The sequence below is a fragment of the Eleutherodactylus coqui genome, chromosome 6 (genome assembly GCF_035609145.1).
Source record: "Eleutherodactylus coqui strain aEleCoq1 chromosome 6, aEleCoq1.hap1, whole genome shotgun sequence".
NCBI lineage: Eukaryota > Metazoa > Chordata > Amphibia > Anura > Eleutherodactylidae > Eleutherodactylus > Eleutherodactylus coqui.
Window position 1 is genome coordinate 110,001,052 of NC_089842.1, and position 137,891 is coordinate 110,138,942.

General features: G+C 44.0%; 2 protein-coding genes, 1 non-coding gene and 1 pseudogene across 3 annotated transcripts; 3 read left to right on the plus strand and 1 right to left on the minus strand.

Annotated features, from left to right (window-relative positions):
• Nucleotides 1-15,763: 15,763 nt before the first annotated feature.
• Nucleotides 15,764-17,941, minus strand: LOC136632467 (nucleolar GTP-binding protein 2 pseudogene; annotated as a pseudogene).
• Nucleotides 17,942-18,277: 336 nt separating this feature from the next.
• On the plus strand, nucleotides 18,278-18,350 carry TRNAF-GAA (transfer RNA phenylalanine (anticodon GAA)). The gene has a single exon. It is a non-coding gene; the product is annotated as a tRNA-Phe (tRNA).
• Nucleotides 18,351-58,939: 40,589 nt separating this feature from the next.
• LOC136632468 (zinc finger protein 569-like) lies at nucleotides 58,940-116,006 on the plus strand. The gene is made up of 10 exons (XM_066607390.1): nucleotides 58,940-59,045; nucleotides 85,852-85,979; nucleotides 87,670-87,790; nucleotides 87,950-88,063; nucleotides 89,866-89,979; nucleotides 94,133-94,240; nucleotides 94,488-94,592; nucleotides 98,194-98,310; nucleotides 102,536-102,643; nucleotides 107,876-116,006. Exons 2-10 carry the CDS (start codon nucleotides 85,956-85,958, stop codon nucleotides 108,652-108,654), a joined length of 1,590 nt encoding a protein of 529 aa, XP_066463487.1. The 5' UTR covers nucleotides 58,940-59,045; nucleotides 85,852-85,955; the 3' UTR covers nucleotides 108,655-116,006.
• Nucleotides 116,007-132,031: 16,025 nt separating this feature from the next.
• LOC136571737 (olfactory receptor 5V1-like) lies at nucleotides 132,032-132,955 on the plus strand. The gene has a single exon (XM_066572370.1). The coding sequence runs from the start codon at nucleotides 132,032-132,034 to the stop codon at nucleotides 132,953-132,955; it is 924 nt and encodes a 307-aa protein (XP_066428467.1).
• Nucleotides 132,956-137,891: the final 4,936 nt, after the last annotated feature.

Genomic DNA, 137,891 nt, shown 5'->3' on the forward strand with positions numbered 1-137,891 from the left:
AGCCCCGGGGAGTTTAAAATCTCCTGGTTCCCGGCTCCTGAAGGTAGTAGGGAACCAGGAGATGTCCCCGCGATCGCCGCTATCCAGTGGATAGCGGCGATCGCGAAAAAGTTTTAAAAAAAGTAAAAATAAGGTTAATTTCACCTCCCCTCATGGATCGGATCCATGAGGGGAGGTGAAAATACTCACCCCCGGTCCTCAGTGGTGTCCCGGTCTTCCAGGACCTGAGTCCCCTTCTGCGCATGCGTGCCTGATGATTGACATCGGGCGCGTGCACAGAGAGGCTCAGGACCCTGGAAATTTAAAATCCCTCTGCTCCTGGCTGCCATGTGTAGCCAGGAGCAGAGGGATGTCACTGCAAAGATGATCACTGTTATCCAATAGATAGCAGTGATTATTTAAAGTTAAAAAAAGTGTAAAAAAGTAATTTAAAAAAGTGTAAAAAAGTTTAAAAAGTAAAAAAAAAAGTTTAAAACGCTTACATTTCATCTCCCCTTACGGATCATATCCGTGAGGGAGGATGAAATTACGTACCTAAGGCCCCTGGATTTATCCGCGGACCTTACCACAGCTTCTGCGCACGCGGCCGTCGCCAAAGCGGCAGACGCATGCGCAAAAGCCGTGGATTGCCAGGATAACTTAAAATCTCCCTGCTCTTGGCTACAAAACTTAGCCAAGAGCCTGGAAATTTCACAGGGGGCCGCGGTGAGCGGTTCCTGATCACGTGTTCGCCGTCATCCAATGGATAATGGCAATCACGTAAAAGTTTTTTTTTAAAGTTAGTTTCATCTCCCCTCACCGATGTGATCGGTGAGAGGAGATGAAACTTTTTACTGGAGGCCTCCGTATTTGCACCCCGACGCGATCTTCATCCATGAACTTACCCGGATTGTGCACATGTGACCGCCGGCAAAACACCGGACACATGCGCAGGAGTCGGGGAGCCCAGGAAACTTAAAATCTCCTTGCTCTCGGCGACCAACAGTCGCTGAGAGCTTGGAGCAGTGACGGGTGGCCTCGTTGAGCAGTCCCTGGTCACGTAATAAAAAAGTAGCGATCTAACATAGGTCGCTCTCACATGACCGGATAGAAATTACAGATTCCGCATGCGTCTGATCCGCAGTATTACGCAAATCAATCGCATTGGATTACACAATTCCGCTCACATTAGCGGGTTGGAATTGCGTAATCCACTCGCAGAAAAACGCAGCAGGTTCTATTTTACCGCGGATATCCGCAGCATAGAGCCTATTGTGCTCCATGGTCGTGGATATACCGGTGCCCATACACAACTACGTTGTGTACGGGCTGCGGGTACCCGTGTTATCGCTAAGCGAGGGTGCGGGAAATACAAACAAAAAAAAGGTGTACTGCGAATGTAGGCAGTTATGCGCAGTACATTACGCGTCCATACGCAGGGTCACAGCCGGGCTCACAGCTGGAATCCGCTGCGGGCCTCCGCAAGCGGATTCCACCTACGTCCGTGTGAGCCCGGCGTTATTAAGACCGCTACCTGTGATACGTATTTTACAAGAAACCCTGGGAACGCTTGCCTTCCTGCAGTTCCAGGAGCAGCTTGTTGAGCGTCTTCTGTGTGAGACCGCTGCACCTCCGCAAGCTTATGAAGACTCATGGAACGCTACTTTTTACACCCCATCCCCGCCGCTGAGGTCACGAAATACCCCCCAAAAAGCATGAAAGGAAGGGGGATACCCGGTTTTCTTGCCCAATGTGCCTAACCCAACCAGCCTCCGTAATTACCCCTGTCTTCGGACATAAAACGCAGTTTATATTATTACTTTTATCTAATATTTAGGGAATGCCAAAAAATGGGGATGGCGAGGGGGGGGGATTATTTTTAGGAAGTCAATTTTTTTTCCGTATAAGTGGGCAATGGGGCCTGGAATTTATTCAGTTCTGCCCTGAAATCCAGCGGGCATTCCTTCCATTACAGGCCTTGCCATGTGTCCTGTAAGTAGATTGGGGCCACAATGGGTATGTTTCTGAACATGGGACAAACGGGGGTATCCATTTTGGGGTGAATGTCTTCATTCCTATGTACACTGTACAAAAAAAAACAGTTTTTAAATTGACAAAATTGCCAAAAAAATGAAAATCGTAATTTTTTCCTTCTGCTTTGCTTAGATTCATTACAATACTGTGGGGTCAAAATATGCACTACACCCCTAGATGAATTTGTTAAGGGGTCTAGTTTTCAAAATGGGGTCATTTGTGGGGGTTCTCTATCGTTTTGGCCGCTCAATGGCTCTACAAGTGGGCAATGGGGCCTGGAATTTATTCCGTTGTACACTGAAATCCAACGGGTACTCCTTCCATTTTAGGCCTAGCCATGTTTCCTTTAAGTAGATTCGGGCCACAATGGGTATATTTCTGAACACAGGACAAACGGGGGTATCCATTTTGGGGTGAACATCTTCATTTCTATGTACACTGTACAAAAAAACCTGTTTTTAAATTGACACAATTGCCAAACAAAATGAAAATCATAATTTTTTTCTTCTGCTTGGCTTAGATTCATTCAAAAACTGTGAAGTCAAAAAAGTCATCGTACCCCTAGATAAATTTGTTAAGGGGTCTACTTTTCAAAATGGGATCATTTGTGGGGGTTCCCCATCGTTTTGGTCACTCAATGGCTCTACAAGTGGGCAATGGGGACTAAATCTCCTTCAAGCAAAATTTCTGTTCCGAAAGCCACCGGTTGCTCCTTTAATTTTGGGCCCCATTGTGCCTACAGACGTAATACTAGGGCCACAATGGGTATGTTTCTGAGCACAGGACAAACAGGGGTACCCATTTTGGGGTGCAAGTCTTCATTCATATATGTGCTGTACAAAAAAAACTGCTTTTGAAATGACACAATTACCAAAAAAAATGAAAATCGTAATTTTTTTCCTTCAGCTTGACAGGGGTATCCATTCAGGGGTGCAAATCCTCATTTTCATGTGTACTATAGAAAAAAGTCCTGTCTTTAAAATGACATATTTGCAAAAATATGAAATTTTAGTTTTTCTCCTCTAAATTGCATTGACTCCTAAAAAAAAACTGTGGGGTTAAAATACTCATGACACCCCTCAGTTAATACATTAAGGGGTGTAGTTTTTAAAATGTGGTCATTTGTGCGGGTATCTATCATTTTGACTCCTATGAGCCTTTCCAATCTTGGCTTGGTGTAGGAAAACAAAGTGTTCCTCAAAATGCTGAAAAGTAATGTTACATTTGTACGTCTCCTAAATGGTTAAAAAAAAACGAAAGTTTTTCCAATGTGCACCCAAAATAAAGTAAACGGATGGAAATATATATCTTAGCAAAAATTTGTATATTATGTTTGCACATATTTGAGATATTGCAGTTGGAAATGTGAAAAAATGACGATTTTTTCAAAATTTTCCCAATTTTGGCGCTTTTAATAAATAAACACAAATTCTATCGGTCTTTTTTTTCCGCCTAAATGAAGTACATCTTGTGGCGAAAAAACAATGTCAGAATCGCTTGGATATGCAAAACCTTTCTGGTGTTTTTCCATGTTAAAGTGACACGTGTCAGATTTGCAAAATTTGGCCTGGTCATTAAGGCGCAGACAGGCTTGGTCACTAAGGGGTTAAACTTGTATCGCACGCGCATGTGAGAGTCATGCAATGCATTTAAGGTCCCATTGAAATCAATGGGCGATGTGTTCTGAGAAACGTGAAAAAATAGGACATGCCACAATATTTTTTCCTTGCAGCATCGCTGTAAGGGAATGCATCACTCATGTGTATAGCGCTCATATTCGTGCGAGTTTTCTGAGTCTCACAACGTACAAAACTCTCACGGGATTCTCGTCTGTGCGAAACCAGACTTATTGAGCTATTAATCAACATTTTTTGTTAATTTCAAAATGAATTTTTAAATACCACTACGGCTTAAGCATTATTCTTATATGCCTATGGTACAAACTCAGCAGCAAATATGTATAGCGTAGATTATACTATATTACTGTATATTGCGTTCTGTTAGGCGTCCTGCACATGGGTGGATTTGCATTGCAGGATTCTGCTTCTGGATTCTGCAGCAAATCTAGCCCATGGCATATTATGAGAAAACGCGATTTCCTGGCCACAGGTGTGATCGTTTGCGATTTTCGGCTCGCAGGGAAGAGATCACAGCATGCTGCGATTTTTGTGCGGACTACGCATAGCTGGCTTCCATTGCAGTCAATGGACGCCTTCCGTCCTGCGGGCATTCTGCAATCATCATTGCAGAATGACCGTAGGAGCTGTGTGATCGCCATAATGACGACGCAACGTCCTCTTAACTGCGCATGTGCCAGACGATGCTCCCGATGGCACATTCACTGCTGAGGAGGCCGCATTATCGCCATAGCGACGGTGCACCATCCTCTGTACTGCGCATGTGATGGCCGGCACATTGGGAGCAGAGGAGAAGACACCGGACAGGTTAGCTGGGGTCATCGGCCGGGCACCAAGTCAAACTCCGCTGCAGGAATCATGCATGGGGGGTCTGACTTGCCCATGTGCTGGAGGCCTTAGGAAACCAATTCATTTAATCTCCTAGAGGATAAAATAGAATAATGTAAAAATTTATAAATACACAAACGTTACCAGTTTCTAAATAAATATAAAGTTAGTGAAAATGTAAAAAGTTATAGTCGATATTCTATGGCAGGAAAGCCTTTCGTTGTTTTAATTGTCCCTTAACCCCTTTCCTGCACAGCTATTTTTCAGTGCTGATTTTTTGTGGAAGACACAATTGCCAGCCTTGCCAGGTCCTGTTTTAATGGTGTTCAGGGAAAACTAATATATAATATATATATATATATATATATATATATATATATATATATATATATATATATATATATATATATATATATATATATGCCATAGCAAGTATAAAGCAGAGAGTATTAATCACACTACCCTGTTGCTTATGGGATGCATCGCATACTCCAGCGCCTTTAATGTAGTGATATAATAAGAGAGGCACACTTCCTATTACCTCTTGTGCAGCTTTTGTGCTGTAGTACAGACATAAAGAATAATAGCTGCCTCTTATGTAGCTTTTATTTGCAGCTCCTACACTGAAGGCACAGGGGATAATATCTGCCTTTAATGCAGCCAGTATATTGAAAACAGAGGATATGGCTGTATATTGTGCAAGTTATGGTCACATCTGCTATACTGAAAGCCTAGAAGGTAGTATCTGCTTCTTTTTTTATAGCTTTTATTTGCAGCTTCTATAGTGAAGACATAGAGGACATATAAAATTAAAAAAATCTACAAAATAGACTGTGCCCGTTAAGCAGCTACTTGTTTAAAGCTGCTATACTGAGGACATAAAAGATAGTGTCTGCCTCTACACAGCTTTTGTTTGCAGCTGCTATCCTTAAAGCCTTTCATTATCTCCCAGGGACACACAATACCACACTCAAGGTGTTCAACCCACCTAGCTGGTATTAACATGCTTTTGTCTCTGGCTACTGCACTCCTCTGAAGAAAGCACTGACTTGCTAGTATGTAGGCACCTTTCCCTGACTGCAAAAATCCGAGCAGCAACATAGTGTTATAAGCAGCGGGGGTAGTGTGATAATAATAATCTTTATTTGTATAGCGCCAACTTATTCCGCAGCGCTTTCAGGCATGGATAAATGCAAAACAATACAAAAATTACAATGTGAGGTACATTCGGTTTGAAACAAATGCGTTGGGGGTGGTACAGGAGGTGCAAGGGGGGAAGAGGGGAGAAAGACATGGGGAACACAGGCAATCGGAGATTTCATGTGGAAATCAGTTATTAGAAGTTAAACAGGGTGGGGCGCCCTAGGGAGGTCAGGAGATTTGGTATGCTCTCCTGAAGAGGTGCGTTTTTAAGGCACGTCTGAAATTTTGTGCATTGGGAATTGTCCGGATGCCTTGGGGTAGAGCATTCCAGAGGATGGGTGCTGCTCTGGTGAAGTCCTGGAGGCGAGCATGTGAGGTTCGTATTACAGGGGTGTTTAGTGTGTTAGCGGATCGGAGTGAGCGGGCTGGGTGGTGTACTGACAGGAGAGAGGCAATGTATGCTGGCGCGGCACCATGCATAGCTTTGTGGGTGAGGTAGAGAGGTTTAAATTTTAGTTTTGCAATGGAAGGGCAGCCAATGCAGTGACTGGCATAGTGCAGAGGCGTCTGAGTAACGGCTGGATAGAAAAATGAGCCTAGCTGCCGCATTTAGTATGGATTGGAGTGGAGCAAATCTAGTGCAGGGGAGGCCGATGAGTAGCGAGTTGCAGTAGTCAAGCCGGGAGTGGATGAGGGCGGCCACGAGTGTCTTTGGCGTGTCTGTGGTGAGGAACGGACATATTTTAGCAATATTTCTGAGGTCCATGTGGCATGTTTGGGCCAGAGATTGGATATAGTGGTAATGGAGAGGTCAGAGTCCAGTGTGACCCCAAGGCAGCGGGCATGCTGTCTGGGGGTTATGATGGTGCAGCCAATCAGGAGGCTGGAATCGGCACACGTAACGGGGCGGAGCTACGCAATGACGCGTAGAAGGGGCGGAGCCAGAACGTGGCTGCTGCCGGACAGACCCGAAGGCAGAAGACCCTTCTGCGCAAGCGCGTCTAATCAGGCGATTAGACGCTGAAGTTAGACGGAGCCATGGAGACGGGGACGCCAGCGCAGGGAAGGTAAGTGAATAACTTCTGTATGGCTCATATTTAATGCACGATGTATATTACAAAGTGCATTAATATGGCCATACAGAAGTGCTTAACCCCACTTGCTTTCGCGAGACAACCCCTTTAATTAATTAATACAAGCCCTAAAAACACATGTAGGGCTATCACATTTCATAATCTAACTCTTCTTTTTCTATCCCTCTTCTACATTCTCTCTGAAAATCTGATCCCATCAAGTAGAAGTATCTTCCACACTCCTTTCACTTCATATTTGTCCGTACACAAATACAGTGATTCCTTAAGATACAATGGTCTCATGATACAGTATTTTCGACATACAATGGTCTTTCCTGGTAAAAAGCAGTTTGGTATCTTGTTAGCCAGCGGAACAAAAGGTTATTGCCCTTATTAAAAGAAACAAAATAATCTTGTAGATGATACATTTAAATCGCTAACAAAAAGAAATGATGTTACAGCAAGCTTTCAAGGCTACTTAGGCCTCTACATCAGGTTACAATATTTCTGAAGAAACAAAATAAATACACAAAAAAGCAGAGACATGGTACGATTAATTTGCATTTAAAAAATAACAATAACATTATGAGTAGAGATGAGCGAGCACCAAAATGCTCGGGTGCTCGTTACTCGGAACGAACTTTTCGCGATGCTCGAGGGTTCGTTTCGAATAACGAACCCCATTGAAGTCAATGGGCGACCCGAGCATTTTTGTATTTCGCCGATGCTCACTAAGGTTTTCATGTGTGAAAATCTGGGCAATTCAAGAAAGTGATGGGAACGACACAGCAACGGATAGGGCAGGCGAGGGGCTACGTGTTGGGCTGCATCTCAAGTTCACAGGTCCCACTATTAAGCCACAATAGCGGCAAGAGTGCCCCCCCCCCCCCTCCCAACAACTTTTACTTCTGAAAAGCCCTCATTAGCAATGCATACCTTAGCTAAGCACCACACTACCTCCAACAAAGCACAATCACTGCCTGCATGACACTCCACTGCCACTTCTCCTGGGTTACATGCTGACCAACCGCCCCCCCCTCCCCCCCACAGCGCACACCAAAGTGTCCCTGCGCAGTCTTCAGCTGCCCTCATGCCACACCACCCTCATGTCTATTTAGAAGTGCATCTGCCATGAGGAGGAACCGCAGGCACACACTGCAGAGGGGTTGGCACGGCTAGGCAGCGACCCTCTTTAAAAGTGGTGGGGCGATAGCCCACAATGCTGTACAGAAGCAATGAGAAATATAATCCTGTGCCACCGCCATCAGGAGCTGCACACGTGGGCATAGCAATGGGGAACCTATGTGCCACACACTATTCATTCTGTCAAGGTGTCTCTGCATGCCCCAATCAGACTGGTAATATGTACCTTAACAGTAACCGCGTTGGTGGTAATGTGGTGGTGACTGCGGACCTAGTAGCGCGGTTTTATTTTGTTGGTTTTCGGAATGTGGCCAGGATTAAGTGGGCCGTGGTGGGGGGATGGTGGGGGGGCTCTCTTGTAGTGTCGGTAAAGGTGAAATTCTTGGACTGCCACCAGACGAACCAATGCAAAGGCATTTGCCAAGAATGTTTTCCCTGTTAGAGGAGGAGGGGGATGTTTTTGAGGCACTACGTGTCCTCTCCACGTGTCCGTGGTTATATGCACCTTAACAGTAACCGCGTTGGTGGTAATGTGGTGGTGACTGCGGACCTAGTAGCGCGGTTTTATTTTGTTGGTTTTCGGAATGTGGCCAGGATTAAGTGGGCCGTGGCGGGGGGATGGTGGGGGGGCTCTCTTGTAGTGTCGGTAAAGGTGAAATTCTTGGACTGCCACCAGACGAACCAATGCAAAGGCATTTGGCAAGAATGTTTTCCCTGTTGGAGGAGGAGGGGGATGTTTTTGAGGCACTACGTGTCCTCTCCACGTGTCCGTGGTTATATGCACCTTAACAGTAACCGCGTTGGTGGGAAATGGCCTCGCCGCCATCATGTCTTTGGGAAGCCTCTGTTTCCACACCCCAGAGACAAACCATTAGCAGCGGTATAGGCAGAGCCCAGAATTCGTAACATTTCAGCCGTAGCATTAGGACAGGCCCCACTAACATATCACTAGCAGCATTATAGGAGGAGCGCAGTCTTCGTTCCATGTCAGCAATAGTAGCACTCAAGACAGGCCCCAGTAACAATTCCGAAGCAGCAGTATAGCGGGAGCGCAGTCTTCGTTCCATGTCAGCAATAGTAGCACTCAAGACAGGCCCCAGTAACAATTCCGAAGCAGCAGTATAGCGGGAGCGCAGTCTTCGTTCCATGTCAGCAATAGTAGCACTCAAGACAGGCCCCAGTAACAATTCCGAAGCAGCAGTATAGCGGGAGCGCAGTCTTCGTTCCATGTCAGCAATAGTAGCACTCAAGACAGGCCCCAGTAACAATTCTGAAGCAGCAGTATAGTGGGAGCGCAGTCTTAGTTCCATTTCAGTAGCCTTAGTATAGCCAAGGCCCAAGTTACATTTATGTAGCTAAAGTGTAGGCCAACCCCACACACACTTCTGTACCATGAGTGCAGGCGAAGAACATACAAATTGCTATGATTACACTGTAGGTGAGGGCCCCAAAAAATTGGTGTACCAACCGTACTAATGTACCTCAGTAAAAATTGGCCATGCCCAACCAAGATGTCAGGTGAAACCCATTAATCGCTTTGGTTTAATGTGGCTTAAGTGGTAACTAGGCCTGGAGGCAGCCCAGTTTAACGAAAAATTGGTTCAAGTTAAAGTGTCAACGCTTTTAAGAGCATTGAAACATATAAAAATTGTTTCGAAAAATTAGATGAGTGAGCCTTGTGGCCCTAAGAAAAATTGCCCGTTCAGCGTGATTACGTGAGGTTTCAGGAGGAGGAGCAGGAGGAGGAGGAGGAGGAATATTAGACACAGATTGATGAAGCAGAAATGTCCCCGTTTTGGATGGTGAGAGAGAACGTAGCTTCCATCCGCGGGTGCAGCCTACGTATTGCTTACGTATCGCTGCTGTCCGCTGGTGGAGAAGAGAAGTCTGGGGAAATCCAGGCTTTGTTCATCTTGATGAGTGTTAGCCTGTCGGCACTGTCGGTTGACAGGCGGGTACGCTTATCTGTGATGATTCCCCCAGCCGCACTAAACACCCTCTCCGACAAGACGCTAGCCGCAGGACAAGCAAGCACCTCCAGGGCATACAGCGCTAGTTCAGGCCACATGTCCAGCTTCGGCACCCAGTAGTTGTAGGGGGCAGAGGCGTCACCGAGGATGGTCGTGAGATCGGCTACGTACTCCCTCACCATCCTTTTACAGTGCTCCCGCCGACTCAGCCTTGACTGGGGAGCGGTGACACAGTCTTGCTGGGGAGCCAGAAAGCTGGCCAGGCCCTTAAAGACTGTTGCACTGTCTGGGCTGTACATGCTGCTCGATCTCCGCACCTCCCCTGCTACCTGGCCCTCGGAACTGCGCCTTCTGCCACTAGCGCTGTCGGATGGGAATTTTACCAGCAGCTTGTCCGCCAGGGTCCTGTGGTATAGCAACACTCTCGAACCCCTTTCCTCTTCGGGAATGAGACTGGGAAGGTTCTCCTTATAGCGTGGGTCGAGCAGTGTGTACACCCAGTAATCCATAGTGGCCAGAATGCGTTGAATGCGAGGGTCACGAGAAAGGCATCCTAACATGAAGTCAGCCATGTGTGCCAGGGTACCTGTACGCAACACATGGCTGTCCGCACTAGGAAGATCACTTTCAGGATCCTCCTCCTCCTCCTCCTCCTCAGGACATACACGCTGAAATGATGACAGGCAAGCAGCATGGGTACCGTCAGCAGTGGGCCAAGCTGTCTCTTCCCCCTCCTCCTCATCCTCCTCATCCTCCTCCTCCTCCTCCTCCTGAACGCACTGAGATATAGACAGGAGGGTGCTCTGACTATCCAGCGACATACTGTCTTCCCCCGGCTCTGTTTCCGAGCGCAAAGCGGCTGCCTTTATGGTTTGCAGGGAACTTCTCAAGATGCATAGCAGAGGAATGGTGACGCTAATGATTGCAGCATCGCCGCTCACCACCCGGGTAGACTGATCAAAGTTTCGAAGGACCTGGCAGATGTCTGCCAACCAGGCCCACTCTTCTGAAAATAATTGAGGAGGCTGACTCCCACTGCGCCGCCCATGTTGGAGTTGGTATTCCACTATAGCTCTACGCTGCTCATAGAGCCTAGCCAACATGTGGAGCGTAGAGTTCCACCGTGTGGGCACGTCGCACAGCAGTCGGTGCACTGGCAGATTAAAGCGATGTTGCAGGGTGCGCAGGGTGGCAGCGTCCGTGTGGGACTTGCGGAAATGTGCGCAGAGCCGGCGCACCTTTCCGAGCAGGTCTGACAAGCGTGGGTAGCTTTTCAGAAAGCGCTGAACCACCAAATTAAAGACGTGGGCCAGGCATGGCACGTGCGTGATGCTGCCGAGCTGCAGAGCCGCCACCAGGTTACGGCCGTTGTCACACACGACCATGCCCGGTTGGAGGCTCAGCGGCGCAAGCCAACGGTCGGTCTGCTCTGTCAGACCCTGCAGCAGTTCGTGGGCCGTGTGCCTCCTATCTCCTAAGCTGAGTAGTTTCAGCACGGCCTGCTGACGCTTGCCCACCGCTGTGCTGCCACGCCGCGCGACACCGACTGCTGGCGACGTCCTGCTGCTGCTGACACATCTAGATTGCGAGACAGAGGTTGAGGAGGAGGAGGAGGAGGAGGAGGAGGAGGGTGCTTTAGTGGAGGAAGCATACACCGCCGAACATACCAGCACCGAGCTGGGGCCCGCAATTCTGGGGGTGGGTAGGACGTGAGCGGTCCCAGGCTCTGACTCTGTCCCAGCCTCCACTAAATTCACCCAATGTGCCGTCAGGGAGATGTAGTGGCCCTGCCCGCCTGTGCTTGTCCACGTGTCCGTAGTTAAGTGGACCTTGCCACTAACCGCATTGGTGAGGGCGCGTACAATGTTGCGGGAGACATGGTCGTGCAGGGCTGGGACGGCACATCGGGAAAAGTAGTGGCGACTGGGAACTGAGTAGCGCGGGGCCGCCGCCGCCATCATAGCTTTGAAGGACTCCGTTTCCACAACCCTATACGGCAGCATCTCAAGGCTGATAAATTTGGCTATGTGGACAGTTAACGATTGAGCGTGCGGGTGCGTGGCGGCGTACTTGCGCTTGCGCTCCAACACTTGCGCTAGCGACGGCTGGACTGTGCGGTGCGAGACATTGCTGGATGGGGCCGAGGACAGCGGAGGTGAGGGTGTGGGTGCAGGCCATGAGACGGTTGTGCCTGTGTCCTGAGAGGGAGGTTGGATCTCAGTGGCAGGTTGGGGCACAGGGGGAGAGGCAGCGGTGCAAACCGGAGGCGGTGAACGGCCTTCGTCCCACCTTGTGGGGTGCTTGGCCATCATATGTCTGCGCATGCTGGTGGTGGTGAGGCTGTTGGTGGTGGCTCCCCGGCTGATCTTGGCGCGACAAAGGTTGCACACCACTGTTCGTCGGTCGTCAGGCGTCTCTGTGAAAAACTGCCAGACCTTAGAGCACCTCGGCCTCTGCAGGGTGGCATGGCGCGAGGGTGTGCTTTGGGAAACACTTGGTGGATTATTCGGTCTGGCCCTGCCTCTACCCCTGGCCACCGCACTGCTTCTTGCAACCTGCCCTGCTGATACCCTTGCCTCCCCCTCTGAAGACCTGTCCTGAGTAGGCGTTGCACACCAGGTGGGGTAAGTCACCTCATCGTCCTGCTGCTCTTCCTCCGAATCCTCTGTGCGCTGCTCCCTTGGACTTACTGCCCTTACTACTACCTCACTGCAAGACAACTGTGTCTCATCGTCATCGTCCTCCTCACCCACAGAAACTTCTTGAGACAGAAGGCGGAAGTCCCCAGCCTCTTCCCCCGGACCCCGGGAACTTTCGAATGGTTGGGCATCAGTGACGATAAACTCCTCTGGTGGGAGAGGAACCACTGCTGCCCAATCTGAGCAGGGGCCCGAGAACAGTTCCTGGGAGTGTTCCCGCTCCTGAGCATGTGTCATTGTAGTGGAGTGAGGAGGCTGGGAGGAAGGAGGAGCAGCAGACAGAGGATTCGGATTTGCAGCAGTGGACGGCGCAGAACTGTGGCTGGACGATAGGTTGCTCGAAGCACTTTCTGCCATCCAGGACAGGACCTGCTCACACTGCTCATTTTCTAATAAACGTCTCCCGCGTGGACCCATTAATTGGGCGATGAATGTGGGGACGCCAGAAACGTGCCTCTCTCCTAATCGCGCAGCAGTCGGCTGCGACACACCTGGATCAGGAGCTCGGCCTGTGCCCACACCCTCACTTGGGCCTACGCGTCCTCGGCCACGTCCACGTCCTCTAGGCTTACCCCTACCCCTCAGCATGCTGTATTACCAGTGATTTGATTTCCCAGGCAGGAAATAAATTGGCGCAAGCCTGCAGGCCAAATATAATGTTTTCGCTTTTTTGCAAAGGGAAGGACCCACTGCGTATATTCAATGAACAATAACTTTTAGAACTGTAGTGCGGCCCTGAAAAAGTGACACACAACTTTAGTGTAGCAGAGTTATTAACTCTAGCAGAGCAGGTATTTGCCAGTCAGGAAAGACAATGGCGCAAGCCTGCAGTAAACCGTAGCTGGTTGCGTCTGATTTTTGTACGTTGTCCACGCAGCACACACGTACACGGAGACCTTAGGACTGACACAGGCAGGCCAAATATAATTTCTTTTCCTTTTTTGCAAAGGGAAGGACCCACTGCGTATATTCAATGAACAATAACTTTTAGAACTGTAGTGTGGCCCTGAAAAAGTGACACACAACTTTAGTGTAGCAGAGTTATTAACTCTAGCAGAGCAGGTATTTGCCAGTCAGGAAAGACAATGGCGCAAGCCTGCAGTAAACCGTAGCTGGTTGCGTCTGATTTTTGTACGTTGTCCACGCAGCACACACGTACACGGAGACCTTAGGACTGAAACAGGCAGGCCAAATATAATTTCTTTTCCTTTTTTGCAAAGGGAAGGACCCACTGCGTATATTCAATGAACAATAACTTTTAGAACTGTAGTGTGGCCCTGAAAAAGTGACAAACAACTTTAGTGTAGCAGAGTTATTAACTCTAGCAGAGCAGGTATTTGCCAGTCAGGAAAGACAATGGCGCAAGCCTGCAGTAAACCGTAGCTGGTTGCGTCTGATTTTTGTACGTTGTCCACGCAGCACACACGTACACGGAGACCTTAGGACTGACACAGGCAGGCCAAATATAATTTCTTTTCCTTTTTTGCAAAGGGAAGGACCCACTGCGTATATTCAATGAACAATAACTGTGTTGTGGCCCTGCCTACACAATTCTGTCCCTGTAGTATCAATGGAGGGTGCAATGCTCTGCACAGACGATTTTTAGAAGAAAAAAAATATGCAACACTGCTAACAGCAGCCAGCACAGTACTGCACACGCTTAAATTTGGCCCTAGAAAGGACCGTTGAGGTTCTTGAAGGCTACACTCACTCCTAACACTCTCCCTGCCTATGCACCACTTCTGTCCCTAATGCCGGGTGCAATGCTCTGCACTGCCGATTTTGAGGAAAAAAAAAAAAAAGACACTGCTAGCAGCAGCCTGCACACAGGTAGATGTGGCCCTAAGAAGGACCTTTGGGGTTCTTGAAGCCTACACTAACTACCAATTCTTTCCCTACAGCAGCACCAGCACGATAGTACTTTCCCTCAGCTAACTCACAAGGCATGTGTGGCGAGCCGCGGGAGGGGCCGATTTTTATACTCGGGTGACACCTGATCTCCCCAGCCACTCACTGCAGGGGGGTGGTATAGGGCTTGAACGTCACAGGGGGAAGTTGTAATGCCTTCCCTGTCTTTCAATTGGCCAGAAAAGCGCGCTAACGTCTCAGAGAGGAAACTGAAAGTAACCAGAACACCACGTGGTGCTCGTTAAGAGTAACGAGCATCCCGAACACCCTAATATTCGCACGAATATCAAGCTCGGATGAGTACGTTCGCTCATCTTTAATTATGAGCCAAAAAAGAGTAATTTATCAGTTTTTAGACAGAATTCTGTCCCATGACTGGAGGAAAAGGGGGTATGTTACCTGCAGTTGTTTTCTGCTGTCCTGACAGTTTTGGGTCCTGTTTTCGGCCATTCCAGATGGCCCACTCAATCTTCAAACTATTTAATCTCAACAGTCAACTAATAGTGTTAGACTACGGTCGCACTATATCTGTTCTCTGATTGGCCTAGAGCGGTTCACATGAGCACTAGCCAGCAGTGCACAGTGTGCATTAAGTAGTTACAAAATTGCTATAGCTATCTTGGATGGGTGAAAACAGAGTTCCTTCAGAACATCTCGCCCATTGTTTTCAATGAGGCCAGCAAAAACATTGCACGGTGTACGATGTGCACCAAAGTGTGATGCGATGTTTCCCGTTGAAAACAATGGTAGACACTTGCCGATCACTACTTCCCTAAAGTGTTGGGAGGTGTTTTTGACACAAATATACCTCACATCCGTGGGGTCATCATGTTCCACAGCCAGATATCACACTCACTCATGTGAAATTAGCCTAAAGGAAATTAGACAGATAACTATGGCTATATTTACGCATCATACGAGAAACTTGGACCAATATTGTGCTTGTAAACCTACAATCTTCCCTGCAATTACAATGCATTGTATTGTTGCGCCTGTGAATTTCATGCACGTGGAAAATCTGTGTTGGTTGAGTAGTAATAAATAGGAGAAATCGCATTCACATCGCATACCATGAAAATATTAGATGATATCGACCAAAAATAGGACGCACTGTGATCTTTCTATTTTGCAGCATCGTCCCATGTAAACACACCCATTGAATATAATGGGTTATTTTGACTTGTGATTTATGTGCATCATGTAACGCATAGAAATCATGCGTGAAAATTGTTCATGTAAATACAACCTAATACAGATAAATCAAGTCACAGAACCAATTAACATTGTATGTCGATGGTTCCCTTACTGGCTGGTGACCAGTGCATGCAGTTTTTTTTTTTTTTTTTTTTTTTTTTTGGAAAAAATAATCAGACCTTTAATGACAAATAATCATCAATATTTCTGTTTTGATCTGACATTTTTGTTTTGAGGGTTTACTTTCTTTTTGTCGCGGTTCTTGTTTTTGACATTGTGTGTATCGTAGTACCGCACACCCACTTTCTTTGATTGCTGCTGCCTTTCAATCCTCCTCCTTTCTCTAGATGACAGCTTTTTTGGAGACTCTTCAATTTCATCTTCATCATCACCATCAAGACGCTTCCTTTTCTTTAATGGTTTTGTTCTCACTTCTCTGTGCTGTTCCTCCGCTTCTTCTCTTTGTGGCTTTGGTTTTGCAAAGATGTGTTCACTTAGGTCTTTAGGGATTCTCAAGGCAGAGAATCGCTTGGCTTTTGCTTTATCCAAAAATTTCTTGCACTTTGCTATTCTATCATCCAAATCGTGCAGCAACTCTTTTGAACTATGCTTTGCAGCATTTGTGGGATCTGCACTCGGCTTGTCAGCCTTTTCCACTTCATGCATGTTTGCACTTTGCTCTTCTTCCTCTGCTTCTGACAAAGGGTCTTCTGCCTGGGAATCCAATTCTGAAATGTCTGACATTCCATCTATTTCTACAGGCACCAAGTCTTCCTGGGAAAACTCCGGAGCAACATTAATCTTTCCAAAGTTTTGCCGGACATTTGATAGAATTTCTTTAATCTCCTCCTTTTCCACATTAGCAGCTTCCTGGGCATCGGTGCTTGTATATTCATCGCTAGGTTCTTCCTCATTCACACTGGTTCCAGCAGTCGTTGCTAAGGTTTGCTGAGGCTTTAACAACTTTCCTGATTTATAAGCAAGTTTCTCCAAGAAATCTTCAGCATTTTCCCAGGAATCTATCTTATAGGTCTTGCGGATGTACTCTGGTTTTGCCCTCTCAAGTACAGCAGCAATGTGATCTTCGGGGGCTTTAATCTTTTCTACTTGCACCACTCCTTTCAGAACTATGTCTGTTTCAGAATCTCCAGATGGATAAACTACGCCAGGGCAATCTATGAGGAATATTCGCCGCATAAGTGTGATATACTGCCAAACCTTTGTTTCACCAGCTATTGGAGCAACATTACAGACTTTCTTGGAACGCAATGTATTAATCACAGAGCTCTTGCCCACATTTGGATAGCCGATAAATCCCACACTAATTTGCTTTTTGTCCGTGTGCAGCTTGCCGAACTGCCTAAGAAGTTGGATAAATGCTCCTTTACCAAACGGATTGGTGAGGCTGGAATGAAAGGCCAAAGTTGGGTATTCTTCAGATAAGCGAGCTACCCAGCGTTTCGTTGCCCAAGTAGGAACCAGGTCACACTTATTAAGAACAAACAGAAGATGCTTCCAAGGTTTCTCCTTTTTAAGGTATGCCTCAATGTGCGGAGAACGGGTTCCCACGGGATCTCTGGCATCCAGAACTTGTATTACCACATCAGAAGAATCGATTACCTTGTATAATTCACCCCAGATTCTTTTAGACTGGCCTTTCTTATAGATTTCTTCCCGAGCCTCCTCTCTGACTCCTGTATCTTCTGTTACCAAATCCCTATCTTTGTCTTGGTCGTAGCTGTCTGCTGACGCCTCAGCTTTTTGAAGCAGTTCATGCATATCACCGGCGGTAAGGTTCGGTCTTTTCCTCTGAGACTTTGGGCCAAAAGTTGTTTCAAATGTTTCAGTGTCCAGAATGTGCACCTTTGAATTGTGAGGTTTTTTGCGATCATACAGAAGAGACATGGGAAGTTTGCTCTGCCTCATCACCACTTTATAAGGGTCTTTCATTACAGCCCCCATTTCATCTTGAAACCTTTGCAGGGATGATTGCTTTATGACACGGGTATTTCCAAACCACTTGATATTAGGCTCTACTCTAGCCACAGTGCCAGATGTGACAGATGACTGATACTGCAAGGTCTTAATCACTTGTCCACGGTTGTTCCGCCGCTCTTTCTGGCGGTACATATTGAGACGCTTGATAGTTGCCCGGTCCCTCATATTGTGGCCTCCAGCACCCTTCACACGATCTGGGTTAGAGCTGGCGGTGGACGGGTTGATGGTGCTCCGTCCCTTGAACCGGGGTTTCACCATGTTGGCGGCTTGTTCCTGGCAAACAGCACGGCGAAGAGAGTTTACGAAAGCGGCCTCAGCTGGAAACGGGCCGCAGGAAAGAGCCAGTGCATGCAGTTTAATGCATATTACCCTATTTAGAAACAGATGGGTGAACTATTGTACAGAACTAGCATTTTTACCTTATGTCACCCCATTTCCTCATAGATTTTAAGCTTTTGCAAACAGGACCCTCACTCCTATTGTTCAAATTCTATACAAATCTATTACTGTATGTAATGTCTGATTTTAGCTATTCACAAGTCCTCTGATTTGGACAGTGCTGCAGAACATGTTGATGCTATACAAATAGAGGTTATTATATGGCAAATATCACCTATATGGTGGGGGGGTATTGTAATGTTACAATTTACCATCAGGTGGCCCTTCCACCAGCCGAAATAGCTCAGTTGGGAGAGCGTTAGACTGAAGATCTAAAGGTCCCTGGTTCGATCCCGGGTTTCGGCACAAGGGTCACTATTTTTTAAAGAAAGTTTATAATTTTTCTTTTGCATTGTTTTCCTTTTTTCTAGAGGTTCACTGTAACTAGACCATAAAGGTACTTCACAAGATATTAAAACAGTGGTCTGGGCTGACGAGTCAGGAACATATGCATGTAGTACTGACATCTAGTGGCCAACATGACAACTGCAATATTTCATTATTGATTATAACTTTGTTAAAAAAGTTCCAAAAGTTATTTAAAAAAAAACAGCTTTAACTTGTGAAACTTTGCAATAAAGATATAAAACGTTGCATCCTAAAACATTCCAGGAGTAGGGTATTTCCTGCTATTAATAGGTTTTGCATATTTTTACATTTTTTGGGTGAGAACCAGGGTTTTAAATTTGTAGCATGTTTTATTACTACTGTGTGAAGGAAAAATAAATAAAGCACAAAAAGGTATCTTTATGATTTTTTAAAATTTCAATTGCATAAAAATAAAACTTTCAAAGTAGGTTCTACTTTAAAAGAAAGGTGCTATGACAATACAGATACAGAGCTGGATTGGAATGGTGGTGTTGTCCTTCGTTTTCTTTTTTAATAAACTTTTAGATTTTTTTGTTCTGCATTTTAAAGTTTAGATTTAATGTGTAACACGTTCTGCATTTTAAATGTAAATATATTTTTACATTACTCTTCTATTTTGTAACAAAGTCAACAAACTGCGGCAAAAAGATGTCATAACCCTATAAGGTTAAATATTCACATTCAATGCAGTGGCAGCCCAGCGCCTCAGAGACTAATAGGATAGCAATTTCATAATATCTTCCCATGGTAGAGATGATAAGGATCCACTTGAAAATGCTAAAAATATGCTGTAGTTTTAGCTCCTCAACAACAGATTGCATGCATAGTGTAGCCACTGCTCTCAGAAAACAGGGGTGACACCCAGACACAAAGTAGGTCCTCCTCATCATGTTCTTTCTCACCACCTCAGCAGAACAAAGGAGGGAGGGAAACATGCACTACTCCTTTCTTTCCAAGATGGTGAATAGTGATTAGGTCTTGAATGCTCTTATTAAAGTCATCCCTATCCAGCAGAAATTAGAAAACCTCTTTACAGACTTGAAAATTCACATAAAAAGACATTGAGGCACTGCAGAAAGAAATACAGTAAATAAATCACAGAATGGGTAAACCAGAAGGATTACATGATCAATCTTACGGCTTACTTGAAACCCAAAAAGTAGTTATCCAAGAGCACTCAGATCCAATTCTTAATATTTTGACCTAGTTGGGCCAAACAGTTTTTCAGTAAAATTCTTCAAAGGCTGGCTGACTCTTCTATTATCTTGAGATCGATAGAATTCTGGGTCCTAAATCTTTGGACCCCTCCTGCCCTAGACACATGGTCTGCTGGATTAATTTCTTTAAAGATAAAAAAGCAATACTTAGGAGCGCTAGATAAATAAAGGAATGTGTCCTCAAGGATACCCTGCAGCTTAGAAGGGCATTCTTAGGGATTTTGAATGTGGACCCACTTGCTAACCTCCCAGACCTGGCTTTTAGACCAGACCTGGTATGGCTAGCAGCTGACCCCAGTGAATGAACCCTAAGGTAAGCTGGAAGATGGGAAGGCCCCTGCCTACAAGCAGGGCGATCACCCTGATAAGAACGACACTGCGCTGGAACCTCGGGGCTAACTATTCCTGACAGGACACAGGGACGATGAAGTGATCACAGGACACACAGAACACAGAACAGGACTGACTTACTAAGGAGATGGAAATGGTGCACAGACTGGGCAGAAATAGACAGAGACACTAAAAAGCTAAAAAGCATAAAGCAATGGACCTGCAAAATAAACGGATACAGGAAAGGGTAGAGGATAAAGCAGACAATAGAGATCTGAAACAGGCGACTTAGAAATGCAGAGTATGAAAGACAAACATACACCCAACACACAACAATTCTGAGGCAAGGATAGAGTGTGCTCAGCTACCTTAAATAGGAAGGTGATTGCCACTTAATCAGCAACTGAGCTAAAAGCACCTGAGCAGGGTTAACTAGTGCATTGCTGGAAGAAAATAGAAACAAAGTGTATTCATACAGAACGAGCAGAGCAATGCCCATGTCTGCAGAGAATAGCAAGGGAGTGACAGACATAAGTAGCAGGCCAAACAGGCATTGAAACCACTAAGCTTTATTACAGAAAAAAGAAACTTTATCGCTGGGGTTACTCCTTCAATCTCATCGCCAAAAAGAAAGGTAAGTCTACATTCTTCAAAACACTGGCAGACCTTCAGAATTTTTTAGGGCCCTTTGAACTGCCTATGGATTTCTTCCTGATTGGTCGACACCACATTCCATCCCTGAACCAACTCCAAAAGAACTATGGAACCAAAACCACATAGAGGTCCCTGCCAGAATCAATCTATGCCCCCCTGTATGCATCTTGTGGTCCTATAGTAGCCCTCTATCATGTCTCATTAGTGGACATTATCACATGGGATCTTAAGCCTGAAAGACTTTGATCCCTGAATCTAATCAGTTTTTTCCCTGGAAGGCCCTGTATACTTGTCTAAGGAATATATGCTTTTTTATTTTTCTCTAGAGGTCACAGTTAGGTTTTTTGTGTACTTTTTTCTCATGCTTTGCTAGAATCCAGTAGGGTCTAATAGGCTGCAGTCAAAGGCTAGTAGATAGAATTATATTAGTAATGCCATGTACTATGATAGTATTTAAATGATTGAATGTTCAAGTGCCCTGGAAAGACAAAAAAGTATTGTAAAAAAAAGTTCAATAAAGTTTAATTTAAAAATCCAGTGCAAACAAAACACACATTTTTCCCACAAAACACATCTTAGGCCTTAGTCAGATGGGCGCTTTTAGCCGCGATTTGCGCATGCGCATGCGTCCGGCGATTTTATAAAACCATTGCTTTGCAATGGTATCGGACACATGAGCGCTTTTTATGCGCTCGTCCGATAAATTATAGAACAAAAAATCGCAGATCGCACCTATCTGCGATCTGCGATTCCTGTTCTCTTCTGTATATGCGCTCAATGGGGCCGGCGGCAGCAGCGCCGACCCCATTGAGAACATATAGAAGACAAATCATTCTTCTCTGCCACAGCTGTAACAGCTGTGGCAGAGAAGAACGATGTTTGCCCATTGAATTCAATGGAGCGGCAATACAGCCGCTCCATTGAAAGCAATGGGCTGCCGGCGTGCGCGGGGTGAATTGTCGGGAAGGGGTTAAATATATAAGCCCTTCCCTGCAATTCATCCTAAAATGTGTTAAAATAAAAAAAAATTGTATACTCACCTTTCCGCTGCAGCCGGAGTCCAGCCGCTGCTGCTGTCAGTTCTCCTGAACTGCTTCTCGGCACTATTCAGCCGGCGGGGCTTTAAAATCCCCGCCTGCTGAATGATCTGCCTCTGATTGGTCACAGCCCTGACCAATCAGAGGCCGGTTTCACTCACACACCCATTCATGAATTCATGAATGGGTGAGTGACTGCTGCCTCTCAGCGCTGAGCCAATCAGGGGCAGGTCTGACTCACATCCATTCATGAATTCATGAATGGGTGTGAGTGAGGCATGCCTCTGATTGGCTCAGCGCTGAGCCAATCAGGGGGCAGGTCTGACTCACACCCCCTTCACACCCAGTGCAGGACGGCCGCGCGGAGCTCCGGCTGCCGGGAGAAGGTGAGTATACAATTTTTTTTTTATTTTAACACATTTTAGGATGAATTGCAGGGAAGGGCTTATATATTTAAGCCCTTACCGACAATTCATCCCGGGCTCGCCCGCAGCGCATTGCTTTAAATGGAGGCGGCTCTATTGCCGTCTCCATTGAATGCAATGCGCTGGACAGCTCCGGCCCGTTTCTAATGAAACGCGGCTAGGAGCAGATTTTTGGGCAATTTGCGGGCGACTTGCGCGCACCGGTCACGCGATTTGCGGATGCGCATCCGTCATGCGATCTGCAAATCGCGCGAAAAAACGCCCGTCTGACTAAGGCCTTAAAGGGATTTTCCAGGGAGAATACTATTGATGACCTACCCATAGGATAGGTCATCAATAGTTGATCGGCTGGGGTCCGTCACTTGGAACCCCAACCGATCAGCTGAGCAGGCGTCTACATAGAGGTCGAAGCTGAAGCAACGGAAGTCTCCGCGCCGACCTCTATGTAGTGACTGGTGCTTGTAACTGCAGGCATGGCTCTCATTGAAATCAACACAAAATGAATAGCTTAGTTTATAACCTATTATTTATTGTTTTCCCTTTTGATACATCCAACCCCTCTTCTTTTAACATAGTATGCTAGGCTGAAAAAAAAGACAAATGTCTATCCAGTTCAGTCTGTTTCCTGCACCCCCTCCCTTGTTGATTCAGAGGAAGGCAAAAAAAAAAAAACGGTAGAAGTTTCCTAGTTTCCCGTCTTTCTACACCGAACAGAAACATCTGTATTCTCTAACAAGACCATAAATTAGTTATGAGATGGTTAATTTGACTTTTTACACATACAACACCAGGGGCCGTAATAAACCACAGCAAATCAGCCAAATTTTATACAGTCTCCAAAAAAAAATAAATAATAATAGCAGTGTTTCAGGAAACTCATTTCAAGGACTCTAGTATTCCAAAGTGTACCCTTAAAAACTTACCTACTTGGTTACACTTCTTCAAAAATGTCCTTGACTTGTCACCTTTTATGACCAGTCTACTAGGAATTTGGGTGAGGTCTGCAACACATTTGGGTCTGGTCTCCTCCCCAGACCCTCTTACACCATTAGTGTGGAACCCAGAGTTTCTCCATAACATTACGTAGACTTTCTATTTTGTCAGAACATGTGTTACAGTGTCTTTGGAGGGCCTGAGATCACTGTTAGATATCCTAGGGGCATTTGAAAAGTTGTGTGTCTCCTCAGCTGCTCTCACACGCATCATATCCTTGGTGTGTAGTATGCTACTGTCAGAGGAGGCGGGGAACACCAATCCCTCCTTCGCCCGGGGATGAGAAAAATAACTGGGTTGCGTTTTCTCAGAAGAAATGTGTCAAAAATCATTTTTATTAGCACATAAATTGTCAACCTCTTGCAGGTTTCAAGAACTTAATTATATAATTATTCTAATGATACAACGCCAACTAAACTCCTCAAGATGCTTCCTTCAACATCTAATCTTTGCTGGAGGTGCTCACAGGCACTGGGTACCATGACCTATATCTGATGTGTCTGTCCCTGCATTGCTTCTTTATAGCAAGATGTGTCGTTACTACAAAACACATTATGTAGGTCGGCAATGTCTATTACCCCCAAGATGGCATTACTTTTCCATTTTCCCAGTACCTGTACATCCAGTTAAAAGAGCCTTCTCTGATTTTTTATACTAGTTGGGAGGCAAGTCATTCTTAGATTATGAAAGTCCTCTACCCTTCCTTTCCGACTGAAATGGGAATTTTAGATGACCTATGGGGTATTAAAGAATTTAGACCCAGTGAAAACAAGTCATATTCCACCTTGTACTCTACCTGGTTACTTTGGGTTCAGTTCATGGCCTTTTCAACTCTCCCTACATGGCTTACTAATAATTTTTTACCCTCCTAAGAACATCAATATTGTTTACTTGATTCTGTCAGGGGTCATTATCCTTATCCATCCACTCCCACCACATTCTTGGTTAATTTTACCTTCCCTCCTCCTTGCTGATTATTTATCTTGTTTTACTTAATAGATTTATACACTTAAATCATTTTATGTCTGATTTGGTATATTGTAATTCTTACATCTTTGGTTTTCTGTGTACTCTTTGAGGATATGTCATCTCACTAAGATTGTTTAACACTTGGTGTTATTATGCCTCACATACATTTAATAAAAGTTTATTGAACATATAAAAAATTGATTCTAATAATAGGGGTTGGGGAGAATAACATTGTAGGGTGAACTAATAAACTCCAAATGGGTTGGACATATGGACAGCATTGCCAAAGTACAAGAAGGTAGGATGTAGACTCTGCCACAGTGCTGACAGGGTCCACAATGCTGGCCATGACCAATTGCAGGAGGAGGTAGGAGACTCTGTCGGTCATGACAAACTGTTTTTTAACAGTACCCCATTTATGACCCTTTTTCTTAGAACTAGACTTCTGATGAAATTTCTTCAGACATTTGGGCACAAATTTTAAAGAGGGCATCCTCAGATGAGTGTTCTTAGAGAACAACCAAACAGGTTTCCAGGAGAGTAGCTAGGAAAAAGTCTTTGTTTCTCATCTGCACTTTATTAATTCTGATCGTTGCATGGGACAAAGACTAGCTGACCTGCTGCCAAGTCTTCAAGAACTCCTGGTGTGTAGTGTTGAATGCAGGTATCTCTGAAGCTATACCCATGGGAAGAATCCATGTATGACATTCATAGACAAAAGAGAATAGTGAGAATCCAGTGGATTCACTGGCAAAGTTGTTATAACAGAACTCTGCCCAGAGCAAAATCAAGGCACAGTCGTCCTGCTGAGAGGACTTCAAATGCCGTAAGTAAATCTCAAGTAACTGGTTCACTTGCGCATTGGACTGAGGTGGTAAGCAGAAGAGGAATTCAACTTAATGCCCAGCATTCCACAAAATGCCCTCCAAATGCTGGAGGTGAATTGCACACCACAAACAGAGACAATCTGCAAAGAGAGACCATGAAGTCGGGAGATACGTTCCATTGAGCCAGATGAACAGCTGAGCTAAGAGCAGGAAGTGGGACAAATCTCACCCAAATTACAGTGCATTTTTAGGAGATCAGTAATGGGAAGATGGAGAAATACTACTGCAGCACCACCTATTGGAAGGCAGCATTCCTGCAAGTTAATGTCAGACTTTATAAACAATCTTCATCCCATAACAATGACTGGGAATTGTAAGCCAAAGCCAAAGTAACCTTACACAGGCAGCTGTTTTGGGGTGATTGCCCATAAGTGTGCAGTAGGTTTCTGGCTTGACTACTGAGAGGCCTATAGATGGGGGTCAAGAAGGGTATTGATTCTCTTTAAGGAGAGTGTTACGATTGTGTGGGGAAACTAAGCACGGGGCCCACACGATCGTGACCAAGAGACGGATATGCACAGGTTTCACAGAACTGACCCTGTGCTACACGGGATGATGACATGGCCCTACCTAAGCGGGGGATTCGCCCCAATAAAGGGCAGCCCAGCAGTCTTCGGATCTGAGCCCTAGCTGATCCTAGGAACCACGCATCAGAACAGGACAAACAAACATGCCACAGGCAGGGACAGATACACAGGACACACAGAGCAAGAATACACAGCATACATGCAGCCAAAATGCAACCACTAGTAACAGATGATAAGTTGAATACAAATACCAGGTATTAGTTGACATTTTGTACAAAACGTGGAAGCTAGCGGGCCAACTTCACGGCTCCTGGTTATACAGCTAGTCCCTACACTAACCAGGAGTCCAGCAGAACCGGACACAGTTACAAAAGGGGGTGCATCCATTCCTCTTTGGGTATGATCGTGTGGCCCCGTGCTTAGAGTGCCCACAGGATAGTAACAGAGAGCACCTAGAAGGTGTGTGATGAGACTAATAAGGCCATCCATGCTCCTCTAGGAAATATGCAAATGCAAAGATAGAACAATACCTCTGCAATGCCACCTATTGGAAGGCAGCATTCCTGCAAGTCAATGCCACACTTTTTAAACAAGCCTCGTAATAATGACTGGGAATTGTAAGCTAAAGCCAAAGTAACCATACACAGACAGCGTAAAGTGCCAACTTTATTGACAGCAGTTATGTCTCTAATGGGGAAGTTCTTCCCCATGGGGAAAAATATTATGGAAAAGAATCCACATTTTACCCCTTGGATTCTTTTGAAAGAGACCAGCTTTGGCCCCAATGAAAGAAACATTGCCATCTATATAAAAGAGTTTCATGCCATCTGGCCAAAGAAGAACTGGAGCGGTGGCGACAGCCTGCTTGAGCTGCTAAATGCTTTCTCTGCCTCTGGAGTCCAATTTTTAGCATACATGCCTGTCTTGGTAAGCACTGAAATTGGTGCAAGAACAGTAGAAAAGCGTGGGATGAATTGGCGATAACAGTTTGCAAATCTTAGAAAATGTTGATGAACTTCAGCCCCTGTGGCTTTAACCAGTTAAGGACTGCTGACAGCTTCTCTGGATCCATCTGGCAGCAAGTATCAAATATGATGTATCATAGGAAAGATAGACTAGTCTGCTCAGAGACAAACTCAGATGACAGTTTAGCATATAAATAGAGATGAGCGAACACCAAAATGTTCGGGTGCTCGTTATTCGGAACGAACTTCCCGCGATGCTCGAGGGTTCGTTTCGAACAACGAACCCCATTGAAGTCAATGGGCGACCAGAGCATTTTTGTATTTCGCCGATGCTCGCTAAGGTTTTCATGTGTGAAAATCTGGGCAATTCAACAAAGAGATGGGAACGACACAGCAACGGATAGGGCAGGCGAGGGGCTACATGTTGGGCTGCATCTCAAGTTCACAGGTCCCACTATTAAGCCACAATACCGGCAAGAGTGGGCCCCCCCCCCCCCTCCCAACAACTTTTACTTCTGAAAAGCCCTCATTAGCATGGCATACCTTTGCTAAGCACCACACTACCTCCAACAAAGCACAATCACTGCCTGCATGACACTCCACTGACACTTCTCTTGGGTTACATGCTGCCCAACCGCCCCCCCTCCCCCCCACAGCGCACACCAAAGTGTCCCTGGGCAGCCTTCAGCTGCCCTCATGCCACACCACGCTCATGTCTATTTAGAATTGCGTCTGCCATGACGAGGGACCGCAGGCACACACTGCAGAGGTTGGCACGGCTAGGCAGCGACCCTCTTTAAAAGTGGCGGAGCGATAGCCCACAATGCTGTACAAAAGCAATGAGAAATATAATCCTGTGCCACCGCCATCAGGAGCTGCACACGTGGGCATAGCAATGGGGAACCTATGTGCCACACACTATTCATTCTGTCAAGGTGTCTGCATGCCCCAGTCAGACCGGGCTTTTTAATTCATAGACACAGGCAGGTACAACTCCCTATTGTGAAGTCCCTGTCGACCCACAGCATGGGTGGCTCCCTGGAACCCACCGGCGGTACACAGAAATATCCCATTGCATTGCCCAACACAGCTGAGGTAGTAATGTCGTGCTTAATGCAGGTGGGCTTCGGCCCACACTGCATGCCCCAGTCTGACTGGGGTTCTTTATAAGTGTACAGATGTAGTAAAAACTCCGTGTGCACCTACAGCATGGGTGGGTGCCAGGAAGCCACCGGCGGTACACAGAAATATCCCATTGCATTGCCCAACACAGCTGAGGTAGTAATGTTGTGCTTAACCCTTTCCAATCCAATTTGTATATGGTTTTCCTAGGGGGGCTTACTCTTTTTCTGCCGTTATACAACGGCGCTATATGCTGGCTAAAGCCAGTACTGCATGAGCTGACACGTAGGATAGGCTCCGACAGCAGAGAGGCTGGCAATATACAGTAAGAGAACCCCGACGGACGTCTACCAACAACGGAGTTGTACAGCCTTAAACCCTAATGTCTTCACAGGTCACACAGTGGACTGGAAAGGGTTAATGCAGGTGTGTTTCGGCCCACACTGCATGCCCCAGTCAGACTGGGTTTCTTTATAAGTGGAAACAGATGCATTTATAATTCCCTGTGGACCCACAGCATGGGTGGGTGCCAGGAAGCCACCGGCGGTACATAGAAATATCCCATTGCATTGCCCAACACAGCTGAGGTAGTAATGTCGTGCGTAATACAGGTGGGCTTCGGCCCACACTGCATGCCCCAGTCAGACTGGGGTTCTTTAGAAGTGTACAGATGTATTAAAAACTCAGTGTGCACCTACAGCATGGGTGGCTCCCTGGAACCCACCGGCGGTACATAAAAATATCCCATTGCATTGCCCAACACAGCTGAGGTAGTAATGTCGTGCTTAATGCAGGTGGGCTTCGGCCCACACTGCATGCCCCAGTCAGACTGGGGTTCTTTACAAGTGGACACATGTAGGTTAAACTCCCTGTGGACCCACTGCCTGGGTGGGTGCCAGGAAGCCACCGGCGGTACATAGAAATATCCAATTGCATTGCCCAACACAGCTGAGGTAGTAATGTCGTGCGTAATACAGGTGGGCTTCGGCCCACACTGCATGCCCCAGTCAGACTGGGGTTCTTTAGAAGTGTACAGATGTATTAAAAACTCCGTGTGCACCTACAGCATGGGTGGCTCCCTGGAACCCACCGGCGGTACATAAAAATATCCCATTGCATTGCCCAACACAGCTGAGGTAGTAATGTCGTGCTTAATGCAGGTGGGCTTCGGCCCACACTGCATGCCCCAGTCAGACTGGGGTTCTTTACAAGTGGACACATGTAGGTTAAACTCCCTGTGGACCCACTGCCTGGGTGGGTGCCAGGAAGCCACCGGCGGTACATAGAAATATCCAATTGCATTGCCCAACACAGCTGAGGTAGTAATGTCGTGCGTAATACAGGTGGGCTTCGGCCCACACTGCATGCCCCAGTCAGACTGGGGTTCTTTAGAAGTGTACAGATGTATTAAAAACTCCGTGTGCACCTACAGCATGGGTGGCTCCCTGGAACCCACCGGCGGTACATAAAAATATCCCATTGCATTGCCCAACACAGCTGAGGTAGTAATGTCGTGCTTAATGCAGGTGGGCTTCGGCCCACACTGCATGCCCCAGTCAGACTGGGGTTCTTTACAAGTGGACACATGTAGGTTAAACTCCCTGTGGACCCACTGCCTGGGTGGGTGCCAGGAAGCCACCGGCGGTACATAGAAATATCCCATTGCATTGCCCAACACAGCTGAGGTAGTAATGTCGTGCGTAATACAGGTGGGCTTCGGCCCACACTGCATGCCCCAGTCAGACTGGGGTTCTTTAGAAGTGTACAGATGTATTAAAAACTCCGTGTGCACCTACAGCATGGGTGGCTCCCTGGAACCCACCGGCGGTACATAAAAATATCCCATTGCATTGCCCAACACAGCTGAGGTAACGTCAGCTGTAATGCAGGTGGGCTAAAAATTAATTTGATTACACTGTAGGCGAGGGCCCACAAAAATTGCTGTATCAACAGTACTAATGTACATCCCAAAAATTGGCCATGGCCAGCCAAGAGGGCAGGTGAAACCCATTAATCGCTTTGGTTAATGTGGCTTAAGTGGTAACTAGGCCTGGAGGCAGCCCAGTGTAACGAAAAATTGGTTCAAGTTAAAGTTCCAATGCTTTTAAGCGCATTGAAACTTATAAAAATTGTTCAGAAAAATTATTTGAGTGAGCCTTGTGGCCCTAAGAAAAATTGCCCGTTCAGCGTGATTACGTGAGGTTTCAGGAGGAGGAGCAGGAGGAGGAGGAGGAGGAATATTAGACACAGATTGATGAAGCAAAAATGTCCCCGTTTTGGATGGTGAGAGAGAACGTAGCTTCCATCCGCGGGTGCAGCCTACGTATTGCTTACGTATCGCTGCTGTCCGCTGGTGGAGAACAGAAGTCTGGGGAAATCCAGCCTTTGTTCATCTTGATGAGTGTTAGCCTGTCGGCACTGTCGGTTGACAAGCGGCTACGCTTATCTGTGATAATTCCCCCAGCCGCACTAAACACCCTCTCCGACAAGACGCTAGCCGCAGGACAAGCAAGCACCTCCAGGGCATACAGCGCTAGTTCAGGCCACGTGTCCAGCTTCGACACCCAGTAGTTGTAGGGGGCAGAGGCGTCACCAAGGATGGTCGTGCGATCCGCTACGTACTCCCTCACCATCCTTTTACAGTGCTCCCGCCGACTCAGCCGTGACTGGGGAGCGGTGACACAGTCTTGGTGGGGAGCCATAAAGCTAGCCAGGCCCTTAAAGACTGTTGCACTGCCTGGGATGTACATGCTGCTCGATCTACGCACATCCCCTGCTACCTTGCCCTCGGTACTGCGCCTTCTGCCACTAGCACTGTCGGCTGGGAATTTTACCATCAGCTTGTCCGCAAGGGTCCTGTGGTATAGCAACACTCTCGAACCCCTTTCCTCTTCGGGAATCAGAGTGGGCAGGTTCTCCTTATACCGTGGATCGAGCAGTGTGTACACCCAGTAATCCGTCGTGGCCAGAATGCGTGCAACGCGAGGGTCACGAGAAAGGCATCCTAACATGAAGTCAGCCATGTGTGCCAGGGTACCTGTACGCAACACATGGCTGTCTTCACTAGGAAGATCACTTTCAGGATCCTCCTCCTCCTCCTCCTCCTCCTCCTCAGGCCATACACGCTGAAAGGATGACAGGCAATCAGCCGGTGTACCGTCAGCAGCGGCCCAAGCTGTCTCTTCCCCCTCCTCCTCATCCTCCTCATGCTCCTCCTCCTCCTCCTGTACGCGCTGAGAAATAGACATGAGGGTGCTCTGACTATCCAGCGACATACTGTGTTCCCCCGCCTCCGTTTCCAAGCACAAAGCGTCTGCCTTTATGCTTTGCAGGGAACTTCTCAAGAGGCATAGCAGAGGAATGGTGACGCTAATGATTGCAGCATCCCCGCTCACCATCTGGGTAGACTCCTCAAAGTTTCCAATGACCTGGCAGATGGCTGCCAACCACGCCGACTCTTCTGTAAAGAATTGAGGAGGCTGACTCCCGCTACGCCGCCCATGTTGGAGTTGGTATTCGACTATAGCTCTACGTTGTTCATAGAGCCTGGCCAACATGTGGAGCGTAGAGTTCCACCGTGTGGGCACGTCGCACAGCAGTCGGTGCACTGGCAGCTTAAAGTGATGTTGCAGGGTGCGCAGGGTGGCAGCGTCCGTGTGGGACTTGCGGAAATGTGCGCAGAGCCGGCGCGCCTTTACGAGCAGGTCTGACAAGCGTGGGTAGCTTTTCAGAAAGCGCTGAACCACCAAATTAAAGACGTGGGCCAGGCATGGCACGTGCGTGAGGCTGCCGAGCTGCAGAGCCGCCACCAGGTTACGGCCGTTGTCACACACGACCATGCCCGGTTGGACGCTCAGCGGCGCAAGCCAGCGGTCGGTCTGTTGTGTCAGACCCTGCAGCAGTTCGTGGGCCGTGTGCCTCTTATCGCCTAAGCTGAGTAGTTTCAGCACGGCCTGCTGACGCTTGCCCACCGCTGTGCTGCCACACCGCGCGACACCGACTGCTGGCGACATGCTGCTGCTAACACATCTTGATTGCGAGACAGAGGAGGAGGAGGAGGAGGAGGGTGCTTTAGTGGAGGAAGCATACACCTCCGCAGATACCACCACCGAGCTGGGGCCCGCAATTCTGGGGGTGGGTAGGACGTGAGCGGTCCCAGGCTCTGACTCTGTCCCAGCCTCCCCTAAATTCACCCAATGTGCCGTCAGGGAGATGTAGTGGCCCTGCCCGCCTGTGCTTGTCCACGTGTCCGTAGTTAAGTGGACCGTGGCAGTAACCGCGTTGGTGAGGGCGCGTACAATGTTGCGGGAGACGTGGTCGTGCAGGGCTGGGACGGCACATCGGGAAAAGTAGTGGCGACTGGGAACTGAGTAGCGCGGGGCCGCCGCCTCCATGATACTTTTGAAGGACTCCGTTTCCACAACCCTATACGGCAGCATCTCAAGGCTGATGAATTTTGCTATGCGGACGGTTAACGTTTGAGCGTGCGGGTGCGTGGCGGCGTACTTGCGCTTGCGCTCCAACAGTTGCGCAAGCGACGGCTGGACGGTGCGCTGAACTACACTGCTGGATGGGGCCGAGGACAGCGGAGGTGAGGGTGTGGGTGCAGGCCAGGAGACGGTAGTGCCTGTGTCCTGAGAGGGGGGTTGCATCTCAGTGGCAGGTTGGGGCACAGGGGGAGAGGCAGGGGTGCAAACCGGAGGCGCTGAACGGCCTTCGTCCCACCTTGCGGGGTGCTTGGCCATCATATGTCTGCGCATGGTGGTGAGGCTGTTGGTGTTGGCTCCCCGGCTGAGCTTTGCGCGACAAAGGTTGCACACCACTGTTCGTCGGTCGTCAGGTGTCTCTGTGAAAAACTGCCAGACCTTAGAGCACCTCGGCCTCTGCAGGGTGGCATGGCGCGAGGGGGCGCTTTGGGAAACACTTGGTGGATTATTCGTTCTGGCCCTGCCTCTACCCCTGGCCACCGCACTGCCTCTTGCAACCTGCCCTGCTGATGCCCTTGACTCCCCCTCTGAAGACCTGTCCTCCTGAGTAAGCGTTGCACACCAGGTGGGGTCAGTCACCTCATCGTCCTGCTGCTCTTCCTCCGAATCCTCTGTGCGCTGCTCCCTCGGACTTACTGCCCTTACTACTACCTCACTGCAAGACAACTGTGTCTGATCGTCATCGTCCTCCTCACCCACAGAAAGTTGTTGAGACAGTTGGCGGAAGTCCCCAGCCTCTTCCCCCGGACCCCGGGAACTTTCGAATGGTTGGGCATCAGTGACTATAAACTCCTCTGGTGGGAGAGGAACCGCTGCTGCCCAATCTAAGCAGGGGCCCGAGAACAGTTCCTGGGAGTGTTCCCACTCCTGAGCAGGTGTTATTGTAGTGGAGTGAGGAGGCTGGGAGGAAGGAGGAGCAGCAGACAGAGTATTCGGATTGGCAGCAGTGGACGGCGCAGAACTGCGGGTAGACGATAGGTTGCTCGAAGCACTTTCTGCCATCCAGGACAGGACCTGCTCACACTGCTCATTTTCTAATAACCGTCTCCCGCGTGGACCCATTAATTGGGCGATGAATGTGGGGACGCCAGAAACGTGCCTCTCTCCTAATCGCGCAGCAGTCGGCTGCGACACACCTGGATCAGGAGCTTGGCCTGTGCCCACACCCTGACTTGGCCCTCCGCGTCCTCGGCCGCGTCCACGTCCTCTAGGCCTACCCCTACCCCTCAGCATGCTGTATTACCAGTGATTTGATTTCACAGGCAGGAAATAAATTGGCGCAAGACTGCAGGCCAAATATAATTTTTTCCCTTTTTTGAAAACGAAAGGCCCCACTGCCTCTAGTGAATGAATAATCTAAGTTTAATAACTGTGCTGTTTTCCTGCTAATGTGTCACAGAACGTGAGGGTAGCAGAGTTATTAACTGTGGCAGAGCAGGTATTTTTTTTCCCAATTAAGGAAAGCAAATGGCGAAGCCAGGAGTAAAACGTAGCTGGGTGCGTATGATTTTTACAGGTTGCAGACGCAGCCGACACGTGTCCACCGGCGTTAGGACGGACAGAGGCAGGACAAATAGAATTATTTTCACTTGTTTTACAAGCAAAAGGCAGCACTGCGTATATTCTATGAACATGAGAAGTTTAATAACTGTGCTGTTTTCCTGCTAATGTGTCACAGAACGTGAGGGTAGCAGAGTTATTAACTGTGGCAGAGCAGGTATTTTTTTTCCCAATTAAGGAAAGCAAATGGCGAAGCCAGGAGTAAAACGTAGCTGGGTGCGTATGATTTTTACAGGTTGCACACGCAGCCGACACGTGTCCACCGGCGTTAGGACGGACAGAGGCAGGACAAATAGAATTATTTTCACTTGTTTTACAAGCAAAAGGCAGCACTGCGTATATTCTATGAACATGAGAAGTTTAATAACTGTGCTGTTTTCCTGCTAATGTGTCACAGAACGTGAGGGTAGCAGAGTTATTAACTGTGGCAGAGCAGGTATTTTTTTTCCCAATTAAGGAAAGCAAATGGCGAAGCCAGGAGTAAAACGTAGCTGGGTGCGTATGATTTTTACAGGTTGCACACGCAGCCGACACGTGTCCACCGGCGTTAGGACGGACAGAGGCAGGACAAATAGAATTATTTTCCGTTTTTTTGCACCAAAAGGCAGCACTGCGTATATTCTATGAACATGAGAAGTTTAATAACTGTGCTGTTTTCCTGCTAATGTGTCACAGAACGTGAGGGTAGCAGAGTTATTAACTGTGGCAGAGCAGGTATTTTTTTTCCCAATTAAGGAAAGCAAATGGCGAAGCCAGGAGTAAAACGTAGCTGGGTGCGTATGATTTTTACAGGTTGCACACGCAGCCGACACGTGTCCACCGGCGTTAGGACGGACAGAGGCAGGACAAATAGAAATATTTTCACTTGTTTTACAAGCAAAAGGCAGCACTGCGTATATTCTATGAACATGAGAAGTTTAATAACTGTGCTGTTTTCCTGCTAATGTGTCACAGAACGTGAGGGTAGCAGAGTTATTAACTGTGGCAGAGCAGGTATTTTTTTTCCCAATTAAGGAAAGCAAATGGCGAAGCCAGGAGTAAAACGTAGCTGGGTGCGTATGATTTTTACAGGTTGCACACGCAGCCGACACGTGTCCACCGGCGTTAGGACGGACAGAGGCAGGACAAATAGAATTATTTTCCGTTTTTTTGCACCAAAAGGCAGCACTGCGTATATTCTATGAACATGAGAAGTTTAATAACTGTGCTGTTTTCCTGCTAATGTGTCACAGAACGTGAGGGTAGCAGAGTTATTAACTGTGGCAGAGCAGGTATTTTTTTTCCCAATTAAGGAAAGCAAATGGCGAAGCCAGGAGTAAAACGTAGCTGGGTGCGTATGATTTTTACAGGTTGCAGACGCAGCCGACACGTGTCCACCGGCGTTAGGACGGACAGAGGCAGGACAAATAGAATTATTTTCCGTTTTTTTGCACCAAAAGGCAGCACTGCGTATATTCTATGAACATGAGAAGTTTAATAACTGTGCTGTTTTCCTGCTAATGTGTCACAGAACGTGAGGGTAGCAGAGTTATTAACTGTGGCAGAGCAGGTATTTTTTTTCCCAATTAAGGAAAGCAAATGGCGAAGCCAGGAGTAAAACGTAGCTGGGTGCGTATGATTTTTACAGGTTGCACACGCAGCCGACACGTGTCCACCGGCGTTAGGACGGACAGAGGCAGGACAAATAGAAATATTTTCACTTGTTTTACAAGCAAAAGGCAGCACTGCGTATATTCTATGAATAATAACTGTGTTGTGGCCCTGCCTATACAATTCTTTCCCTGCAGTATCAATGGAGGGTGGAATGCTCTGCAGAGGCGATTTTGAGAAGCAAAAAAAAATGCAGCACAGCTAACAGCAGCCTGGACAGTACTGCACACGGATAAATATGGCCCTAGAAAGGACCGTTGAGGTTCTTGAAGGCTACACTCACTCCTAACACTCTCCCTGCCTATGCAGCACTTCTGTCCCTAATGCCAGGTGCAACGCTCTGCAGAGCCGATTTTGAGAAGAAAAAAAATGGCACTGCTAACAGCAGCCAACACACAGCTATCAGTGGCCCTTATAAGGACCTTTGGGGGGTCTTGAAGCCTACACTAACTACCAATTCTTTCCCTACAGCAGCTCCGGTACAAACAGCACTGTCCCTCATCTAACTCACACGGCATCTGAGCCGAACCGCGGGAGGGGCCGACTTTTATGTTCGGGTGACACCTGATCTTCCCAGCCACTCACAGCAGGGGGGTGGTATAGGGCTTGAACGTCACAGGGGGAAGTTGTAATGCCTTCCCTGTCTTTCAATTGGCCAAAAAAAGCGCGCTAACGTCTCAGGGAAGGAAGTGAAAGTAACCAGAACACCGCATGGTGTTCGTTACGAATAACGAACATCCCGAACACCCTAATATTCGCACGAATATCAAGCTCGGAAGAACACGTTCGCTCATCTCTACATATAAACCATTAGCAAGGAGGCATTGAAGAACTGTCCTTACTTTGATGAGTAATCAGATCAGGAGAGAAAATTAGAATGTCAACCAAGTATATGGCTACACAGTACAGAGGAGTACAAGAGGTCATGGGAAATATAATTTACAAATTCTTGATGTATAGCATGTGTATTGCAGAGTCGAAAAGGCATGACTAGGTATTTCATAGTAACCATTACAAGTATTGAATGAGGTCTTCCATTCATTGCCCTGCTGAATCTGGATCAATCTGCAAGCTCTCCGCAAGTCATGTTTTGTGAAAATTTTGGCACCACAAATTCTATCAAGTAATTTCAGAATTACGGGCAGTGGATACTTTTTCTTGACATCGCACTGAGACCTTATTAATCCATACTGGGAACTCATTCTTCTTTATCACAAACATGAACCCCACTCCAGCGGGAGATGAACATTTTCAAATAAAGCCCCTTTCTAGGTTATCTTTGATGTAAAATGACACAGTCTCCATTTCTAGTATACCCAGCCTCTAAGTGGAACTGTGCCAGGAAGCTGATTGATGGAGCAATCATCTTGTTGATGTAGACACAATGTCTCAGCCTCTTTTTCACTAAATACATCCGTGAAAGAGGTATATGGAGACCCAGACAGGACAAATCCTGGAGTTGCTAGATCTTCTGAGCAACTGAAACAGGGGTCAGACAATGAATAGATTGTTCTGTGTCCCAATTGATCACTGGTGTATGCAAGCAAAGCCCTGGGAGATCAGGAACCAAAGAATTGAGTACCCTCGGTAGAAAGGTAAAATAAATCTTTTCAAGATGCAGGACACACACTTACAGAGTCAGAGTAGCAATAATGCACTGAACCACGTCTGAAAGGGGTTTACCTCTGACAGAGGTGATAGACAGTGGTTACTAGAGTGCAACTGTAGGAATACTGGGGTCACTAGGTCTTCATGTATTGTGAGGTACTGAGGAGCATGATAGTGGATGGTCGTTACACCTCCCCTAGGTTCCGCTATTATGCCTAGTGGGACTGGAGGAAGCTCATGTCCCACTGTTTGAGACATGAAAATCCAGGAGTGCAATGTAATCACAAGCAAGTAGTTGCTGGAGATCTTTTCTTTAAAGGTCTTTGAGCCTGGATTTTTGGAATGGATGACAGGTTGGTAGTGGGGCAATCCATTCCACTTCCTCCACTCCAGGTTATGTGCAAGGTTAATCAGCACAGGTGTTGAGGCTGGGCCAGGAAGTGTTGCATATAAATAGCAGTGTGCACTGACATAGGGAGAGTTTGGATGGCTGCTGGACCCAGGCAGTCTGAGATACCTGCTGGAGGTAAAAGCCCTGCTGTTTGGTGCACCTGCAGCAAGTGACCTGTACAGGCAGGGACTGTCTGTTATACTAAATGCTGGACTGTTGTTTCATGCCTGAAGCCAAGGCTGGATTTGCTTTTGATTTGTTGGACTGAAATAAATACAGGTCATGCCTGTACCTGGACTTTAAATGCGTGTCTCCGTCTCTGACTGCCGAGCACCCCGCAAACCCGCACTCTACCGAGCTGTCTTCCCACAATATAAAATAATCTGGAGTCCAGATAGATCCAGTCTAAGAACTGGACATTACCACAGGACATGGTGACTGAAAGCAGAAACTTCAGAGAGGGTAGCCTCTCCAAGTGGCCCTAGGCACTGGCGTTTTTCCTGTTTAGCAGAGCACTCATAAATATAATGCCTCTAGGCACCACATTACATAGTTTCTCAGAATGTCTTCTCTGTCACTCCTCAGGAGATAGTTTTGTTCCCTAAACCTCCTCAGGTTCTACAGGTGGCATAAATTTTGGAAGCTGAGGAGGTCTCTGGAAGTTTGGTTAACTTTAAAGGGTATTCCCACCTTAGACATTTATGGTATATCAACAGGAAATGTCTGGTAGGTGGGGGTGAGAATACAGTTTCCTTGGTCCCTATTCTGCAAGACATTCTGTACCTTACTGAGCTGAACATGACAAATAATTTGCCATTTCTACTAATTTTGAGTTTAAGAAGGAAGCAAATTAGAAGTGCATCTAATTTCTCCAGATACACGAGCGATGATGAAAATTAATTTAAAAAGCATTACTGCTCTACGTGGTGAATGGCCCTTAAGGATTGTCAACAAAGTATTCCATTAATCTATGTCAGGTAATTAGGGCGGTTTGACATTTGCAGATACAAAGTATCCAGAACGCACAAATGTTCTGTATTACAATAGTAGGATATATCAAGGGGTCGTCCCATAAATAGAACTTATCCTCTATCTATCCTCTATCTAGGAGTCAGTAGTCTGCAGCAGTGACTTGCTTGATATCTTATACAGCTATGTAAGAGAGCTCTGTACAACATATACCCCCTCCCCCGATTCACATTCCCATAGGCCTAGGCAGCTCAGCTTATAGAGGATTGTCTACACTGGATACAATTTCAACAAGCTCTCAGCCATCAGAAATATTAGGCCTGTATCTAATATGTCTAACCTTTGGATGGAAACAAGAATCTATCTATTCATTAGTTGCATACAGAGATCTTAGGCCTCATGTCCACGGGGAAAATCGGGCCCGCTACGGATTCTACATGTAGAATCTGCAGCGGGTCCCTCCTGCCCCGCGGACATGAGCGCTGAAAATACAAATAAATGAGAATAAACTTACCTCCGATCCGCTCCGTTTCTTCTCTTCGCGGCAGCGTCATCTTCTCTCGTCGCGGCCGGATCTTCATTCTTCGGCTCGGCGGATGTGCACGATGACGTCGGTGACGTGCCCCGCGCATGCGCCGGGCCGAAGCAAAATGATCCGGCCGCGGCTGAGAGAGGATGGCGCGGCGCCGAAGAGAAAAACTGGAGCGGGTAAGTAAAATGTGATTTTTGTGTCCCGCGGATCCGGACGGCTTCCATAGGCTTCAATAGAAGCCCGCGGGAGCCGTCCCCGCGGGAGACCCGCATGAAAATGGAGCATGGTCCAGATTTTTTCATGCTCCATTTTTTTTAAAATCACTTTTATTGACGATCCGCGGGTATTTATCTACCCGCGGGTGGTCAATGCATCCCTATGGGGTGCGGATCCGCGCGCGGGAGAAGAGTTAAAATCCGCTGCGGATTTTAATTCTTCTTTTCCCCGTGGACATGAGCCCTTAAACATATAGAAGATTTAATCAGAAAGGTACAGAACACTCCATACCTCTTTATCTCCTCAGGGAAGCCCCTACAATATAACTTTTTGCAAAAGACAAAAAACTTTTCAAAACAAGAAACATACAAATATCCAAAAACAATAAATTGCTGTACTTAGCACAGTTTGTGGAAATGTGTAGCAGATTAAGGCCAGACTTATACAACCGTACTTGCTGCCAATCCGCATGCACTATTTTATCGTGTATGAGCATGTAATACGAGACAAGAGGGAATATGCATAACATTTTGTTGCACGAGTTGCAATAAAAATCAATAGGCTATTGGCATTGCTTGTTGCGCACGGGAAAATTGTGTGCGACGGGCAACGACAATATGCCCGTGTGAGAACAGCCTTGCAGACGTTAGTTACTGAACCTGATTGGAAAAATAAGATATATTTTTCTCCTTCCCATTTACAATAATAAAACAAAACATAACTTTTATTTTTCCATCAGAGTACTTGTCTGAAGGCTTGTTTTTTGCGGGATGAGTTTTATTTTTCAGGACGCATTCACATAAAAGAACTTGTGCAGTGTGTTATGCATGAGGAATTTGTGTGCGCAATATACATTGAATAGACCCCATTGATTTCAATAGGTTCTTTCACGTAAGCACATTTCGCGCACACACACTGTGTTTGCACAAAAAACATGAATGATGCACTACTCTCCAGCGTATTTGTGCAGGGAAAGAGCCCATATTGCATTAATTGTCCATTTTAATGAATAGGAGCATAGTTGTGTGTTTTTTTGCACTTGCAAATGTGCACGACTTGCACGCACAAAAAGTAAAACACGCACATATACAACGCCCAATGCGTGCATAAATGCGCTTATGCCCATGTGCCACCAGTGTTAATGGTACTATTTAAAATATATACCATCAGACATATATATACTTTCCACTGCAGTCATTTCTTGTCTTTAGCACTGCACTCTACTTCTGCCCCTCCATGTGCTGCTAGACGAATATCCCGATGCCTGCCATCATTCAGACACTGTATGATGTGAAGCTGCATACCATGTCTTAATGGCACCTAGCGTCAGGGTGGCTTCAGACGAGCATATGTGCAAATACGCTCTCCGAAATGGAGTGTATTCACGCATGAACAAGGTATTTTTACCTGCCCACTGCAAGCAACTATAAATAGGTGTCCAGTGTGGCGGTGCGCTATTCTGAGCTTGGGGACACGACTTCTCTGGAAGCGGATGCTCTTTTGCCTTGGCTGTTGTCTCGCTGATTTGGGCAAGCACGTGTGATGTGGGTGGAGTTTCAGGCGGAGGATGTTTTGAGTGCACCCTTTGGTGTCGCAGCATGCATAAGGCCTCGTTTACACGGGCGACAAAGTTGCATGATTTCGTCCCGTTGCTACAAATCGCATTTATGTGAAGCGATGTTTTGTAGCATGCGACATCCCAACACAAAAACCTTGCGGGTCCAGCGATATGCCTGCGACACGTGGGGTTTCGTAGCCCATGTTTTCCTATGGAGCCTTCCTTTCTGTTGCATTGCATCGCACGAAAACGTGGTTTTTTTTGCAGTGCGATGCAATTTTGACAGTACGAAATCCTACTGCCAAAGCCCTAAACTAAGCACTAGCTGAAAGAAAAAAAAAAAAGAAAACAGTATACATCACCCTAGAAGTGCTGCTGCAGCGTTCCCACCTCCTGGAAGCGCAGGCTGTGATTGGCTGACGCTTAGCCATTCACAGCCGGCACTCGATGAACCAATCACAGCCATTCGAGCGCTGTCTCTGATTAGCTAAGCAGCAGCCAATCACAGCCAGCGCTTCTACGAGGGGGAGCCGGATTTTTTAATCTCCGTCGAGAAGACAAGAAGACCAGTGTCGGGGACCCGGGGAGAAGCTACAGCGGAGCCCTGGACAGTGCTTCTTGGTGATGTATACTTTTTAAAAAAATTTTGTAGCACCACATGTGACCTGGTAGCACTACAAAGTCGCGGTATCACCGCGAGAAACCGCAGCGATATCGCACAGACCAGGGATGCAATATCGCTGCGATTTTCTCGCGGCGATGCCGTGCCAACCGTGTGGACGAGGCCTAAGGGGCAATGCTACACTCTTTATGATGACTTGAGGCGCCATCCGGACAAGTTCATCTTCTGTCACTTGTCAGTGCAGCAGATCAATAAACTTCTGGAGGAGGTGTGATCCGATATTACACACAGCAACACCAACATATATCAGTGTATATAGCAAGTCTCCTGGTCACCCTGCGGTAAGTATATGGCCTGTTCTGCATTCTAAGCTGTATGTATTCCAATTTACTTCTACACTTTTTATGTTTATTATCTGCTGCCATGTCAGTTTGTATGGATTATTTTGTTTGGCCAAACCCACATTGTCACCTACAGAGAGCACCAATACTGTGAAGATTTGCATGTTTAATCTTGTAACCTTTTTTGTGGTTTGCATTTCTAAGAAATGTGTTATATGATGCTGTGTGACAAAAGCCTTACAAAGTGTACTTTGTTTGTGATATATGTCTCCCTTCTTTCTGCAGGTTCCAGGCCACTGGGAAGTCATATGCTTCACTGCATTTTTAAATTTCTTTTGGACAACTCTACTTTTTCTGCGCTTGTCAGGGACACCTGAAATGTCCTTTGAGAGCGTCTGGTACCTTTGGGGATGGCTCCGCCCTCTTGTCAAGATTGGTTGGATGTCAACGTGGGATTTCTGGATGCTGTGCAGTTCCCACACTGCATTGGGGCGTCAGATGGTAAACACATCCGTATTAAAAAACTGCAGTGCTCAGGGTCCCGGCATTTCAAATATAAGCAGTACTTCTTGGTAGAGCTGTTGGCAGGTATTGATAGCAACCATCGTTTTCTACCTGTGGCAAATGAGGGATTTCGCCTGGCCTATCATGTCCTGCATCCCTTTGCTCGCAGACACATGGACACAGTGTTTAATTACCATCTCACCCGTGCCAGGCATTTCCTGGAGTGTGCCTTTGGGATTCTCACCAACAAGGGGAGAGTTTTCCACAGTGCCCTTCAACCGAAACCTGACGTGTGTGTGGTAATTAGAACCTACATGGGTCTCCATAACTTTTGCTGGGACAACAATGTTGGTTAGAATGCAGAAGTGGCTCAACCTACAACTCTCCCATAACAGCAAATATCACCCAATGTGGCAGATATAACTTTAAACACTAACTTAAAAAAACAACATTAAGCTGTCTGATAATCATTCTGCAAACACGTAAGAGCATAGTCTATCAGGAATGGAATAAGTGGACAAAGACATTTACAGCATGTTGCAGTGGTAATTCATAGGCTACATAGTGGTCATGAAAGTGCCCGACTAGTGTATCTGAACCCAATGCTCAGCCAGTTGCAGCCCCAAAAGGCACACCAAACCAATGGGACATGTAAAGTTTAGGTTTATCGCTATCTTTGGAGAAAATGATGGATTTGCTTGGAAGGCAGATTATGAGACATGCTATTTAAAAGTACAGTATACAAAGGACTCACTTCCCACCAAACCATACCCAAAACTTTGCAAATATACTTACGGGCACATGTTGAAAACCCTTTGGAGGAAACCGAGTATTTGGGTGTATCAATAGGGTTTTTTTGTGCAGGCCGTGGAGCCACTATGGCCTTGGGATCCATACTCCCAGCAACACTGGTCCCAGGCTGAGCACCAGCTTATCTTCACATCTAGTAGTTAGCATTTTTTTTCTAAAAAGGAAATCAGTACCACAGGCAAGATGAACCAAGCTATGGTATGAAAATACATGCTTCTCACTTTTTCAACTTAAATGGAATGATGATTATCTGTTCAGTCAAGGCTGACTTTCGGTCACTTTATGGATCATCGTTCTCCTTGCTTTCCAATCCTCGTCCGGCTGTGATCCATAAGTATATAGTGGAGTAGTTTGCCATTGTTTTCTCCACCCCACCCCATTTATCCGGGCTTGGGACCGGCATATAGCTAGCTACAGGGCTGGGTTATAAATGGATTATAAAATACCAAATACAACATACCATACTCTATTCTTTGTGTCATGATGGAAAGGAGTATTTGTTGAAATATTCTTGATGTGGCATAAATGTCTGTTGTGGCTGCCAACTTTATAGAGACCACCCAGGTGGTGCAAGTTTGTGCGTAATTACAGTTTTATTTTCGGAAATTTGTGTGTTTAAACAAAGGAAATTTCTCATTTCCAAATACAACCAAAAGGGGGCCTTTACTGTGTAAAATGGACAAAGATAGGGAAGGACCTATCTTTTCTTGCTCGTATAAAAAAATGTGTAAGACAGAGAGGGCATGTCCTATCTTTTCTTGCGTACAGAAATTGCTCATGAGAACGAACCCATTGAAATCAATGGGTTTACTTTGTCACATTTTACGGGAAAGTTTTTTACGCACACATGTTCGTCTCTTTAAGCCCTTAGGCCGTGGAATAGACCTGCAAAATTACTTCCCATGTAGGATATTGCAGCCTCCCTAGTGTGTTCTTACAGCACGCAAATACCTTGGTGGTTCTACATAACAGAGGCAAGTAACTTGGCATTTTACAGCAACACAGACTTTAACGGCTTAAACAGATGGGCGTGACCTAGTCCCATAATGTGTCCGTGAAAATCAGGGCCATATAACAGGACGAAACAAAACCATTAATTTTAATGGTTTCTTTTCACTAGCGATATTCTTGCCTGTTAATAGTACAGGCGTGAAAAGATAGGGCGGAACTTATCTTTACATTTTTTTCAAGCTGGTGTGGAATAGCGTGGACTTTGAAATGTAAGAAAAAAAATGATTTTTACCTTGTCCATGTGCAACTATGTTCTGTAGTGGCAAGCATAGTTGTGCATATGCCTATGTGAAGAAGACCATACTTGATCAATTTTCTGATAGTTTTCTTCTACACAGTCCCTTGCCATACTCCATGTGGTTTTGCCACCATGTACAGACTTTCTCATTCACTTCAATGGGAACTTTGCTTCCACTACCAAGCCTGGCCACTGGAGTGGGAACGGAGCTGTCTGCTTCCTACATAATTCACCACAGTGCACGAGCCAACCAGCACAAAAAGCAGCTCTGGACCCCTACCAATCATTCGTTTACAGCTGGACAACCCCTCTAAGGGTATATTTACACAAATGATTCTCCTGTGCAAGTTCTGTCTAATTGTGATATGGAAAGAACTTGCACAGGAAAATAACTCGTATTTTTTAATGAGTAAATTTGCATGAGCGATTTTTTTGCAATCGCACCGATAGTGTGAGATCGAAAAATCGCAGCATGTCCAATTTATGGGTGATTCTGTTCAAGAATTACCTATTATTCCCTACAGGTGCATTAACAATTTGCATCGTACCCAGATGCCATGCGATCTGCATATGACTGCGATACATTTTATTCTATTTTCTTGTTCAATATTTTTAATTGAAAGTATTAATAGAAATCAAACAATAACATACATATCACATAATACCCATTGTAGATATAGTGGTGGAAAAAGAAAGGAGGTGGAGCTACTCTGTTGAAAAGTGTTGAAAAGAGCAAAATGTTGATTCCAGTGGGTAATTCCTTCAGTATACAGTGAGGAGAGCTGCATACATATATAGTCCCAATGCTGCCAGATCAGTGACTGTGCAACCTGTTGAGGTTGATCAGTGTCACCGTAGAGAAAGAAAAATACTGATGTGGTGGTGCGACCCTTCAGATAGATGTATACGAACTTAATGTTTTGAAGGAAAAATTTATTTGGCTTTTATCAAAAGGAAATACATTTTTCCTTCAAAACTTCAAGCTCATTTACATCTATCTGAAAGGCCGCGCCACCACTGTGTTTTTCTATTTTTCTCTCTCTACCATAAAGAATGTTCAAGCCCCCTTACCTTACTATGCCATTTTACAATTATATCATACCTCAAGATTGGAACCCAAAGTAGTAACTGTGAAACAAGGGTAGATCAGAGACACTGGGTTTGAAATTTAATTGGTGAGGGGAAAGAAGTGTGGGTGGGGGGGGGGGGGGGGGAGATCCAACCCTTCGTATTGTCTATATTATCCTTTAGTTCTTAACTGTTTCTGAAACATATCATTATTGTACCAGGAGATGCAGATGTCTTCTCTCTAACGCTTTCTGTTCACACCTTCTTAACTTCTCCCAGGGGTCATCATCCTCCCCAAGAACAGAGGAGCTTCTGTTTGAATGTGATATAACTAGAGATGAGCGAGCATACTCGTCCGAGCTTGATACTCGTTCGAGTATTAGGGTGTTCGAGATGCTCGTTACTCGTAACGAGCACCACGTGATGTTCGAGTTACTTTCACTTTCTTCCCTGAGAAATTTGCGCGCTTTTCTGGCCAATAGAAAGACAGGGAAGGCATTACAACTTCCCCCTGCAACGTTCAAGCCCTATACCACCCCCCTGCAGTGAGTGGCTGGCGAGATTAGGTGTCACCCGAGTATTGAAATCTGCCCCTCCCGCGGCTCGCTACGGATGCATTCTGACATTAGTTCAGGGAAAGTGCTATCGTGTTGGAGCTGCTATAGGGAGAGTGTTAGGAGTATTTTAGGTTTCAAGAACCCTAACGGTCCTTCTTAAGGCCATAAATCTTCTCTATATGCGCTCAATGGGGCCGGCGGCAGCAGCGCCGACCCCATTGAGAACATATAGAAGACAAATCCTTCTTCTCTGCCACAGCTGTAACAGCTGTGGCAGAGAAGAATGATGTTTGCCCATTGAATTCAATGGAGCCAGCAATACAGCAGGTTCCACTGAAAGCAATGGGCTGCCGGCGATCGCAGGATGAATTGTCGGGAAGGGGTTAAATATATAACCCCTTCCCTGCAATTCATCCAGAAATGTGTTACAATAAAAATATATACTGGCGTATAAGGCGACGGGGCGTATAAGACGACCCCCCAACTGTCACCTTATACGCCGGCAATACAGTGGAGCAAAGAATAAAAATCATTACTTACTTCTTCTGACGTTCTGCGGCGCTCCTGCAGGCTGTCACTCCCTCCTGGTGTTCTGCGGCGCTCCTGCAGGCTGTTGCTCCCTCCTGGTTCCCGGCAGAGCATTGATTTCTCTACGAAGGGCTTTAAAACCCTGCCTCCAGAAACACACGTGCCTTCAGCCAATCACAGCCAATGACAATGATGTCATTGAATGGCTGTGATTGGCTGTGTTTCTGGAGGCGGGGATTTCAAGCCCTGCCTCCAGAAAGCAATACTCTGCCGTGGACCAGGAGGGAGCAACAGCCTGCAGGAGCGCCGCAGAACGTCAGAAGAAGTAAGTAATGATTTTTATTCTTTGCTCCACTGTATTGCCGGCGTATAAGGTGACAGTTGGGGGGTCGTCTTATACGCCCCGTCACCTTATACGCCGGTATATATTTTTATTGTAACACATTTCTGGATGAATTGCAGGGAAGGGGTTATATATTTAACCCCTTCCCGACAATTCATCCTGCGATCGCCGGCAGCCCATTGCTTTCAGTGGAACCTGCTGTATTGCTGGCTCCATTGAATTCAATGGGCAAACATCGTTCTTCTCTGCCACAGCTGTTACAGCTATGGCAGAGGAGAACGATCTTTACGCTGACAGTGCGGGGGGGGGGGGCACTCTTGCCGCTATTGTGGCTTAATAGTGGGACCTGGGAACTTGAGATGCAGCCCACCATGTAGCCCCTCGCCTGCCCTATCCGTTGCTGTGTCGTTCCCATCACTTTGTAGAATTGCCCAGATTTTCACAAACGAAAACCTTAGCGAGCATCGGCGATATACAAAAATGCTCGGGTCGCCCATTGACTTCAATGGGGTTCGTTACTCGAAACGAACCCTCGAGCATTGCGAAAATTTCGTCCCGAGTAACGAGCACCCGAGCATTTTGGTGCTCGCTCATCTCTAGATATAACCATGGCTGCCATGTGTCTAAGAAATCTTTTACTTTATCAGTCCTATAAGCATAGAGTTATTCGAATGGACAATGGTCTGATATCATATCTCGTAACTCAGATAGTGTGGCTAGCTACCTGCAATTTTACTGATAGGAGGATGTGTGCCACAAGTTTCCTATGCCTAGTTGGAGTACCCTCTGTTCCAAGCTGTAGGACCGCCATCTCCTGGGCATCAGGGGTTCTAAGCCCCGTGATACTATATATGATGGAGAAAAGTGCCTCCATACATGTTGTATTTCAGGGCAACCCCAGAATATGTGAACAGTGCCTTTTTGTCCACAGCTTCTCCAACAGCAGTTCGTTGCTTCTGGAAAAAAGTCAGCAATCCTAACAGGGAAGAGGTACCGAGTAACCACTTTACAATGCACTTCATTTAGGCTTGCGCACCTTGATGCTTTATGTGCCCATATGTTGGCTCTTTTCCATTTCTTAATGGGGAAGACTTTCCCCGGGTTTCTCTCCCACTTTAGTAAATGCACTTTTTTGTGGTTGCACTCTTCCCCTCCATCTCCCCCACAGAATATATCATAGAGAAATTTTAAGCTTAATTTAAGTGGAGAAGGGTTAAAGAGGAAATTGTACAAATATAACGGGATGGAGACTCGGTCTATTCAAATGGAGTTCCATACTTTTCTAATTTGAGTGTAACAGAGGAATTCCTTGGCCGGTAACCCAAACCCATTGTGTTTGTAATGATATAAAGGCTTTTATCCTACAGTCCTTTATTAGATCTGATAAGACTATTATCCCTTTACTTTTCCAACTTTTTACTGTCAGGTTTTCAGACCTGAATTCTAGTATCTCTATGGCTAGGGATATCGAGTTTCTGGGGGAGTGATCCTTTGAAATTTTTAATAATTGGAGGCATACTTTTATCGCTGCCTCCGTGGTAGAACATTTTGGGAACTCTACCGTGGGCATTACGCTCGCTACTAATAAAAGATTGCTAAGTGATTTCCTCCTATGACATTCTGCTCTATTTTGGGTCATCCTATTCTTTCCCTTCGCACGGACCACTCTCTAATTTGTAAGATTAAATTTGCTTTATGATAAGCTTCTAAATTCAGGACTTCCATTCCTCCATTACCTCTAGAGCTGTACATAATAGAAGCTGCTACTTGTGGTTTCTTGTTACTCCATATGAAAGATAAGAGTTGTTTTTAGTTAGTTATCTCGCTTGGACGACGAGGGTCCGTAGCGCCAATCTAGAATGACCACGACCAAGAGCATTGTTCCATTCAATGCTGATGTCGGAGGAGGTACCGTTGCCTATCTGTTGTACCCACAAGTGCATCGGACGACCAGGGGGCCTCCGCCATCTGGCAGGGGGTCGTCTCTCGATTTTCCTAGCAATTGCTGTTGTTAGAGCACCGTGGGCCGGAACAGCTTCTGAAAAGCATGCAACATGACCAAAAAGTGCAAGTCATCTCCTTATTATTGTTTTTGTGATTGACTCAAGCCCCGTGCAAGCCTGTATCTTGCTGTTTCTGATGAAGTCAAACCAATGGACACGGAGAATCTGGCGTTGGCATCGCATGTGAAAGGACTCCAGACGCTCAGTGGTATACGACAGCAAGGTCCAAGTCTCTGAGCCGTAAAGTAATATTGGCACAATGCAGGTCTGGTAGAATCTTAGTCCTGAGTGTTATGTTCTGCCCCCGCCAGCGTTTATCCAGGGACCTCATCGCTGAGGCTGCCAGCACTATTCTCCACAGGATGTCTGGAAGCGCCCTCCCATCTGTGTGCTGAACGCTGCCGAGGTACATGAACTCAATGACAGCGTCGACTCTCTGTCCGTTTACATCTAGGTCTGGAGGGATAGCCTCGGCTCCTAGATTCTGCAGCTTGTTTTTTTGCCAGGAGATGTGAAGCCCAAGACAAGATGCCTCAAAATCGAACTGTTCCAATGAGTGTCTTAGATTATTAGATGTGACATTCAAAAGTGCAACATCATCGGCGTAGTCCAGGTCGGTAAAGTGGTACTCCGGAAGAGTGACCCCATTACGTTAGACAATACACTGAAGAATCCAGTCCATGGCCCTGCAGAAGAGTGCAGGAGCCAAGACGCAACCTTGGTGAACACCAGACAAGGTCTCAAAACTAGCAGAGGTTGAACCGTTGATACAGACTTTGGCGGATGTGCCCTGATGCATGTCTTTTAGTAGGTTTAGAAGGGATGTGGGGACGCCAATGCCACGCAAGGCCTTCCAGAGGGCTTCTCTGTCGACCGAGTTGAACGCCGCCTTGAGATTGACATAGGCGACGAGGAGCGGTTTGTTAAATTCTCTAAGATCAAGTATGGCATCCATGGTGGAGCGGCCTGCCGTGAAGCCTGACTGCTGAGGTCTCCGCTTGGAGGTCAGGAGTGGTTGTATCCTTGAGAGTAGAACATTCGCGAAGACCTTGCTGGGAACTGAGAGGAGCGTTATCAGCCTGTAGCTAGTGCATGTTGTTTTTGGGCCATTTCCCTTGGACAGGGCGAGGATGATGCCCGCCTTCCATTCCACGGGGACTTTCCCACAAGACCAGACCCGCAGAAATAGTAAATGTAAAGCAGTGCTTATCGGCTCAATTGCACATTTCAGCAGTTCAGGTGGAATGCCATCTGAGCCGACGGCGCGTCCGTATCTAATTTTTTGAATAGCAGAATGAACCTCTTCCCGTGAAGGAGCATCCATAGGCAAAGAATGGTCATCCACAGCATCGGATGTGAGGTCATCGAGGTCATGGCACGGGTTAGCTGGTGGATGGTTTAGGGTGGATGAGAAATGTTCACGCCAGCGTTGAAATGTCTTGTCATGGTTGGTACAAGGGCTGCCATCGGAGTTGTGGATTGGTGTATGCCGGCTGGCCACTGAGGACCCTCGGATTCTGGCAACTGCTTTGTATGCTGCTCTTAGATTGTTTGACTTTAGACCCTTCTCTCAGCTTCATCAGCCAGAGCATTATAGTACCGCTCCCTGTCTTTCTTAGCCTTTGCCTGGAACACACCCTTCAGCCTCTTACATTCCGCTTGATCGTTTTTAAGGCAGGCTTTCGCCTTGGCTTCAAGGACCTGCAAAGTGTCATCTGTTAGCCAGGGCTGCCTACGGGGACACCGGTATCCAAGAACGGTCTTTACGGTTTCACGGATAGCGTCTCTGGTGACATTCCAAGCTGTCTCTGGTTCATTTGGGAGATTGCCCAGAACGTGGAACCGGTTTTCGATTGCGATATTGTATTGACACTCGAGTACTAGATTTTCCCTCGGGGCGTCAATGTTTAATGACGGTCGTGATCTGGTCTTATGGGGTGAATGGAGTGGAACTGCTATTTCGGCAACAAGCAAACAGTGGTCTGTGTTTGTTGGAGCTTCTGCCCCGCTGTATACTCGACACGATTTGACAGAATTGCAATGACGAATGAGTATATGGTCCAGTTCCTTTTTTGTACGTCCATCATTGGATAGCCAAGTAAACACTTGAATGCTACATCTCTGGAACCAGGACCCTGCCACTGTGAGGCCCATTGAGGCACAAAATGACAGCATCCGGCGTGAATTGTCGTTGGTTGGGCCTTCGCCAAAGGGTCCAACGACGTCTTCATAGCCAGAAGTCCGGGAACCTGGGTTTGCATTCAGGTCACCGAGCACTATGAGTACATCATGTGGAGGGACAGACTGCACGGTGGGGGCAAGCTGGTCATAAAAGGCATCTTTGTCTGCAACTGTGTGTTCTTCAGTTGGTGCATATGCCACAACGATGGACATGTGACCATGATGAACAAACCTTGCGTACAGCAGACGCGGAGAGATTGGATGCCACATTTCCATGGACTGATTTATGGGAGGGCGAAGGATCTGTGCCACTCCCTGGGTGTGGTCAGTGCCACTGGAGAGTAATATGGTGACGCCATTAACCTTGCACTGGTCATGATGCAGTAGACGAACTTCGGTGATGCCGGCTACAGTTATGTTATATCTAGCCAGTTCGTTGATGAGTGCCACCTGGAAGCCAGTCCTGTTCAGAGTAGGGACCTTTCATGTGGCAAAACGTGCGTGACTGAATGCAGCTCAGTTTTTGGGACCCGGTGATCAACCTTCATCCGGAAAAAGCCGTTCCAAACTGGCCTTCACCAGAGCCTCATTAGCCAGCCGTATTCGAGGTTCGTGACAGGCCTTCACGGCTACCGTAGTGGCCACCGCACTTCGCCCTGTCAGGCAGTCCCCTACCTCTAGAGCTGTACATAATAGAAGCTGCTACTCGCGGTCTCTTGTTATTCCATATAAAAGATAAGAGTTGTTTTTGCAGGGTAGTAATCATTCTGGAGGTGCATTGGGAGGCTATAGTGCTAAATTTATAAAGAACATTTGGTAGAATCAGCATTTCGTACAGTACAATTTTCCCTAGCCAAGAGAACTCTCCTCTCATTTTATTCTACTTTAACTATTGGAAAAACATGCAATTTTTTATGTACATGAAAAAAACGCACATACAACAATGTGTTTTTCTTGCAATACGCATTATAATAGCAGAAAAAATAGTAAGCTAATGAGTTTAGCATCAATCCAATTTTCTTGTACCAACATTGCATTCACCATAAAAATACTGCCTAAGGCTTCTTTCACATGAGCGCATATCGGTCATCCGTTTTTACGGGCGGCCGATATGCGCTGTGATCTGATGCATTGGAATCCAATGTTTCAGATCACATGGGCGTATTTGTGAGCCATAAAAACGCCTGGCCAAGCCAATATAGCGCCGGGCGTTTTTACGTCGGACCCAAAACATGGTCCTGGAACTATGTTTTGGGCCGGAATACGTCGGCTGCTGCATGGGCTCCTATGGGAGTCCATGGCAGCGGCCGTAGGTAGGAGGGGGTTTAGCAGCGTGGCTGCTAAACTCCCTTCCTCTGTTCTCCTCCCCCCTGTGCAGGCTCACCTCTCTTCCTCCCTGCTCGTTCTGTGCAATGGGAGGGGGCTAGGCCAAGCATCGGTCCACCCCGCCTCCTCCCATTGATGCTAAGGACAAAGGGCGGAGCCAAGCGCCCACCCTCTCCCCGACCCTTGTCCATAGGCATCAGGAGGAGGTGGGGCAGACTGGCGCTTCGCTCCGCCCCCTCCCATTACACAGAATGAGTGGGGAGGAAGAGAGGTGAGCCTGTGATAGGGGAGGGGGCGGAGCCATCTGAACAGGCGCACAAACTTTTGATTTGTGCACCTGTTCACCAAATTTTTTTCTCCTGACGTAGCGTATATCGACCGGCCGTAAAAACAGACGACCGATATCCGCCCGTGTGAAAGAAGCCTAAAGTTGCAGTGTACAATCGTTATCGTTAGGCCTCATTCACATGTCCATATGCGCTTTTATGCTTCTCCGATCACTGCTAAAAATGAGGAAAAAAGATAGTGTTCCTGACTCACATCACAGGCCTCTCACTAGCCAAGCCAGAAACCTACTGCACACTGATGAGGGGCAAACACTCCAAAACAGTTGTCTGTGTATGGAATCTGGCTTGGCTTTCAATTTCCAGTCATTGTTATAAGGCTTGTACGAGGGGCTGCTGATAAGTCTTTGGCTTTGTGTCCTTTTTATTTTATTTTTATGGTAACGAATGTTACATCACATGAAAGCCTTATGTATCTGATATAGGTTTTCAAAATTTTGTGTTTGTAGCTTATGGCAACAGTGATCTAGGCACAAGGGGAAAACAAAATGGTGGAGTCTAAGGCGATATTCACAGCAAATGAGAGCAGAGAAGTGATAAAATTCTTGTTTCTACAAGGAAAGTCCGCGAAGGATATTCATGGTGATATGTCGCAGACCTTGGGGGATCAATACTCTTCATATTCTACAGTTAAGAACTGGGTTGCCAAATTTAAAACGGGCCACTTCAGCACCAATGAAGAGAAACGTCCTGGACGACCGAGAGAGGTTGTTATTCCGGAGATCGTCGATGCTGTGCACAACCTCATACTGGAGAATCGGCGAATTTCAGCTAAAGGAATAGCAGACATCATGGGGATTTCTCGTGAACGTGTTTGTGTCATTATCCATGAACATTTGATCATGAGAAGCTATCTGCAAAGTGGGTCCCCAAATGTTGGACAACAGATCAGAAAAGCATGCGAGTGAAAACTTCCCAGTCCATTTGTCAGCGTTTCTGGACTGATAAGAACTTCCTGGATCGACTGGTCACTATGGATGAGACCTGGATTTATTTGTATGACCCTGAAACCAAGGAGCAGTCGAAAGAGTCGAGGCACAGTGGTTCTCCTCGACCAAAGAAGTTCAGGGTGCAAAAATCAGCCACTAAGGTGATGGCGTCTGTGTTCTGGGATAAGAAGGGCGTGCTGTTAGTGCAGTGTTCCCCAACTCCAGTCCTCAGGGACCACCAACAGGTCATGTTTTCAGGATTTCCTCATTGTTGCACAGGTGATGTAATTATTGTCGGTGCCTGAGACATTACCACAGGTGTTCTTACTATAGGAGATCCTGAAAACATGACCTGTTGGTGGTCCCTGAGGACTGGAGTTGGGGACCCCTGTGTTAGTGGACTACCTTCAAAATAGTTCCACCATCAATGCAAGGTATTACATTGAACATTTGGACCAAATGAAGGCAGCTCTGAAGGCTAAAAGGTTCGGCAAGCTGTCCAAAGGAATCTTGTTCCTGCAAGACAACGCCTCCGCTCACACTGCACAAGCGACCACGGCAAAACTGGTGGAGCTAGGCTTCCAGCTGGTTGACTTCCCACCTTATTCACCAGATCTAGCTCCCTCCAACAATCATCTGTTTCCAAACCTGAAGAAACACCTCATGGGTACCAAATTTCGCACCATTTCTGATGCCATGGCTGCTACTGATGACTGGTTTGAGGCACAACCGAAATCCTTTTTTTTGCAAGGCTTACAGAACTTGGAATACCGATTATAAGAAGTGTGTTGACATCGTTGACGTCGTATAAAGAATCTAACATTGACTTGCAGGAATGCTGCCTTCCAATAGGTGTCACTGTAGAGATATAGTTCCATCTCCCTTATCTGCAGCAGTGAACTACTCACAGTCCAAGGATGTAGGGCAGTTAGGTGTACTGACAGTGCTCACTTTCCAATCCTCTTACATACAGATATTGTACTATAGCCTACATAAATTTTTATTTTGAAAAATTTCCAGACGAGAGGCTCTAGAAATTGGAGTAGTTAGAACATCCAAGGGTGTCCACTCCAGCGATTACATGTATATAACCCAGCAGGAAGTGCTCAATTCCCCTGCAGTAGGTCATAGGGTGAATTAAACATTACAGATTACCTAAACAATGTCTTTTGGGTCCTCTAGTGCAAGAAATGGTCTTTGTGGCCCCTTGTCCCTTCAACTAATGGATAGAGGTCCAGAAGACGGAGACTTGCTCTATTGGGTTGGCTTCACATCTGCGTTTGGTCGGAGGTTCAGTCGTAGATTAGGCACAACATACTGAAAGAAAAAGTGCTCAATGCAGGGCAGCTGAGCGGAAACCTAACGGCCCCATTACAGTAAATGGGGTCCGTTGTGTGCTGTTTGGTTCCTTGATAAGATAGACCCGTTTGGGCAGGAGAATCCCCTTCCTTGTTCCCTGGACGGAACGGGAAAACAGAATCCCTGCCACTGATGTAAAACCCTCTTAACCCATTCCCGCTGCAGGGCGTAAGTTTACGTCCTGGGAGCGGGGTACTTCCCGCAACAGGGCGTAAACTTACGTCCTGGAGATAGCGCGGGATCACATATGATCCAGCGCTATCCCGCAGCGGGAGCCGGCTGTCAGTCACAGCCGGCGTCTCGCTGCAGCAGCGGGGGGGCATCGGAGATGCGCCCGCCACTTTTAACCCCTTCCCTGCCGCGATCTAAGTAGATCGCGGCAGGGGAAGAGTTCACAGCGGGAGCGCGGCTCCCTCTGTGTCTCCGGCCGGAACTCGCGATGTCATCGCGAGAGCCCGGCCTGTCACCATGGCAACAGGACGCCAGACACTGGCGTCCTGTATTGCCTATGCCTGAGATCGCTGTATGAGCGATAAGGCATGGGAGAGCAGTAGCTCTGCCATGCCTTATGACAGCGATCATCAGGGCAGTGATTAAAGTCCCTCAGAGGGACGCAAACAGTGTAAAAAAAAGAAAGATTTAAAACATGAATTAAAAAAAATGTAAAAAAAAGAGTAAAAAAACCATTTTTTATGCTTTTTCTCAGATTAGCATAAAAAAAGGTAAAAAAATAAAACCCCACATATTTGGTATTGTCGCGTCTGTAACGATGCGTACAATAAGTTGCACATGCTTTTGACTGTGCACCGAAAAAAACGCTAAGAAAAAAAGCTAAAAAACTGAGGCAAAATGCTCATTTTTAGCATTTTGCCTCACTAAAAACGCAATAAAAGTGATCAAAAAAGTCGTATGTACGCCAAAATGGTACCAATAAAATCTACAGCTCGTCTCGCAAAAAATAAGCCCTCATAGAGCTCTGTACATCAAAAAATAAAAAAGTTACGTGACTTTGAATGCAGCAATTTAGAATAGAAAAAAGGTTTCCAAAAAAAAGGGTTTTTATTGCAGAAAAGTGGGAAAACCTAAAAAAATGTTAGAATTTTGGTATCGTTGTAACCGTACCGGTCTGCAGAAAAAATGGAAAGTCTCATTTATGCTGCATGATTAACGGTGTAAAAAAAAAATAAAAAAATCTATGGCAGAATTGATGCGTTTTCTCTCTCTGCTATCATTAAAAAAAAAAAAAAAAAATTTACAATATAGTCTATGTACCCAAAATTGGCATCGATAAAAACTACAGTTCGCCACGCAAAAAACAAGCTTTCATACGGCCGCGTCCACGGAAAAATAAAAAAGTTATGGCTTTTGAAAAATGGAGATGGAAAAATACCAAAAAATCGCTTGGTCCTCAACGCCAAAATAGGCCATGTCATGAAGGGGTTAAAGGGGTTGTCTGAGCCCAATAACGCAGGTGTAATCATCTAATTATGGCACCATTAACAATTTTACTACATATCCCATTCCGGAGACCGGCGGTCTGGTCATGTGACCCCAGTGTCAAAACGTATGCTGACGTCACGTACACAATCCATAACCCTTCACAGCTCGGTGGGTACAAGTACGTCAGCCGCTACATCATTGGCAGTGAACTGGACAGGCGCCAGTGTTCTCCCCAGCACATGGGCCGTTCACCACCTGTAATGTAGCAGCGGACATACATACCAAGTCGCAAAGGCTCATGGGTTGTGCCCATGACATCAACAGACGGTCGGCTATTTTGACAGCGCAAGCTCATGACCACACCGCCGATCTCCGGAACACGGCATATTTTCATCTTATATATAAAACGCTAAATCTGTTTGTTTGCGTCGTATACAAATCCACAGTTCTGGTCCGATTTGAGTGAGATGTTGCATGAGCGTTCTTCAGCAGCAGGCGACGAATACAGGTGGAATTAAAAATCAAGAACTCACTGACTTCCCATGTAATTTTTGTTGCCAATAGCAACCAATCACAGCCCAGCTTTCATTTCGTATAATACTGAGGTAAAACGTAAGCTGCGCTGTGATTGGTTGCTAGAGCTCAGCTTTCATTTCTTACACAGCTGAGGTAAAATGAAAACTGCGCTGTGACTGGTTGTTATTTCCTATACTGCTGAGGTAAAATGAAAGCTGCGCTGTGATTGGTTGTTATTTCCTATACTGCTGAGGTAAAATGAAAGCTGCGCTGTGATTGGTTGTTATTTCTTAGGCTGCCTATCCACGGCCAAAGTGGAATATTGCTAGCGATATGCCATTGTGGGGCAGCAGGGGGGAGAACTGACAGGAAAATCGCAGCATCGTTAGCCTATGGAAAACGTTCACTGCATTATCCGAGGCCGGTTTATCGTTGCGCATAACGCAGTGACATAACGCCCGCAGAGAGGCAGCCTTATACTACTAAGGTAAAATGAAAGCTGTGCTGTGATTGGTTGCTATGGGCAACACAGATTTTCATTTGGACAGCCTCCATAACAGTGTGGCGCTGGGCTCATTGTTGTGGCCAACTTTGTATATTCCAGGACTGATAGTCATAAAATCTCTGTGCACCGCAGGGTATATCACCTAATATATATATATATATATATATATATATATATATACATACACACACACACAACACAGGGTATATCACCTAATATATATATATATACATATACACACACACAACACAGGGTATATCACCTTATATATATGTATGTGTGTGTTTGTGTATATATATATATATATATACGCAGGGTAGTTTTTTGTGACTATTCAAACTCTGTGCTATTGAGTGCGAATTAAAAAAAACAAAACTGTGAAGCTCTGTCCGGCCCCATCTTTCTTGTGTAGTAAAACTACGTACGCGATAGACTGGGTAAGGCTTTTTCATACTTGAATAAAACCTTAGGCCCCATGTCCACTAGCAAAATGGAATTGCGGATTCTGCACATAGGGAATCATTGGCCATCCGCAGGTCCTTTAAATTGATTTTTTCACCCGCGGACGGCATTTTAAAAGAATTGCGTTTTTCACGCACGGGAGAAAAAACGTGGCATGCTCCATTCTGCCGCGGATTGGCAACATTGCTATCACATTGATAGCAATGTGTGCGGATATCTGCATGCAAAAAAAACACCATTTAAAGCAAATCCGCGCAGAATCCGCCGCGGAAATCCGCGGCAGATTCTGCGCGGATTGTATTTTTCAAGTGGACATGAGGCCTAAGAGGTCGGAACGTCGCAGCTTCTGTGTTGAGGAATAAAGATTTATATTTTTGGAAGGAACTCCTGAGTGCTGGTCCATCCATCCTGTTACCATGAAAAGGGCTCTGTAAGTCCAGGGCGGATTACAGGACCGCGCACCTTCTGTGAAATCTGCCATATTGCGACACTGGGTGTGCTGCATCCATCTGTTTTCCTTCTTGTGGGTTAGGCTAATTCCACACGGGCCATTGCGATTTTGCTACATGAAAGTCGCGGCAAAATCGCATCTTTATTCACTGCAATTTGTGAGCGTCGGCGATGCTTTTTTTTAGAATAATATTGCTTCGCTGTCACCTGCAATAAAATTGCGTGTTTTTTTTATTACAAAAGTCAATGAGACTTTGTAATTTTATAATCTCATCGCAACACGATTTTGTAGTGTTGCGACGCGATAAAACAAAGCCTCCTTAGGAATACATGGGAGATAAAAAAAAAACGTGCATCGCAGAAAGAGCGCGCCACAATTTATTAGTGGACCTTTGTAAGTCATTGGTTTCATATTCTGCTTTTTACTGACTATCGCAGCAGGCGAAAATCACCCAACTTTGTCGCCCGCGTGGAGCCACCCTGAGGCCTATCAATTCTGGCGCACAGTATTAACGGGCGAGAATCCCAATAGTGGAAACAAAACCATTGAAATGGATGGATTTGTTTCATCCCTTTTTTTGGATGTGATTCTCCTAACTGTGCTCATAAGCAACACAGAAAAACTAATTCCCAGAAAATGATGAAAATGAGGATTGGTGAGCAGCCCCAGAGTGGTCCCTGCAGCGGCACACAGCAACCTCCTCCTCTCCACGGCTGCCCCGCCGCCCTGTGACTACAGCCAGGAGGACAGCTCTCACGCCGCTCTCACCTCACGGACTATTTTTTCTGTACAGGGCACGGCTACACACTGACGTTCGTGACGTGATCGCAACACACCCAACGGCCAGCGTTGGGCACATCACCGAGCTCCCGTTTATGGTAAATGGGCGGAAGGATCTGTATTCCCAGAATGTGGATCCGGAGTAGGTGAAGGATGCAGCTGGGAATGTTATGTGGTGACGGCGGCGGCGGCTCCCGGACTCGGTGATGTGTGTGCGGTGAGTACGGCGATGCCGGACACTCCTCCTCTTGCCGCTCCCCTGTCTTGTACTCGCTGCTCCGGGCTTATACGTTAGCTCAGCGCCATAGTCGTCCGGGAGTTGAGGGTGAGATGCCAGGCCCCGCCCCCCGCCTGCTGCAGAGACAAGGCCCGGGTGTCAGTGGCTGCTATGCCCGTGTCACTGAGAGGAGCATCCTCCGGGCTGAGCATCACCCGAGACAGCCTCAACTCTACAAGTCCTTGGGGTGTGTATAGCAGGTGGGAGAGTGTAGAGCAGTCATACATCATATGTGTTCTACAAGTATATGCGGAGTATCCCGTATCCCCCACCTCCTATATACATGTAGTTATATAGATCCAGACTGAGTATCCCGTATCCCCCACCTCCTATATACATGTAGTTATATAGATCCAGACTGAGTATCCCGTATCCCCCACCTCCTATATACATGTAGTTATATAGATCCAGACTGAGTATCCCGTATCCCCCCACCTCCTATATACATGTAGTTATATAGATCCAGACTGAGTATGCCGTATCCCCCACCTCCTATATACATGTAGTTATATAGATCCAGACTGAGTATCCCGTATCCCCCACCTCCTATATACATGTAGTTATATAGATCCAGACTGAGTATCCCGTATCCCCCACCTCCTATATACATGTAGTTATATAGATCCAGACTGAGTATGCCGTATCCCCCACCTCCTATATACATGTAGTTATATAGATCCAGACTCCCGTATCCCCCACCTCCTATATACATGCATATATATAGATCCAGACTGAGTATCCCGTATCCCCCACCTCCTATATACATGCATATATATAGATCCAGACTGAGTATCCTGTATCCCCCACCTCCTATATACATGTAGTTATATATATCCAGACTGAGTATCCCGTATCCCCCACCTCCTATATACATGCATATATATAGATCCAGACTGAGTATCCTGTTTCCCCCACCTTCTATATACATGTAGTTATATAGATCCAGACTGAGTATACTGTTTCCCCCACCTTCTATATACATGTAGTTATATAGATCCAGGGTGAGTATCCCGTATCCCCCACCTCATATATATATATATATATATATATATATATATATCCAGCCTGAGTATCCTGTATCCCCCACCTCCTATATACATGTAGTTATATAGATCCAGACTGAGTATCGCGTATCCCCCACCTCCTATATACATGCATATATATAGATTCATGCTGAGTATCCTGTATCCCCCACCTCCTATATACATGTAGTTTTATATATATATATATATATATATATATCCAGGCTGAGTATCCCGTATCCCCCACCTCCTATATACATGTAGTTATATATATCCAGGCTGAGTATCCCGTATCCCCCACCTCCTATATACATGTAGTTATATATATCCAGGCTGAGTATCCCGTATCCCCCACCTCCTATATACATGTAGTTATATATATCCAGGCTGAGTATCCCGTATCCCCCACCTCCTATATACATGTAGTTATATATATCCAGGCTGAGTATCCCTTATCCCCCACCTCCTATATACATGTAGTTATATATATCCAGGCTGAGTATCCCGTATCCCCCACCTCCTATATACATGTAGTTATATAGATCCAGGCTGAGTATCCCGTATCCCCCACCTCCTATATACATGTAGTTATATAGATCCAGGCTGAGTATCCCGTATCCCCCACCTCCTATATACATGTAGTTATATAGATCCAGGCTGAGTATCCTGTATCCCCCACCTCCTATATACATGTAGTTATATAGATCCAGGCTGAGTATCCTGTATCCCCCACCTTCTATATACATGTAGTTATATGGATTCAGGCTGAGTATCCTGTATCCCTCACCTCCTATATACGTGCAGTTATATGTATCCAAACTGAGTATTCCCCACCTCCTGTATACATGCAGTTATATATATCCAGACTGAGTATCCCATATCCCCCACCTCCTATATACGTGTAGTTATATAGATCTAGACTATCACATATCCCTCACCTCTTATATACATGTAGTCATATAGTATGTGTATTCTATAACTATAGATCTATGTGTATCCTATATATTCCACCTTTCTATCTATCTATATTTGTGTGGTATATGTATTCTAGAACTGTAGATCTATACTGAGTCTCATATACCACCCCTTTTTATAAACATGTAGTTATGTGGTATATGTATTCTAGAACTGTAGATCATTGCTGAGTATCCCATATACTGCACCTCTTATATGCATATAATTATTTGGTATAAGTATTCTACAACTAGATCTATATTGATTATCCCATATCCCCCACTGCTTATATACATGTAGTAATATGGCATGTATATTCTACAGCTTTAGATCAATGTGTAGCCTATATATTCCACCTCCTAGATATACATATAGTTATGTGGAATATGTATTCTACAACCATAGATCTAGACGGAGTATCCCATATACCCCTCCTCTTTATGTATAGTTATGTGGTATATGTATTCAGTACTGGTGCATCTTGTCTCCACTGGAACTATGGGTGGAGACCTGAGATTGTTGGGTGGAGTTACATGAAATGCCCACACCTTGCGATTGCCTACCTGGGGGGAGAGAGAGCGTTCTGACAGCTGGCGGGGGGAGAGCGTTCTGACAGCTGGCGGGGGGAGAGCGTTCTGACAGCTGGCGGGGGGAGAGCGTTCTGACAGCTGGCGGGGGGAGAGCGTTCTGACAGCTGGCGGGGGGAGAGCGTTCTGACAGCTGGCGGGGGGAGAGCGTTCTGACAGCGTTCTGACAGCTGGCGGGGGGGGGAGCGTTCTGACAGCTGGTGGGGGACGTGGGGGGAGAGCGTTCTGACAGCTGGTGGGGGACGTGGGGGGAGAGCGTTCTGGCAGCTGGTGGGGGACGGGGGGGGGGGGGAGAGCGTTCTGACAGCTGGTGGGGGATGGGGGGGGAGAGCGTTCTGACAGCTGGTGGGGGACGGGGGGAGAGAGCGTTCTGACAGCTGGTGGGGGACGGGGGGAGAGAGCGTTCTGACAGCTGGCGGGGAACGGGGGGGGGGGAGAGCGTTCTGACAGCTGGCGGGGAACGGGGGGGGGGGGAGAGAGCGTTCTGACAGCTGGCGAGGAACGGGGGGGGGGGAGAGCATTCTGACAGCTGGCGGGGAACGGGGGGGGGGGGGGAGAGAGCGTTCTGACAGCTGGTGGGGAACGGGGGGGGGAGAGAGCGTTCTGACAGCTGGTGGGGAACGGGGGGGGGGAGAGAGCGTTCTAACAGCTGGCGGGGAACGGGGGGGGGGAGAGAGCGTTCTAACAGCTGGCGGGGAACGGGGGGGGGAGAGAGCGTTCTGACAGCTGGCGGGGAACGGAGGGGGGGAGAGAGCGTTCTGACAGCTGGCGGGGAACGGGGGGGGGGGGGGAGAGAGCGTTCTGACAGCTGGCGGGGAACGGGGGGGGGGGGGAGAGATCTCGTTCTTACAGCTGGCGGGGGACAGGGGGGGGGGAGCATTCTGACAGCCGCTTGGCGACGGGGAGAGAGAGTGCGTGCGTGTTCTGACAGCCGGCGGGGGACGGGGAGATCTCATAGCCGCCAGGGAGAGAGATCGCAGGGCTGGCTAGGTGACACCATGGCTGCCTTGAGTGATGGAAGCACACATTACAGGTGATAATGGGAGCCCGTAGGGGTGACTGTCAGCGCACGAGCTGTGAGGGAAGAAGGGAGAGCGGCCGCTAGAATTGTAAATCTATATTGAGTATCCCATATACGCTTCTCTCTATATTATACACACACATACTGTCATACTGTTTATATATTCTATAATTATTGATCTATGGTATATACCGCCCCTCTTATATATACAGCTCTACTGTGTATCCCATATACTCCCACCTCTTATATATTGGTGTAGTTATGGGGTATGTGTATTCTACAACTATAAAGCTGTATGTACTCTATATTTCTATATATATTTTTATATCATGTAATTATTTTACTTCTGAATTTGCTGCATTTTCTTTCATAGGAATTTAGGAAAGTTTTAAAATGCTCCACAAGACTGATAACTAAGATGGGGCTTATTTTATCATAATGGTGATGAAAAGTCTGATGTTACCGTTTTAATACAGTAAGGCCTCATGCACACGGCCGTGACGGGCTCCACAAGCGGAATACTGCAGTGGAGTCCGTCACAGCACTCACCCCCCCCCCCCCCCCTAAAGAGACCCCATACTCGCCTCCGGATCCGCTGCGTAGCTCCCGCATGATACTGTATCACTTAAAAAACATTAGTCGTAGATGAAGGATCGGAGTCTGGGAAAATTGAATTAAAATTGGAGGTTTGTATGTTATGTATCCGCACCTCTGATATATACATATAGTTGTATTCTACATTTATAAATCTATGCCACGTGTCCTATATACATCAACCTCCTACATGTAAATATTCTAGAAATCCTCTAAGTAGAGCTCAGGCCTAGTTGTGTGCAATTTATATATTTATACTATATCTCGTATATACCCGCTAATAGATAAGTGTGTGTGTGTGTGTGTGAGATATATATATTCATATTCTACAACTCCTCCAACTGCAATTTTGTGTGGGCCACGCAGGGCCGGCTTCCATTGAAGTCAATGGAAGCTGTCCGTCCCTCAGCCATTCTGCAATCATCATTGCAGAATGCTCGTGGCAGCTGTGTCATCGCGATGGCGTGGCATACTCTGCATTGCGCATGTGCGTCGGCTGGCACATCAGCAGCAGAGGAGAAGACAGCGGAGAGGTATGCTGGGGTCACTGGCCCGGGCATTCCTCTGCGGAAATCCGACCCGCCCGTGTGCAGGCGGCCTAATTATACGCCCTCCTCAGCTATACATGTAACAATATATATATTTTCTATGACTCCCTCAATTGGACAAGTTTATTCAAATTGTGTGTAATGCATATATCACCATTATGTATCAGGCTGCCTGTCCACAGGCGATATGTCACTGTGTTATCCACGGCGATAATCCCTTGACGGATACCGCAGTGAACGCTTTCCATAGGCTATGAAAAGCACAATCTGACGTCCACAAGCGGAGAATCATAGCTATTGCGGGATTGAAATCGTGGCATGCTGCAATTTGTCGTGATTCTCCGCGGTGAGCCTATCTATTGGATGGGCTCATCACGGAGACCTGTCAGTGCTCACCCCTCCTCCCTCGTGTACCAGCAACCCTTATGTGAGCTAGTTATGTGTATTCTTTACTTCCTTCAACTCGATTCATAACTCTACCCTAGGTATGTATAATGTATGAGGGTGAGTAAAAAATGATCCGCACTCTGGCTGTAGAATTTATTTCAATCAACTTTCAGAAAAAACAAATGTACATTATTTTTTAACATCATCTTCTTGCTTTTCAATGCACTTTGTCTATCTGTCAACAAGCTTTCATATACCCTCATTAAAAATGTTTTAGACTGAGCCGCAAGCCATGAATGCATCGCTGTCTTCACCTCTTCATCAGGCATGACTCTTCATCCTCTTAGGGCTTCTTTCAGGGGACCAAACAACGTCATGACGGTATTAGTGTATCTTGACTCCACCGGAAACTAGGGGTTTGACAGGAGGAATGCTCCAGGCACAACCCCAGCTCCCGAGTGGCTCAATAAGACCTCTGGTGGTAGTGTACTGTGTTCCTCACTCGTCCTTACCTGCTTACCCTGAATTTCCTGGCTGCTTTGTGTCCCCGCCGCTGTGCTGCCCTTATTCTGCAGCAAAGTGGAACAACTGTGCCGGTGTCACCCTAAGGCCACGGGGAAAATAAAATTTTAAATCCGCAGCGGATCACCCGCGTGCGTGATCCGCACCTAAAATTTCCCATTGGAATGCATTGACCACCCGCGGGTGGTATTTTAAAGTGATTAAAAAATTTCATGTGCTTGAAAAAAAAAACGCGACATGCTCCATTTAAGTGCGGATCACGCGTGCGGGAGCTCATAGCTCAATTGATCTAAAAAAAAAAAAAAGAAATTTAAGCTCATTCGCAGCAGAAATCCGCGTTACATATCCGCAGCGGACCTGATTTTCCCCGTGGACATGAGGCCTTAGGGCTCCCACAAACTTGCTTTTTTGTAACGCTGCACTTTTTTGTTAACACGCTTGTCAATGGGACTTTTTAATATTAAAAACGCAACGCAATGCACTAAAAACGCAAGTTGCGTTGCGTTTTTAGCATTAGAAAGTCCCATTAACAATCGCATGAACAAAAAACGCAAGTGTGTAGGAGCCCTTACGCCGCTGTGTCACTGCTCGCCGGAGCTTCGGCTACTGACTCCTCCTCTGTGGCTTGTGGCGGGGCCGCAGCAGACGCTCCCTGTCGATTTCTCCCACTACTGTGTGACTGCCCGACGGAGCTCTGCTCTGTCACTCCTCTGCTGGGGCTTCTGGCGGTGCTGCTCCTCACGCTCCCCGCCGGTGCTGTGTGACTCCTGTCCTGGCCGCTCTGCTGATGACGATTACCACTGCTGTGTCTCGCTGCTCCTGCTGCGCCACTTCAATAGGCTCAGGTAATAGTGGGTCCGCGGCTGTGGCTTCACTCCTCTATGATCCGTCAGTTTCTCCTCCGTGGCCTCCAATTATAAAAACAGCGTGGGAGGCTGCAAAGGGAAGAACGGCCAGCGGTGGAGGGGGATTTCAGTGGAGCCTACAGCAAACATTATGGCCACAGCAGATGATGCCCACCCATTCTGTTGGGCAGCCAATCCTGGTAGGGGCGTTGGTTGGGGGGGCATATACACTAATACCCGTCATGACTATAGGGAGGATGCTTTTACACCTGAAAACGATTTTAAAAAATCAGTTCACAAGCACTTTTAATGTTGTCATCAGTCGTGGGCCGGCGTCAGGCTCCTTCTTTATGGCTGACACTTGGGCGACCTTCACGACAAAACACTTTCTCCATACTGTATACAGTCTTTGGCACCAGACACAGCCTCAGACCACAAAAAAGGAATCGCTGCACGCTGCTCTTCTTTTGGGCAAATCACAAGTGGGGCAGTTATTTTTTTCTTTCACTGCAGTCACAAGTAAAAGGGGTATTAGAGACACAAACTAACACATTAAAATTCAATGTACATCATCACAGTAAGTCATTTTGTAATAGGTTTACTATACCGGGTCTAGCTGCTTTCTTAATTTTCTTTCTATGTGATGTGACCCTCCGCATAAAGAATATCTTCACCCCCTCCCTTGTCCATGATGGGAGGACAGGAGTGGAAGCACTGCACTCTATTGCTCATGTGCAGCTCAGAGTGCAAGAAGGCCCTGTCTGTCTGCTTCAGCAGCTTTCTCTGGCACTCAGAGTGAGGGAGGTTGGTGCTGGTAAGTTGTGGGACCTGTGGCTGTGGGTGAAGCTACAGCACTGGTTGGTAAACAAGCTCTGTGCATGTTGAAAGTTGTAGGTTACAGTCTGTGGCTGTGTTTACAGCTGAAGTGATGCATATAAACACAGCGGCAAATCTGCGGCAGTACGGGACTAAATAAGGCCCCCTGCACACGGGCAGAAATTCCACGGCGGGATTTCCCACAGAATTTCCACCCGTGGAAGCTGCCATAGGATTGCGTTAGAAAACGCAATCCTAGGTAGACGGCCGCAATTTGTCTGCGCGAAATTATGCGCAGAAAACAAATCACGGCATGCTCTATTTCTCGCAGAGCCGCCCACAGAAATGTAACTCCCCGGCTCTTGGCTCTGGTCTGCGTATGCGCCGGCAGCAGGAACATCAAGGAGCCGGGAGCAGATAAGTGCCACGCTGGTCTCTGCAGTGGCTTGGGTCGGGTCCGGCTGCGAGAGTTCTCGCAGCCAAATCCGACCCGTCCGTCTGCAGGCGGCCTAAGGCTCCAGAGCAGCAGATAAAAGGTACAGGTTGCCACTACTTAGCTGTACCTTCTAAGTTACAGCATTTTCAGAATTTTCCCTTTTTGCTCTGAAAACCCCTTTAACTGATGTAAAATGTTAAAATCTGCACAGCAGTGGCTTGGGAGACAGCGATTTACAATGGAAATTTTAAGTATTTTTTTTATTCTTGTTCAGGGGAAGCAAGATGATCAGAAAATGGCTATTTGTTTTTTTTTTAATTGAAATTTCTGTGCTTGAACAATAATGTAATATTTTATAGTACGGGTTGTTACGGATGTGGCCATACAAATTTAGCATTTTTTTTTTTTTTTCAATATTGAAAGCCTTGTATGAGGCGGAAAAAAAGTAGATCCTGTGGTCAGCAATGACTGCAGCATCTGCAGGGTTGGACTATATAGAGAAGTGATTAGATGAGCAATTCCTCATCATTTGTTGTCTTTTCTGAAAAAACCCATATGTGACAATCGGAGAGCAAATATGCTCTCTGATTGAGGAGGACTGATAACATAAACTAAAATTCTTGTCATCCCTCCCCTTTAACAGGGAGAGATATACAGGAGACTCACAAATCTTCACTGCTGGGTTTGGTCTCCCCTGCACCACTAACTAAAATAATGACAGCTGTAAATTCAGGATTCACGACTTCACTTCAAACGGCTGCAGCTTCGGTTTTTTAAAAAACATGCCAAGAATCTTAGCTTTACAATGACCTCAAAAGCGTGTTGGTAGCCCTGATGGAACCAGAACTACAGCCGTTTGAAGTAGAACGAGCTCTGCTTGGCCAAAACTAGAGTGTTCTTTTCGTGCAGGATGAACATGGCTCGTCCTAAACTGCTGGGGGTTAAAGGGAACCCGTCGCATAGGAAATGCTGTCCATTATGCAGGCAGCCTGTTCTAGAGCAAGAGGAGCTGAGCAGATTGATGTATAGTTATGAGTGAAAAGTATAATTATATATTCATTTCTATCCCGGGTCATTCTGAGTTTAGAGGTCCAGTGGGCGGTCCCAACAGTAATTGATAGGAAAGATGAAGAAGCGGCACTCCTTTAATATTCAAAATTAAAAGCAGCATTTCATATAAAAAAAACAGGTGCAAAACCAGGACACTGTGCACAAAAAATAAAGCAGCATGTGACGTTAAACAGCTGTCACCTAATTTTGTGCATTTTTAATATGAAATAAAGCGCTGCTTTTAGTTTTGAATACCAAGAAGTGTCACCTTTTCATCTTTCCTTTCTGGATATTTGATATTCTTTAATTCAGGCTGAAACACCTTTGAGTTACCATATAGAGTCGCGGTCAGCGGTGGTCGTCCAATGGTGAGTGTTGTTTGCCTATTTTTGCATACATGGTCATACACATATAAGTCCTCAATCACTGATAGAACGGCCCATTAGACCTCTAAGCTCAGAATGGACGGGGATAGAAGTTAATAAAGTACAAGTTATACTCAATCTATTATTCCCTCAGCTTCTCCTGCTCTATAAATGCTGCCTCCCCTCACCCCAAATTGTTGTTCCAGAAGAAGGCAAAAAAAATCCCCAATAAACCACATCTACTACAGGTGAGCTGTAGTGATATCAGTGATTTACACAGATTGTAAACGGGTAGACATGGTGCACTTTTGTTTTATTGCATATAGTAAAAACCCAAGAAGCAAGACACTGCGACAGACTGGGTGATGAATATACAGAAAGGTGTGAGCTAGACGTAACAGACAAAGACTGACAATAATTAGGATATAGATAATGGTGACAAAGTTTGGTCTGAACTGCCCTAACTGGAATAGCAATTTAAATGGAGCACCCGCCCCGAAAATGGGAATCCTGTTGCAGGAAAGAAGCCAAGTACAAAGAGGAAACTGGAGCAAAAACCAGAGTTGGGGACCTTTCAAGTCCGCACCAAAATCCACAAATCTCAAAAAAAAAAAAGGTAGAAGTAAGCCATTTTCATTCTGCATCAAAATCCACACTGAGCCATGAGGATTTTGGTGTGGAATTTACTGCAGCTTGCGGTGCACAATGGGAAGAATTCCGCCTGTGTGAAAGGTCCCTAACAGAACCCTGTACATAGGAGACAGCACAAAGCAATGGACACTAGCACTGTACCCAGAGCAAAGACCAGAATATAGGAGGTCTGACTGGCACCTGTGTAATCTTAGGGTTGATTTAAAACCCCACTGAAACACCTGACAAACTAGCTGAAATAACCGGCAGCCTATCAAACTATTACACAGTGTAAGGAACATAATGACCCTGCGCCGTTGTCCCGTGAAGCACTCCCGAAGTGCCGTGAGATATGCTTTATGTCGGAGTGACTAGAGGACAGCACACAGGCATGGCCGGTTGGTGGGTTATCAAATGCACTTTAATAGGTCGCTCAAATATGACTTCACAAAACACAGCCATGTACTAAATCAGTCCTTCTAGTAAAGCAATAGGGGTTCTTATAACACATTTACTAATAGAGTCACAGAGTCCAAACCCAATCTACATTTATCCAATTGCAACAAGCAAACAAGTCTGGATACACCGCATGGTAATCTGGCACCAACGAGAATAAACCTTAGTAGTCCTGAGCTCTACAACACTTGGAGAACCAGTCCTCGAATCCAACGAGGCCTCCCATGTCCAACAACTCTTATTTCACAGAAGACATCAGGCCACATACAAGACTTGCCACTACAGAGAAGGCTTCATGATGGTCTGTCACTGCTGTCCTGGACTAGTCCTCCTGGAGTGGATGCATGGCAGAAGGTCCCCAGTCTCCACTCTTCTGTCTTCTGCTACCCTTAATATACCTGTGTATTTAAAGGGGTATTCTCATCTCAGCATTTCCTGGCTGAGATGAGTAACCCACAGCTGGTTTGCCAACCACCTCACTGGGCGCTACTCTGATTCTCTAAGTCCCATTCACTTCAATGGGAGTTATGGAAATGGCGTAAAGCGGCCGCCTTGGTTGTGTCCTTAACAACTAGTGAGGTGGTGGAAAACCAGCCATGAATTTTTCATCTCAGCCTGGGAACTCTGAGATGGGTCAACTACCTTTAATGCCTAGTTAACGTTTGCTATATTTGCATTTGTACAGGATAAACTTAGACCAGGCAGCCTAAGCTGCGCCAAATTTAACACAGTCGCTCATACTGGATGATAAACTCGGTGCATCTCCAGACACTTTTGTCTAAATTTACACTGGTATTTTGCACATCTTGTAGCATCATGTTCATTTCTCAGACGAGGCACAAAAAGGCACAGTAATTGTTAAGCAGGGCATCTCCACCGTTTTTTGGTTCAAGTTGAGCGATCATTTTGGCACATTTATATTAGTAAATGTCCCCCAATTTTGTAAGGCCAGTTCACATCTGAAGGTTCCATTGTAGATCTGGCTTAAAATACATGAAGTGCCATCCAGAGACTGAACCATTCGTTCGCGGAATTCCCCTTTTATGCTCCATTCGGAATCCCTGACGAAGATGTGAAACCACCCTAAGCCATGCTTGGTGCAATTGTTAAATGTGACACATAGAAAACAAGGCACACAGGGGCTTCATGAATGGGAGCTTCTGCCCAAACATCTTCAGGGAATTTAGTAAGGGCAGTGCGCCAGGATTCTGGCACTAGGGAAAAAAAAAAAAACTCAAGGTGTTGCATAAGCTGTTTTTACCTTTAGCAACTTTTTACCTTTTTTCTGCCATCTTAGACACTTTTCTTAAAAATGGACAAGGCTTTGCTGGAGGGGAGGGACCACTCACAACCCCACAAATTCACTATAAATTCCACCAAATCTACGCTAGCTCACATCTGCTGTTGATTTGACACAGCATGCTCTGTTTTTGAACGGATTCCGACCCACAGCCTGTCCGTAATTAAAATTGCAGACGGGTCGTAGATTCCAGGTTCTTCGCCTAGTAATGGCGCTGGGGAAAACACTTGAAACAAAAAACTGTACTGCGCATGTCTGACGGCGAGCTGCTGGGGCCATCCGTAGTACAGAAGAAGACAAGAAAATACAGGTACATGCAAACGCTGCGGGATCCCGTATACGAAATCTGTCTCTGCCGTGTGCAGGTGCCCTTATTAAACAGGATAGAATCAGAAGGATGGGCTGCATGGCTCTTCAGTCAGTGCTCCGCTGACTCCCGTTTCGTTTTCTCAATGGCTTATGTCACATTGATAGTGAGGATCATCTTCCTCATACACTGAGGGGGTCGGGTACTGAATGCAGGAGGGTGAATGGAAAAAACTGGGTTGCAGTCAGTGGGTCTGCAGAGCTGTGGCGCCAACCCCTCTGATTCTATCCAGTGATGCACCAAATTTCTTAAAAGGTGCACACCTCTTTAAAAGGACGCACTTCACTCGAGCGCGTTTTGGATTAAAGGGAACGGGTCAAAAGAAAATGCCGACCTGTATAGAACGGGTTTGTATATTTTTTTATGAATTATTGTTCTTTTTTTTTTTTTTTTCATTTTCAATGTCACAATTTATATTTATAAAATTCCTCACATTCTGCATTTTTACATTGACCACTAAGCCTAAAAATACTCTTGACATTTCCTGTTCTGTAGAGAAATCCTTTCAGTAGTCATCTCCTTATCATCACAGGCAGGATTATAATGAGAGGTAACACCTATATATACATAACACAGGATCCACCATTCACAGGAGGTGCTAATCACAGCTCACAGAACATGTCCACAACATTCTCCCATAGAAGTTAATGGGTCCCTTCCTGTCCATTGTAAAACACATTTCTAAGGTCGCCTGCACACGGAAGCAGAATCTTGTCCTGGCAGCAGCGGCGTCTGCTCGTACCTGCTGTCTTTTTCTCAAATTTGGACTGCTGCACAGTGGGCCAGCATACCTTAAAAGTTGGACAAAAGTGAAATTTACGAATTTAATGGTGAAAATTGGTAGTTTTACTAATTCGGGGATGCTGAATAAGAATCCGATTAGTTTGTTACGCTCTTACAGATCTAGTTGTTATGTTATAATCTTACGGAAATATATTATGAAAAACTTTACAATGCTTAATGTTCAGTACTGCGTGGCATAGACAAATACACATTTGGTACATTATGTGGTACATTCGAACCCTCGTCATTATTGGAGAAAGTATATCATAACTCAGGATTATGTAAGCATCAGCAAAAATAAATTACAGTATCCTTTTCTATACATATGAATGGTTGTTTAATAAAAAATATAAAGCCGGACTCGTCCAGACTAATTTTGTAGGTCTAGTGTCTAGTGGAAAAACAAGTATACATATTGAAAGAGCTCTTATTTTTAGGTCCACTTACCTGCTGTTTTTTTAAAAATGGATAATTTTAATAGCAAACTAATACACAGAATTCATAACTAATAGAATAATAGAACTAATAAAACAGAATACATGCCTTAATTAACCATTCTCAGTAATCACTTGTTATATAAAACATAAATAACCGTATTACACAAAGATCGTACAAAACGAAGAATAAAAACAGCAAATTCACAATCCGAAATATAAGAACAAGATGTGACTTGAAACGATTGCATCAGACGGGTGATGATTGGAAAAAAACCTGACGCTACCCATCTTAACAGACTATTCCCTCATCTTTATTAACACAAAGTTATGGGCGCCATTTATGAAACGTGATTTTTTTTTAATTTTTGGCCACTGTTATAGGAATTCTGTCCCACAGTGTGCTGATGGGCCGCACGGTTTGCCATTGGACATGCACAGTGCAGATGTCTTTTTTTAAACTCCTGCCTTTACCGTGTCATCGCCTAGCCACAAGAAAATTGCAGCGATATCGTAACTGTGTTCTGTGCGATATTGCTGTTTTCTCGCACCGATATCACGATTTTGTGGCGCTCTTTACCGTGATTTTTAAGGGGTGGAGAGCTTTAAATATAAGCCCTACCCTGAAAATAAGCCATAGCCACATAAAAAACAAAAACAATGCATTATTTAACAAGTGCTGTCTGCCCTGCCGCACTTCTCCTGCAGCAATTCCACGGTAATTGTTTGTAGTCTTCAACCAGCATATCCTGGTCAGGGGGTTCAAAAATCCCGCTTTTAGGAAGCATTGCTTCTGACTGGTTCTCGAGCGCTGCGGCTCACACGATCACTGCAGCGCTCAATGAACCAATCACAGACATTCAATGCGATGGCTGTGATTGGTTCATCGAGCGCTGCAGTGATTGGCTGAGCCGTGGCATTCGAGAACCAATGTTTTGACAGTCTTGTGTATTTATAACTGAAGATCTCACTATATGAAGCTTTTTATGTTTTAATCAGATTAAGATGGAAGAACCATGCAGTGCAGGTATGATAGAACAGGAGTAAACAATAGGATGTATGTGCCAGGGGATAGAAGAAGCTGTTCTATGTAACACAAGTCTTCCAAGTAATTATGTTGAATGGAATTGAAGAGAACTAATTGTGGTTTTACACCTGCGCTCGGTGTTCCACTTTCCTGCTGTTCGGAGAGCTGGAAAGGGGAATTCCTGCGTCCAAACGGCTCCATCTCTGGATGGAAACGAACTGACTCCATTGACTATAATGAGGTCCATTCACTTTACCACAGCTGCCCGGCTGTTGGTCAGAAGCAGCAGCGCTGCATGCAGCAATTTTCTTCCGGTACTTTAAGCCGGATCTGTGACGGAACCTCTGGCCAGAAGTTCCAACGCAGATGTGAAGCCGGCCTAAATGTTACAACAGCATGTCTTTATAGTAAGGCTGTGTGCACATCTGCGTCTCTGACGCTGATCTGATGGGAAATGCTGGACGATCAAGTCCAGCGTGCAGGATTTTTTAATCTCCCAAAATGTTGGACAGGGTGACAGAAGCCGAACTTACCCCATTATAGTCAGTGGGGTCTGTCGTAAAACAGATCCATTTGGCCTGAGGATTCCATTTTCCCATGACAGCTTAAAAATGCAATCCCCGTAACACAGATGTGAACATAGCCATATCCTGTACCTTACTAATGGGTCATTTACACAAGACCATTATTGCTCAAAATTCGTTAAAATGCACAGAAATATCGCACTTTTCAATGATAGGTTTTTAAGCTGCCTTTTTTATTGCTGGATCGCGGGCTTGTTCTGTGTAAATGCTCAGCACTTCATATAGACGGTGAAGTGCTGAGCAAGAAGCTGTTGCACGAGTGCTAACAACCTTAGCGGTGACATCGGCACGCGTGTGATTGTTTACCAGACCGTCAGCCTGTGTGAAAGGGACATTAGTTTAAAGGGAACCTCCAACTTTATCCTGTGTCAGTTTATAGAGATTCCGACAATTATCAGCTGCCTAGACTAAAATGCCCACATTGTCATTGTCACAAGTGTCTGAATCAATTAGGTTTTGGTCAGTAATGTCTCAAATTGGAAAAATCCAACTCTAAGTGTTATTGCCAAAGCTTGACAGGTCTACAAATCTCCAAAGATGTTGTTCATATACTTCTGTGGACATTCAAGCTGAGAACCTGTATGGAAGAAATTCATAATACATCAGTATTCAGTATTTATTGCTTCTTGGACGACTACCGTATGTTCAATCTTATCACTTGAGACGATAACTCCATGAAAAACCCTTATTGCTTCCAAAGCCCCTGTATTGTCACCTCATAATAATTCCAAATACACATAAAATCAGAAATGGCAAAAAAAAATCACTGTCTGTATTGCGGACAAGAGCCTCTTTATAGTCCTGTGTAGTACACGCAAAAACCATCAATGTAGGCACCGTCACCCGGTATGCAAAGGAGCAGGTAGATAACACTTTCCATGTAGTTCCACACTGTACTGTAGAGAGGCGCCATGAGGTAGCCAATCAGTATGTGGGCTTCAGTAACGCATGGGTTTTACCAGTGAAATACACATGCTGCTTGGCTTCCAAAACTCCAACCTCACGTCCTCATCGTGGGAGACGGGCAACAGTCAAGTAGGGGACTGCCTGACAGGGTGAAGTACGGTGGCCACTACGGTAGTCGTGAAGGCCTGTCAGGAACCTTGAATACGGCTGGCTAACGAGGCTCTGGTGAAGGCCGGGCAGTAGCAGTTCCTTCCTTTTCAGAAGGCAGATACACCTCCTAGTTAAGGCAAACTGCAACAGTGAAGGGCCTAGTACCAATACACTTTTAAATGGGCCTCATTACTGCGCTTCCCGTCACCCCCTGTCTCAAGGCGACGAAGTATCCAGCGACTCCCGATCTAAAATTAATGGCTAGCACTTCAAGCACATGGGTTAGAGGCCCTGACAACCCGAGTTCCCATTGCCAACCAGCACCTCACAGTGCACGCATGAAGGAAAGAGCCAAAAGCCCAGTTTGGGACGGCTCTTTCTGAGTGAAGGTTGATCACCGGGTCCCAAAAACTGACCTGCGTTCAGTCACCCGCTTTGCCACATGAAATGTCCTTCCTCTGAACGGGACCAGCTTCCAAGTGGCACTCATCAACGAACTGGATAGATATAACCTCACTGTAGCCAGCATTACCGAAGCTTGTATACTGCATCATGACCAGCATGAGGTTATTGGCGCCACCATATTACACTCCGGTGGCACTGATCCTTCGCCCTCCCATAAATCAGTCCATGGAAATGTGGCATGCGATCTTTCCGCGTCTGCTGTACGCCATGTTTGTTCATCGTCATGGTGACATGTCCATCATTGGGGCATATGCACTAACTGAAGAACATACAGCTGCAGACAAAGATGCCTTTTATGACCAGCTCGCCGCCACCGTGTAGTGTGTCGTACTCATAGTGCTCAGCTACCTGAAGGCAAACCCAGGTCCCGGACTCCTGGCTATGAAGACGTCGTTGGACCCTTTGGCGAAGGCCCAACCAATGACAATTCACACCGAATGCTGTCATTCTGTGCCTCAATGGGCCTCGCAGTGTCAGGGTCCTGGTTCCAGAGATGTAGAATTCATAGGTTTACCTGGATATCCACCGATGGACGTACAGAAAAGGAACTGGACCATATACTCATTCGTCATTGCAATTTTGTCAAATCGTGTCGAGTATACCGCGGGGCAGAAGCTCCAGCAAACACAGACCACCGTTTGCTTGTTGCTGAAATAGCAGTTCCACTCCACATGCCCCATAAGACCAGATCACAACCTTCACTAAACGTTGACAGCCAGCTCTCGAATGTCAATACAATATCGCAACCGAAAACCGGTTCTACGTTCTGGGCAATCTCCCAAATGAACCAGAGGCAGCTTGGAATGTCACAAGAGACGCTATCCGTGAACCGCAAAGACCGTTCTTGGATACCGGCGTCCCCATAGGCAACCCTGGGTAACGGACAACACTATGCAGGTCCTTGAAGTGAAGGCGAAAGCCCGCCTTAAAAACGACCAAGCGGAATATAAGAGGCTGAAGGGTGTGTTCTGGGCAAAGACCAAGAAAGACGGAGCGGTACTATAATGCTCTGGCTGATGAAGCTGAGGAGGGTCTAAAGTCAAAAGTCAAACAATCTAAGAGCAGCATACAAAGCAGTCGTCAGAACCCGAGGGTCCTCGGGGACCCGCCGACATACACCAATTCACAAATCCGGTGGCAGCCCTTGTACCAACCATGACGAAACACTTCAACGCTAGTGTGAACATTTCTCATCCGCCCTAAACCATTCACCGGCTAACCCGTGCCATGACCTCGACGACCTCGCATCCGTTGCTGTGGATGACCATTCTGTTCCTACGGATCCTCCTTCACGGGAAGAGGTCCATTCTGCTATTCAGAAAATAAGAAACGGACACGCCGCCGGCTCAGATGGCATTCCACCTGAACTGCTGAAATGTGCAGTTGAGCCGATAAACACTGCTTTACATCAACTATTTATGCACGTCTGGTCTTGGGGAAAGTCCCCGTGGAATGGAAGGCGGGCATCATTCTCGCCCTGTACAAGGGAAAGGGCCCAAAAACAACATGCACTAGCTACAGGCCGATAACGTTCGTCTCAGTTCCCGGCAAGGTCTTCGCGCATGTTCTACTCTCAAGGATGCAACCACTCCTGACCTCCAAACAGAGACCCCAGCAGTCAGGATTCACGGCAGGCCGCTCCACCACCATGAAGGCCATACTCGCTCTTAGGCTCCTCTCAGAGATACATAGAGAATTTAACAAACCACTCCTCTTCGCGTATGTCGATCTCAAGGCGGTGTTCGACTCGGTTGACAGAAAAGCCCTTTGAGCAAATTTTGAGCGATCATCTTGCCGTGTAAATTCACACAACGATTATCACTCAAATGATGTCTTTTGAGCGATAATCGTTGTCTAAATGGGCCTTTACACGTCCCCAGCGGAACTCAGTGGACACAAAAGTAATGAAAATAGTTGTGCCCCTAACAAGGGATCACTGTCTATTATATGCATGTTCCCTAATCCCTTCTGTATGGACAGCTCTTCATTGATAATGCAACTGCATGACAATAGGAGCAGAAATTCCAGTTATTGCTTGGGCCTTTTTAATTCCTGACCTCACTGCTCTTATTACAGGCGGTACGTCACCACCATATGTCCTTAATGGGGATGTGTGTCCCCGCCTGACTTCAGGTCTCCTGACCTAGAGACCAAAGATTCCTATGATGCTTAGAGATCCACGGTCAGTCTGGGATGCACGTCCGTAATAATTGCGCAGACGAAATATGATGGTGTGTCACCATTCTTGGAGAATATTCTGTAATAACTGTGAGTTGTGTGCTCGGCTGACATGTTAGGACTGGTTCCTATCCCACTGATTTCCTTTTGTCCCCATTACACAACTGATGACAAGAACGTTGTCCAACAGAAGCGGAGTCCGGACTATGGATGCCATACAAGAACACCACTGAGAATAGGCAGCTTATAAATATTTATGCAGTCATCTGCTTTTGTAATCCTGTATAATGTTTTAAATTGTGACCCATATTCTGTGTGCTGCGTGAGGAGAGAGAGCAGAAAATTGAGATTAAAATTGCGAATCATCATCAAATTGGAAAAAAAATTAAGATTTTATTTTTAGGCCATATGATCCGGTCCTAGGCTGTAGTCTGTTACAGTGTTAGAAGGAATAGATGTCCTTGGAAGGGATGCTGCAGAACAAGCCGCTCTTGTACTATACACCCTCTAGCACATCCTGGGGGTTTTGTTCTAGTTATTGGGGATCCGCTGTACACACGGGACTGTTCTTTTTTTTTTTTTTTTTTTTACTAGGGTTATAGGAGATATTACATCCATATACAGAGATTTGATGCACAGTTCTTGGCCTGCTTGTTGTAGCCAGAGGTCACACTAAATATTTTACTATCGAGTATAATAATACTGCTGGTAGCCTTCTACGGAGTGTCTCTATATGCAGGAACACACCCTCTACTGTAACTGCTACGATCGGTCCTCAGTGTAAATACCAAGGTGCTGGCAGAGACTGGAGGATGCTGGTTTCTACCTAGAGAGGTGAACAAGAGTACGGAAATAACCGGGCTGGGCTATCCTGTCTCTGTAACGCCCCTAGAAGTGAATGGCCATTACTAAAACGGCGTAACTCGTGCTACACTGTTTCCATAACTCCCAATCACTTCTGAGTTACTGAACCGACATAGAGCAACTCCCGGCCACTGCATACAACTGGGCCTGGGGTGGTCGAGCTCAGTTCTTGAGATAGGTGCAGCTCCCGTAGTTGGGACCTACACTTATCTGACTTGCATGGCCTATTCTGTTGTTTTGCCCTAAAGGTATGAAATAGGAATACCCCTTTAATAGAAGTACCTCTATGGTACTGAGAACTAGTTACACTCCTCAATATTAAAATTGGAACACTAAGAAGGAAAAGTCATAAGGTTATTCAAATTGAAGACGTTGAAGATGTCGCAAAGATATGCAAATGATCAAATTTTCAACTCCAGTCTGAGGCGTATGGGAGGGGCTTCAATGATATCAAAGCCAGAGCGAAAGCAAGTTGCAACTTCTAAAGTCAGATAAAGTCTTGATGCCTCCTGTTTGTCAACGTGCCAATTATCACCACTAGAGATGAGCGAGCGTACTCGATAAGGACAGATACTCCAGCGAGTATTGTCCTTACCGAGTACCTGCCTGCTCGCCCGCAAAGATTCAGGTGTCGGCGGGGAGCAGCAAGGGAGAACGGGAGGGAGATCTCTCTCTCCCCTCGCTCCCTCCTGCTCTCTCCCGCAACACAGCGCTCACCCACACCAGCACCCGAATCTTTGCGGGCGAGCAGGCAAGTACTCGGTAAGGACGATACTCGCTCGAGTATCTGTCCTTAGCGAGTACGCTCGCTCATCTCTAAACACCACTTGTTGCAAATTGAGAGGAGCAGAATCCTTGAACTGAGAGACCTTGGTTTATCATTCCGGCAGATTGCAATGTGCGTAGGCCAAGACGTCAGCACGTTCAACGTTGTGTGTCCCAGTGCTTGGGAAAATTACGACAAAATTGAATGACAGCAAAAAGTGCACAAAGGGGAACCTCTGCACTGATGGATCATCAGATTAGAAAAATAGCGCATAGTGACCCATTCTGAACTGTGAGTGAAACTTGATGTCACTTTCTAAGCCTAGGGCGTTGAACAATGGCTGCACAAACCATCAGAAGTCACTTGCACAACATTGGGCTACGACCCAAATTTTCACTGACTGGTTGCATTGACCTCACACTACCGCTAGTATGGTGCAGAGCAAGATGATAAGGAGGCTGGATAGGAGGTCTGTCCTTTTCAGTGGTGAGTCTGGCTTTTGTATTGGACATAGTGATAGCCAGAGATTAGTCTGCAGACCACATGGGTGCCACCAGTCCAACTCCCAGGATTTTGTTGTGGGGTCTCAATGTATGGTGGCCAGACCGCTCCTGGTACACTAACAGTTCAGCGTTATGATAACATGGTCATAGAACCGGTGATACGGCCATTTCCCCAAAGTGTCCCATTTTCAACATGACAACGCCAGGCCGCATATTGTTCGTGCGACTGTGAGCAGCCTGCGTTGCCTAAATGTGCGACTTTTCTCCCAGCGAGCCCATCTGGGACGTCATTGGTCAGTAAATGCAGAGGGAGCTGCCAGTAGCGCCTCATGGTGATTTGCATGCCCAAGTGTATTCAGCATAGTAAAGCATTTCTCGGAAAGCCGCTAATATCTTCTTTGATAGTATGCCAAGGCGTGTAAGTGCGTGTATTTCTGTGGCGCTCCTACTCTATACTGAATAAATCTAGATGTTTTGAATATTTTGTTTCAATTTTTTCTATCATTTGCATATCATTAACATGTCCTTCGATTCTGCTATTTCCATAAGTCCACCAGTTTTCCTTCTTTATGTTGCAGTTTCATTGTTGAGGGTCGTATTTTAACTCTTGCACATGGCTACTAGTGCAAATTGCTATCTGTGTTGTGCGTATGTATACACATGAAACTGATTTCAAAGTGTTGAGGCCTTTAGTCTATGCTCGTACATTACAGAATTTCTGCAGCGAAAAATCCACTGCAGATTTTGTTGCTCATCCGTCTCAGAATCCACGTGACACGTGCAAATTTTGATGGGGGTTTTTTGGTGCGAATTTGACTATGAAATTCACACCCTCAATTGAAGAGGTGAAATCTGTTGTGAAAATACTGCTACAAACTTAACACAATCCTATGGCATCTTCCACGGGCGGAAATTCCGTGGGAAATCCCGCCGTGGAATTTCTGCCCATCTGCAGGCGGCCTAACAGGTATGTCATAAGAGAACTTAGAACCTTTTTTCAGTAATGTGCGGATTGTTTACCTGTCTTTTGTAGTTTGTAATTTAACCCCCAAATCTGCTCCTTCATTTTGAATAATTCTGTACATGACCCCCTCTAGCTGCTTCCTGCTCACATGGCATGGCGTCATCTACCGTCTTGCTGCTACTGAAAGACTCTTTATCTTTGCTGTTGTCTGTCCCTGTTTGTACAGAGGAGGACCTGCACCCCGGGGGAGATATGTGAGTGATCTTCAGTGGAGGGGTACACTCTTACCCTACACTGATTGGAGAGGGAGAGGGAGGACTGTGCAGCCACAGTATGTATGGCTGCAGAGTTCTCCCAATGATCAGGCAGTGGTCAGGGGTCGCTGGATGTATCAGACCCCCCTGCCCTCTGGACAATCGGACGCAGGCACTTTTCAGCAAGATTTTACCTTGCTGAGAACTGCGTCTTATGGACAGAAAAATATGATAACCAAGGTAACACTAGCCCACTTGTATATACTGGGGGGATAGATACATAATGAGTGCTTAAAAAAAAATCAGCAGAGTGGCCCTTTAAAATTAGTACCATAGGTCAGCTTATACCATGGTTATTTTCTGCAGCACCCAGACGAGATGTCTTGTAATTTCATCCGCATTACTTGTACTATAAAATGCTGTGGATTGTCCCCAGTAAAATATGCAGGGCAGAATACAGCAATTCAAAACACTGGTGTTCTCTGCTGTCCGCATTAATTGCGTAATAAGGACCACAAATGCGCACATGTGAATGACCCCTAAGGGTCATACTGACAGCTTTTTCCCATATTTTTGATGCAGTTTTTGAAGCCAAAACAAGGAGTGGATTGAAATAAAAAGACAAGTCCTATCTGTCCTTTATACGTTCTCTCCTTTTATGATCTGCCATGATGATCGGCTGGACACGGGACAGGGACAGGTTGTAGTGCCGTCTTCTTGCAGTACTGCCTGTCAGAGGTTAACATATCTTCTAGCTTGAATGCACTGCAAACTTCTCTCACATGTATGAACTTGCCCTCGGGGGACTCCCTGGCGTTTGGCATTAATATGCTGTTCTGCTTTGTTGTTGTTGCCTTTTCTGTGGAGACTTTTGTCGAATCAAAGCAATGACAGCAGAACGTGTATCCGCCATCGCCTGGAACTGTATATTTAGGTACAGAGGTTTTTTATTTATTTGTTTTTGGGCAAGGCCCTAATCCTTCCATTCTTTTGTTATAAGCATTTAGTCATTTGAAAGTGGCTTTAAACTTCAAAGCAGCAAATCCTTTAATATCAGGCTATTAGTGGTGCGTCAGCAGGTATAATGTTGGGTGGATGTGTGTTTAAGGTTTACATTAAGCATCACTTGTAATTCATGGGGAGTGAAATTCTATCTTACACTTCTTGGATTTGCACCCCTACATTTCCTATTATACCCAACTGTTATCTTTTTAGACACAGTAAAGGTCCGTTTACCCAGGACGAATGTTGGGCAAACGATGCCCAATGCTCATCCCTGTGTTTCCTCGCTCCCACGCTCCTGCAGGGGAACTAGTAGAGCTGTCTCGCTTACGAAGCAGCCAGCAGGGGGGTGGGGCAGTGCAGGAGACTTCTCTCCTCTCACTCCCCTGCCCGTCTACATTGAGATACACAGAGGCCGTTCACTACTGAACACAAACTGTTATTTTTCTGTTCATGTGGCTGTCTGAGGGCATGTTTTTTGCGGGACAAGTTGTAATTTTCAATTGTAATTGTATTTTTCAATTTAATATACCATGTAAAGTACTGAAAAACAGAACATTTCAGAAGGAAATACAAAAATACTGCAATTCCACCATTACTAATGCAACACATATCATAACTTTTTATTCCATGCATCAGTACGATTACGGCGATAACAATTTTTTTATTTATTTATTTTTTTTGCTGTAAAAAAAATATATTTTCTGTCGCCATCATCTGACCCTCAGAACTTGATCTTTACATCAATGGGACTGTGCAAGGGTTAATTTTTGCAGGAAGACCTGTTATTTCTATTCATACAATTTTGGAGTACCGTATATACTCGAGTATTACCCCACCCGAATATAAGCCGAGACAATAAGTTTCACCACAAAAAACTGGGAAAACTTATTGACTTGAGTATAAGCCAAGCTATACTCGGTATATACTGGGTAAAAAAAACCCCTCCATATTCACCTCCCAGTCTGTGCAACAAGCTGCTTGAATTCTCCCCGCTGTCATCCCCCGCTGTCCTCTCTGCTCGGCTCTGTCAGTGCTGTGTAAGTAAGCGCTGTGATTGGATTGAGCGCCAGCCAATCACAGCCGGCGCTCGATCCAATCATAGCGCTTACTTACACAGCGCTGACGGCAGGGGACTTGAAAGCTGAGCAGGGAGATGACAGTGGGGAGAATTCTAAAGCAGCTTGATGGGCTATGAATGATCGAGTGCCGGCTGTGATTGGCTGGCGCTCGATCCAATCGCAGCTCTTACTTACACAGTACTGACGGCGGGGGATGACAGAGCCGAGCAGAGAGGACGGCGGGGATAACAGCGGAGAGAATTCAAGCAGCCTGCCGCACCACCGCCGGAGACACAGATGCCGGCTTGGAGGTGAGTGTGGAGGGTTTTCTTTTTACCTTTCTCTGACTCGAGTATAAGCCAAGGGAGGCTTTTACAGCACAAAAAAAATGTGCTGAAAAACTAGGCTAATACTCGAGTAGCTACAGTACATACAAATTTTTCATTGCGTTTTTATTACATTTTTTTTCTTGGAGACAGGATGACCAAAAATTGCAATTCTGGAGTTGGGGTTTTGCTCATCCGTGATAAATAATGCGTTATTTTGATATATTAGCTATGAACGAAGTTGGTTTTTTTTTCTTTTTTTAAAATAAATAGAGAGAAAGGTATTTTTTTTTTTTTACAATTTTTTTAAAATCTTTTACAATAATAGATTTTTTTTTTGCAGTTATATGTACTTTCTATCTCTAGTCATCATAGGGGACTTGAACTTGCGATGAGAGGCTTCCCAATAAAGCCAATGGGAAACCTGATCCTATCATGTGCATGAGGACCACAATTTCACAGAATCAACGTGATTTTTTTAAAAAAAATCCAAAACGTTTCACATGTGCGTGAAGATCGCACGTTGGCAAATACGTTATTGGGCTGAGTCTTTAGCCTCAGGCAGCTTTCAGATGGCCAAGAAAAAATGTGCAAGATTTGTGCCTTGCGAGATGCACGAATATAAACCCCTTTCTTCTGAATGCGGACATACATTATGAGCAACTTTTCTTTCTGCATCACGGTATGGTAAAACAATTGCGGCGTGTCTTATCTTTGGGTGTTACATCACATCGCCCATTGTTGTCAATCGAGCCAGGAAAAGCAACACACGGTGTGAGATGTGCGATGTTAAAAACAATGGAAAACACTTGATGATCACTACTTCCATGAAGCGAGGTGTTGACACAAAAAACGCCTCGCATCGGTGGGGAAATCGCACATTGGCGAGCAGCATATCGATCCAGTCTAGAGCTTACCTCCTCGTAGAAGCTGATCAGATTGGTTTGACAGGAGCGATCTCTTATAAACCCATGCTGATACGGCATTATACAGCTATTTTCTTTGAGGTACTCCAGGATATCACCTCTTAGAAACCCTTCAAACATTTTACCCATGATGGAAGTTAGACTTACTGGCCTGTAGTTTCCAGGTTCACTTTTTGACCACTTTTTGTATATTGGCCCCACATTGGCTACGCCCCAATCCAAAGGAACAGACCCCGGCGCTAAAGAGTCCACTATAAGAAACATGCTTAATGTTACCTATGACAGAAAAAGGGATCATTCTAGGATTTCTGACCATCTTAGGATTGTTGCAATTTTTTCACCCACAGGGAATCACTGAGATTACATACAAGTCATGCTAATGCATGATTTTACCAACAATCACACGCAACCAAATGGTGCTGAGGAGCCTCTACACATTGATAAAGTTGGCTACACACCATAGTAATTGTTAGCAGAGTAATTGTCCCACAAGTGAACATGGCCATACACCTTAGGTAGCTGAGTGTACAGATGGCATATTGCAACTGAGCTCTGGAATCTGCAAGAGAGTGCAGCTGTCAGGGACACCTCTGCCCACAATACATTGAACTGCCTGTATAAAAAGTAGTGAGCTCAGTACATGGAGCAGTTGTCCATGGCATCAGTCTCCAGCTGTTATTAACCAAAGAAGTAATTAGATTTGTGTCTGCGCGAGTTTGTACACATGAATATGTCTGCATGAAAAGTCTTGTTGCAGAGAACAGTCCGGCGTTTCAGCGAGCAGCATCAGACACTCCCATTTGTTTTGGGTAAATACATAACTTGATACAATAAAAAGAAAATAAAATGTAAAACAGGAGGACTACGTAATGACTTGTACACCCCCCTGAAACTTGTTTACCTTTCTGGCTGGCTGCTTGTTGTGTGCATTGCTTAAGACAAGTGTAATTCCTTTCCCTTGTCTAATTTTGGACAGCTGCCACATCTATGTTCTGTGTTGCAATGGCCCCTTCCAGGTAGAGAACACAGCACATATTTTGTCATATCATTCGCAGCCCTGCTTGGTAAACCACGTTGCATCCATACCTGCATAGCAGTAAGTGTGATTGTTTTCAGTAAGAGAAGCTAAGTAATCTCGTAGATATGATACTTTTTAATGGGTAACAAGAATACATGATAATATAGTGAGCTTCTGAACCTCTCAGGATCCTTCCTCAGACAAAATGGAACAAATCTAAGGATGTATTTAATATACACATGATCACATGATAAGCATGGTGAACTTAATTTGAACTAGATAAATACTAGAGACGGGATAAGGCGACACAGACATGTTGGGATTAATAGCACCTAGATAAATACCAGGGAGGGATGAGCATAACAGTAAATAATTAGTCCAGTGACAAGGAATGTGAAAGTTTATAGTCTGTAAATTGATGTTAGGGGGTCAACACCAGGCAAACGTGTTACCTTTGCTCTGGGTTTTTCATATCTAATAGTCTCCACTACATAGTAATAGGCACGGGCTCCCTTTACCTTCCTGTTCCCATGCAGGTAAGAACATAACCTTGAAAGCTCTACTTTTTTGGGGGCATATAGCTGAGAAACAATTAAGTATGTAACAATTAATTAAGATTTCTGTTTTACTTTTAGGCTTCGCTAAAAGTTGTTAATTACCGGATGTGGCTGTGACCTCCACACCCTTGCAGTTCTCCTTTCACCTTTTTTGCTGATAATACGAAGAAACGGGTACAGACATGGCCGGCCATGTATCCCCTACGGTAATAGATCTAATCCATATGTTTTCTGTGTATATCATTCAGTAAAAGGCTGCAGAGTATGTTACTGATTTGTTTAGTAAATAATGCTGAAATTGTTTTCTAGGCCGAATGCACACGGACGGGTCGGATTTTGACTGTGCGATATTGCAGTGGAATCAGACCCTGTTCCCCGGCGGTGACCCCCGCGTACCTGTGCTGTGGATGTGTCGGCTACCACCGCCACACATGCGCAGTGCATAGAATGATGTGAATACGTATTGGCATTTCGGAATCGCGCCGGGATAGACGGCTTCCATTGCTGCGGGATCCGGAGGCCAACGCCCGCTCCAGATCCTGCAGTGCAAATACGCCCGTGTGCGTTGGGGTCTATAGTTATAGAGATCAACCTATACCCATTCTAACCTAATAACAGCTTGAGACTTTGTTCAGCTCTGGTGTGCGGGATCCATCCTAAGTGAATGATACTTAACAGACCTTACTGACTCATAGATGGGCGACTGCAGCACAGATCTGAGTAATGGTTGGAGTCAGAGTAAGCCCACGAACAATTGTAAACCAATTGCATAGAGCTGGGTTGCATTCTCATACCCCCATGTAGTGCGTTCCATTAAGGACCACAGTGGAGCTTTCATAAGGACATGTCTATTTATCATCAAATCTTATACAATGAAGTTTGTGCACTGAATATATATAAACTAGTGGAAAATGAAAGTGTCAGCCTGGGCTCACACAGGGCGGATTTGCCGCAATTCTGCAGCTGGTAATCCCGGGATTAGCCAGCCATGTGGATGAGATCTGTCAAATCTCGTCCACATGGGGCAGACAAAGTGTTGTGGAAAAGCCGGCATTAGCTGACACAGCGGCACAGATTCTGGGGACGCAGCATGTCATTTCTTTTTTTTTTTTTTCATTGTGGCCTCGCTCCTCTCTATGGGAGAGCCGTCCGCAACGAAAAAGCAAGCGCAAAGCCACTCCAAAACCCGCAGCTAGGTGCTGTGAGTTTTGAAGTTGGGCTCATCCCGCGGAAATCTTGTGGTTTTACGCTGCGGCAAAACTGCAAGATTTCCGCAGTGAAACCGGCCTATGGGAGCCCAGCATTACACTCAGACAGAGTTACAGAAAATTTCTTAAACTTGGATCCAAGTTTCTCAATGTGAAGGGCATTGAATAATTAAAAATTGGATGAAGTTTGTGTATTAGTAATGCCCATCCACATGCTGCAGCCATCACAAGACACGCATTGCAAGATGTCAAAACCATGGATTGGCCTGCGCGGTCCACAGCTTTATCCACCATAGAGCATGTCTGGGATGCCATAGGCATTACATCACATAACTGATTGCACAAGTCACTGAGGCATGGAGAGACATACTTATTAATTCAATGGTTGCAAAAAGATCCATAAGTGCAGTAGTCATGGTGGGCACACTTCTTACTGAAACTTGTACCGAAGCGTAGTAAACTTTCTCCGATTTTTTTCCAATTTGCTTTCATTTTCTGAGTATGACTGCATATGTAGCGGGTTTTATGATATTCCACCAACTCCTTCTGGGTGTAGCACTTTCAATTTCCACCAGCATAGTTGTCTTTACAATGCTTGTAAGCCTCCTCGTAACATTGTTCTGTGGCATCTCTGCATTATAAATGGATCACACTAACTAACATGTTTTGTCTCTCTCATGTTTTGTAGGTGATATTCAGAGATGTTGCTGTTTATTTTTCGGAGAAGGAGTGGAATCTCCTAGAAGGGTGGCAGAAAGACCTGTACACTGGTGTTATTAAAGAAATTCATGGGATCTTAATCTCACTGGGTACTTAACTTTTGGGCTAAGTTATATAAAATATCGAGAAACGGGATTTAGTCTTTTCACTGAATTTGTGACCTGAAAGTACATTGTATTGCGGGAAGTACTGCATTATAAATTGCCTTGTTAATAAACTGAAGAAAAATATATTTTCCTGTTTTTTAGGCTTTGTAATCCTGAATCCCAACAACTTCCTAAGGATACAGCCGGAAGAGGAGCCTTGTCGGAAGAGCCGTCAAGTCGTAGGAAGAAATGAAAACTTGAATATTGTTGGTTCTGGTGAGTGTTGGTGGGGGGCTACCTATGGTTTCTTCTAGTCTCTGACTGTAAAGCATGCAAAGCTAATACTATATTAACTATGTTAGTGCAAGGATTAATGCACTGGTTTCCTGGGAAGGGATTGACAAACCTATTCTTGGATCGCCATTGCACATGCAATAAAATAGAGGTTATTTTTTTAAGCACTTGTTATTGCCTCAGAGTCTTCATAAAATATCAGGCCATGTATAGCCAGGTTAACCATTTAATTATTCGAGGGATTACGCTTCATTGGAATCACTTCATAAGAACCATGTTTACAATGGACTTCCAGCACTCATCTTCTTAAAAACCTCTGCTAGAAAAATGTTACAACCGCATATGCACTATGACTAAGCAGTAGTTTTTAGCTCGAAACGTGTGTGATTCCTTTTTTGGGAATGTATATGCTGTTTTAACATTTTTCTAATAAAGACGTGTTTTTTAACAAGATGAGTGCTGGTAGTCCATGGGGAACTTGATTCTTATGAAGTGGTTCTGCATGAAGCTGCAGGCCTCTCGTGCATTATCCTCAAGTTTTAAGATCCAGGATAATATCGGTGGTGAGCTGAAACAACAATTTATTTGCTATATGGTTCCCCTCCATTGCCAGGCTGCTTTTTAGGCAGGAGCCTATTTAACTGCAAATAGCTATTTAAATTGTTAGTCAATCTACATATATTTGATATATTTTTCGGGACACATTAGACCTCTGTTTTGTGCAATGAGACTTTAGATATACAACTTTAAAAATATATTGAAGGAAAAAGAGCAAAAACTATGGAAGCAAAAATGAGTGTGCATATCGATGTAAAGAATAACTTTAAAGGGAATCTGTCACCTACTTTTAGCCCTATAAGCTAAGCTTGTGGGCTGAAAGTAGGTGACCCACTAAGTCTAGGGATGTAAGTGTTATACTTAACTCCCCCGTCGTTCCCCTGGTGCCAGCACTGAAAGCAAACGCTCAGTGCATCGAGAGGCACGCTAAGTAGTCCACCCGTTCTAAATTTATAATGGGCGGACTACTAAGCAGTTTATGGGTCTAAAAGTAGGTGACTGAGTCTATTTAATTATATAGCCAGATAGATTAAAAAATGTGTGTTTGTGTATATGTATACATACACAAGGCATAAAGGAATCTACTAAAAGAAGAGGGGATTGGTAACACTAGCATAGTAATCAGCATAATCTGTCTCTCACACAATAACACTGCTTTTGGCTTCTAGAATCCTCCGTCTGACCACTGCATATGGTATCAGTCACAGAAATCGCTATTGCCAACCAGGCTGTATAGAAGCGACAATTCATGGTTAAAAGCCCATCGCTGCAACATAAAAATTTTTTCCAAAAAAAAAAGTCCTACCCCGATTTTCGGAGGGATTGTGGGCTTGAAACATAAGCCATTCCCTGAAAATAACCCCTCGCTAAACAACATGAAAAAAAAACAGCCGTTGGCGTCTGAGCCCCTCGCACTGGCCTCCAGGGCTGCGGCAGGCTGCTGTGTCCTCAGCGTTGACACAGCACTTGCTTGCTGGAGACAGGGTATTCAAAGCCCCATCGCCAGAAAGAGAGTGCTGTGATTGGATCACAAGCGCCATGGCTCAGCCAATCAGAGCCGTCACACGATCACTCACAGCCATTCAGTGAATTACATCACTGAATGGCTGTGATTGGTTCATCACGCACCGGCTCTGATTAGCTGAGCAACAGTGCTCGTGATCAAATCACAGCAGACATGTTACAGAGAATGGCAGCTGATAATTTCTTGTCTTATATTCATTTAGAGTGTGGTATGGTGAATCCTGATATTTTATTAACTGTCAAGCTTGGTGAGAAGCAGCGAGTGATGAACTCTTATGAACAGGATGGCAAAGGGAGTGTGTCTTTTCCCAGTACAAGTAAGATATCTCATAAAATGTGTGTATTTATGTGGGGATCTGTGTTTTTGTCACACTGTGTTTTTTAATATTGCATATGAGCTCTCTTACATTCAGCAGTACACAAACTGCAGTATGTAGTAGGGATTATGGATTCGTATTGTTCTCTTATGTGCCACAGTGTGGTGCTACTCTCTACATCTGTAGGGCATAGTATTTTAGCCCTGCAAGCAATGCATCTGGAAGGCAGTACTTATTTAAAAGGGCATTTGAAAAACAGTTTGAAAATGTACAGACACGAAGGTACTATAGTGCCCACAATATTTGATAGTAACCATATTCGGGGGCTGTGTGTTGACTAGATTGTGTGCATGAAACTTTAATATGAATATGCTCATGAGATACTGATGCCAGAGAATTAACCCGATTTCTGCATTGATTACTAGTGAAATGTGGTCTGACTGTTTATAATTGTGACTTACATAAAGAGAATCCAAATAAATTAATAACACACAAACATTTGTAGCGTTCAGATTTTTTTATTGAGAATATTAAGGTCTCTTTTACATAGGCTGATAAATAGTTCAGATTCCAACATCCAGCGAGAATCTGAATGATAGTTCAGTGTAAATTCATGCTTCGACTGAGCATTTGTTTGCTTCTTGTTTGTCATTCAGTTTCTGTATACAAAACTGAACGACAGATGGCGTATGTAAACAGGCAGTTCACTTAAAGGAGATGTCCCGCGCCGAAACGTGTTTTTTTTTTTTTAAAACCCCCCCCCCCGTTCGGCGCGAGACAACCCCGATGCAGGGGTTAAAAAAACCACCCGCACAGCGCTTACCTGAATCCTGGCGGTCCGGCGTCTTCATACTCACCTGCTGAAGATGGCCGCCGGGATCCTCTGTCTTCGTGGACCGCAGCTCTTCTGTGCGGTCCACTGCCGATTCCAGCCTCCTGATTGGCTGGAATCGGCACGTGACGGGGCGGAGCTACACGGAGCCGCTCTCTGGCACGAGCGGCTCCATAGAAGACTGCTGAAGACCCGGACTGCGCAAGCGCGGCTAATTTGGCCATCGGAGGCCAAAAATTAGTCGGCACCATGGAGACGAGGACGCTAGCAACGGAGCAGGTAAGTATAAAACTTTTTATAACTTCTGTATGGCTCATAATTAATGCACAATGTATATTACAAAGTGCATTATTATGGCCATACAGAAGTGTATAGACCCACTTGCTGCCTCGGGACAACCCCTTTAAGAACGACTGCCTGTTTATTGTGAAAGGAGGCGGGTGGGGCAGAACTTTCCCTGGCTCGGTCCATTTCCATTCACTCAGCAATAATCGTTCCTGTGTAAAAGCGCAAGAGCGATTTATTGCTGGGACGACCTGTCGGGCATCTGCAAGGTGCAAGGAGAAAAAGTAAGTGAACTTCTGTGTTAATGTCTTCTCCAAGAACTACTTGCCAAAAAAGTTTTCAGTTAAAGAGATGAGATTGGAAGTGTGGGTTTCATGCGTACTTTGCTTATTAAGGAAAGGAACACAAAGCCTGTTTACTGACAAACCTGTTCTTCATAAAGATTCGATAGTGTAAACATACCTCCATGCAACTTTCAGGGGCACTCAGAAGATGGGTTATGGAGACACATGAAGCTGGGAAAGCCTACAAAAGCATTGCTAAAGACCTGGGTTTACTTCAATCTACAGTTAGACAAATTATCTATGAATGGAGAAAATTCAGGACTGTTGCTCCTCTCCCTAGGAGTGGTCATCTTGTTATGATCACACCAGGAGCTCAATGGGCAATCCTGAAAAAAAGTAAGAAGAAGAGACTACAAGCTGTAGAAATCTTTGTTCATGTGCCCACTATTAGAAAAAACTGAAGAAGGATACCATAAGGAAAAATAAAGTTGTTTAAAAAAAAAACAAAAAAACATTGCATTACATCTCAAATTTGCCCAAAACCAGTTGAATGTTCCACAGTCCTAGGAAACTGTTCTATGGACATATGGGACAAAGGTGGAACCTTTTAGCCCACATGCACAGTGCTATGTATGGAGGACAAAAAAAAACTTTCTACACCAAAACGGTATCCCAGAAATATTGAAATGGTCCAAAATTCCTTCTCAGAGCTGTGCAAGTTTTATTCGCAGCTACAGATAACTTTTTGTGGAGGTGATTGCTGCTGAAGGGAGATCTACAGGTCCATACATACAAGGGTTCACTTACTTTTCTTTCCTGCAAAGTATATGTTTACCCAACGTGTTCAATAAAAGACATGAATGGTTTTGTAATTAAAAATCAGACCACATTTGAGTAATTAATGCAGAATCCTGATAATTCTAATAAGAGGTTCATTTATACTGCCTTGTAACTGTAAATCTAATAAAAGTGCTAAACATTGGTTCTGTTCACATTTGTACTGTCTAACGTCTAAACTGTAGTTTGGCTTTCCCCTGACTGAAGTGGCTGATGACAGGAAACAATGCCTTACATTTAGTTGCAGAATTGACATAGACACATATCTCTTGTTGCTTACGAAAGCAAATTGATGGCCCATTCATTAATAACAGTTCAGTGGGGGTCCTACTCTAATTATCCCCACCTATTTTTTAATCAAAGGGTCTATAATGTTCAAACCTTCCTTGTTTACCAGACCCAGCTCTGCACTATTAGCAGTAGCTGTTCTTGGTATTGCAGCTCAGTTCCATTGAATTGAATGAGATGGTGCTACTCTAATCTGTAAATCTAAGGCTGGGTCTACACGGGGACCGATTTGCACAGAAAACTCACAACGTTTGGTGCTGGTTTTATCACGTATTCCTGTGCTGTATTCACCCCCTCATTGAGGAGCAGTGAATTCCACAGCAGAAACGGCGATAACATTGACATGCTGCAGAATTGATTTCCGCACTGTGTCAATTTCCACACTGCTTTTGTGCGGGTTATTTCTACAGCTTGTGGACGAAATTTTTAAAATGCACCTTGCTTCCACTGTAAATGGCAGCAAGGTGCATTTTAAAAATCTCTTCCACAAGCTGTAGATTTTCCAGGGTAGATTTGCCGTGGACTTTATGTGGCAAATCTACCCTGTGTTGACTCCACCTAAAAGTACAGATTTGTGCCTAGTAAACAATGAATAGGACATGGCCCTCAGTGGAATGTCATTGCTCCTTCAATCAGCTGATCGAGAAGGTTGCTGAGGGTAGAATCTCCACTGATATGATGTCGATTGCCTGCCCTGAGCATTGATCATCATTATTAAGGTCCTAGAACACCTGTTTAATCTTCTAAGCAGTATATTTAACCCCTTATCAAGACTGCCTTTTTTTCCCATTTTTGCTTTTTCTCCCCACTTTCAAAAAATCATTTTGTTTTTATATATTTTTTCTGATGACGTTCATACAGGATAAATAATGTATTACTTTAATAGATCAGACTTTTATGGACGTTGCAATGTCAAATATGTTTTTATGGTGTTTTCAAACGTCTAACATTTTTTCACTTTTGATTTTTTTTGTACCATGTACTGCAATACTTCAGTATTGCAGTATATGGTATTTCTGCAGGCATTGTATTAAGACAGGCCAGAGATTTATTTTAATAGGCCCCCAGCTGCCATGACAACCGAATGGTATCTCATGATCTCACCGTGTATTGGGACCGTTCAAGACCCTTAAAACTGATCAGGGCAATTAAATGCCGCTGTCAAAATTAACAGCAGCATTTGAAGGATTAACAGCCATAATTAACGTGAATGCGGATTGCGGGAGGAAGGCAGCTGTCATACATTTAGCATGCACACCAAGAAAGCATGTGACATTCATACAAACTGTGTCCACAAGGGTCTGTTTCACAAACGGAGTCCAAAATGTATTGTGATATGATATACATAAATACACCATTAAAAAAGAGATTCAGTATCATAGTAATTATATTCCATAAAACTACAACAAAATTGTGTACTTTAAACGGATGCTGCTGTATGGTGTGTGGTAATTATAGGCCTTTAATGCAATGTGAATGTAGCCTTATAATGTAAGCAGCAGAGGTGTTACATAGGTGGTGAACAGCTCCAAGCAATGAAAACTCAGTCTTCAGTGGTTTCTTGCCTCTTAATTCCTCTCTTGTGTGAAGGTGTACTCTGTTGAACCTTGTTTTGACTTTTGCGCAGGTAAATTTATCGACAGATTTGGAGAATACACAGCTGTTAAGGATGAGACGCCGCTTGAAGATTATACTGTTATCTCTGATGTTGAATGCCTGGATGACTCCGAACAATGTAAGTAATTGCATAGCCATTCACTGAAGCTTAAGTTCCAGGTGCAAATGCACAGCGACATAGCAACCAATTTAGTATGTCTTGTGAGGTATGTGTTAGCAACATCTTGTTCCTGATCTGTTTTTCTCAGCACTTCTTGCTCTTTGGCAGAGGTGCAGTGTTTCGGTTGCATTATGTTAAGATTACTTTGCCAGCTGCTTTACAATATGTTTTACAATATAAAAAATAGTTTTAATATTTGTTACAGGTTATCCTTCAACTCCACCAGTTGTTCGCAGGGTTAATTTTCAGGAACACCCATCCAACAATTCCTTGCAGATTGATGGGAAACATGGTATCAAATATGCAGCTGGTGAGTATTGTTTTTTTTTCTGTGGGAAAGAAATTTGAAAATGCAATAGTGTTATGTTTTATTATGGTTGTTTTTATATGAAAATTCATTTTATCATTGAAATGTTTACATATGTAGTATAAGTCTCTAGACTGCTTTCTGCTGCTCGCACCACCAACTGCACTAGTGACCCTCTTCCTTCACACCCCCTCTGGTCCCTTTCCCCGGCTGTCATTACCCACTTCAACCTCTCCCTAACCTGTGGTATTTTCCCCATCTCATTTAAACACTCCATCATATTCCCTCTGCTAAAGAAACCGACCCTTGACCCGACCGACGCTGCCAGCTACTAACCCATCTCCAACCTCCCCTTCATCTCCAAACTACTTCAACACCTGGTCTACTCCCACCTCACACGCTTTCTCTCTGATAACTCTCTCCTCAACACCCTTCAGTCTGGCTTTCGCCCCCTGCATTCGACCAAAACTGTCCTCACAAAAGTATTAAACTACCTGATGATGGCCAAACCGAGTGGCGTCTACTCCCTACTAATCCTCCTCGACCTCTCCTCTGCGTTTGACCTCCTCCTTGCTATGCTTTGCTCGGCATAAAGGACACTGCTCTCTCCTGGTTCTCCTCCTACCTCTCTGACCACTCTTTCAGCACCTCCTTTGCTGGCTCTATCTCCTTTTCCCTCCCCTTCACTGTTGGGGTTCTTCAGGGCTTGATGCTTGGCTCCCTTCTCTTCTCTATCTACACAGCCCCAATCAAACAAACCATCCGCCGATTTGGCCTCCAATACTATCTCTATGCTGAGTACACCTAGTTATACACCTCCTCCCGCAACATCTCTGCACCTTTCCTCCAAAACCTTACCGATTGTCTGTCTGCTGTGTCTAACACCATGTCCTCCCTTTTTCTCAAACTTAAGGCACATTTACAAGGAAAGACAATCATTTTGCATAAAGTGTTAATAGACACTAATGTCATTAACACTTTATCACCTTCATTTGTGTGTAAAAAGGCCTCCGGGAGCTGTTTGCAGAGCCCAGTATGTGGGCTGGACTCTGCACCCAGCTGCATTGTTCTCGTACGGGCTGTTGGCAGAATACAATATAAACTCTAGCACCCACTGAGAACACAGCATGCGGTCTGTGTTATTTCTCTCTGGCTGAACGATGGATTTTAAGCTCACCTCCAAATCACCATTCAAACGAAAAGTGAATGATGGCTGCGTTTACACGCAACGATTATCGCTCATATGCTGTCGTTTGAATGAATTTTGATTGAGAATCTTTGCGTGTAAATGTGCCTTTAGTCCCTCTAAAACTAACCACCTTGTCCTCCCACCCTCAACCAGCCGACCACCCCCCAACATCTCCATATTAGTATCTGACACCATCATAACCCTCAGACAGCACGCCCGCTGCCTTGGGGTCACATTGGATTCTGACCTCTCCTTTATCCCCCACATCCAATCTCTGCCCCAAATGCCACCTGCATCTCAGTAATGTTGCTAAAATTCCGTCCGTTCCTCACCACAGGCGCGCTAACAACACTCGTCATCCCCCTCATCCATTCCCGACTCAACTACTTCAACTTGCTGCTCATCGACCTTTCCTGGACCAGACTCTCCCCTCCAATTCATACTAAATTCATCAGCTAGACACCTCTTTCTATCCAGCCGCTTCTCAGGCACCTTTGCACTATGCCAGTTGCTGCATTGGCAGTTCATACACTACAGAGTTTAATTTAAACTCCTGACCCTCACCCACAATGCTCTCCACAGCGCAGCCCCTACGTATATCGCTTCCCTCCTGTCCATACATCACCCAGCCCGCGTGCTCCACTCTGCGAACACAATCAGACTAAATACTCCTCTCATACGAACCTCACATTCTTGCCTCCAGAACTTCTCTAGAGCATCACCAATCCTCTAGAATGCTCTAACCCAAGGCATCTGGACAATCCCCGACACAAGAAACTTCAGATGTGTCTTAAAGAGGTTTTGTCATTAAACTCCTTAAGGGCTCCTGTCCATGGGCTAATTTTCAAAGCGTTCCCTGCGGCGATAATCCAGTCACGGGAAATGCAGTGAACGCTTTCCATAGCGTTGCTATGGAAAGCGCAGGCCCCCTGTCCATGAGCAGAGAATCATAGCTATTCTCTGCTCGCGGTTGGCAAATCGCAGCATGCTGCGAATTGCCGCGATTCTCTGCGGTGAGCCTATCTGTCGGATAGGCTCACCGCGGAGATCTGTCAGCTGGCTCCTGCTCCCCGGCGGTGGCTGCCGTAGCGGAGATCCCCCGCGGGATATTGCAATGGCCTTCTCACTAATCTTGTCCAGTCCTCCCATGTCACCTCAGAGCAGGCAGGTAGGCTTGTTATTAAGCGTGCATTCCTTTTATTCTCCTTCCTGCAGGTTAGTGAAGATCACGTCCCTCTGACGTAGCGTTCACGGTCTAGGAAGGAATGCTGACCTATTGCAGAGACAGCGGGCATGCCCAGTCTCCACAATAGTTTGGCACTCCCGTGCTGGGCTGTGAACTAGTGACGTAGCATACATCGTCGGCCAGGAAGGAGGCAACCTGTGAATGTATGTAACTTCACAGAAAGCAGAAGGATCAGCCAGCTGGAGGTGAGGTGACTTTCCCGGAACTGCAAGAGACAGGATAAGATCAGCGAGGAGAAGATCTGGTATGGAGACTGGAGAGAAATAGATAAGTATAGAATTTTTTTTTTTTTTTTAACAATCTTGTTTTTATTTGAGCATAGAAAAAAAATCGTTTACAAACAGTGAGTAATTTCTTACACAAATGAAGCCATTGTAGGACGTAACTAACAAATCACAGATTATGAGTGTTACATGTTTGGTTAGCGATGAAATGTACCAAACTTGCTTTGAAAGATATGATGGTATAGGTTGGGTACATTCAATCAATAGGTGCTGTGTGAGCGGGAGGGAGCTACTTCCCCACTTCATTAGGGGTCTATTCAAATGTATAGACGACGAGAGAATTTTTTTTTTTTTCTAATGACAGAACCCCTTTAAAGATGCACTTCACAGAAGCATACTAAACCTGCTGACCTAGTCCCCCCTCCCTCATAATATGCCTCTGCCCCTCCTCATGGCTTTCCATTTTGCCCTGCATGTACACTTCCTGCCCCATACCCCCTGTACCACCCCCACCCCGTTTGTGTCCTACAAACTGTTTACCACATTATTGTCACATTGCTGTGTTCCTCCTTGCTCCACCACCTACCCGTCTACCTTCTGTATCACCCCACCCACTTTGTTTCCAAATAATTGAATACCACATGTAACATTTGTAATTCTCATATTATTTGTGTTCCCCGTGTGTCTCAAAAGCGCTATACAAATAAAGATTATTATATATATTTTTAAAATGTTTCTCTATGCAAAATAATTGTTGCATGTTGTACAGTATCAATGTTTACATAACAGATCTAACCTCTTACTCTTGCCAAAAAAGTGAAATAATATGATATGTAGGAGAATTAAGACTGCGTATGGACTGCTGCAGCTGAGCATAGTTGGAATAGTTACAGAATATTATTGTTACTGATCTACCATTTCAACAGTCTTGTTTTCTCCTCATAGTGCAAGGACATAGAGCATCTACCTCTGGTATTAATAAAACAAGTATGGTTGCAGTTCCACAAAAGTTCATAATGAAAAAGCCCTACAACATTTGTGAAAAAAATGTTTTCTTGAAAGGTGAGTGGGCATAGTAATGCAGCATTTGTGCTACAGAAACTCTTCTAACCATTTCTGTGTGCTACACCTGAGACACATGTTAATCTCCAAAAACAAATATGGTTAGTGACCTAATGTAGAATATGTTGGAAAATGTTTTTTCTAGAAATGGCAAAATTTGCTTGGCTTTGTCCCTAACCCTCATTGAAATTGATTTCTGTGGTAAAGTGGCAGATTTCTGTGGTAAAGTGGCAGATGTGGTACCCATTTGCCAATTCCAAGTCGTAGCCAAGACTTCACTTCTCCTGTTAGGTGTGGGTGCCACCCTTGTGTCATGATGCCCAAGATTTGAATACCACTTTAATTAATGAAACATTCCAGTTTATGTTTTTTTTTTACAGAAATCCGTCACAGCTGACCTCTGCTATAAAGAATCCAGTTCTGTAGCGTGTCCTCTCCAGGCTGCGTATTCAGCCCTTTTCTTATGGCCTCTAGGTCACATGATCAGCACTCTGACAAAGTTTTGTGACCTGCAGTAAAAGGGGTATTCCAGAGATTGGGTGAAATTTTCTTAAAGGGGTTCTGTCATTAAAAACAAAAAATTTTATACTTACCTATTGCTCCCCAGGCAGCCTGCTTACCTCTTCTTCTTATCCCAAATCTTCTCCTGGAGCCGCTTGTCAATTCGGTCACGTGACCTCCAGCACCCGATTTTCTTCCATCCGGTCAAAAAGCGTACACTGCCTACCTTCCGCTTCCTTCAGGTCAATGTACGCATACGTCACTAGTGACGTGTGCGTACATTGTCTTGTGAGGAAGCGCGGAATGAAGGTAGCCGCGCGAGACAACGGCACGACTGCGCACGCGCGAGACAGCGGCACACGACTGCGCATGCGCGAGTCTGCGGCGCGCTCGCGCTCGCCTGGGAGCACGTTACACGTGCACACTCTCTGCCAATAGAAATGTATCCCTGACACTGTTGTCAGGCAGAATACATTTCTATTAGCCAATGGAAATGCAAGCTTCTGCTGCCTCTCGGCCAATAGAAATGTATCCCTGACACTGTTGTCAGGCAGAATATATTTCTATTAGCCAATGGAAATGCAAGCTTCTGCATATAAGCATATATATATTTTATTTATATAACTATATATATATATAAATAAAAGTATATATATAAAAAAGCATATATGTGTGTGCATATATAAATATATGCATATATATATGTGTGTGTGTGCATATATAAATATATGCATATATATATGTGTGTGTGTGTGCATATATAAATATATGCATATATATATATATATGTGTGTGCATATATAAATATATGCATATATATATATATATATGTGTGTGCATATATAAATATATGCATATATATATATGTGTGTGCATATATAAATATATGCATATATATATGTGTGTGCATATATAAATATATGCATATATATATATATGTGTGTGTGTGTGCATATATATATATATGCATATATATATATGTGTGTGTGTGCATATATATATATATATATGCATATATATATGCATATGCATATATATATATATGCATAAATATATATATGCATAAATATATATATGCATAAATATATGCATATATATACTGTACATATATATATATATATATGCATATATACATATATACATATGCACACACATATATGCTTTTTTATATATATATATATATATAAAAATAAAAGTATATATATAAAAAGCATATATGTATATATATATATATATATATATATATATATATATATTTATATGCATATATATGCTATCTGTATCTGTCTACCCGTCTGTGTCTATCCATCTGTATTTATCCGTCTATCCGTCTGTAATTATCCGTCTGCATTTATCCGTCTGCGTCTGCCCGTCTATCCATCCGCGTCTATTCATCTATATGTTTATGTGTATATACACACATATATCTATCTAGCTTTATTTGTCTGTGTGTGTGTATATGGCGGTTTCAGGCGAATGTAATTTTCTTCCCTTATGCGGCCATGATTGTCACGGCCGTATATTGGGACAAAACTAAGCCTATGATTACTGTGGTTTCTCTCTCGTTAATACTTGACCGAGAAAATATAGGACCTCCCCTATGAATACTATGTGCGTGAAAGATCGGGCGGCCGCCGTATTCCCACCATTTATTTTGTTTCTTACAGTTGCTCCTACAGCGGTTTGTTTGTTTGTTTGTTTGTTTGTATGTATGTGTATATATATGATACACACATACGCACATCACAATGCATTGTTCTTACAAGGCGCACTGCACTGGCAGACACACTCGCATATTTGCCATGCGAGATATTGGTCTGAGTTTCTCGGGCTGATATAGTGCTCACTTGTGTAAAATCAGCCACAGAGAATGAATTTAACATCACCAAAGACATAAAGCTATACATTGCCCTCTATTGTCAGCATGCTGTTATCCTGACCCCCAAGTGTCAATGCATAATGCATCCCAAGTGGCAGCTTGCCCACCCATATCACGTCTTGTAGCCAAGCTAGAGGCGATACAACAGGGTCCTAGAACGTCCATGCCCGTCCGTTTCGCATTTTGAATCCAAGCTAGAGGTAGTACAACAGGGTACTAGAATCTCCATGTCCACCCGTATCACATCTTGTATCCAAGCTAGAGGTGGTACAACGGGATACTAGAGCCTTCATGCCTGCCTGTATCACATCTTGTATCCAAGCTAGAGGTGGTACAACGGGATACTAGAGCCACCATGCCCGCCTGTATCACATCTTGTATCCAAGCTAGAGGTAGTAAACAGGGTCCTAGAGCCTCCATGCTCCCTGTATCACATCTTGTATCTAAGCTACAGGTGGTACAACAGGGTACTAGAGCCTCCATGCCCCCCGTATCACATCTTGTATCTAAGCTACAGGTGGTACAACAGGGTACTAGAGCCTGCATGCCCGCCTATATCACATCTTGTATCCAAGCTAGAGGTGGTACAACAGGGTACTAGAGCCTGCATGCCCCCTGTATCACATCTTGTATCCAAGCTAGAGGCGGTACAACAGGACATACATATATACATACAATAAGACCAGCTTTATACAGATGTAAGTGCAGTTGCGCACACTTTTGTGCACTTTTTTGTCTCTCTGAGGGCAGCCGCACATGGGTGTAAGCGTGGAACGTACATGTCCTATGCAGTGTGTAGATATATTACTATACATATTATATGTGTGTGTGTATGTATATATATATATATATATATATATATATATACATACATACATACACACACACACACACACACACACACACACACACACACACATACATACATATATCTATACACACACATCTTGATACATATACGCATAGATAAATGTATATATACATACACTCATACAATACATTGCATGGGGAATATTCCTGTTTTTACCATGTGGAGTGACTACTGTGAGTGGCTACAGTGAGTGGCTACAGTGAGTGGCTACTGTGAGTGGCTACTGTGAGATTGCAGGGAAGATCTGGAGGCCCTTGGGAAACTCTGGGTGTTCAGAGACCCAGGGAGAAACACTAGCAGATTTTGGTAGACTGCAGGCAGGACTATTCACTGCACTGGATGGGCGGAAGTAGCTTTGTGAGGGCGGAAGTGGTCAGCACAGCAAGGGGTGCTGGGAGATGACCTCCTAGCAGGAGGGGCTGAAGATGTAAACAGAGCATGGAGGTGAAAAATGGAGCCTAGGTAAGTACTACTTCTGAAAAAAACGTTTTATATGTGTTATTTACCACAGGTTGTGCCAGCGGGGCAGATTTACTGGAGAAAAAAAATACAGATTGTAATGACAGAACCCCTTTAATGTTTCCACTTATTACCATTGTTTCACACAACCCATCTAAATCGTCATACTGAAAAGTACCTGCGCCACCGCTGCTTTCCAGCCAGCTTCAGGTTTCCACATTGTTATTTTCAGCCTTCATTCCCCCATAGTCCTCTTGAAAAATGAAAGCTGCCCTGTGATTGGTTGCTGTGGGCAACAGAGACAGTTTTCATAAATCCAGAGCATTGTCATAGTACTGGTCATGTGACCTGGAAGCCAGAAGAAAGGGGAAGAGTACACATCCTGGAGGGGATGAGCAACAGAACTGCAGAGGTCAGTGATACTTTAATGGATTTTTGAAAAAAGAAATAACCCAGAATGCTGCTTCAGCAGTTTAGATTGGATTGTCATTTAAACTTTGTGTTTCTTCTTGCAGAATTTCCCAGCATTGAACCTGTTACACTGAGAATGAAATCAAAAGAGCCACCGTCTAACAGTGAAAATATTTGTTTGGATGAGAGAGATGTAATAAATTACACAGTTGGTGAGTTCTCCTGGTTTTAGGAGGTGTGCATTTAAGCATTAATATTCTTTGTACCTTTATTTTTAGGAAGTGGACAGATAGCTTTTAAATAAGAAGTAGTATTTTTTTTCCCTCCGTTAAGCTTCCCAGGAATCTACCTGAACTTTGACCTGGAATTTTACCATATTTGTAAAATTTGTTCTACAATATGTTAAAATTTTACAATGTGTTGTTGACTAACATTTGTTGTAGTCATGCAATATGATATAAGTAAATCAGATCAATGGGCATCTGACTAGAGATAAGTGAGCACGCTCGGATAAGTCAGTTACTTGAGTGAGCCTCCCTCTTCTCGAGTAACTACATTCTTGTCCAAGTGTGCTCGGGGGGGGGGGGGGCAGCGGGGGGGAGAGAGAGATCTCTCTCTCACTCTCTCCCCCGCTATACCCCGCCACCCCGGTGTACTCTCGGACAAGAATGCAGTTACTCGAGAAGAGCAAGGCGCGCTCGAGTAACTGACTTATCCGAGCGTGCTCGCTCATCTCTACATCTGACTACTAGCACGTCAAGTCGGACATCCATCAATCTAACATACGTCACCTATTGAAAACAGCCTAGTTAGTCAGCACAGCTGATTCTGATGCTCTTATTCTTCTCTATGGAAGCAATAGCATGTGCTCTTTTTGCTTTACAGCTAAAAATGTTTTTTGGGGCTTCTTGTTTTTGGGAGCAGCGTGGATCACAGAAGTTCGACCCCTCATGTAATATTTATGACCATTTCTCATTACTGCATCATAAAAGTCAAATAGGGGTTATTGTATGACAACCCTGTTAAGATTTGTATTTATTTTCTTTATTGAAAACGTTTTTTATTTTTATAGTAAACTAAACTAGAATCCTTAAGTAATGAAAATTAATTAGCAAATTATATTGAGGCTCCAAAATGATTACTTGGGTGTAGTAGACAAGACACATACAGATATGTTACCTCTTTAGGCCGAGGTCAGACGAGCGTGGTCTACACTCTGCTAAGCAACGTGTAAACCACATCGCTGTCATCCTGAAAAAGATTGCATGACCAGGCTGTCTCTAGCTCCGTGGAGCAGCCTGGTTACACACCTGTGGTGCGGGCTGCGTTCTTCCCTGGCTCCCATAGGAGCCTATGGAAAGCGCACAGCGCACCCCATGGAGCTGACAGGCGAGTTGGCATTTGCTGTCCGTTCTTTTTCAGAAGCGCAGATCCTGCGCTTCTAAAAAGGGTCCGTGTGAGTGCTTCCATAGCAACCTATTGGTTGCTATAGAAGCGTGGTTTACAGGCTGCTGTAGTAGCGTGTTAACCACGCTCGTCTGATCGAGCCATTAAAGTGCACCTGTCATTCCCTGAAAAACTACACTGCATGTACTAAAGCGGAAGGTGACGTTTGTAATTACTTCTTCTGTGCTTTCCTCAAAAGCTACAGTACCTGGGACCATTACCCTACTGGAATGTTGCTGACTCTGTCCTCTCACACTCATTTGCATACTGGAGCCACTGGCATTACACAGAAAATGCCAAAGGAAAGGGAGGAAAAGTACTAAATAAAAGAAAAATAACATAAAAAGTAAGCATTTATGAAAACTATAGCAGGCATAGGGGATGTGTTTAAACTCATAAATGAAGTCATGTTTGTCAGTGGAGAATGACAAGTGCACTTTAAACCTCTCAATCCATCGCATGTATACATGTTATAGATTGGTAGTCTGTTGTTTGATTTTACTAATGTAATTCACTTACTTTGCTTATAACGTTTATCTTTAAAAAAAAATTCACAATTAGGAACCGATCACTTGGCTGTGTACTTTTAAAGCGTACATACTTATAGTTTCAGGTGACCTTTAAGAATAAGCTATTGCGAGTGTACGTGACGAATAACATCATTTCTGACTATTCTATAACTTATATCCTGCACTTATGAGTTTTCCACTCTGAAGGCTCCTTTTCTAATCATTAGTTTTCCCTGAGCTCCACTGTAGAGTGGGTGGAGCCTATCTGCTATGATCTCTCCCATACACTGCACACACAAGATATCTTGCCTCCCTAGCTTATTGTAGTACTACCCCCTTCCTCCCCAAGAGCAACAACAGTCTGGAGTCCATTATACAGCACTACTGAGCTGTGAATCAAGGAGAAACACTAGAAGACACAGTAGCAGGTTCTCTGTGTGTCTGAGTCTCTTTGCTGCTACTCCACCCCCCGTCTCCATTCTATCGGCAGCAGCTGTAACCTGATCTCTCAGTGAAGCTAAAAATTCACCTAAACTCTTCTTCTCTGAATATAGATTTTAGCTGGGAATTCAGAATGATCAATCAGTGCAGGAGGAAGAGGAAAGGAGGAAACGCTGCTGACAAATAAAGAAAAGGGCATTTTTCTGTAATAAGATATATTTACAAACATTTCTCATCTTAGCTGGTTAATTTTTAATTTGCATAAATTAATAAAAACTGTTTTTTAAACACATTTTTTGATAAGTTTAACTCTAAATTCCTGACATACTATAATGGAGAGTGCTGCTCATATCTGTGGCTGACTCCCATCTTCATCTCTTTTGCAGTCAGTTTTTATAAAGTATTAATAAATGTGCCTGTATTTCCACTGATATGGCTGTCTTAGCATTGGGAATCTACCTATACACTGTGCATATGCCATAGATCTGTATTGTTGGAATACGCCTAAAAAAGGGGATCTGTCACTAGTTTTATATTGCCCCTATCTGTTGGCCGCTTAAACTAGCGACTGAGACCCTGATTGCATAATCGAGTTCCTTTATTAGGTTCTATAGTTTTCTTAATTTCCATGTTTCTGTGCTGCACCCTGATGACAGAATGTAGTCCACAACATTCATAAGCTGCGGCTGCCCTTCCTTGCAGATGATTGGCAGCGGTCTTCAAATCTACAGTATAGGAAGAAAGCGGTTAGTCCTCCATTCATGGGCAGGGGCAGCCATAGCCTATGAATATCGCGGACTACATAGCACGAACACGCTGTGCTTGTCCTGCAGCTTTTGCACAGGAGCAATAGTCATTCAGTGAATGGACGTGGGGCGCAGCAGAGATATCTACCGGCCACCCACCTCCATTCACTGAACAGGCAGTTGTTCAGAGATGAACTACTACCTGTTTATACTGAGTGAAAAGTCGCTCACAATTGCTTTCTTTCACTGAGCTAAAGCAAAACACCTAATGAGTGATTTCTTGCTCAGTAGCCTATTGGGTCTTGGGTTTACACAGGACATCTATTGGTCAAAATTGTTTGTTTAAAGGTACCTTTTGGTCACGTTTTTGGGATCCCTAGCAGTCAGCCAAAGAATGTTAATTTCCCTGCAGACTGCTGCTGTGAGTGTTGCGGAGGTGGTCTACCTCTGTGAAGTGTTGCTTTGTCTAATGAAAGCCGGAGCGGTCTCCTGGATGGATGCTACAAGTGTTAATCAGGGCTGTGAACAGCTCAATGGACAGAACAGAGTGCACAGAGAAGGCCCAGCTGTCTGCTGTTTTCAGCAGTTTGGCATCTGGTGGACCTGAGCCATCTTTGTTTTGCATGGATGGCCATTTATGTAAAGAAAGAGAGAGAAGTGCGTCACGTGCTGACCCTCATGGGGAAGAACACAAACGGCTCACCTTGTGTAAATACACACTGTTAGCATTCATGGAAATGGCTGCCATGTGCCTCCACCAATGTCTGGCTGTCCATGGCTTACCCCAGCACAATCAGCTGTGTGCCAGGAGTGGGACCCGAGCGGATTAGCTGATCACACCAATGGTTGTATTCTGTATGCCGAACAGCGTGGGAAATTTCTTTTTCTATTGCTTCAATATTCATTTCTATATTTTCTGTTCATAACATGAGCTTTCCTTCCTGTTGAGATCAGTAATGTCCAGCTATAATCTTTGGCATATGTGGGATTACTGTATTTTGCTACACAATTGTTATAGTGCGTGGGCATGCATTATAATTGTTAATTTTGTACACATGCATTAACAAGATAATTGTTGTAAAATTGCTGCTATTGTGTCTTATTGGTACCATCTGACTGTTTCCCCCGCCCCCATCTATCATTGTCATTTAAAGGGATTTTTATGAACTAAAAATATGTATAATGGTCAGGAAATACAATAGAATACAATAGCAAAATAAGCCATACTTGACTCCTTAAATGACCCTCCAGTCCAGCCCAGGATCCCCAGTTCCAGAAAAAGCTGCAGTTTTCATTGTTGTGTGAGACTGCTTAGTCAGTCACAGGCTTCAACAGTGATATTGGCATGAAAGAAATGTAGCTTCTTCCGTGACCGCAACAGCAGGCATCGGTTCCTGGGCTGGACCCAGGGCAACATTTAAGGAGGTGACTGTGGCTTATACTATTCTTTTGTGTTCCCTGCCCCTCATATAGTTAGATTTTTCTTTTTTTATTCACATGGGCACATTTTTGTTCCATCTGCATGTTCTATTTTCGTCCTCCTCATGGACAAGAATTGGACATCTAATGGCCTATGCCTGTGGGGATCGGACAGCACAGGTCCATATGCTGTCCAATGAAAGTTGCACCTGAGAATCTCGTGCACAACTTGCATATAACTGTATGAATCCGGCCTTAAACTTAACTATCATATTCTCGCTAATTATTAAAGAGGTATTCTTATAGAATGAATATTATTGTATATCCTTAGGTTTTGCTATTTTATTTTAGTCAGACCCCCGGAATCGTCGCCCATCCAGGCAGTGGAGGAACTCCCAGCCACTCCCTGTGCATGGAATTGCATCACCGCTCCATGTAGGTGAATGGAGAATTGCATTTCCCTTCACAATGGATAGCTGGGAGCATCACAGTACATGGGAAATACTGTTAAGAAGCCACAGTGCTCTAGCCCGTTCAGTCATGATCAGTACGTTGTCCTATTTAAGCTATATGGCTTTACTTAATATAATTGGAAAACCCCTTACCAGTATATGATGAAAGAAAACAAAAAAAATGTTAATAAAAGTTATTTACTGATGGAGCACGCAGTTACGTCACGATGTCGCATAACTGCGTCGATGAGCTGACACTAGGATGTCATCACGGTAATGATTAGTCATTTACTATGATTTTTTTTAATTTCAAATCACCCATTGAAATAAAAAACTGAAGTCCCAGAAATAATTTTTTCAGATTTCTTTATCTTTATTATTAACGTTTTACAAATCTAAAATATTTTTTTCTTCCTTCATTCCAACAAAAGATGATGAATTGATAATCGAGAGCCAACGCAGCACTGAGAAATTCAACCTAAGAAATATTCCTTCAAAAAACAAAGTGAAAATTCAATACAACATGAAAACTAGTGGATACTGCCAAAGATTAGTCAGGTGGCCAGTGGGCCAGAAGGATGAGCTTACACAGAGACGTTACGGTCCGGGTTCTACCAGGGAGCTTGAGAGGACCTTCAACTGCACTGAATGTGGAAAGAGGTTTTTAAGAATAAGCGATCTTAGGCTTCATCAAGGAACACACAAAATGAAAATAAAACAGTACAATGGCGCAATGGTTCAGTTCAGACCCCAGCAAAGAGTCGAATCCAGTCTAAAACTTCCCGTTGATGACAAGTTTCCCCACTCCATTTCCATCAAAAATGTATCTGTGGCCAAGTCTTTAACCTGCGTTGTTTACGGGAAGAACGTCAGCTCGGGCCCACCGGTCATGCAAGCACAGAAGACGTTTGCGAGGGAGAGACGATTTGTATGTAGGTTTTGCGGTAAACGGTTTCAGAATAACAGTAATCTTATCGGACACGAGAGGATACACACGGGTGAGAAACCTTTTGAATGTCCAGAGTGTGGTAAAAGCTTTAGCCAGAAAGCAAATCTTACCACTCATCAGAGACTGCACACCGGAGAACGGCCCTTTGTTTGCATCACATGTGGCAAAGGCTTTGCGCAAAAGATAAACCTTCTAACACATGAGCAAACCCATACAAAAAAGAAAAAGAAGATAGACGGCAAGCTGGTTCTAATAAACTAATCCAATATCTCACATCAGGTTCTGGCTGACGACAGATCAGCCGGGATAACCGTAAAGTGCCTGGGAATCGCTTATTCCTATTCACTAAGTCTACTTATTTTTAAATGCACACTACACAGTTTTTGTCCTTGACTGGCAGGCTAATTTTACTGTTTAATCTAGGTTTTTTTTGGACTAGTGGTTTTTTTTTACAGGTGCTACTCCAAGAAGATAAGATACATACAAAAAAAAAAAAGAAAAGTACCTCAAACATGAGAAGTATTTTAGAGCTTTCTAAAATATGAATCATTTGTTCCAATGTTTTTCTAGCCTTATGTTATAAGAAAGTATATATAAATGTTGCAACTAATTTGTATATAACAGTTGACTTATATACAGTAGAGCTCAGTGTCAGGGCTGGAAATCTTGACCATTTCTTCACTAGTAATTTTTCAGGGGTTAAAAAGACTTTCTGTATATACAACAGTATATTCTCCTCCTGCGACCTCTCCCTCCAAACTACGAAACCTCAATGATACATTTTTTTTTGTTTTTCCAATATGGTCATTGTGTTGTTTAATCCTCGGGGGAAAGATAAAGAAATGTTCTCTATTTTTAAAAAGGAAAAAAAAAATGACTTCAACTTCTAGACTTAGTCGGGGAAATGTTTTTGTTTTGTTATTTATTGCATAGTATATCTTTTTGGTGCACAATTCTCCATCAGGTCCTTCGGTAAAAGGTTTTACTATATACACTAAACATCCTGCTATAAGATATTCTATAACCTCCAGCCGTAACTTCTAGTGCAGTAGTGCTCCTGATTTGTGCTTCTATGTAGGCAATGTTAAAATATGTTACATAAACCTCCATGTTTTAATGGTGTGTGTTTTTTTGCCAACTACGACTACCGTGATTTCCTGGATTGAAGACCATGAAATGTTTTTTAACTGCTTTCCTCTTGTTTTTTTTTTCATTTTGGTTGAATTTTCTTTGAAATGTACAGCAAGGATTTTAATTTGCTTCGCCTTTGGGGTTCTCTAAATTGGTCAGCTATCCTTGTAATGTGGACTCTTCAAAAATGTGTTGGCTTCTCCGAATATATGTACCAGATGAACTGTTTAAATCAAAGTCTTTTTCTCTCTGTTTACTTGGTAAAATACTACCATTCAGCAACCAATAGTCCATCAGTTCAACTGGTTGAATTCAATTTTAACTTGTAGACTGGTTTCTGTAAGAAGTTTCCATCACTATTTGTGATCACGGGGCTCACTCGGCAGAACGAATACTTTGCGGAGTGTTTATCACAGAGAACAATAGGGCTCTATTGCGTGTAATATGCAGTAAAATAGAACATACCGCGTTTTTTTTCACGAATGTATTATATGCAATAGGAAAACGCTAGCGTGAGTCGATCAGTGAGAATCAATGTACTTTCATTGACTCCATTCACTGCGTTTTAGATGCGCGTAATACGCACTGAAATTACGCTTATGTGAGCCTGCCCTAACAGGCCCTGATCAGTGGGTGTCCCTACACTCATCACACATTGATGGCCTATCCTGTGAAGAATGAATAACCTATTAATTTATATTCCTGGAAAACCTCCTTAATGCCGCAACACCTGGACTATTGGGCGCTTTATGATTTGAATTCTGGATTGTACTGCAAGGTTCCTTCTTAAAATTCTTAAAGTATTGGAATTTCAAATGCAACTTTTTTATAGTAGGTTTAAGATGCAAATATTACCAATAGCTCCATTCACAGTTGCAAAAGTATGTGTGGGAGGGTACTCGCTCTAATAAGATCCTACACAACATTTCTTGACAAGTAGGGCAGTCGCCCTGACAAAGGCAACCCTATACAGGAACCTTTTCTATCTTCCTACTATAGCCCTGTCCCTCCAACGTGTTTCCTGTCAAAAGGTTAGGGCTCTATTAGGGAGATATAAGGTTGAGGTTCCCATATAAGCCATTTGCCCTATATTTCAAGCAGCATTGTGTAGGGTGTTAGGTTGAGTTGCCTCCCACACATTCTTTTACAACTTTGAATGGACCTTTTTTTTGCATTATAAACCTATTATAATAAAAGCTTTTTATTTTGAAGTCTGTATTTTTGCAGTGACTATCTTGATTACATGTTTATATTGAATAGAGGAAGGTGGATACTTCTCTTATCATACTTAGTAGTCTTGGAGCTTCAGCTAATGTGATTCTTCACATGCTGGACAGTTCAGGAGATAGCTGCTGGTAACTGTTGATTTCTTCTGTCTATTCCAGGGATTGTTAGAGAACTGTCTCTGCTGTTTGTGGTGACGGCCACAATTGTGGAGTCGGTTGGCCCAAAAAATTCAACTACAAAGCAAGGCACCCTCTCTATATTTTTTTCCATTAAACAAACCTTTTTTGGGCCAGTTTCAGCTTCTTATGTCTACGACAGGGTTGTGCTCAAAGACCATGAATTTTCATACTTACTAATGACGAAGGACAAAAATAACTGTTGCTTCAAGTCATGGAAGCAAATCGCAAGGCTGTTCTAACAAAGTTTGGCAAGAAGTCTGCTGTCCGGTCCTTAAGCACTGACTGACAAGTATTTGTGTCATAATTTTGACTATTTTCATATATTTGGGGGTATTTTTGTAGGAACAGCACAAATGTGAAGATTGTCAGGACAAATGCTATTGTCAATACTTTTGCAAATTATTAATACTAATGCTGTAGCTGGTGTAACTAGAAATCTTGCGCTTAAGCGCCATGTCTCATTATATACATCAGTTTTGAGCACAATCTTGCAGTTGAATGTAAAGCTAAAACTTTCCCCTAACAGTACTATTAGCAGATGTAACAAATTGGGGAGGTGTCTTGCTGTATAGCTGCCACTTCATTTTTTGCCATATCTCTATGGGCCACCCTATTGGGGAGCTGTGCGTAAAAGAGGAAATGTATTATTTGTATGGCTAGAAGAAGCCTTAACAAAGGAGACCGATGAGAATCTCCCGAACAGCACATCACGAGGAGTAGACGCGTGCTATTTTATATGAGGAGGGTTTAGAAACTGTTTTTAACTTTTACGGGGTAATAGAGTAGGGCTAGTGGTCTCACTAATGTATTTCATGTTAGGATACATACAAGGCTTTCGATGGATATATCTTATCCATAGAGAGCAGGCTAGCCCTGCCTTATCCCATATGTATTTTACTCTAGCAGTAGTGAATCAGAGCTGCAAATGTAGAATTTTGCCGCAATAAAAAATTTTTAAAACCGGTTTTAGTTTTAAATTGGTCAGAACAATCCTTTTAGCGCTACGGACACAATAATTGTCATTAAAGGAGTTTTCCACTTTGGACAGTCTCTTGTTCTTAGAAGGGTCCCCCTAAGAATAAACTGATGCCTTGGTGCCTACTGCTGAGTGCCCCAGAGATCTTTCATTTGCAGGGACCCAGACTTTAAGTGTTCAGTTCTTCTGCAACACTACACGGGTTATTGAGCATTATCTAATTCATTAGCTTGTCTGTTTAATGAAGGGGTGTCCTGGTTCCTCCATAGTGAGAGATGCTCGTTGTATCTGCACAATGCTGTACTAATGTTTTTTTAACCAGATAACCGCTTTAAGTACCATCATTAGCGATCCTGTTAGCCACAACAAGGAGGAAGCACTACATGTTCTCGGCTCGTTAATGTCTCTTTCTAATTCGTGAGAATCTCTGGTTAATGCTCTTTATGAAGACAACTTTATTATAAATGATATATAAGTTATTTTCAGAGTTTCTTTTTACTCTAGTGTGTAAGAAATTACTCATGTTTGCACAAAAGACTCTACGTTTGTATTTGGAACTTAAGGGACACGTGTGTCCAGTTGTCACGTGACTGTACCGACACGGTTTCTGTTGCTCTATGCAGTCTTCGGTCCATAATAGTTCATTCTATAGAAACCTACTGGTTCAACAGAATAACTCTTCAAAGCTGCTCTTACACCATCACTATTGGTTTCCTCAGTATTCACAGGTTCTATTGATACAGCTTCTATCCCAGTTTCTCAAGTACTTAAAGGGAGAAGCGACTTTGGTCCTTTCATCATCAGGCTGTAAAGGGTAGGGATAGAAGCTTTGTATAGGTAGTGTAGGCTGCATGTCTTATTAAAAAAAAGGACGGTAAAATAAAAAAAAAAATAAAAAAAAAAAAAAGCTTTACATGCAAAAGGTGATTGCAGCGACAATGAGTTTGTCTTGTGTAAGTCATATAGATAAGTCACGGTGGCTGCACTGTAGTTCTGGTACCCTTTTTTTTTTGTTTTTATTTATTTTTCTGTAGAAGAAAACGTTACACTGAGTTTTTATTTTGAGCTTTATGTTACTGTTAGTGTTTACTGTATCATTTGTTTGTGTTGCAACAATAACCATTTCTTCCTACTCAAGGAAAGTAAGTGAACCTTTATCCTAAGTTGCATTAATTATCCTTGTTCTTACTTGTATGGCAGTAGAAATGATTGTGGTTGAAATGGTTTTCATGCCAATTGTTTTACATATGTGACCTTCAGGAGCTTTGGCAAAACTTTTAGGCAAACTGTGTAAACTTTAAAGAAATGTGCATAGTAGGTACTGAGCCTTTATCTTCAAAGTTACATAACCCTGCCATGAGTTAATTTTGGCTAACGGAGGCTTAATCCTCCCACCCCCTCCTTAGCAATGTTCAGGCGTTGTATGGAATAAGTGAACCCAATCCTTACAGATTCTATAAATTCTCGGGTCTAATTAAAAGTATAGATAAATATTTAATAGTATGGTGAAGAATAATATCTGGAGCGAACGCCACAGCATCCATGCCAACATGCTTTAAAAGGACGCCAAAGCTTTAGCATATGTTCGTTTTATACAATCATTTGTTCCCAGTTGTCAGCCATTTTTAGGTATGGAGACACTGACTTTTAACGCCCTCAAAACTGCATGGCTGAGCTTCGCTCAAGGAAAGAGCACTGACCCAAAGTCATGCGAATCCCTGCTCCCATGATCACTAACAGTGCTCAGACCCTGCAGAAATATTTACATCCATATGTGTGTCTGATGGCAATATATAAGTTCTCTACTTTTTCAGGCTCCTTACGTTTTCTAATGAGGCTTTTTACAGTGTTGTATGCACATCTCCCTATACACTGCAGAATTGGAGAATGTGGTCGTATCTGCTGTTTTGATACTTTAAAGTTATAACCTTTCCACCATCTTATTGGACATTTGCAGTTACGACAGCAGTGCTGTTGCCTTAGTAGTCTGCATTGTTGAAGGTGGTGGTATATTTTAAAGAAAAGTTGACCAAACACTCAGATTTCAGCGGAATTGGTTGACAAATATGTATGGAGGTTGTTAAATGTCAGGGGAAAGAGGGATCCAACATATGGAAATCCAACATGCCAGATCCTTTGCACCCACAGAGGTGTCTGGTATCGGCTTATCTTGCCCTCTTTGTAAACACATGCTTGCATGTCCAAACACATGTATATGCAGGAATCGGAAGAAATAGCTGTCGGCTGACAGCTATTGAGGGTGTATGAACTGCTGTAAGATGCACTGGGGTATTTAATGTATTTACAGTGCTGCTGTCAGTTGCTAGATTCTTTATATTGAAATTGTAGACTACAGATGTACACCATGGGTCATCTCTTCAAGTTTTACATTTATTGTTCATTTACATGAATGCCAAATTTACTAGAGTTTATCGATATGAAACGGGTGTTAAACAACTATAACAATGGCTCCTTTCCCAGTATGGGTGGTCAGACCTCAAATTTCCAAGTGGGTATTCTTCTGTAGACATGGTGATGTCCTGGATCTGATAGGTGGGATATTCAGTTTTGCCTAATCCTATTTTTCCCGATCAGCACAAGATATTTTCTCTCCCAAGCATTGCATTGTGTGCCCCTTTTAGGAGGAAAAGCAAAGTCAACATAGGCAGGTATGGTAGCCAGCTTTTCATTTCCTGAAGCATTTGACATATTTGCTTAGTAACATGGGATGTCTACTGTTACATTTAATCTATTATTTGCAGTATATTACATGTGACATCTTATACACAGGCTTCTTCAAAGGGGTTGACAATCCCTGGCCATATGCCCTAATAGGCCTTATGGATATTATAAGAGAAGGAGTGTCCCCCACTGATTACCTGTGGGGAACCTATCATATCCCCACAGCACCATAAACTAAGTTAAGACACTCTCAGGGGCCATGACAGGGAACCGCGTGATATTCTTTTTATACTTGTTCGCTCACACAATCCAGTGCTGTCACCTGGTAAAGATCGTGCAGCACACAAAAATCTCACTTTTTAGGTTGTTGCGCACTTGCTCTCCTATAGACTTTTATGGGAGAACGTGACAGGTGACAGCACTGGATTGTGGAAGCAGATGAGTATAAAAGCGCATAACTCAGCTCCCTGTCACGTCCCCTAACAGCAATATAACTTATTTTATGATTCTCTGAGGATGTGACAGGTTCCCTTTAAGTTTTTAAAGGGTTTGCCTTCATGGAAGCTTACCCCTTTAAGCTGCCATGAGAATTCCTGTGTCCCCAAATTCATCCTTCTCCTTGAAAGTGTCTTGCTGTGTAATGGAACCCACTGTTTTCATGTAAATTTTTTTATCCCTACTCCTGCATACAAAAATGCCTCATTTGTCTTAAATTTGTGTTGAAATTAGATGTTTGTGGTTTATTTTGTTAATTTTTACGTGATCTTTAGTTCTTATTCTGTTGCTTGTTTTATTTCTCATGTATGTTATATTTCTTCAGGGTTAGTTAACACTAAATAACTACTAATTTTACACTTTTGTTTTATTATTTTGTTAAAGCACTATTTAACATGCATTTGAAATTAAAATTTGATGTCCGAATTGAAAACCATTTTTTTGTATTTGAAGCTCTTTAAATTTCAGAATGTCATGTACATTAAATGCAAGTTAAGTTATAATATTTTATCTAATTCTCTTGCTCTTTTTGTTTTTCCTGCTTTAGAAGCAGCCTAATATTTTACTGTACCCAGTTACAATGAAAACATTGAAACCAAATATTATATATGCAAAGCCTTTACTGTTTTCATGCGCATTTTTTTGTCTTGTGAGAAAAAAATGGTCTTACAACTGTTTTTGTATTTGTCTATCAGTGTTGTGTGTAACATGCATTGCTCTTCAACAGGTGTTACGCATGTTACTTGGTTTTCTGTGCGTCTGAAATGATTAGAACCTAAGGTACTTCTAGATGAAGATTGTTAGCTGTTACTGTAACCTTCCCATTTAGAACGAGTGCTTCTTAGGAGTTGAGTTTGTATATGTGATTCTTTATGGTTGTCATAAATCCTGTAATATCTTCCAATAAACTGTTTTGTTACCTAGTACATCTCTATTCTCTTTTTCATACAATTAAGAACTGTTGCCCAAAGTGAGGCCTTTGCACAACTGTCCTACATCTTGTTATGCCGGATACGGGGGCTGAGAGGGTGCAGCATGATACAAAAATACAAAGAGCGTTAAGGAGAGGATCTCTTTATTATGCCCCATCCTCCACAGGCTGTGTCATAGGCAAGACACGGTGCACCAGTTTTGTCTAGAATGTTCCTTCAACTACTTAAATGTGTAGTAATAGAACTACTTCTGGTTTAAGAAAAGAAGAAATACATTGAAATTAAGGACATACTTCTAGTTCCATATTAAAAGGGACTTTACTAGAAGCCCATGCATTACAGGAAAAGACCAGTTTCATACTTGGGGTTTGACCCATTGAACTTGTGATAGAATGTCCCAAGAAAAAACAGAACCAATGACCCCTGGAAAAAAATTCCACCATGCCTTTTGCTGCAAGAAAAACAACTTTTCAGTTTCCTTGCACTTCTACTCTGCCTTCAGAAGCTTTGTTCCAGTAGCTTTGATGTCATTACGTGGATGCTGTTTTTTCTCTGTGGTGATGACATCATGTACGTCCATCCCTTGTCCCTGTTCTGTAAATTCATTCCACGAATTTACAGTACAATCGTGAATCATACATATCGGTCAGGTCCACTTTAGAGCTACTACTGAGCCTTGCACTACTGAAGCTTCACCTCGTACTCAGCAAACAGCAGTGGTTTTATTTAGTGCATAACAGATATTACAGCATGCCTCGCACTAAGAAGAAAAGAAAAACAGTGTGGCTTGCTCTGACTGGGAAAAAATACAACTGTTGGCAAGTTTGATTTACTACATCTACTAACGCTTTATAGTTTTTGTCTTCTTTTTTTAAAACCCAGAAAACCCCTTTAGTGAGTCACTCGCTGCTTTATAACTTTAAAGCTCTGTATATAAAAAAACGCTCAGCTCCCATCAGTATAAAGAAATATTCAGAAATGAATCAGCCTAGAATATTGACCGATTACCCTAAAATATAACTTTTATTCAATTTATAAAAAGCAGCCCAAGGAGGCCACAAAAGACTAGGACAAACAACACATAGACCAAATAGGGTGGAAAGACCAATCTCAATTAGAACCACTGGCCTATGTGCTCTCACTAGTAAAAGGGTGTATTGCCACTCCAATCAAACCAATAGTGTCATATACTCGTATGGCTACAGATATGCGTGATCAAGCAAATTGGAGATCTTGACAAAAATGGTAACATAGATAAAGGCAATCCAAGTTCATATAACCTTAAAAAAGCTATCTATCCTGTGGAGAACCACAGAATAACTCCTCATCTGCATGGGTTCATGAGGGGTCGATCATGTCAGACCAATCTGATCAGCTTCTACGATGAAATAAGTTCTAAGCTGGACGTGAGAGAGTCTAATGATCTTGTCTATCTGGATTTCTCTAAAGCATTTGACACTGTGCCGCATAATAGGTTGATATATAAAATGAGGCAGCTTGGAATGGGTGAGAGCGTGTGTATCTGGATAAAGAACTGGCTCAGAGATAGAAAGCAGAGGGTGGTAATAAATGGTTCGTACTCTGATTGGGCCACAGTTACTAGTGGGGTTCCACAGGGCTTTGTATTGGGCCCCATTCTGTTCAGTATGTTTATCAACAACCTGATAGAGGGACTGTGACGTAAAATATCAATATTTGCAGATGATACACAATTATATAAGGCAATACAATGAAGGACCGTGCACGGCTACAAAAGGACCTAGATAAACTGGGGGCTTGGGCAGAAAAATGGCAAATGAAGTTCAATGTTGATAAATGTAAGGTCATGCACATGGGCAGGAGAAACGGATGTCACCAATATACACTAAATGGGGTGCTGCTAGGGAAAAGTGATATGGAAAAAGTCCTAGAGGTACTAGTGGACTGTAGATTAAACTGGAGTAACCAATGCCAGTCAGCTGCTGCAAAAGCTAATAGAGTCTTGGGGTGCATTAAAAGAGGTATAGGGGCGAGGGCCGAGAACATTATCCTTCCACTATATAAGGCACTTGTCAGGCCCCACGTGGAACTGTGTACAGTTCTGGACACTGCTGCTCGGGAAGGATTTTGCAGTGCTTGAAGGGGTTTAAAGAAGAGCAACTAAATTAATAAATGGAATGAGAGGACTAGAATACCCAGAGAGACTATCAAAATTAGGACTTTTCACCCTGGAAAAAAGACTAAGGGGCGATCAAATAACTATGTATAAATACATGAGGGGACAATACAAGGATCTCTCCCATGATCTGTTTAATACCCAGGACTGCGTCGGTAACAAGAGGGCATCCGCTACGTCTAGAAGAAAGCTGGTTTCATCACCAACACAGAAGGGGGTTCTTTACTGTAAGAGCAGTGAGACTGTGGAACTCTCTGCCTGAGGACGCGGTGATGGCAAAATTCATTGAGGAGCTCAAAGAGGGGACTAGACGTCTTTCTTGAGCAGAAGGATATTACAGAATATAGACATTAAGGTGACTAGCGGGTTTGCTGTTCCGGGGCTTATATTTAGGTAGGAACTATCATAGGTTGATCCTGGGATTTTTCTGATTGCCATTACGGAGTCGGGAAGGAATTTTTCCCCAAATGGGCTAATTGGCTTCTGCTCTTGGGGTTTTTCTCTTCCTTTCGATCAACTAGTTCATTCAGCCTAACGTACTATGTAAGAATTCTAATTTATAGGCTCAGAATAATTTCACAATGATCAGCAACGCAAGATAAACAGTTAACTCAAAAGATACTCGTATTACTCCAGAAAATCTTTTTTGTTACTCAGAATGTTACGTTTTTATTGCTTGAAAAAGATTCTCTGTTTCTCAGAATGTTGCTTAACCCCTTCCCGCTCCAGGGCGTAAGTTTACGTCCTGGCAGCCTGGTACTTTCCGCAACAGGACGTAAACTTACGTCCTGGAGATAGCGCGGGATCACATATGATCCCGCGCTATCCCGCAGCAGGAGCCGGCTGTCAGTCACAGCCGGCGTCCCGCTGCAACAGCGGGGGGGGGGCATCGGAGATGCGCCCCCCGCTGTTGACCCCTTCCCTGCCGCGATCTAAGTGGATCGTGGCAGGGAAAGAGTTCACAGAGGGAGCGCGCTCCCTCTGTGTTTGCGGCCGGTCATCGCGATAACATCGCGAGAGCCCGGCCTGTCGCCATGGTAACAGGACGCCAGACACTGGCGTCCTGTATTACCAGTGCCTGAGATCGCTGTATAAGCGATAAGGCATGGCAGAGCAGTAGCTCTGCCATGCCTTATGACAGCGATCATCAGGGCAGTGGTTAAAGTCCCTCAGAGGGACACAGTGTAAAAAGAACAAAGATTAAAAAGATGAATTAAAAGAAATGTAAAAAAAGAGTAAAAAAAAAAAAATTAATGCTTTTTCTCAGATTAGCATAAAAAATGTAAAAAAAAACAAAAAAACCCACATATTTGGTATTGTGCTAGCCTTTTTTAATCAGAGACAAAAGCGCTATACCAAGTTAGATCTGAGAGATAAGATGGAGTAAAAATTTTTTTAAATTAAGCCAACAGCCCTGATGTTAGACTGGTGGCGTCTTGGTTGAGCCTCAGATAGGGACATGCATAACCTGCTTTAAATAGCCTCTTAGTCAATGACCCTAATCTGGGAGCTTGGCTGTGACAGCCAATCACCTCAAACCACACACTGCGAGAGGAGGATCCCTAGGGCAGCATCATCACCTCGTCAAAGGCTCCTGGCATATGCGCAGAAGGGGCTGTAATTAACAAGAAGCAGGGAAACTGGAGTGTGCTTTCACAGAAGCAAAGAAACTGGAGGATGCATCGAGGGAAGACTCCTGCTCATGCACACTACCAGGAGCCCAGTTTCAGGGACATCCATACCACAAGTATAGTAATAACAGCCAAGAATGCCTCCCTGGATGCACCTACATCATATGTACCAATAATTCTGACACGTTCCTGACTATTTTGTTTTTTTCTTGGGACCAATAACCGATCTCTATTCTGTCTACTGGTAAAATCATAGACTTGATTGTTGATATCAAGAGGATAACCTCGTTGTAGGAACCTTTTGTCTCAATTTTTTCAGGTGCTAAGAAAAAATCTCCCCTCATTAGAGCAATTTTTGCGAAGACTGACAAATTGTCCCTCGGATGTATGCCCTTTAAGTGCCACCGGATGGACACTGTTCCACCGTAAAAGACTGTTAGACGTGGGTTTACAGAATATTGTAGATTCAAGAATCCTTTCTCTTTTCCTGATATTCAAGTCCAGAAATGAGATGGAATGTCCCTGAATATCAGTTGTGAATCATAAATTCATGTTCTCATTCAGATGCGCCACAAATTGATGAAATCCCAGGCTAGAGCCATTCCAGAGTTTGAAAATGTTGTCAATATACTGTAAACACAGAAGTATACTTGTAAACCAATGATTATTTGGTTTGCTAAGCACAACTTGTTCCTCCCACCAGCTCAGGTACAGGTTAGCGTAAGAGGGGGCACAAGGGTTCCCCATTGCTGTACCTCTGAGCTGATGGAAAAACTTTCTGTTTAAACAGGAAGTAGTTGTGCGTTAGGACGAACCTTAATAGGTCCGTACAAAATTGATTGTGCTTCAAGAATTGAGTTCCCCTCTGTTGCAGAAAATAAGCGACAGCACCAATACCACCCTCATGCAGAAATGGTACTGTATAAAGTCTCCACCTATAGACTTGCCAGCTTCACATCTCTGGTTACAGGAATACCCTCTAATTGGTGTAAAACGTCCATTGAATCCCTACATATAATAATGAATTAAAAAAAAACATGGTGTTAAAGCATGGAGATTCACTAAATGTATGGACAGACTCCATTCCCTCTTCCAATTTTAAATCCTAGGGTAAACAATACTGTATATGAAAAAATGACAGCACATGCTCTGTTATGACCCTTGTTCTTGGAAAGGTTTGGAAACTCCACAAATATAGAATATATTTTCTTCATTTTGTCTTTACGAATAGATCAACAACAGAGATAGTGAAGAGTAATAGTTCTGTAGGGATCAGATCCCTGCGGTCCTTCTCTTGATAATGCTCAATCCCTTAAGGATGCAGCTATTTTTTTTATTTGTTTATCATCTCATAACTTTTATCAAAGCCATAAATGTTTAATTCTGCTGACATAGCTGATTATAAGCTTGTGTTTTGGAGGACTAGTTGTATCTTTTTTGGTGTCACTAATTATCGGGGATGTGTTGGATAACTTTTATTCATGTTTTCTTTTCGAATGAGGAGATGGCAAAAAAACAACAATACATGGCCGACCTGGGAATCATTTTTAGGCCACTAGTAATCATAAAGACAAATCCCTTGGGCTTTACCCCTGCACAGAGGAGCTCTATTGAATGTGTCTGTAGATGGCCAGGAATGCCATTTTACAAGGCAGATCTGTGAAAGAGCCACAGTCCTGTGTCTTCTTCACTTTGTGGATTAGTGGAGAACCTGGGAGTCAGATTTCTACCAATGAGAAACAGTACTGACTTCTGAAGGTGTACAAATGTGGCACAAACACAACAAAACCTCTGAAGGTGACCTATGGTATCTGGCATAAAGATGTTAGCTGCAGATTCATTAAGTTCTATAAGTTGTGAGGTGAGATCGCAGTGGATCAGACTTGTTTTTACAGCACATTCCTCAGAAAAAAAAGATTATATTGGAAAACCAGAGCACACTAGTCAGATGTATTATAATAGTGGAAGCAATTTTATATTTACAAAACTTTATTGAAAATACAAACCCAAGTAGTCCATTCATATTGAAGGTAAACGAACATTATTATAATTGTCAACAGATGTGGCTTTTGGTGTTCATAGTATAAGTATACCATAAGTGATAAACATACATTTTTAAGGACTGTAATGCACTAGCGTATTTCAGATACCATTTTGCATCTCCTGACCTGAATTTCGAGCATCATGCATTCCTATGATGCTCAAAGTTCAGGTCAGGAGAGACCCATAGTCAGGCCAGGATGCACTTAAAACGGTGGTCAAAATATGGTGGTGTGTAACTGGCCTAAGACTGCGCTCACACATCACTGATTTGCTGCAGATTTTGACACCGATTTTTATGCAGATCTGCAGCAGATTTCACACTTTCAATTAAAATCAAATTGAATGGGTGAAATCTGTTGCAGATCTGTGACAAAATCTGCAGCAAATCAGCGATGAAAGAAAGTACCCATATGACGTTAAAACAAACATCAGACAAAGGGAAGGATGACCTACATGGCCACATATAAAATTTGAGAAATATATATATAACTAGCTGATATACCCGGCTTTGCCCAAGTTAATGTGGTACTGGTGTTTATCTGGTGTTCACACGGAAAATCTTATGAAGTCGTGGTTACTTTAGAGATACTGAAGAAAAACATATGTTCACCATTTTGCATGGTTCTTTGCGTTACCCAGAAAACACCACGTGGAGGTGACCATGCGACGTTTCCTTTATATAAAATGACATCAGGAAGTGAGAGAATTAGATTCCTTACGTAATATTTGGACACTAATTCTTTTGCGCTTAGAATTGAATAATCGAGTTGGAACCCATTAGCTTTTCCTATTTATGACATCTAACCCAGCAAATGTAATCGCAATGTTATAGACTATGGAATCCTTTGTGTCTGAAAAATCAATACACACATATATTACTAAGTCCCTGCAGACAACAATAAATACTCACCTAGCTGGCGCTGTCTGGGTCCCTGATGCTGCTCTCTGGAGCTCCATGCAGGCTGCCGGCCACTTGTCATGGCTGACAAAGCATCTATTGCATCCAGCAAGAGATTGTTTTGATTGGCTTAGCCCGCTGAGTGTCAGCTGGCTCAGCCAATCACAGCCAGCGCTGGATGCACCAATCAGCCATTCACTACTTATGACTTGGAGTGAATGTAATTAACAAGTACATATAAGTTTTCCATAGACTGCATTTCCCTGTGTGGAAAACATACATGAACTTACAAATGACTGCTGATTTCTTCCTATCACTACAGAAAACCTCTAATTGGTTGTGTCTCACAAATTCCTTACTGTGCAGTGTGCCCCCCTCATAGCATGCTTCTTCTGGCTCAGGAAAGAAGGCTAGGGAAAATGGTTGAGCAGCAGCCCTCAGTTGACTCTGCTGATGGATTTTGCCAATATGCCAGTCCTCCTCTGTGTGATTTTATCAAGTAGGCTGTCGCTCCCCATGTGCATCAGTGAGCCTTGGGTGCCCATGACTCTCACTAGTTCACTAATTGTTCTTTCTTGGACCACTTTTGGTGCAGTACCAAGGACTGCATTCCAGGAACACCCCACAGGACCTATCATTTTGGAGATGCTCTGATCCAATCTCTCTACCAATTACAATTTGGTCCTTGTCAAATTTGCACAGACATTCATTGTTTTGTTATGTTAACTATTTAAAAATAATTTTAATGGTTTTTATGGGGATATTTTATTTTTTAATAGTACAGCAAAAATAAATTAATTATTTAATTTAAAAAAACTATATATATATATATATATGTGTGTGTGTGTGTATATATATATATATATATATATATATATATATATATATATATATAATATAAATTTTTTGTTGCAGTGTGTACGCTTTAAAAACAAGACCCTCACAAAGATGGCAGAATTTCAATTGTTTCTATTTCACTCCGCCTAGAAATTTACTGTACAATGGTACATTAATTGGTACCATTAAAAAATACAACTCGCCCCACAAAAAACAAGTCCTCAAACAGCTATGTCTGTGGATAAATAAAAAAGTTAAGATTTTTTAAAATTCGGGAGGAAAAACTGAAAATGAAAAAAGACTGCATCTTTAGGGGTTAAGGTCAAGCTACCGTATGCTGATAGTATGCCGTTAATAACGTCTGGCATCTTAGTTGTGGAGACACAGCCCCTACAGGGTGGGAAGAGGTCTGTGCAATGTGAAGTAGATTCGATAGAGGTCAAAGGACAGAATTTAATGCACAGGTGATTTGCTGCTGCCGGATGTTGTATGCTATATACCTGAGATATGAGAAGTAATGTTCTGTGCATGATGGTGTTAAGATTCTGGTTTTAACTGTTCATCTTGTCTCCAGTCAGCCATCTTATAAGATTCAGTTTAATTCTCTTTGCAAACTAACTACTGTCTCCTTCAAGTATCTCATGCCCTTTAACCCCTTGAGTGGCACGCCCGGAAATTTTCCGGGACGAGTTCCACTGCTCATAGCGACATAGCCCGGAAGATTTCCGGGCTATGTATTACTATGGGAGCTGCAGAGCACAATGCCACAAGCTGTGACAGTGTGCTCTGCCTGCACAGACTCAGAGAGAACAAAGCAAGGGCTTTGAAAAACCATCAGAAGATATTGCCGATATGCCGGCAATCTCCTGCTTTGTTTACAGGTTGCCATAGAGACCATCGGCTTGTCAGAAGCAAGCCGATGGTCTCTGTGGCAGGGAGAGCTTGGTGCTTGGCTGTCAGAGGACAGCTAGGTACTAGCTCTTACAGCAGAGATCAGAGAAAACCTCCGATCTCTGCTGTGTTAACCCTTTACATGCTGCAGTCTATTTGACTGCAGTATGTAAAGGGCTGTCACTGCAGCATGTAAAGGGCTGTCACCATCAGACCCCCGAAATGTGATCAGGGGTCCTGATGGGTCCCTGTGGAAGTCCCCTAAAGGGACAAAAAATAAATAAAAAAATAATAATAAAAAAAGTAAAAAAATTATTAAAAAAATTATAAAAACACTTGTCTCCCTTTACTTGGTAAAAAATCAAATCACACATGTGGTATCCGTGTGCGTCGTAATGACCCAGAGAAGGAAGTTAATGCATTATTTAACCCCTTAATGACATGGCCCCTTTTTTTCTTTTTTCCCCATTTTTTTTTTTCCTCCCCCCTGTTTAAAAAATCACAACTTGTCCTGCAAAAAACAAGCCCTTATATGGCCTGGTCAATGGAAAAATGAAAAAGTTATGGCTCTTGAGACGCAACTGCAAAATTAGTTGAAATTCAATGATTAGACCATTTTAAAAAACCTGCCCTGGTGGGCACGACAGGGTGGTAGGAAACCCGCCACTCAAGGGGTTAAATCAATTCTCTTTATACAAATTGAGATATGAATTCTCTAGGCATACAAACAGCATCACTAGTGCAACGTTTCTCATTTTCTTTATCTAATTGTTTTGCTTAAGGTTAGGGAGAAAATGTATTGTTTTGTCTGTTTTTCAATCAAATGTCTGTTTCTCATGGCTACACTTTCTGTCTGTGAGAAATGACTTCTATACAGCTGTGTCATATAGCCACTTCCTTTCCTTTTCCATAAAGGTCTATGTTTTTAGAATAAACTTTAGAATTCTTCGGAATACAGCGAACTGTCTGTGTTTCACTGATTCCGATTATTCAGGCCTGCTTAACCCTTTTCAATCCACTGTCTGACGTCTAAAGACATTATGATTTAAGGCTGTACAGCTCCGACGTTGCAAGACATCAGTCAGGGTTCTCTTACTGTACATTGCCAGCCGCTCTGCTGTCAGAGCCTATCCAGCGTGTTACCTTATGCAGTACTGGCTTTAGCCAGCAGAAAGCGCCCTTTTATAATGGCAGAAAAAGAGTAAGCGCCCCTAGGAAAACCAAGATACAAATTGGATTGGAAAGGGTTAAACTTCACATCTAATTTGGAACTTAAATTGTGGGCAGAAAACCTTCACTGTCGCTACAAAAAGACGGGAACAAAGCCGCAATATTGCCACAATTTTGTACCGCTGATATCTCTGTCGCCCATGTGAAAGAGACCCTAAGCTCATATACTTATGCCATTTCATTGTCCTGTAAAATGTTTTGATCCACCTTAGAATTCATTGTTCCTTCAATGATCACAAGGCATCCAAGCCCTGAGGCAGCAAAACAACCCCAAACCATGATGCTCCTTCCACCTTGCTTCACAATTTGGATAAGGTTTTGGGGTGAAGTTGTTTTCCTCCAAGGATAGTGGTGTTCACTTCTGCTAAAAAGTTCCACATCCGTACATAAAAAAGTGATCTCTGGCCAACCTGTGACGGCCTTAATATTTTTTTTTTCTTCCTGACTTCAATTCAGAAGTAATCAATGACTATATAACATGTAATACAGTTGCACTCAAGGTGTTCAGGTCCCTCTTTTAGTGAGTTTGCCATCACCACGTCCTCAGGTAGAAAGTTACATAGTCTCACTGCTCTTACAGTAAAGAACCACCTTCTATGTCTGCGTAGAAACCTTCTTTCCTCTAGACGTAGAGGGCGCCCCTTTATTGCAGTCACAGTCCTGGGTATAAATAGATGATGTGAGAGATCTCTATATTGTCCCCTGATATATTTATACATAGTTATTAGGTCGCCCCTCAGCTGTCTTTTTTTCTACACTAAATAACCCTATTTTTGATATTCTCTCTGGGTTTTGCAGTCCGCCCATTCCATTTATTACTTTAGTTGCCTGTCTTTAAACCTGATCTAGTTCTATTGCATTCATATGGAAGCTCCACGTTATTTATTGATTGTTTGGTTCAGTTGCTAGATTATTGGGTATTCTGGATTATTGAATGGTTTGAAAAGTATATATTATATTCACCTGTAGGAGTAGAGAACCATCAGAAATAAAACCCAAAATAAAAAGAAAGCTCCTTATTGGTTCTTTCTGTTTAAATTTTCTGGTCTTTTTGAACATTACAATATATTTCAGTTCTGTGGTGGGAAGTTCTGAATAATCAATTACTGGATGTCAGATTAAAGGAATTTCATTTATGTGTGATGCAAAATGCGTAAAGGAAAATTTTGAGGTTGATAACTAAAAAAAAACCTTTTTTTCTTATCTGCTTTTTTAGGATAATGATGACAGAAAAATATCACAATAAAGCAACCTCTTTAAAATTTCTTTCTATAGTTTGTTTTGAATAGTTATTTTAAGAACCTTTAATTCCCTACATTGCATTGATTTCCCATAAGGGAGGCGATGTAATTAGTGTTGTCATTGGTGCCTCAGTAGTCAGATAGGATTTAAAACCTTTACAATCGCACCAAATGTGGCTCAGAAGGAAGAGGGAACCCAAAAGTGCAGAAACCAAATGACATTCTATATTTTGGCTTCGAACCTTGTTACTATGTTGGTCCTGGTGACAATCAGGTCATACAGCACAATATATTCTGTTTACGAATTAAAGGAGCTCAACTTCTAAAGGTTTTTAATATTTCACAGTTCTTATTTTTTTTCTTATTGATCTTTTCTAAAGTCCTTTATTTGTCTTGAAATGATTTTGCTCGCGCTCAATACTTGCTGAATGTTTGTTACAGAAATGGTAATTGGTTATTAAAAACAATCAGCCAAGTGTAGCTTGGACCAAGATTTCCTTCCAGGTTAATCTATTTTATTGGCAATAATAATAATGAGACTGTATATGTTCACTTTTGTGTAATTAGTCATCAGCCTTACCCTCAGACGCATGACTGCATTACCACTTCATAAACCTTCATGTTGTATGGAGCTGTAATACAGATCTCACTGAAGTGTATGGGTCCACTTGTACTGAAGGAGAAAAAAATTGTGACCTGTTCCATCAAATGCCGCATTATGGACGTATTCTCCCCTACACAAACTGCTTCTTAGGGAGAATGCCTTTGAAATAAGTCTTGCCTATGACTTCCATGAGAACAGAAACTCAGATTGGCTATTTTCATTTAGATTTTCTGCCAAACAATGATAAGATAACTTGTATCCAGAGAAAATGACAGCAAATCAGGCGCATAAGTATAATCCTTCTTTATTCCTTCATTACTGCGACGTTTTGACCCACTCTGGGTCTTTGTCAAGCTTTGTAAAGCTTGACAAAGACCCCGAGTGGGTCGAAACATCACAATGAGGGAGGAATAAAGAAGGATTATACTTATGCGCCTGATATGCTGTCACTTTTTGTGGATACAGTGGATTATGCATATACGTCTTGGGCTCTAATGCTATTGAAGCATATGCCAAAGGAGTGCTGTGGACTAATTATATTGGATAAGATAACTTGTGACAGAAATCTTAAGGTGAGAATGGAAACTAATTGTATTTTTAGATTTTTGCTGCCAGCATGAAAATCTAACGTCTTCTGCACAAGGGGACACATTTATTGTACAGTTTACAGTGGTAAACGTGTGACTTTTTTCGGAACTTGCCAAATTTGGAAAGTGAATAGAAAAGTGGCCATTAATCAAAAATAGGTGACACCTGGTGCTAATCTACGCCTGCATTTTAAAGAGAGTCTGTTTCCACTGAGTTTTTAAGACTGAGAGGAAGGTAAAGTTGGCTCTGCTTTTCTTATAATTGTGTCAATGTTGATGCTGCTATTCTATAATGACCACTGTCACACATGCCTTCAGAAAACGCCACTCGGAATAGTGGCATTTTATCATGATTTAGAGTGGCGTTTTTGACCGCATGTTACAGCATTTCATGGCGTTTTTTGATGCACTCCATCAGAGCGATGAGGTGTGTTAAAAAATGCAAATAAGCAAAAAATAGAAGAGAGGGTGCGTTAGAAACGCCACATTTGAGCTCTGCTTTGCTCTCATTGAAACCAATGGCAGCGTGTTCTACTGTGCCTAGCGCAGCGCGTTAATCATAATAAAAAGTGTGGTTTTAAACGTGGTGGTTTACAGCATTTTCGAATAGCGTTTTCAAACGTGTTCGACAGCATTTTAAACACACACCATCATTACAATGTGTGATGAGGTGCGGTAAAAAAAATTGCTGAAATGCACTAATAGAGCAGACAGCATTTGAACGCTCGTCTGCGAAGCACCATTGAAAGCATTGGAGGCATTTTACAGCATTTTTAATGGGCGCTTGAAACGCCGCGCTAAACGCTGTAAAAAACGCTCGTGTGAGAGCGGCCTAATTCAGAGAATTGTCTTGTGTAATCTTAAAGGCTATGTCCAACTTCTCAACCAGAATTTTTTTTATTGCCGCGATGCATTTAAAATGAAGCATAAAGCAAATTTGCAATAGGTCTTTATTAAAAATGCCCTAATAAATGTCCTAATTCTACAGCTTTTATGCAGACTTGATGATAAAAGACCCGTCTTGTCGAGTCTGATCCTGTAGGTGAGCTCCAGCATTTGTTCCCAGTTTTGTGCTAACCATACATTCAGTGGGTTAAGAAGAGTTCAGCTCCTTTTACAGGAGATGACAGTTGAGCACTTAAGCGCCTGACAGTTGTCACAATAATTATGGCTCCTGTGCCTGCCACCATGGAGAGTGAACAGGCAGTTGTTCATAGATGAAGTTTACACGGGCCGATCATCATTTGATTTTTATGCCTACAGAAGCTCAACGCTGAATGCTAAGCAAATGAATAATCGTCCGTCGTCCAACACTGGTAGTGTTTACACTTGAATAATTATCGTTCAGTTTCGCATGATCCGACGATAAACTGAATGATAGCGTTCCATGTAAAAGGAGACAAGTAGAAGGGAAGATGCAGGATCAGACTCTACAGGGTTTGTTTGTTGTCTTTTATCCTGGAGGCGCATAGTTCTGCATAACAAAACAACAAGAAATGTGTAATTAAAATCCACTACAAAGTTGCCTTATGTTTCATTTTAGAGTATTGGTGCAATTAAAAAATAAATTTGGTTACAAAGATAGTCTTGGTGTATGGCTAGATTAACCCCTTAGTAGCAAAGCCTGTTTGCGCCTTAATGACCAACTAATGTTTCCTTTTTTTCATTGTCACATTCCAGGAGTTATAACTTTGTAATTTTTCCATCGACATAGCCATATGAGAGTTTGTTTTTTGCAGGACAAGTTGTATTTTCTAATGGCATCATTTTTGGGTACATACAATGTAATGTATAACTTTCATTAAGTTTTTTAAGGGAGATTGGAAAAAAATTCTGTCATTTGGATTTCATTTTTGCAGCGTTCAGTGTGCAAAATAAATATAGTGTTAAGTTTTTTTTTATGTTTTGCTTTTTTTGTACACAAAAAAACAAACTTTTTAAAATAAGATTTGCTTTTGTTTTGCCGCCAAGAGCCATAGCACTTTTAGTTTTCGATCAACAAAGCTCTGTAAAGGTTAGTTTTTTGCAAGAGTAATTCCAGTCTTCATTTTTTCAGTTTTTGAGAACATGTAACATTTTGATTGCTTTTTATTCCATTTTTTTGGAAGCAAGATTAACAAAATCTGCAATTCTGGATGTTTTTTTTTAAATTTTTTAATGGCATTCATAGTGCTGTATAAATGATATGTTAAATTAATTCTGCAGTCTGGTACGATTACACAAATACCAAATTTATATACTTTCTTTTTTTTAGACTATTTTCTTTTTTATTTTTTGGGGTTTATCGCTGCATTCAAAGACCCCTAACATTTTTCTGCTTTTGTTAACGGTGTTTTGTGAATTGGTTTTTTTTTTGCAGGAAGATTTGTACTTTTTAATGGTACTATTTGTTGATCTATGCAACGTTTTGATCACTTTCTATTCTGTTTTTTGTAAGGCAAGATAGGCATAATTAGCTAATTTAGCCATGTCTTTTGTATTTTCATGGCATGCACTGTGTGGGTTAAATAATGTACTAAACTTTTTTATCTGCATCACAGAAGGCAATCACAGAAAATGGCCGTTACTTACTGACTGAAGAATGCATATAGATGCATCCTCCTCTCACCATGCAGGTAGCTGACTACCAAATGGAGGAGCAAATAACACCTGTGCAGGATGCCGATAAGACAACCACTCACACTGCTCTTGATAATGAGGGGGGTGGCTGCTTGGCGTACACTCCCACACATAGTGGATACAGGGTGCCAGACCATTCAGATATATGTAGTTCACCATGCAGACCAGCAACCTATTAATGACGCCATGATAATACGGCGGGTTGCCCTGCATTTCCATCAGTGAACCACATTGGTACTGACACCCTGGGCTCCCCCTGGAGTCTTAATGCCACACTGCATGTGCATGATAGATAATAAATGCAAGGCATTGGTTGAATGTTGGCCAAGATACATGAGCCCACTCACCACGTCACGGTTCCTTGCGTTGTAGTGGGTCCCTACACTAATATAAATGCATTCGTTTTTAAACTTTTTAATCTGGGTTATTACAAACGCAGCGAAACCTCATATGTGATTATTTATTTTTTATTTGTTTTTTACATAGTAAAGGGGGAAAGGCAGGGTTTTGATGTATTTATTTTTATTATTTTTAAACTTTTTATTTTTGTCCCACTGGGGAACTTGATTATCAGCATCTTTTATCATTCTTCTAATACACTACTATACTTCAGTATAGTAGTGCATTAGAAAGCCAAAGGCTGAACCTCAGAGACCAGTGTAGCTGGCGAACCCGGAGGCTATATTTAAGCCTCCAAGTGCCATAGCATCACTCCAGCCTCCACAATCAGATTGTGGGGGTCTGATGGGTGACAGAAGGAGCTCCCTCCTTCTGTCTGCCTTTTACATGCTACAGTTGCACTGACTGCGTCATGTAAAGGGTAAAATAGCAGGAATTAAAAGTCTCTTCGGTCCCCACTACTAGAGCAAGTGCCCGTCTGTCTTTTGACTGTGTTGCAGAAAAAAAGCCCCTTAACAGCTGATGTAAAAAAATGTTTGGTGGTCATTTGGGGTCATTATAGATCCATTGGGATTGTGTGTGCAGTCATATCGCATCTTCTATATATTATCTATTTAATAGTGTATCTGATGGAACATACCACAATTTTTTATCTCACTGTGTTCAGATGTCTGTGATGGAAAGACTTCCATGTCCAAGAATCATATAATAATGGGTGCCAAATTACAGATCTGCAATACTTTCATGTGCATGAGACCTAAGGCCATGTTAAGATTTACATGGGTATATATAATTCATTTTAGGAATATTTGATAAACTATAATATTACAATTACTGCTTATTACTGCTATTTCATTCTTTTTTTCCAGGTTAGGTGAATGATGAGTAATAATAGTTTAGTGATGGAGTTCATTCTCCTCGGGTTTCCATCTCTGATCTCTGTGCAAATGATATTATTTTTTGTTTTTCTTATATTTTATATGTTGACTCTTAGTGGAAATTTCTTGATCCTCCTTGTAACTTTGGCCACTAAGCTTCTTCATACTCCAATGTATTTTTTCCTCTGTAACTTATCTGTTCTTGAGATTCTCTACACATCCGTCACCACTCCAAAAATGCTTTTCAATTTCATACTGAAGACCACCTCCATTACATTCAATGACTGTGTGGCACAAATGTATTTTTTCATTGCGCTTGGCAGCATAGAGTGCACGTTACTTGCCGTCATGGCTTATGACCGATATGTTGCCATATGTAATCCATTACAATATGTCTTGGTTATGAACACTACAACATGCATAGCATTAGTTTGTGGCTCATGGATCAGTGGCTTCCTCAATTCCATGGTTCACACTGTTTCTACCTTCCAGCTACATTTCTGCTCCTCCAACAGGATAAACCAGTTCTTCTGTGACATCCCACCATTGCTGAAGTTGGCTTGTGGCAATACGTTGCCCAGTGAGGTTGTTCTTTTCATAGTTGGAGGAGCTTATGGATTTGGCTCATTCCTTTCAACTGTGATATCCTACATCCATATTATCCGTACAATTTTGGAAATCAAATCTACAGAAGGTCGGAAGAAGGCCTTCTCTACCTGTACTTCTCATCTTACTGTTGTGACCTTATTCTACGGGACATCTTTTTCTGCCTATTTGAAGCCAACATCTAAGTATTCTTCAGAAGAAGGAAAACTAGTTCCTGTGTTTTATTCTGTTATTACACCTATGCTAAATCCCATAATATATACATTGAGGAACAAGGAATTTAAAACCGCAGTTAAGAAAATTATGAGATTGAGATTTTAGAAGCTATGCTATGGGATGTTGTCGCTAACATTAAACTTCAAGTCATGATAAACATTTCCAATCTTCAATTAAATGTCTTGTGACTAAAAAGTGTGCGGTTTCTGCATTTTTATTTATAAAAGAGAGTGTTTTCTGTTTTATATGGGTAACAATGTAGGCTAGATGATCGTAATATATGATGAAGAATCATATGCGCTGTATAAGGTGGATAAATGAAACAAAACAATGGTAGGGAATCTTTTTGATGTCTGAAAACATTGACATAAATGAACATGAACAGTTCATGGTTTGTCCAAGAATTCACCAGAATAATCTGTAATAATATTTAGGGCTACTGTTTGTCTTGTTGCTATATATTTTTTGGTAGTTCATAATTATGTTTCATAACATACAATACTCAGAAGCATAAGTTCAAGCTTAATGCAAAATCTTTAAAAGGGCAACCCTGTACCCTGTATAACACTGATGTGGTCTTATGTGACTAAGTAGCTTTGAGCCCCCTAAGGCACCAGTCTCAGAGAGGGAGCCAGAAATGCACCATCTGATAAACTGTAGGGCAGGTTCAATCACCATAGACCCTGGTAGTTTGCAAAGAGCCAGATTGCAATATGAGCGAGCTAAATGTTCAGAGCAGATTAAAATGCAGCCACCCGGCTCAATCCTTAGGCACCAGGGCCTAGGTACATCTCATACTTCTACAACTCCTATAGCTACATTCTTACAATATTTTCATAAATAGTTTATTTAGGGATGCTACGGGTTTTCATGTTATGATGATGGCATTATATGTATAATTCTCCATATAACGTAAGACTGACACACTGGTTGACCTTTCTGTTCACTATAAGGCCAGTAAGGTCATTTGCCTAAATCCTTTGCCTAAATCATCTGTGTTGCTTACGCTGTGAATTGTGTTTTGCATTTCATCTGTTTGCATTAGTACGTTTTACTGGCTGAATGAAACTCTACTTTTAGTCATTTCTGCCATCCACCTCCCCCAAATGGCATCTTCCACCCATTTTTGTTGAGATGTTTGCCTTATCTAAGGAGAGCAATACATTTCACACACCCCTCCCTCCTCCTTTTGGTTACAAGGTTTGCAATGCTAGCTACTCCCAGCTGTTTCCTAGTTGTACCTTTAACTTTCACTATAATATCAGTGTAGGCATGTATGCCATGCGAATATGTGCTGTATTAAGTGTGGGCTGGATGAAGTGTGATGCAGTTTGACCACGGCAGTTGAACAGGGTAGGAGACAGGTACGCTACAAACTCTGCCTAAATGCTTTACACTTCAGCTAATGCTGTCACCTCTGTTCTCATCCTTGCTCTCAGTTTCAGAACCTATTTCAAGTGCCAACCTCTGGGGCACTCTATTCACATTAGCCCCTCTCTCCTGTCCTCACCTATGCACAGCTCGCATGCACTCTTTACCTTCTTGCTTAGCCTCAAACCCACTAATGCCAACATAATAGTCGCCCTTATAAATCTCCTAACCATCTGCTCACCCTTGCTATCTTGCTGCTACTAGCAGCTGGGGATATCTCTCCCAATCCTGGCCCGCCCTCCACTGCTCCTAACTATCACCCCCTACTTGACTCACTAATAAAATCCCCAAGCCCAACTGCTAGCTCATGCATACCCTCCCCTGACTCCTTTAAATGTGCGCTCTAGAACTGCCAGTCAGCATCTAATAAACTCCCCACCATACATGACTTTTTTACTGCTAAATCTTTAAATCTGCTTGCTCTCAGAAACGTGGATACAGCAGTCTGACATGGCCTCCCCTGCTGTGTTGTCTTACAATGGCCTGCAGTTGTCCCATACTCCGAGACCAGATGACAGGCGTGGTGGAGTAGGTGCTCTTCTTTCCCCAAAATGCACCTACCAGCTCACCTCCTCCCTTGGTCTCTCTCAACTCACAGCCTCTCCCACTCACAGGGATGGAAACACTCTTGATCTGGTCTTCCTATGTCTCTGCTCTGCTTCCAACTTCACTAACTCCCCTCTCCTGCTCTCGGATCATAACCTCCTCTCTTTTTGTCACACTCCCTAACATCTCTCCAGACACACCTACCTACTGTACCTACAGGAACCTTAAGGCCATTCACACCCAGGACTTTGCTGAATCCCTACAGTCCTCTCTGTCCCCTATCTCTCTCCTTGCCTGCCCCAACCTGGCTGCCGCTCACTTCAATACCGCTGTCAAACATGCCCTGGATGAAGCGGCGCCCCCCAATGACCCAAGCCATCCGATGTAGAACGCGGCAACCCTGGCTCGCAACCCTGGCTCACACCTCAAACGCGCTTCACCCGGCGGTGCTCTAGAAGTGCTGAACGGCTGTAAAGAAAGTCGCAAATGTCCGCAGACTTTCTCCACTACAAATTCATGCTCAGAACCTACAACCTCGCCCTCCACCATGCCAAACAAGTCTACTTCACCTCTGTCGTCTCTTCACAACATAAACAACTCTTTGATACTTTTCACTCCCTTCTCAGCCCTGAACCGCAGCCCCCTGTGATGGACCTCCGAGCTGTAGAGTTGGCTGCCTACTTCTAAAGGAAAATTGATGACATCCGTCAGGAAATAACTTCCCAATCCCAGACTAGCCCTGACCCTAGTCTTGTCAGCAATGCATCTAGCTCCTGCTCACTGTCTGTACTCAGACCAACAACAGAGGAAGAAGTCTCCAAATTGCTCTTCTCTGCTCACCCCACCACCTGCGCTAGCGACCCTCTCCCCTCACATCTCCTCCAATCCCTCTCCCCAGTGGTCATCTCCCATCTCACCACTATATTCAACCCCTCTTTGACCTCTGGCATCTTTCCCTCTCCTTTCAAACATGCCATCATATCCCCACTGCTAAAGAAGCCGACTCTTGACGCAACTAATGCTGCCAACTACAGACCCATCTCTAATCTCCCCTTCATCTCCAAACTACTAGAATGCCTAGTTTACTCCCGCCTTGTAAGCTATCTATCAGAGAACTCTCCTTGACCCACTAAAGTCTGGTTTCCGACCTCAACACTCGACAGAAACTTACAAGGGTATCCAATGACCTACAGACAGCCAAATCGAGGGGCGATTGCTCCCTATTGATCCTCCTCGACCTCTCTGCAGCATTTGACACGGTTGACCACAAACTCCTCCTCAGTATGCTTCGCTCCATCGGCCTAATGGACACTGCTCTCTCCTGGTTCTCCTCCTACCTGTCTGACCGCTCTTTCAGCATCTCCTTTGCTGGCTTAACCTCTCCTCCTCTTCCCCTTGATGTTGGGGTCCCCTAGGGCTCGGTCCTCGGCCCCCTCCTTTTCTCTATCTACACAGTCCCTGTTGGACAAACCATCAGGAGATTTGGCCTCCAATACCACCTCTACGCTGACGACACCCAGCTATACACCTCTTCCCATGCCATCTCTGCACCTTTCCTCCAAAACATCACCGACTGTCTGTCCGCTGTCTCTAACACTATGTCCTCTCTCTACCTAAAACTAAACCTCTCTAAAACTGACTTATTGGTATTTTCACTCTCCACTAACCGACCTCCTCCTGACATCTCCATCTCATTGTGTGGCGCCACCGTAACTCCCAGACAACATGGCCGCTGCCTTGGGGTCATATTCGACTCTGATCTATAATTTACTCCCTACATCCAATCTCTTGCCCGAACATGTCAGCTGCACCTCAAGAATATTGAAAGAATTGTCTCTTTTCTCACTGTAGACACGCTAAAAACGCTTATTGTTTCCCTCATCCTCTCACAGCTTAATTATTGCAACTCGTTGCTGATCGGCCTCCCATGCACCTGACTCTACTCTCTCCAATCCATCCTGAATGCGGCAACCAGGCTCATCTTCCTGTCCAGCCACTATTCAGACGCTTCTGGCCTGCGCCGGTCACTGCACTGGCTGCCCGTTAAATACAGAATTCAATTTAAACTCACTACCTTCATCCACAAAGCCCTCCACAGCGCAGCGCCTCCCTATATTACCTCCGTCATCTCAATTCATCACCCAGTCCGGGCTCTCCGCTCTACTAACGAAACTAGACTGCGCACCCCTCTAATTCGAACTTCTCATTCCCGCCTCCAAGACTTCTTCAGAGCAGCACTGGTCCTCTGGAACGCACTACCAAAAGCTACCCGGGCAATCCAGGACTTGCAGAACTTCAGGCGTGCTATAAAAATACACCTCTTCAGGGAGGCATACCGCATACCCTAAACAAACTCCTCTGTATGCCACCTGATAACATGCTCCCTGACCTGTTGACTGCAATCTCTGCTAGCCATCATAAACCACTCCTGCAGTCATAACGATTCTGCCATCACACGGCTAGGTGTATGACCATTGTCTATGTGTATAGCATCCCTTACACTCCCCCCTCGCCATACCGTGCATATCTACAGCCCTTTACCTTCTGTATCACCCCATTACTTGTAGTATGTAAGCTCATTGGAGCAGGACCCTCACCTCACCCGTACTGTTTCCATCAACTGATTACTATGTAACCGTGGTTCTGTAATTTTTGTATGTTTTGTCTTTCTGTATTCCCCCTGTCTATGTAAGTGCTGCGGAATATGTTGGTGCTATACAAATAAAGATTATTATTATTTCCACATGGTGGATTTTCTAAACGAACGGTAAGTATATGACACGGAAAGCCACATACTGTAGCTCCTCATTGTGGCTCTCATATTTGTCTACTTTGACCAAGATCAGCCTACTCTTCAGAGTAGAAAGTGGTAGTTCATTGTATGGTCTTCTGTGGACTCAGTTCTTAACCCTATCATCAACATTATGAAAACCAAAGATTCTCATGGGGAACGACATTTCATAAGGATATGAGAAACAAAGTGAATCATATACAAGTCAGTACTCTTCAACCATTGGATGGTTATAGGCAAACTTCTCTCTGGCTTGAATTACGATGAATTACC

Bases quoted from the DNA above. Each gene is read 5' to 3' on its own strand.
- LOC136632468 (XM_066607390.1), top strand. From the start codon at position 85,956: ATGGCCGGCCATGTATCCCCTACG. The intron at 89,980-94,132 runs GTAAGATATCTC...ACTTTTGCGCAG, and splicing joins TGTGTCTTTTCCCAGTACAA to GTAAATTTATCGACAGATTT. The intron at 98,311-102,535 runs GTGAGTGGGCAT...TTCTTCTTGCAG, and splicing joins AAAAAATGTTTTCTTGAAAG to AATTTCCCAGCATTGAACCT.
- LOC136571737 (XM_066572370.1), top strand. From the start codon at position 132,032: ATGAGTAATAATAGTTTAGTGATGGAGTTCATTCTCCTCGGGTTTCCA.